The sequence below is a fragment of the Solanum pennellii genome, chromosome 1, assembly GCF_001406875.1.
Source record: "Solanum pennellii chromosome 1, SPENNV200".
Lineage (NCBI taxonomy): Eukaryota > Viridiplantae > Streptophyta > Magnoliopsida > Solanales > Solanaceae > Solanum > Solanum pennellii.
The window spans coordinates 2,429,766-2,559,364 of NC_028637.1; the positions used below are offsets into that span (position 1 = coordinate 2,429,766).

Consider the following 129,599-nt stretch of genomic DNA (forward strand, 5'->3'; position numbering starts at 1 on the left):
GATTGGGCCGGAGACCGAGATGAAAGGAAATCCACTTCTGGATACTTCACCTTGGTAGGAGGGAATCTTGTCACTTGGAGAAGCAAGAAGCAAAAGGTTGTAGCCCTGTCAAGTGCGGAAGCTGAGTTCAGAGGAATTGTGAAAGGAATAACTGAAATCCTATGGATTAGGAAACTGCTAAATGAACTCGGTTTTCCTCAGAAAACAGCCTGCAAGTTATTTTGCGACAACAAAGCAGCAATAAGTATTTCTGGAAATCCTGTCCAACATGACAGAACAAAACATGTTGAGGTTGATCGACACTTCATCAAAGACAAGTTAGAAGACAAGGTTATCAAACTTCCATTTGTTCGATCAAAAGATCAATTGGCAGACATCCTAACCAAGGCTGTTAGTACTGAAGCTTTCAGCAATGTCTTGCGCAAGTTGAGCATTGGAAATCCGAGTGCACAACTTGAGGGGGAGTGTAGAAAATATCCATATTTAGCAAAATAATTATAGGAACAAAATAGACTAATTATGTTAGTAATATATTCTGTACAACCATTTTCCTTATCTGGTTCCGTATTTCTTTCCATCTTACCTGTATAAATGTAATAGTATTTTCACAAGAGCAATACACAGAAAATTAACCAAAAACTATTCTCTTTATTTACGTATTTTTAACAAGACACTTAAACTGTCTAACTTTTAAATAAATAAACACATGCATCCTACATGACAGAATACACATAAGACACCACGTAGGACAAAAAATGACATGTAGAACATATGTGTCTATTGTTCAACTTTATACAAGTTAAGTGCCTACTTGTGCACACCCAAAGTTGAAGGGCATAATTGTGATTCGAAGCCAAGTTAAAGAACATATTTATGTATTATGCCTTTTTTTAAAAGTTACATAAATATTACTATATGCATTTCAATTTAGGTGATGATATTCAAATTTTAACAATCAATCAAATTATTCTTTATGCACATTTTTTCATATTTCGGCCACGTCATTAATTTATTTAATTAAAAAAATTAATTTAATTTTTTTTCAGAATTATAATTCTTTTTATTGAAAAAATTGATGACGTGGCCGAATTACTATTGATCACGTGTCAAAAATAATTTTGCAAAACCACTTCTAAAAAATAATAGCATGAATGAGTCTTTTCTTGAACGGTAATGGCATAGATGAGTCAAACTTGTAATGAATGACATAAATGAGTCTTTTCTGAAAATTCGATGGCATATTTGAGCCTTTTTCTAACTTAAAATATTTTTTACATAGCTTTCAATTATATATACCTTATCTAGAAAAAGTAAAAGATAAATTAAGAAGTTTGAATCACGAGAATACAAAATATCACATAAAATACTCCCTCCGTCCCATATTATAAGTCATCGCTTTCTAAAAATAGTTGGACGATAATATATGTCATTTTACAAAATTTATGCATAAAATACCATATTTTATCCATTATACCCTTATTAATTGATCTTGAAAATATATATACTTTAACTAACCTTGGAAATCCACAACTAATTAATTTGATTGGGAACTTTCTTTATTCACTACTTATTCTATAAAATATGTTTTGAAAAAAATATATCAAACAAACAAATTAAAAATATAAAAATATCAACAAACAAATTCAATTTGAATTAATGGAATTTGAATATTTTGTGATGTTGTCATATTTGCTTTAAGAATTTATATAAAAAAATATGAAAAAATATTTTACACAAAATATATAGGAAAATTGAGGTGTGAAAAATTTGAATTTTTAAATTTTTTGGATCAATCGTGAAAAAATATGGCTCGGAAAAGTAAGATTTAAACAGTCATCCAAATGCATTTATATTTTTGAAATATTACAAGGCTGTCATAAACAAACATTAAATAAAGGCATAGCGGTAAAATTATTTTATTTCTTAATGCAAGTGCAAATGAAAAATGTGATTATAATATGGGATGGAGATAGTAGTACTTTCTGTCTCTAATTACATTTTCATTTTTTAGTTATCTCTAATTACTTATTCATTTTGACAAATCAAAAAAAGATAATTTTTTATTTATTATATCCTCAATTAATTACTTTTTAAAAAGTATAACTTCTAAAAAAAAAAATTTAATTCACTCACTTTATAATTAATAAAAATAAAATAATAAATTAATTATGTCAATTTATTTTTAATATGTGTATCAATTTAAAAATGAATAAATAGTCAGTGATCGAAGAATAATAGACAAAATGTGAAATAATGTAGTTGACTTCTCGAAGGTACCATATTGCAGCAGACAACTTTTTGTCTTTTGCAAGAACAAATTACTTTAAGGGTCTTCACGTAAATTTAAATTAATTAAATTTGTAAATTTCGAATATATAAAACTATAAAACTATAGGCTCCATTATTTACAAAGATTTGTTTAAAAAAATGTGACCTCATAATTTTTTTGAGAGCTTTAGGCTCGATTATTTATTTAAAAAAATACAAATGATAATATAACTACTCTAATTTGCCCTTTTAATAACAAAAGATTTATAATCAAGCAAGTAACTCGTAAATAAATTTAAAAAGTCTCAATAATTTTCTAAAAAGCTTTATTTTTTTTCCTATCGTAAATAGAAAATTAAAATTAATTTTCAGTAAGAACCTATAAAAAACCTTTATACTATTATTGATATATCTTTTTTGAAGACAAACTTTAAAAAATATACATTCATATAAAGAATTACAACATATCAAAGATCACTAAAATATTTATTTTTTATTTTATTTTGTATCAAATCAAACTTCATAAAAAATTATATCATATCAAAAATCACTAAAATATTTATTTTTTATTTTATTTTGTATCAAATCAAATTTCATTTTTCAAAGACAAACTTTAAAAAATATACATTCATACAAAGAATTACAACATATCAAAGATGACCAAAATATTTATTTTTTATTTTATTTTGTATCAAATCAAACTTTATTACTTAAATTAAAACCAAAGAATATTTCTTTTTCTTTCCCCTTTGGGCAGTGCAAGTAAAGTAGAAAAAGACCCTTGTTGACTTCCAAGTCTTTTATTTTGAATAATTCAAACAAATAATCCTCCCAACAAATTCTTCCACAATTCTTTTCTCTTGTTCACACACACAAAAAAACAATAAAAATTATTATAAAGTAATAAATATTTTTGAGAAAATATAGAAGTAACCTCTAGACTATAATCGAAATTCTAGAGATACACGTTAATTAATTAAGATCCTATTATTCTCCTGAGCTTATTTTATTTTATACATTTTTTGTCTAATGTGGCACACTCCGTGACTCTACGCAATTGAGGTGCGTGAGATGTATTTGGATGCCACGTAAGCCAAAAGGGGCATATATTTACAAAAAAATAAGTTCAGACAGATAATAGAACCTTAGTTTAGTTAAGATGTGTTTCTGAAATTTCGATCATAGTCTAGGGGTACTTTGTACATTTTCCTTATACTTTTTGTTCTTACTTAAAAAAATTTAAATTAGAATTTTTTATTTATTATGTACAGTATCGTTTTTGTTAGAAAATATTTTCTTCACTTCAATATAATTTTTTTCAATATGACTTCAAATTTAATCTACTCCAATATAAATATAAAATTTTTATTTAAATAATTATTCAAATTCAGTCCAATTTAATATATATAAATATCGAACTCGAATCGAAAAATCGAAAAAAAGTTGGAAGTAGAAAAAAACACTTTCCTCAGAAAAGACCCATCATTCAATATAAATTTTCCCTTCCATTTTCCCCCTTTTTTCTCTCTGTTTCAACAACTTTGGCAGCAGTTGATTAAGTTTGCACCGGCGATCTCTTTTTCCGACTCAAATTCCGGCGAACTCAGACCGTTCAGAGTTCAGAACGACTTTGTGAGTATTATTTGCTTCTTTCTATTTTCACTTAGATTCAATGGTTACGGCGGGCGGTAAGTAATCCTTTGTTTGTTAAAGCAGAGGTATCGAGTTCGAGCTTTAGAAATGAAGTTGTTTTGATAGTGAGCTCTTTAATTTGAGCTGAATTTGGGTTGAAAGTAAATCAATAGATAGGTTATTTTGATGTGCTAAACAATGAACCTATTACTTGTACAAATTTCAAACTTACATACTATGGTGTTATGTAGGGAAGATTAAATCTCAGAGGTACACCTTAACTAAATCTGAACCCTTTTTTTATTATAATTTTGTGTATTTTTTGGACTTTCAAATATCTCTCACGCGCCTCAATTGCGTTGAGTCACGGAGTGTGTCACGTAAAAGTATACAAAATTACAAAAGAAAAAGTAAGTTCAGAAGGTTATTTTAGTTAGGCACAATATAAAAATGTGTCCTTTTTGTTTGACCTCATTTCACATTTATGCCCTTCAACTTTAATATGCACAAGTAGACACATGTGTCCTACGTGAAACGATACATATAGGACACCACGTAGGACAAAAAATGACATGTAGGACATGTGCGTCTATTTGTTCAACTTTGTATAAGTTTAAGTGTCTACTTATACACACCCAAAGTTAAAGGGCATAAATGTGATTTGAAGCCAAATTAAAGAGCATATATATGTATTATGCCTTTTAGTTAAGGTAAGAGATTTTGGTCATAGTCTAGAAGGTATTTTTGTCTAATCCCGTGTTATGTATAAAATAAACAAGATAAGAATAGCATATGATATCTGGTATTATTTTGTTCTTGTAAATGTGAATAGGATTTGATAATTGCTTAAATTTCCTGTTATAAGTTGTGCTATGATTAAATATGCAACTTTCGATATAGATAAAATCTAGTGACTTACTTGGGCAGGTCATTGATCAATCCAAACTCGGGGAGGTTGGGCGGGTTATGATTTCATGGGATAATTTTGTCATTCTTAGTGGTGATTGTGGGTAGTACCTAGTGATGGCGGTAGTTGGTGCCTGGTAGAGTGGTTGATGGTGGTGGCTTATAGTGGTTATCGGTAATATATAATGGTGGTGATTACTCATAATGATTGGTGGTTATTGTGTTAATGCTAGTTGGTGGTGATGGTTGTAAATGATGGTTGATGGTGGATGACGACTTACTGTGGTGATTAAGAGGATGGTAGTTGTGGCTGACGATGGTGATTATCGGGTTGTGATAATTGATATTGGTGGACAACAACGATGACAACGATTAGCAGCTGTCCCGCCCTTTTTAAAAAAAGATTTTCATATTTTTCAAGATCAAAAGGGTTTTCTAGATTGAAAGTGACAAAATTGTGTTTCTAAAACAAGTCCGACTCCAATCTCCAAATGACTCATCATCAACCGGGATTTGGTTAAGGAGTTTTGTTGACCGAGGTGAAGGAGTTGGGTAGTCCTCAACTATCATTGTTCTAGCACGGTCGTTTTACTGACTCGTATTGGCTTAAAATAGAAACTAAACTAAACTAAACAAACTCACAGACACACAGGTGTGCGCCCAAAAAAGGTGGTCTAAAACAATGTCCGAACTATCATAGTCCAAAACGAACTATTTTCTTTTGTTCTTCTCTAATACTCATAATAAAGCTAGTTTCTTCTCTAATAGTACTTCAATTAATCCTCTCACATTGTTTCTATGTTGTACAGCTCATTCGGTAAAAATGGAAAGAGCAACCCCTTCAATGTTATGTAGTCACTTTGTTATTGTGTTGATCCTACTTCTACCAGACACATCAGTGGCTGAACCAAGATCCCAGATAGTCCAGCTCATTTGTGAAAACGGAACGACAGTTTCCGTCTCAAATTTTGTTAATACAATGGAAACTATAAGTGAACAAATGAGAACTAGAGGAAATGGAGTAGCAGCTACAGGCACTGGACCAAATGCTAGCTATGGACTTGGCCAATGCTATGGTGATCTTTCATTACCCGACTGTGTCTTATGTTTCTCTGAAGCGCGAACCGTCTTTCCCCAGTGCTTCCCTAGTAACAAGGCGCGAATTTATCTTGATGGCTGCTTTATGCGAGCGGACAATTACAATTTCTATGACCAGTATTTTGGTCCAGAGGACAGGCATGTGTGCGGAAACAGGACGACAAAGGGTTCATTGTTCCAGCAGAATGTTAGGCGAGCCATTCAGCAAGCAGTTGCGAATGCACCGAGTAACAATGGTTATGCACGTGCTCAAGTGTCAGTGCCCGGGTCTTCCTCCATGACAGCTTATGTTCTCGCTGATTGTTGGAAGACTCTGAGTGCAAACTCCTGCGCAGCGTGTTTGCAAAATGCATCTGCATCCATGCTGGGATGCTTGCCTTGGTCAGAAGGTAGAGCTCTGTACACAGGATGCTTCATTAGGTATTCTGATACAAATTTTCTCAATGCTATTTCTACCAGTAAAGGCTCATCAAGAGGTAATCTTTTACTCTTTTTCGTCCTGATTGGCTTGTTATTTATCAACAAAACACTCAATTTTGCCAATAAGTGATCCTTTTTTTAAACTTTCATATCACCACATTGCAGGAAAAGTTGCAGTTATTGTCATTGTTATCGTTAGTTCCTTTGTCGTTTTGGGAGTAGGGGCTTTCATTGGTATTGGTGTCTGGAAGAACAAACAAATTAAGAGGAAGAGAAAAGGTGAATCCTTTGTTGCCAAAAATTAGTTATAAAAGTCATTAGGGATATTATTGATGAACATATATTGTATCTTCTGCTAAAACTGGTTCGGAAAAATCAGAATAGCAAAAAGAATTGGCTAACCATATATATATCTTGTGAAATGCACACATTGTACTGAAGACAATTTTCAAGAATTAACTTGAGGCGTTATGGCCTACTCGTGCTTTTTCCTGGGAAATTTTGAATTTGTTAGGTGCAAATGATGCTGAGAAATTAGTGAAGATCCTTCATGACATCAGCTTAAACTTCAAGTATTCGACTCTTGACAAAGCCACAGGGTCATTTGATGAGGCCAACAAACTTGGGCAAGGTGGATTTGGCACGGTTTATAAGGTATGTAATGGTTGAATTGTTTGAATTCGTTCATTGTCCGTAACAGTAATGCAATACTCGAAGTAAATATAGTCTGAGGCCCGATTTGTTGCAGGGTATTTTGGCAGATGGGAGAGAGATCGCCGTCAAAAGGCTATTCTTCAACAACAAACACAGAGCTGCAGATTTTTATAACGAGGTTAACATAATCAGTAGCGTCGAGCACAAAAATTTGATAAGGTTATTGGGATGCAGCTGCTCAGGACCGGAAAGCCTTCTTGTATACGAGTTCCTCCCTAACCAGAGTCTTGATCGCTTCATATTTGGTAAGTAACCAGACTTTGCAACAACAACTACTATATGAATCCTCACTTCTATGTAAGCTATACTCATGTCGTCATTGCACCAACTAAAAATCGAAGTGAAAATAAGTCAAATATAGGTAACAACCTCTGCTTACAGTTTTCACATAACCACATCAGAATTATTTCGTCACATATCTTGATTCTATCTTTAAAATTGATAGACCCTATCAAAGGTAAAGATCTAAATTGGGAGAAAAGATTCAAGATAATTATAGGGACTGCAGAAGGTTTGGTATACCTACACGAGAACACAAAGACACGAATAATTCATAGAGACATAAAAGCAAGCAATATCCTGTTGGACTCGAAGCTCCGTGCAAAGATTGCCGATTTTGGGTTGGCCAGGTCATTCCAAGAAGACAAAAGTCACATAAGCACTGCCATTGCTGGCACATTGTTAGTATTTCTTCATCTCGTCTTCTACTTTTTTCGCGTAAAAGTACACAAAAACATGAAAACTAATATGGTCTAATATGCAGAGGATATATGGCTCCAGAATACTTGGCACATGGTCAATTGACAGAAAAAGTAGATGTTTACAGCTTTGGAGTTCTTCTAATGGAAATTGTTACTGGAAGGCAAAATTACAGGAGCATAAATGATGAAAATACAGAAAGCTTAGTTTCCATTGTAATCACCATTTACCAAAGTTTTCAATCTTGAAGAACCTTTTTGCATATTTTTGTTAACTCTTATATTGGATGAATTTAACAGGTGTGGGATTACTATCAGCGAGGTATAGTGGAGGAACTATTCGATCCGAGCCTCATGTTGCACAACTACAACACCATCAATGTGAAAAATGAGATCGCGAGAGTTTTGCATGTGGGGCTTTTGTGCACTCAAGAGATCCAAACAGTACGTCCATCCATGTCTAAGGCATTACGGATGATCCTCGAGAAAGAAGAAGAGCTGCCGGCACCTACTAATCCACCATTTGTTGACGAGAACACCATGGAACTTCATGGTCCTTGGGAGAAGTATTCGCTTAGTCAAGGTGATTCTAATTCAATTGCCAACTTATCTCATAGTTCATTTTACCCCAGATGATGATATTTCAAAGCCCTGAAACTGATGCTAATGATTATAAGCATCATTTCGCCTCGTGCTCTTGACGATCATAGTAATCGAGCAGTTAGTTATAACAACAATTGTGTATCAGTTCCAAACAAAAGTTGGGATCGGCTATCTGAATTCTGAATTCTTGATTCTATTTAAGCTTTGTTAGCACAGGAATATGATTGTATAGGATCTCCTTCATTGGAAAAGGATTGTAACGTAGTATGTATAAATAGGGCTCAGTGTAATAACATAGTTTATTTGTCTTAATAATATTCTTCGAGTGTTTATATTTCTATATGGTATTGTTTATTTGTCTTAATAATATTCTTCAAGTGTTTATATTTCTATATGATTTAAAGCTTTGGTGAGAAACATTCGAATGCCCTTTAACTTTACCTCATTTTATATTTATGCCCTTCAATTTTGAGTATGCGCAAGTAGATACTCAAACTCGTATAAACTTGATAAATAGACACACGCGTTTTATGTGACATTCTACATGACAATTTGCGTCCTATGTGGAGTCGTGTGTGTATTATGTAACATAGACTCACGTGTCTACTTGTTCAACTTTACATTAGTTTAAGTGTCTACTTGTGCACACTCAAAAATGGATGTATAAATGTGAAATAATATCAAATTAAAGAGCATATTTATGTATTATGTCTTTTTATAAGTACGCATTAGTTACTCAGCTTGATAGTTCAATTCCCTCTCCCCCGTCTTTGAGTGCATATGTTTTGTTTATAAATTATCCCCTCTTGCTTTTAAATGCGTCTTTTTTTATTGAAAATGTTTTCATGAGCCGAACATCTTATCGAGAAAAAATAAACCATCCACTTCTCCCAAGATAGTAATAGGGTCTACCTACACCTGACCTTCCTACACTACACTTATGAATCACACCACTAGATACGTTATTCGATGGCGAAATTAGAAAATTTGTCAAAAAGGTTTTTATAATTTAATATGTATGTATAGAAATTAGAAATTTAACTTTTACACGTGTATGCAATATACTATGATATTCTCTTCGTTTAAAAAAGAACGATCTTATTTTCTTTTTAGTCTGTTTCAAAAAGAATGACCCATCCCTTTTTTGACAACACTTTAACTTTCTACGTAGCATGTTTAATACCATAAGATTAAGAATATTTTGGTACATTCGACAAAACTTTAATTTAGAATCACAAGATTAAAAAGTCTTCTTTCTATTTTTAAACTCCGTTCGTAGTTAAACTAGGTCATTCTTTTTTAAATGGAGGGAGTATAATTTTTCGACGAAGAATGTTCGGCGGACACTAACATCAAATTGTGGGGGTATTTTCGTCTTTCTAATTGGACTAAATTGCAGTTTGGTGTCCTTTACTTATTTATCGCCTCTGCTTTCCCCGAAATATTACCATATTTCGCGTTATTCTCAAGCTCTCTCTCTCTGTCTTCTCGTGCTTTCTCTCACTAGATCCCTCTTCCCAAACTGTTCTTCAGGTAAAATCTTCAATTTGTTCGATTTATCAATCTCAGATTTACGTTTTCTTAGCTTTTGATTCAATTTTTTCTGTGAATTTATGTTGTTATGATGTGATCTGAAGATTGATACATGAAACTTGCTTCGTGCTCTGAGAAATTGTACTAATTTGATGATTTGTTTTCGTGATTATTGATCTAGATCTTAAGTTTTGTTAGGCGGAGTTATCAATACTTTACTATATGGTAAGATTTTTGTTTTGTTTTGTTTATTTTATGTCCAAAAGGAGCATTGGAATTGGAATTGGAATTAGGTAAAATTGTATGACCGGTAGATCATAGGGTTCGAGTCCTAGAAGAGATGTAGTGATCAATTTCAAATCCATGAAGAGAGAAAAACACTAGGTGATTTTTTTTCTCTTTTCTAGCCTTGGTGGATAGAGTGGTAGGCATTTCGTATAATTAGTCAAGGTGCATGCAAGGTGGTCCGGACACCATGGTTAAAAAAAAACAGAGAAACTAGTGATGCATGCATCAGGGTAGACAGACTCTTTTCATACCCTCGGGGAATGCGGGATGTGTTTTGCATTCTATTTTGTTAATTTATTGTCCATTTTCTAAGAGATGTCGGGTTGATTGCTCATATTGATGCATCTTTGGTTCTGTTGTATCATTGGATATTAGAGGTGAATTATGATTTTTGATTTGTGTAATTAAATGTAATAATGTATGCAGGGATCGTTAAGAAGAAAGAGAAATGGGGTTGACATTCACCAAGCTTTTCAGCCGGCTATTTGCCAAGAAGGAAATGCGCATCCTCATGGTTGGACTCGATGCAGCTGGTAAGACCACCATATTGTACAAGCTCAAGCTGGGAGAAATCGTCACCACCATTCCAACTATTGGTATGTACTTTACTGACATGCAGCAAAATGCCTGGCAATAACATTTCTACAGTTTAAGTTGTATAAGTATGACTAGTTCTGTTGCAATTATGACTCAAAAGGCGAACCTATTGCTTCTTAAAACAGAAAAAAAGAAAATGGGGATAGGGGAAGTGGAAAAGGGGGGAGGGGATTACAAGGTGGGGAATCAGACCCTCTCCAGTCACCAACAATGTGAAAGCTTAGGTACCTAACCAACGGAGCTACTCAGTTGCCCAAAAGAAAGACTAACCTATCTTCTTATCAAAAAAAAAAAAAAAAAGACTTAACCTATCATTTTGATAAGGAGACAGAAAAGGTGCATAGAACTAGTACTATAACTGTCCCTCTACTTTTACTGTTTGCTGCAATTGATTAGTTTGTTATAACTTAGTCATCCTTCGTTGTCTCAGTTCTTTCTGTCAATCCAGGGAAAGCAATGTTTAATCAGGGGCATGTGGTCCATAATCAAAATAATTATTTTGAACTTTTAAATATGTGATCTTGATGCAAATGTGAAGGCTCCTAAAAAGAAGCTTAGATTTTCGGTATTGTAGAAATACCTGTGTTTGAGACAGCTATGTCCTTTTGGATCACTCATGAATATCATTTTTAAGAATATTGACTAAGACTACATTTTCTGGTGAAATAACACAAATCCCCCTTCCCCCCCACCTTTTGCACAGGTAAGAGTGAAACCAATATTTAGTCGATGTGATTGTCTTAGTTGTTTAGTAGTGTATGTTGTTTATAATTCTTAGAACTTTCCTTTAAAATGCACTAGATAAAAAGGGAAGTATTAATTCTGATTAATGATTTATTTTCTCTGCTCTGTTTAGCAAAAGCCTAGTGTTACTGAAGATTTTATCTTGTATTGTCTGCCTGTTATCAGTTTAATAAGATGTTGATAACATAGCTCCTAAGATGAGCCATCAATAATAATTGATAAATTTCAGGTTTCAATGTGGAAACTGTTGAATACAAGAACATCAGCTTCACCGTTTGGGATGTCGGGGGTCAAGACAAGGTATACTCTTTGTTTTAAAATTTTAATCCAAAGACTTATCCTATGCATAAAGTTATAGTCTCTGTTAGACAAAATTAGTCTTGCCTCAACTTCCCTCTCTACTTGCGTTGCATAGAATAGTATCTAACGTACCCAGCTTATTTATGTTTTCGTTGGCAGATCCGTCCATTGTGGAGGCACTATTTCCAGAACACTCAGGGTCTCATTTTTGTGGTTGATAGCAATGACAGAGACCGTGTAGGGGAGGCAAGAGATGAATTGCACAGGATGTTGAATGAGGTAATAACCCTCGCCCTCTTTGTAATTTGTGTTATTCTTGCTGGCGTCAAATTTGACTTCTACAACTCAAGAGCTAAATGGCATGGAATTATGTGAATGATTCTGCATAGTTTACTTATAATGCTTCCTCTACAAATGAACTATTTATACTAAATGGTATATGATAATAGCCTCTCTAGTCTATTAGTTTAACTAGATCAGTTTCATGTATGTAACACATAATTTAGGTGGCTGTTATTCTGCATTCATTATGTACTACTTAGTTACTCAAAGGCTGATATTTTCAGTGACCCTGAAACCACTCTGCAACTGCTTCTCAAGCATTTGCGTGACATCTTCTTTGAGCAGGGAAGTGGTTACTGCTTATGATCTACTGTCACACATCCTCTTGAACGAAAACTCCTGAGTTGGTGATGAGACCGTTTTAGCATTAAGATCACTAAGAAAAATAATCTTCAAAAGGATCCTGGTAAAATATCGAATAAGAATTTTCAATTTTTATGTGAGCTTCATTGTAGGTACAGATAATTGTGTCTGCTTCGTTTTTTGGTTAGATTTTGTGTCATATTAGGCTGGATCATAAACTTTTCGTTGTTAAGGTCGAAAGATGCACAAGCTAAAAGTTACCATTGGTGGAATGTATCACGTAACTGAGACTGTTCAACAACCTTCATCCTTTATAGGAGACATGTGAGAACTCCAGATTGGCAATTAAGTAGATAGTGATGTATATAGAGAATTTGGGAATAAATGGGTGTGGAAAAGAGAACTTATTCCTTCTACCTCGTCTTTTAAACAAACAGGCAAAACTAAAGGTTTATAATACTTTGCTCAACCTTTCACTCCACAATGTGCGTGTATGAGTCCATTGTTGCTTGAAAAGAACACTAGAAAAATAGGTATGGGGAGGTAAGATATAGGAGAAATGCACGTGGAAATCACAGTCCAAGTTCTCTTTGCTACTTACACCCCTTTTTAATCTTATTTTCAGATATCTACCGCGCATAAAGAACTAGATGATACTTTGAATTGAGTTTAACCGTTGTTGTTCCTATATGTCTCAGGATGAGCTTCGGGATGCTGTGTTGCTTGTTTTTGCTAACAAACAAGATCTTCCTAATGCAATGAATGCTGCTGAAATAACCGACAAGCTTGGACTCCACTCCCTCAGGCAGCGTCACTGGTAAACGCTCTGCCAGAACATGCGACAACATTCCTTTCTGTTAAAAGACATGCTAAAATGTTCCCCCTTTGCTATATTCAGGTACATCCAGAGCACTTGTGCAACTTCTGGAGAGGGACTCTATGAGGGTCTTGATTGGCTTTCTAACAACATCGCCAATAAGGTACTGATTAAAGTTCCTGTCACAAATTTTCTACGTACACGATTAAATCTCCTCTTTATTCCTAACATCCTCCATTTACAGGCCTAAGTCGAAATAGAGTTGTTGCGGATTCATCCTGGATGCAGGCGGGTTTTTATCTAGTTCCATTTACTTTTATTTCGTCTTTTTTCTTTCAGACATTCTCTGAATCTGTGTGGTTATGGCATTTGCTTCTTAGGAGGTCACTTTCGAAACGTTTTTGTAATACAATGGTTGAATGTATGTAATTTGCTGATTGTTTTAGGTTCTCGAGTATAAACTTTATTAACTTGTAACAAATACTAGCTCTTTTCTGGTTATTTGCAGTCAATTTAAAATGCATATCAAATACCATAATATAAAACTACTGTGGTAATAAAAATTTCATTCAACACATTGCCAGACTCTTCTTTGTGAACTGAGTAAGAACAGGGTATATGTTGTCAAATGCAGCATATATGTCATCTCTAACCTTGGCTCCAGTGATAACAATTTTCCCAGAAGCAAAAACCAGCAGCACGATTTTCGGTTTCTTCATACGATACACCAAACCAGGAAATATTTCTGGTTCATAACTTGAGAAACTACTGTGAGCAATGGCAAGTCCTTCAAGTCGAATAGGAAATCTAACATCACAAGAAGCAACAATATTCTGGATTTTGAAATCCTTAAACTTAACTCCAGGATAACCTAGCTTTTGTACAATTCTAGCGTATTTTCGCGCTGCTAACTTCGAATTGTTTTCACTTTTGGCTCCTGTACAAACAATTTTCCCAGTGGCAAAGATCAATGCTGTGGTTTTTGGTTCTCTAATTCTCATGATCACTGCAGGTAAACGTCTCGGATTGTACTCTGCGTTTCGAGCTTTAAGTGCAATTGCTTTGAGGTCTAACTTACCGCAGTTTAGAGACAACGTTCCGACGACGTTCTGGAGAGTAGGGATTATTGCAGAAGAATGATCCGCCATTGTTGTTCTTCTTCAATTGCAGAAGAAAGAAAAACAGAGTAAAGCGGTAAAAAAAATTCAAAATTTAAACAAGAGGGGTCTTTTTATAGAGGGTGAATCTCGCAAGTTATTATTAATTTTCCGATGTGGGAGAATTCTTCTTTTAAATCCCTTAAGTAGAACTAGGGCTGTTCAACCGAACCAAACCGATTAAAAAACACCGATGTTTGGTTTAGTTTAGTTAGGTTAGTTTTGATTTTTAACTTTTGAAAACCTATGCTATTTGGTTTGGTTTTGGTTTTACTAAAACACAATCGCAAAAATAATCAAATCGAACCAATAAATTAGATATATAAAATTTATATATTATTCATAAATAAATTAAAAATATTTCGTCAAATTTTAATCTTAACTTTATCGTTTTCTCAATCTCAAGCCCAACACTTTAAGCCAAAGTATAACAATCTCAAATCCAGGTCCACCGAAATTCATTTTTGTCTTTACTTACTATACTTCTAACACTTTCTCTTAAATGAATCAGTCCGTGTAATGATAACTCTAATATTGCTTAATTGTTTGACTGAATCGACATTAGCTATTCTGTAGATTGTTCATTTACTTGGTGTTTGTGTTTATCGAGATAAATGCGTCCTAAAAAAATTATTACTTTCAAATTGAATAAACCAAAAAGCTGAACGAAATCGACAATAACCAAATTGATGGCTATTCTTTCGTTTGGTTTGGTTTGGTTTTAGAAATTCAAAAAACCGACTAAATTAATTTGGTTTTGGTTTTAATCAATAACCGATCAAAATCAGACCACGAATACCCCCAAGTAAAACCCTTTTGTATTCGATATTCATGTTAATGTCCGATTAAATTTGTATGCATATCTTTCAGGTTTTATATTTCTAGAGGTGATATTTCACCACTCTCGTAGACTCAAAATCAAGACTTTTGATATTGAGTTAATAAATGACTTGCTTAAAAATAACTAGTTCCACCCAAGCGGGCCACTCAAAAAGTCAAAATCCTAATTGCGCCTTATCGGCCACTCAAAAAGTTTAAAAATTCTAATTCCGCCTCGAGGGGCTACTCAAAAAGTCGAAATCTTAGTTCCGCCTCAAACGGGCCCACAAGAGGAGAAAAAAGGAATGGTGGAATTACCATCTATCCACATTCAACGCGTGGCTCACGTGCTTCAAGAACACTATTATTAAACGTAAAATGAACTTTTTCATATAACAAACTCAAAAAACGGAACGCCACTCAAATTAACAATCGAAATGCACAAATTCTCAGCAATTTCTCAACTTGATAAGCTTTGGATTTGAAGTATTTTTTAGGTAAATCTGTTCTTCCTATCCCTTTTGTTGATATTTTGAGCTCCTAATTACCTATTTTGTTGCTTGTAATATGTACTCAAAATTAGCGATTTGAATTCATAATCCAGCTGTTTTGTTGCAGGATGTTTGATTTACTATCTAAATTATTCATTTTCAGCTCAAGTTATTAGTGGATCCAATTTTTTCTCATTTTTATTTTGAATTTTTGTGGTTACTGTAGTTCATTTTTATGAAATTTGATGAAATTTCATGTGTTGATCTGAATTCAAATAGGTTTAACGGTGTTTCTGTGCTGTTGGAATAGCGTGTTTGGCCAAACTTTTAGAAAGCTGAAAAGTGTAGTTATTTTGGAGAATTAATGTGTTTAATCAAACTTTTTGAAGAAGAAAAAGTGTTTTTGAGTAGTAGCGGAAACTGATTTATTAGGAATTTTTCTTAAGAAAGTTGAGGTGTTTGGCCAAACTTCTAGGAAGCCAATGTGTTTTTATAAATATTAGGTAAAAATTGCTTATTTTAGAGAATTTATGTAAGTAGTAGAAACTGCTCTTTAGAGAGAAAAAAAATGTGTTTTGCCAATGGATTTGGCCAAATTTTAGAGAAAAAAGAAGTTTTTTTAAGTAGCAGAGCTGCTTTTTAAGAGTTTTGTTTTTTGAAGTAAGTTGAGGTGTTTGGCCAAACTTCTGGTAAGCCAAAAAGTGTTTCTGAGTTGCAACATAAGCTGTTTTTTCAAGAGTTTGCTTTAGAAGTTTGAGTTGTTTGGCCAAACTTTTAGTTTGCTCGCGGCATTATTTGACAGACCAGAAAGTTGGTTCTCTTTACTTTAAGAGCATGTTGATTCCAAAAGATTTTGTTTTTCCAACTTCAAAATCGAAATAAGGAATCTGTGAAAGAATGCATCTCGTGTTGATATGGAAAATCTGTCTCAAGATTGAGTACGTTATAACCTGTTTTCTTCTTTTAGGAATTGTATGGTTTGATATTGATTTCAATATGGAATACAACTTTGATGAAGAAACAGGATTCGTATAGCCGACCCCAACTTGTTTGGGCCTGAGGGGGTTATTGTATGGAATACAATATTTATCCGTTTGCTCTGTTTTAGAAAGTGTTGATTCCAAAAGCTTTGGTTTTTCCAACTCCAAAATGGAAATAAGGAATCTGTGAAAGAATGCATCTCTTGATATGGTAAATCTGTCTCGAGATTGAGTACGTTATAACCTGCTTTTTTCTTTTAGGAATTGTATGGTTTGATATTGATTTCAATATTGGATACAACTTTGATGGAGAAACAGGATTCATATAGCCGACCCCAACTTGTTTGGGACTGAGGGTGTTATTGTATGGAATACCGCTTCCTCTGTTTTAGAAAGTGTTGATTCCAACTTTTGAGTTTTTCCAACTCCAGAATGGAACTCAGAAGTTTGTGGAAGAATGTTTCTTGTGTCAATGTGGTGCATCTGTCGAGATTGAGTACAATATAAACGTGTTTTCTTCTTTTGGAAATTTCGTGGTTTGATATTTATTTCAATCCCATAAGCATTCTGTTGTATATGATGATACACAAATGTTGGATAAACTAATATTGCAATTATGTAGGTTCTGATTAGTTCAATGAAGACGGAGGGTCAGGGAATAGAAATACTGGAGAATACAAGCAATGTACATAATAGATTGCCTCGTCCAATGATCCAGTCTATTTTCTCAGGATTCCAGGAAAAGGTCCAAGAGTGTGTTAAGGTTTGTTCCTCCCTCTTCAATATGCTTTTTGATGTATATATGTTCTATATATTCACAAATTTTCTTCGTTGCTGCAGTCAAATTTCAAAAGATTGAAAATCGCTCATGATAAATCAATCACGAGAGGTAATAACAAAGGAGCAACTGTAGTCATAGATGTGGATAAAGAGAAGCAATTACAATCTTGGAAAGAAAACCCGAGTTGGGTTGATCCCCCACCATATGTAAAGGTAATATTGTAGTGAAATTATTGGTAGGATGTAAAGTTCCTATTGCTGAACTTTAAAAACAGTCGATGGACTGCTGAAGCTATTCCCTCATAGCACTTAATCGGGATATAACCTCCTAGTTCCTTGTGCTATATCTAAAAAGGATGATTTCAACGTTATGTTGCTCTTGTGCATGAGCTTTGTTAATCTTCTCTTGATAATTCCAACTTTTTCAGATATTCCGGAGGGAACTTATTCAGTTTTAGTAGTGAAATTATTTGTAGGATGTAAATTTCCTATTGCCAAACTTTACAGTCAATGGACTGCTGAAGCTATTCTCTATATGGGGATATGACCTCCTAGTTTCTTGTGTTATATCTCGAATGGATGATTTCAACGTGGTTGATTAGTGCATGTGGCTCTTGTGCACGAGCCTTGTTGATCTTCTCTTGATAAACTTTTTCAGATATTCCGAAGGGTACTTATTCAGTTTTACCAAACAAGGAAGTAAGGAGGATCATAACAGATCGATTTTTTCAAAGTTCATATTATTTTTTTGAGAAGTCAGATGTGACCATCGCATGTGTTATACTTAGTAGAGCTTAGTTATGTTGTTTGATTTTGTTATGAGACTTTATGACTTGTGAGCTTTGAATCCTTGCAGGTAAGTGTACCCAAAGGTTCTCTTTGTAACCTGAATGTGAAAGTTAATATTGGACTCCCCCCAGATACCGTGTTTGACATTGTAACCGATCCTGAAAATAGACGAGTCTTCAAGAATATCAAGGTAAGATATCTCATGACTATGTTAAAATACCTTATCTCATCACAATCTTTGCAACAGAAGGTGTAAAATTTCTTTCTGTTTATACCTCATATGTTACCCTCCTTTTTTTTATTTGCCTTTTCACTTCTAAATATGATCTGAAGTTTCTGCATATAATTTCAGGAAGTATTATCGCGGAAGGTGTTGGTTGATGAAGGTTCAAGGCAAGTAGTGGAACTAGACCAAGCCGCTATATGGAAATTTCTTTGGTGGTCAGGAACAATATCTGTTCATGTATTAGTCGACCAAAACAGAGAAGACTACACGGTAATGACTAACCAGATCACTGATTTCTTGCTGGTTTTTTACATGTTAGACCACACAACACTGCCTGTTTCTTATGTTGCATCGTGAATTCGAAGAAAATAGTATTTGAACTTTGAGTAGTACAGTAAATTTCTGCATTAAGTTTTGATGCTGAAAATAATATTAGGTCTGTGAGCATCATATGTACCTGGTAGCATGCATAAGTGACTACGCGCATTGGAACCATTTGTCTCATGATATATAGCGGTCCAATGTTATCAAAGGCGCGCTTAAGCCCTGAAACGATACTCAAAACGTGTTGAGCGCTTCACCTCACTTTATATGCGCTTCATTATTGTCATCATGGTTCTTAGGCAAACTTTTCCATGCCAGTGAGCCTCTTATGAAGAAATGACACTAAACAATTGATAATTCACTTGATCAAAATTTTTAATCAATTTCTTTGGTCATATATTTGTCATTCATGTTTATAATTATAGTCTTGGACTAAACATATACATTTGTATTTTTTTTCTCCCTTTACACCTCTTTTCATAAAAGTCCATATTTTATTTGCGCTTAAAGCCCCCACGGACCTTAGAGCTTTTTTTGCATTTTTTGCCTTTGATAACACTGTAACGAACCTATATCCTTGTGCAGCACGAAATTGCAAACTCTTGTATACCAAGGCTTTCGTGGCTTACACCTCCCTATTACAGGACCTAAAAAAAGGCTTTCAGTAGCGCCTTTAGAAGCTAAGCCTTTTGAAACGCTAGTAGTTGTAGGTGTGGCTGTCGCCACACCAATCCTGAGTCTCCAAGTGATTTATAAGTAGATTTAAGCCTTTGACTATAATTGCAAGCATAGTTACAGACTGAAAGAAGTGTTGCGGACCGATGCTTTTAGACAGAAGAACTTCTTTGTGCCTCTGAAGATTTGAGCTTCGCGTTTAAGTGCTTCTTTCAAGCAACATCACGGTTCACCATACTTCAGAGTGATCCCAGTTTTTTACGCGTATAGCTTCTGTAAACATCAAATGTAGCTTATTTTAGCTCTCCTACATACTCTTGACTTGTTTTTTACATTGTGTTTAGATGAAGTTCAAGCAAGTGAAAACTGGATTCATGGAAAGATTTGAAGGTCGTTGGAAAGTGGAACCCCTTCTTGTTGACGAACATCTTTGTCATCCCTTCAAACCTAAGACGTTAGCGGATTACATTTCATATACTAAAGGAAAAGGAAGGATTGGATCAACGGTTAGCTTGGAGCAACTTATTCAACCAGCTATTGTACCTCCTCCTCCCATTTCATGGTATCTTAGAGGAATAACTGCAAAAACAACCGAGATGATTATAATAGACTTGGTTGCTGAAGCAGCTAGAATACGAGGATCTTCCAGTAACGATGGTTCCCAGGGTTTGAAGGTAAACGAAGAATCCTCCATTGAATCTCAAGTAAGCGATATTCGTGATATTAAAGAAAGGTGGGCCTTAAGAAGGAGAACATCAAGGCATCATCGAAGATCATCTTCGATTGCCAAGTAATTGTTGAGAGTACATTCCTTGTTGTATCATATGTACTCTCTATTAAAGTGTGATATACTTTTCTTTTCAATCTGTTCCAAAAAGAATATCGTATCAACACTTTAAACCGTCTCATTTTACACTTAACGAGATGGTTCATGGCTTGTTTTAGGCTACAAGTTTCAAGGATTTCTTCGATCAATCATAACCACATAAATTCAGATGAAAAGAGAGTAACAATCTATACCTTAGTATCTATACTGGGTTCTGGCTCATCTGCCTATTCGGAAATGAATCTGAACCTGTGTGATCATAAAGCAGTATCATCAGAAATTTGTAAAATTCACAACAATATACATTAACCATACGAGTCAATGGTTTATAAGTTACCACTCGACGGGGAATAAATAAACATTTGAAATGGCATGAATAAACAAGTTTTCACAGTTTTTGAGTAGCAATAGGTTTTACGGGGAACTGATATCTTACAAGCTGCTGAGAAACTATATAATCCAGAACCATGATACAACGGAACCAATTGCCAGACCCATCACCAAGAACAAAACGAGTAAGGTCCCAGCTATCTCTGCGTGTTGCAGTTGGACAGTTTTTGGACCCAAGATCATTAACAAACTAGTCAGGTAGCCGTTAGTCAATCCCAGTAAACAGGTTAGTATTGTGACAGGAAGCTCCGTCCTAAAGAATTCAGGCCCATGTAAGCAAACGTAGAATAGAGGCAAAAACAACAGCCTTGCGAAGCAGGCACCAATAGCAACCTTGGCATTATCAAAAAATAATACAGGAGTCAGAGACTTCCCGACCAGATCAAACACATTGTAGCCAGTAATCAACAAGATCGGATACCAATCCGTCAGAAGTTGAGAATGCACGTCTTCTGTGATATATCCGGGAAATATAGACAAGGTGACCACATAAAGACTGACAATGCCAAAACCATACCATTTCACAGTCCCAAAAATGTCCAGAGTTGATCTCCATAATTCTGGAGTTAAGTCGCCCTTATCCTCTTTCTCCTCGTTCACTGCCTGAGTTTTAAGATCATTGTAGTACTTAATTATTGGAAGCCTATGTGCAATATTGTAAAAGACTATGCACAAAATCATCACAGCAATGCTGAAAATAAAATAAAGGTTTGCACTCTTTCTCAGCCCATTAGCATCTTGTGGATATACAGCTTTGGTTAAAATTCTTAGCAACGAAACAAGGACACCTGCAACATAGAAGAAGAGTCTTAAGATGGTTATCCCAACTTTCTGATCTTAATGTGCTGATTGGACAAAAAAGAAAGGGAGAATAAATGTTAAAAGCCAATAGATTTGGAGCAGTTATAATTAAAATGTTTTTTTATAGATTCATCCTAATGAGTTAAGGTTAATAGCACAGAAAATGACAATATGTCACAACTAGAAGTTTCTTGGGGTGTCAAGTACAAGACCAAAGCCCAGTGACATGCATAGGGAAAGGCCAATGCACTGCCACACTAGGCTGCATGGAATGCCATACTCTTCTTTCTATTGTTATAATTAGGAATCTCGTTATTTAGATATCTCTCCATTATACTTATTTCCATTAATTCCTATAGTTTCCACTTACCTTCTTCTCTATTAGCCTAAACTTCTATATCCTATAGTTTCCACTTACCTTTTTTCTCTAATAGCCTAAACTTCTATATAAGGAGCTTTCTGTATATTGCCTATATCCAAATTGCAATAGAATGTTTTTGCTTATTTTCTATCTTTTCACATGGTATCAGCATCTCTTGTTAAATACCTAGTAGTTTAGTGGTGGGAAGCCTTATGCCGCATGCACTTCAAATATTTCTTTTTTTGCACTCATAATTTTACCAGGCTGGCCTCTTTCTTTTGATCGTTCAAGTGAACACTCTTCTTTCTTGATGACCGTTCGACACCATCGTCCACTATTCCAGCTACTATTTCAACCTGTCTTTGACATCACAGCTCATCTTTCTCTAGAGATTTATCTGATAGTCTGTGTCAATTGACCTATCAAATTGGTGCTCCAAACAAACCTGTCAATTCAGCAGTATATACATGTTTGCTAATCAAGCTAAAGGTTTGTATTTGTCAGGTCAGTGTTCTGTCGTCATGTAGCAACACTATCCATTCAGTACTATATCAATGTCCAATGATCTATCACTATCCAGTTTGCTCTGCATCATCATCCAACAACACATCACCATCAAATCACTGCCATCTCACTATCTTGACAGTTTGTCTCACACCACCCCAATCAGCTGTTGTATCATTGTCCCATCATCACATTAACTGCCATGTCATCAACAGTAACTTCTTTTGGCTTACTTAATTTGATTACCAGTTTTTTGATTTGCAAAATCATATTGCTTCAGTAGCTTGATTGTGAGAAGGAGCACATTGAAAGTCAAGAGAATTAGTGCAGTTATGTGTTAGAATGCTCTAGATTCATCATATGTGCTTATATTAATACTATAGATTATTCCTATTTTGTCATAATGTAAGTAAGTTCTATTTAATGACTTTTCAGTAATCCAAACCTATCTTATTTCCTTAAGCACCTACATAAGGAAAGTCTTGCATGTTCTTCATAGCAAATAGTAAAATGTTCTCTCTTTTTACGACATACTAAAAATTTGATAGTGGAACTCAAAAGACATTGCATTTGCAACATCATCCAGTGTGACATCGCTACAAGGAAGGAGCACAGAGGTGCCCAACAAGAAATAATATTTTCTGAACAATAATTAGCATCATGTTTTTGTTCCATTACATACCATCTTCCATCATGAAGAGCAGCAACATATATTCAAAAACTAAATAGATAAAGCAAATTTCCTTTACAAAGTCGTGAAAAGAATTCAATCTATATCAACCACCTTGACAAACAAATGGAATCAGATCATTGAGACAGACTACATAATGCATTGATAGACCACTTCATAAGCTAAAGAGTCTGAAATATTAACAGGATTGACTTTTATTCAACTGGCTCCACTACAGATTTAACTAAATCTCAATCTAGGGTGAAAATAATATGGGACTATGAGATTTCATTCAGCTGAATTATCCTATTCCAGTGGTAAATGAGTGAATAGAGATTATCCGCAAGACAAGAAACAGGTTGGACAATTAGAAATACAAGTTGCGACAGTTTAAGCAGATAGAAATATTCCAGGAGGAGAAGATGTTGAAGTTCCCCATTCTAAACAGATGAGGAAACAAAGTTAATTAGCAAAAGTGAAGCTATCGCGTTGACTCATGCGCAGATACTTCCCCTGAACAGCTGTTTGAATATCTAGTGCAGCTCTAAATATTTTTTAAAAAAAAATGTTAATATCTACTGATGCTCTTATATGAACAAACAACATACCCAATGCAATCCCACAAGTTCGGTATGAGGAGTGTAGGGTATACATAAACCTTATTCCAAAGATTGCTACCAATGGTCCCTCGTCTCAAAAGATAAATATACAGAACATGTTACAAGAAAAATATGACAGAAAAATAGCAAGATACAAAGCAAATGAAGCAACCTAGAGTAATAAACGTTCTAGATGCAATTGAGTTGCATCAACTATAACTTTAATATCAACTAAGCCTTCATATCAAAATATGAAATTGAGTTGCATCAACTATAACTTTCATATCAACCAAACCTCAATTCCAAAATATAAAAACTTAGATCACTATATGAATCATCAATCAATTCAGGTCAATTTCATTCCAATAACTTAGATCACTATATGAATCATCAGTCATTTCAGGTCAAGTTCATTTCAACACATAGATCAGATGCTATTATCATCAACATCAGACTCAAATTAACCACAGAAAAGCGACATTCTAGGTCAAATACTGAAAATCAAAGCGCAAAATGAGGAACTTTCAATACCGGAAGCAGCAGTTCCGGCGAAAGTAGCCTGCATGTACCGTTCCGGCAACTCACCGGCAGCTCCAACAACTCCACCCTGAACCAACGCATCAGCAATTCCACAAATTCCAACCAAACCAACAGTAACACCAAAACCAGCATACACTCCAACTCTACCATCCACATAAAACACATCCATCAACGGCACCGTAACAAGCGCAACCACAAATAAAAACATTCCAACATTAATCCTAACAAAAGCACTAGTCTTATTAGAAAAAGCAACAATCAAAAGCAAACCGATCAATCCGACGATCATGTAAACAATGGCGAAGATACGATCTACCATAACGTCCGGGTAAAGGTAACTGAAGTAATCGACGGCGGTGATGAATGCGTTCCATGGGAGTAGATAACCGGCACCGAGAGTAAAGTAGATTATGTAAGCTATGTGGAAACTGTCCTTCGGAATTTTAGGATTTGAAGGAGTTAACAGTGATGTCGATTCTGAATAGCCGCCGTTCACGGTGGTTGCACCCATCGCCGGTGGGGGTTTTTTGGATATATTTTTTTTTTTTTAATGTGGATAACTTCCTTAGTGTTAGTGAGATATTTTAGTTACATAATTCTCAAACTACCTTTATTTAGCCTAACATGTTTGACGATAATTATCGTATTGTTAATTTAAATATAATATTTATTTTAGTAATTATTTAAATTTGATAAAATATGACGCAATTTTATACAGCAAATATATACTATAATTTTTTTTATATTTTGCTCTATAACACTCTTCTTTTTTATGATCTATGACATTCCGTTTATCTCTTTTATTTTTATTTATTTGTAATTATTTTTAAATATATTTAATATATATATACATTAATTTAAATTTGACAAATTCATCCTTTTTCTTTATATTGATAAATATTATATAAAAAATAGCTCATTTAACATATACTTTTAAAAATAAATTAGCACAAAGACGTGTTTTTTTATCCAACAAAGATCAAAGTCTTCATTAAAGCTGACCCACATTTTCACCAAATATTAACTCTTCATCTCCATTTCATCTTTACCAATTCATGTAGATTTTCCCCCCCCAAATAATCCATCATTTTCCTGCAACAATTTTTCAAATAGAAGACAAAATTGAACTCCCAGAAGAGAGAAGTTCGATAATATCGATCAGATTTTGTTCTAGTTAAACATATTCATGAGTGAAGAAGAAACATGATCCAACAAATAGAGAGAAATCGTTGAAAATCAGATCTTAACTTTCATATGAAAGGGTAAAATTGTCAAATCTAAATTAATTTATGTTTATGTTAAATAGGCTTAAAGAATGGTTACAAGAAAATAAAAATAAGGGATATAGACGTAATATCATAAACCACATAGAAAAGTGTGTTATAAAGCGAAACCTGAAGAGAGGTTTCTGAAATCATCCCATATTTTTTATGTTTAGCTAATTGATATTTTTTAACAAAAAAAACTTCAAAAACCAAAGGCAAATGTCTTTTTGGTAGAAGGAAATGAAGTTCTGCAAGTGATATTCTAACATTAATTTTTTTCTATAACATTTATCTAAATTACGTAGAAATTTTTGAGAATATATAGATTGCTAAATTTTAAAAAATGCTAGAAAATAAATTTTAAAACTCACTTAAAAAAAGCTCGTTTATACTAAATATGTTTTTATCATATATTAAACTGATAAATATAACATATATTAATTAATTGTGATTAAATGACATAAGTTTATACTTAAATTTTAATCAATCAAAATTATACTATTATTTAATTTGATGTAAAATTTGATAGAGGTAAATGATTATCACTTTCTTGTCATCTTTCATAAAATAAAGTCCATAAATATTATGTCCCATGTGAAGAAAAAGTGAGGAAAAAGACATTCCAATAAAAAGGAGTTAAATATTTAATTATTTAGCTTAATGGAGGGGATGAAGGCAATAATTAATTGTAAATATAGAAGTTAAACGAACGGTACGATGTCGTATAAGTGATGAGTTTGAATATTTCTTTACATTATAATTAAAAGAATCGTTACTCCTTCTGTCCATTTTTATTTGTCATGATCATTATTTTTAGAGTTAAATTATACAAAATCTGATTGATATTTTACGATGTATTTTTTTATTTATATTGATATAGAAAAAATTACAATTTATAGTATTTTTCATATAGTTTTTGAACATCTAAATTTTTTTATTAAAATATTAAATTAATGTAATTTAATTTAATTTTGAAAATTAATAAAATTAACTTTTAGAAAATAGGATATGACAAATAAAAGTTGACGGAAGGAGTAATTAAGAATTGTATTTGGTGTTTGAAGCTAGGAAAGTGAGACTTCAAAGCAAAGTTTGGTGATGTTGACTTATCAATGTCTTTTATTGAACATTTTCGATATATTAAAAATAGGTATATATTCATAAATATCAGCAATATAAATAAGTTAATCATATTACATATACATTGGCATCAATTAAAATAAATATATGAAATTTTATCGCTTATTAAGATTAAATTAGGACATATAATTCAAGAATATATGTTTAAGTATTTTATTAGTTATCAATGTTCGAATATGATAATCTCTTCTAAATAATTAAACTTTCAAATATTTAAAATTTTTTGTTTATCTCTATAATGAATGTAACGTTCATATTTATATCATATGAAATATATATTTTTGATAATGTAATAATTACTTTAAAATTATATTATACTAAGGTATTTGCATATCAAAGTCATTATTCATTTGCTAAATCAAGAGTTTTAATATGATTCGATTTTTTTCTTTTTGGTTTGAGCTTATTTGATTTGATGATAACTTGGTTTGGTTCGATTTGTATAGAGAATTGTAATAACAAAAAGAAAGGACAAAATATTAGGGAAAAAAATCTTTTGAAACTTTTAATTTATTAGGGAGTGTGAGTTAAGAGTAAAGAAATATATAGTCACGTATAATAAATATCAAAATCTGGAAAAATTATGTTTTAATTTAATTTACCAAATTGAATTAAAACTTTATTTACATAATAAATTAAGAAAATTATAAATTCTAATTTAATTTCTCATCGTCGCAATATTTCCTTTGAGATTCATCAAGCGATGGCATAAAATTGACACTACCTGCAATATTTGATATTTCTATTTGATTTAATAAATTATCATAAAACTTAAATTAAAATATCATAGTAAATATCAAAATACAAAAATATCAAATATTAAATAGTATATCGAATATGTGACAAGACAAGTATTCAAGAGTAACGTTATAATAGAATTTGAAGTGAATATATTGAATTTCGAGTCATTTGAGGTTGATTAACACATACTTTTTTAAAGAACATGTATTTATGTATTTCTACACAATTATCATGATAATCCGTCATGATTAGACGATAAATTTTATAAAGGTCATAATTCGTTAAAAGTTTAACTAAAATTTAAATATTAATATTGAAGCTTTTTTTTTTTTGTGCAAGTTATCTATATTCAGTATTTTTGGTCATACGATTCATTTTGAATTGAAACTATTATTATAATTGATGTGATCTGAAAACGGTAATAAAATAATAATTATTCTTTTAATTAAATACATCAAATTTGAATTTTGTGTCTTTAAATTATCTTCATTAAAAACTTTTTATCATTTTTAATATATATCTAAACTGAATCGAATTTTAATATAAAATAAAAAATCACATGGAACAACAAATAAAATAAAATAAAATAGAAGACCCACTAGGTATTGACCAATATGTCTTCAATTCATACGCAAACAATTGATATATAATCAAATAAACAAAAAATTAATTGTGGAAGAAACTTGTCCTTTTGTCTTTTTGTTTTCAATTTTAAAAGACAATTATAAGAATTAATAATTGAGTTTTAAATTTAATATGTTGTAGTAATAATAATAAAATAAAAATTAGTGGTGAATTAAAAAAAGTTTAGAATGTATTTATATTTTATTTTTATTTTATAAAGATAAAAGAAAGTTAATTCCTAAAGATTTTTTACTTAAATATCAATTTATAAATTTAAGAAATTTTTAATATAAATATACTTTCCTAAGTTTGTATGAATTTTTTGTTGAGGTTATGTGATAATATATAATAGTTGTGTGTATTCATTAAATAATTAATCTAAATTCTATTAGACGTGAAAAGGTTATTAATCTATTTAAATAATTTTTCACTCCCTCTTACCTTTTATATGTTAATAAAAACATATAGATAATCGTTTCTAAATTCTAATAATTGATAAATGTGAAAATAAAAAAAAAATTAACTCCGGATAAATGTGAACGGATTCTTCATAAAAATTGTTTCATAAAGGAGGAGAGGTATTTTTCAAAAATGTCAAAGAAAATATTTCCATATATAAAAAATCAAGAAAATTATCATGAATTCGAATAAGTTTTCTTATTCAAAAATATTATTTATGTAAGAATTATATAATCTTACGATTCTGAATAATTGATAGGATTTAATGTTTAAATTATTTATTTTTTACAAGAGTAAAATATACATTCAAAATAGTATAGAATGATGTGCTTCACATGGGTTTGCATGTGGCAATATAAAAAACTAATTAATAATTGTAAAGTATTTGATCTGAACTTTCTTGTTTTCCCATTACCTTTACATATATTATATTCCCCATGTTTAAATTTGTTTATTCCACAAAATATTAAAAAATAAAAAAAGTATTTTAAATTAAATTTATGTTAATATTAAATATTTTTAAATTTTATTTTATTAATAAGCATGTTAAGTGAAGTTAAATTTAAAAAACATTAAAAAATAAACAAATTAAAATAAAGTATAATACAAATAAATAATTTGGCTAAATTAAAACTATTGAATTCGATTGAATTCGTAATTGAAGCACTAGATCTAGCATTTGGTTAAATTCTTAATCAAATCACTAGTTCTATCCACAATATAGAGGTAGATATGGCATGTAAATATATACAAGTTCAGATAAATTTAATAATTTTTGTTTAAATCTTATATATATTTTTTAAAAAAATCACTCAGTATTATAATGATAATTTAAATCATAATGCGAGAAAATTCATAATTTTCAAATCTTAAATCTTCTAATTTAAATTAGTGGAATGCGTGGAGTGTTAATTTATTATACAAGTACCCAATAGCGTAGTTAGAATTTTGCATTAAATAAATTCAAAAGAGTGTTCAATATTTATTATATACACATAAAAATAAATTTTAATCATATAAATATCATAATTTCCTCCGATTTTTTTAAGATAAATCCTTGATCTTACTTGACTCTGGCTGACTGCTTTTTCTTTTTGATTTCTTGAATCGCACACTACGGGGCTCATTTGAGGTGGATGCTCTCAATAAATTTTTCTACATATTCAAAACTTGAACCCGAAATCTCTAATTACGAATAAAGCAATCCCATCATGCTATTAAAAACCTCTAATTACGAATGAAGCAGTCCTACCTACTATTACTATATGTTATTATACCAAGGAATCTTTTCTTACTTTGTAATATAAATAATATTACTCCATTAAAACACTAAACTCTCTTCCACTTTCTCCTTTAGTTTTATTTTATTTGTCTCTCTGAAGATGGCTGATTTTGGGAGCAATCTCATCAAAAATATAATAAGAACTCGTAAGTTTTGATTATTAATAATTTTTTTTGATGTATAAATATTATTATATGTTGATATATGTATTTTTTTTTAATATTTAAATATTTACTTCTTTATATTTTAAATTTTTATATAAAAATTCTATTTTTTTTCGATCGAATGTTATGACAGTTGTTATGGCTCCGGTGTATACTACAGCCGGATATGTTGCATACAGAACTGGACGTTGGTACATTTCCTTTTTTTCTCTTATTTTTCTTCGTAGATCGTGAATTTTACTCATTATATTTGTAGTTTGTCGAGGATATAATTTAGATTTAATTTTTTTTTACTAATTTTCTTTTATTAATTTCCTCATATCATATTTTTTGATTTTATTGTCTTATATTAGACTATGGATTATCTATTTTTTACTACTGTATTTACTTGATATATACTTTTATACTTTGAGCAGATGATTTATCGAAAATATCTATCTAGCTTCTCAATACTGAAGTAAGACAACGTACACATAACCCTATTCAGATTTCACTTATAAAATTATCTTAAATATATTAGTATTATTATTATTATATGTTAATTTGATCTGTATGTAATTATTATTTGTTTTATTGGTAAAATAATGATAAAAGTGACCTTATGTTAGGGAGTATAGGTTCAAAATTGCTCTATAAAAGAAATTTTAGTCCTCTAAGTTTATTACTATTAATAAATATTTTTAATACAAACTCTATTAGATTTTTATAAAACCTGTGATTTTTTTTTATTAATATAAAATATAAAAACACCAAAAAGGTCCAGTAAATCTTATTTTGTTGGTGCAATTTGTGTTAATGACAGGTTCTATAATCATGAGATGAGGAGACTTGCTATAATGAGGTACAATCCATCTAAAACTTATAAGTTATAATAATCATATAAACTCGTAAATTATTTATTTATTTTAAAAATACATATATTTTTATTTGACAAATAGATAATGTTCGTATCATGTGAAAAAACTATATTAAAGAATAATTCATTATTATTATTATTGAATTATTAGACTTTTAGATCTTTATAAAATTACATTTCAATTTTTTGATCTTGCATCCATGTCCTTTTTCCTTTACAACGTAACTATTAAGTCACTCTATTTAGGATGAGATAATATTTGAAAGTTTTGTAATGACATTTAAGTGTAATTATTTTTATAATAAAAGGGACATAAAATTATGTGATTTGTTAATCTGATGAAATATTTTAATACTCTGTTTATGAATTATGATTTGATCATTATAATTAAAATCGTAAGAATTTGAAAAGTTTTGATAGTTTTCATTTTTTTTCAAATTATAAGGTTTTTATGATTACGAGGGAAAAAATAACTTTTTGATATTTATATTAACTTTAAATCATCTTGATTTACAAAAATCATAATTTGAAATCATAGCTTAAACAGATTCAAAGAAAAAAATTGTAAAAAGTCGTTACAATTCTTTAGTGGATGGACCCGATGTAACGAAAAATCAAAATAAATATCAAATATCAATGACTAAAGTTTATTGTGTAGAAATTTAGATTTTAGAAGAACTAAATTGTGGTCCATTATAATTCCTTTAAAATATGTTAGGATGACTTTTGCACTTGCATTTTGTTTCTAACATTTATATCCATTATATCTTTTTCTTTTATTTAGTTTGTTGTTGTTGTTATTGTTATTTTTATAGCTCTAAAGAGACGCGACGATGGGGAGGACAAAAGGTCAATGATCAACCACCTAAACGGCGCCCTTTCTGGCACTGGTGATTGCTTGTTTTTAATAATACAATGTAAATTCATCGTGGTCAAAATTTAAAATTTAAATTATATGAATTCAAGTTTAAAATTCTATCACAATCCATTTAATTTTTTTGAGTTCAGAATCTTTAATATCTATAATTATTAGAGAAGTTTTCGAACATACATGACATTTCATTATTAAATTTCAATTATATACCATTACCTATATGTAGTTTTCTCCACATATATGTGTCAATATTATTTTTTTGGCTGAAGCCTTAAAATATAGTCATCAACAATATGTATCTTCACCTCATGCAAACATCTAGTGCAGATGAATTTTTATCGAAATAACCTTTTCAACTACATAGGAAAGAAAAAATCTAAATACCAATCAGAAAGAACGAAAATCACTTAAATAGATAAGTAAATTATATTTCAGTATTAAATTTCTCTATACAATTACATCAAGATGAATCCTAAAAAAAAAAAAAAAAGACATCATAATAAGAAAATTATATCATAGGATTATACAATTACCATCTTGTTTAGTAACCTTTTTGCTAGTTGAATTCACTAGCTTTGTATTTGATTCAATTTCAATATTTTCAATTGTAGCCACATTTTGTCCAATTGGAGTAGTTGATTCAACTATTATTGGTTCAACCCAAACCAAACTCTCCATATAATTTGTCACATATGGAACTCCAATTCCATTAGCCCAAATCCCAAAATCTTCAAATTCTTCATTTTCATGATCATATAAAAACACATTTTTATTTATATACACAATTGCCTCACCATCATGATCCAACACTCTCAACGGTATTATTGGCCCTGACAACTCTTCATCCATCCTCGTCACGTATAACTTCGTCCACGATTCTTCAACCCCATACTCTTTCATCAACCATACCTCGATATTCAATACACTGTTATCAACAGCTGAAGTCGATTTTGCACAAACCGATAACGATCCATTCAACGAGCTTATACAATTCGCTTCCCGCTCAGTAGGGTTCGGCAGCCAATATTCCCGAAACGCCTCGTTCGCCACGTCGAACGAAACGATCGGCAATCGCCTCGGTCTGATTTTTCCGTATTCACGCTGCGTAAGCCAGTGGATGCAACCGTTGAAGAAAACCGTATCCCCCCGAACGTAATAGTACTGTGAAGGAAAAAAATCCCCAATTTTTTTCCAGGAATCGTGATTTAAACTGTAGATCTCAACTTCTGACCATTGTTTCTTCTCGTTTTTCAATCTGTCGTCGATGTAAGTAATTTTTATCATTCTGTGATCGCCACAACCATCGGAACCGAACCCGTAATTCGGAGCGTGCCTTTGACGCTCCGGGGAGAATTTCGAATTCGGCAACACTCTGTTTTTCCTCATTGACGGATTCCATAAATTGATTTCTTCTTTACCGTGTAAGAACTTAGTGATGTAACAAATTAATCCGTTACACGAACCCAATAATTCAAAGGTACATTGTTTCGTGTATGTTACGGGGAAGCCCGGGTGAATTAGCTCGTCACACGGGCCGCCGGCGTAACACCACGATCGAAGCCCCTCGTTAGGGTATAATTGGTACACAATTTGGAAAAGACGCAAATGGTTGCTAACGAATTCCATTTTCTTCAAATGTGCGTCGATGAAAGCTGGTTCGTTGATTAAAGAACGCCATGATTTACAAACGGATCGAAATCGAAGGAGAGAACTCACGGGTAAGTTCAATAAAATCTTGTTTATGATTTGATCCGTGTGTAATGATTTCTTCATCTAAATTTGCATTATTTAGTTTCTCCAGATTTAACGTCTCGATAAATTAATTATTAATAGTATGGTAGAAACTTTTTGGGGGAAAAAAGAAGATTAGTTGGAATATTATGAAATTCACAAAACTAAATAAAGATTTGTGGGAAGAATATTGGCTTTGCTTAATTTTAGCTTTCTTTTGTTGAGTTTTAAGACAAGTTTTAAGCAAAATTTCTTGTTGATATTACATTATTACTAATAATTATGTGAGGCTATGAAATAAATTTCTTGTTGTATGACAAATGTAAGGGAGACAATAATGGATAATTCATAATTATACCAACAATAAAAAAAAACTTTAAGAGGAAAGTAATCATTATTATTTTTAGAAAAGGTGCAAACAAATAATATGATATGATTATGATTTAAAGTGGTTTATCTTTTAATCAAATTTGAATCGTGATAAGAGAGCGAGTAAATAATCTTATGTCATAAGAATTTAAATTAATTAGGTCAGTAATAAGTTCCAGATATTTAAATATTTATTTTTCTAAGATCAATCTTAATATTTTTATTGATGCTAAAAAAAAATGTCCGTCTAATCACTTTAACCATATTCTTTTATAGCTTTCACTAATACATAACAACAACAATAACAATTACATATTCAATCTAATTTCAAAGTACGTAGAAATTTGAGAAAGATAAAATATATATAGAGTAACGTAGATATTATCATATTTCTCATAGAGATAAAAGATTGTTTTTTAAAAAAATATTAGCTTAAATTAAGCATATGAAAGCTTGACTATATACAAATAAACAATAGAGGAAAACATTACAAAACATACATAAAACAAGGAATAGAAACAAAAGTTTGATTATTATACAAATCATAGTAATTACAATTACATAAAAAATTAACATAAAAATTAAAAAAATTAAATATTAGCCCACCTCAAATGAAAAATGAAGTGTGTAATGAAACAAAAGATTGGTTGGCCAACCAAATAAAATGGGATCCTATGCATTACTTTGACTTAATCCTCCCACAAAATTCTCCCTTTTACAACTACTACCACCATCACCACCTTTGACAAAATAATAATAAAAAATATTAACAAAAAAAATGGAGAAAACTACTAAAATAAAAAAAAAATCCTTTATTATGTAAAAGTTCTTTGAGGTAAAAGGAAAAAAAAAAAAGGTTTGGAATGAGAAATGGATACAATAAATCCATTGAAAGACCAACCTCATTCAATTCCATTGAGGAAGTTATTGCTTTGGGCTTTGTATGCTCTTCTTCCTATAATAACTTTTTATCACTTACTTGCCTTTCCTTTTCCTCAATCTAAACAATCACTAGTCATCACCACCTCATCTTCAACTCCATCAAAAGGTAAGGGTATTTTTGTACTTATATATGTTTTTTCGGATTTATACATTGCGATATCTATTAGTAAAAAACACATTTTAATAATCGTGTTAGCATTTTTACGATAGATCATATGCTTTGCATGAGTCATTTACACTTTTAGAGATTTATACATGTGAAAAATATAGAAAATGAATTTGAGATCCTAAGCTTTCTAGGAGTCGTTTACCCTTTCAAAGATTTATACGTGTAGAAAATATTAATACATTTATTTGTATATTATAATATCAGTTTGAGATAAGTTCAAATAGAGTAACATGATCAATGAAGATTCATATAGTCGATCAACTTATTTATGATTGAGGTATAGTTATTATTGTATATGTCATGTTAGAGCTAAAAGGAGTAAGAAAATGTTCAATTATCATCGAAAAATTATACCGCATAAATATGGTAAAAATATTTTTTGTTTATATATATATATGAACTTTAGTTAATCCTCTTGACATAAAGGGAGTTCAAAAATGCTCTAGTTTACAAGTCTAAATCTTAGGTTTGACATTCCTATTAATTTTTCGAATCTCTTCTGGTATGATTTCTAGTTTCACCACTATATATATATATATGAACTTTTATTTACAATGTTTTACATCAAAACCTTATCCTTTTTGTGCAGAAATAGGAAATGCTAGTGTAGAAATTTCATGTGACTATAGCAATGGCAATTGGATTCAAGACAAATTAGGCCCTTTATACACAAAATGTAACACTATCAAAGAGGGTCAAAATTGTATAACACATGGTAGACTTGATAATGACTATCTTTATTGGAGATGGAAACCAAATAATTGTCAACTTCCAAGATTTGATCCAAAAAAATTTCTTCAACTCTTCAAAAACAAGAATCTAGCATTTGTTGGTGATTCACTAGCTAGAAATCAATTGGAATCATTACTTTGTATGTTATCAACTTTTAGTCCTCATGACTTAGTTTTTAGTCATGGTGAGGAAAATAAGTTTAGGAAATGGCATTTTCCTTCACATAATGTGAATATATCAATATATTGGTCACCTTTTCTAGTTAAAGGGGTTGAAAAATCAGACAAGACATATTATAATACTTTGTACTTGGACTCTGTTGATGACAAATGGGCTAATGATTTAGGACAGATGGATTTGGTTGTGTTTTCAATTGGTCATTGGTATTTGCATTCAGCAGTTTATATTTATGGTGACAAAGTACTAGGTTGTCATTCTTGTCCTGGTTTGAATTACACTGAGGTTGGATTTTATGATGTTTATGGTAAGGCATTTGAGACAACTTTTAAGACAATTATTGATAGGAGGGGTAGTGGCAAATACACACTTGATGTGATTGTGACAACATTTTCACCAGCACATTTTGAAGGTGAATGGGACAAGTATGGGGCATGTTCTAAGACAAAGCCATATGATGCTAAGGAGAAGGAGAAACTTGAATGGATGGACGCGGAGATGAGGGAAACGTCTATTAAACAAGTGAGTATCGCCAAAAAGGAAGGTCGTGAAAAGTATGTGAGGTTTGAGGCCGTGGATGTGACTAAGTTGGCGTATTTGAGACCTGATGGTCATCCTGGACCTTATATGCATCCTTTTCCATTTGCTAATGGGATTCAAGAACGCGTTCAGAACGATTGTGTTCATTGGTGTTTGCCAGGGCCTATTGATACATGGAATGAGATTTTGATGCAAGTTATGATCAAGAAAATGGACATGATAGTTGTTTAGTGAAGAAAGTTTACTTTTACAGTACTAGTTACTATATGTATATTTGATTTTTCCAGATTCTTGTCTATTGGGTAAACTTTTTTTTGTTTCCCTTGTAGAGCCAAAGAAAGAAATTCAGGTTTGTGTCACGTAGGGTCCATAAAGGAAGAAACGCACACTACCAGATTTTAAACTCTAGACTTCTAGTTTAGAGTGAAAGTTTACTTTTACTAGTACTAGTTGCTATATGTATAGTGTTGATTTTTCCAGATTCTTGTTCATTGTGTAATTTTTTTTTGTTTCCCTTGGAGAGCCAAAGAAAGGAATTCAGATTTGTGTCACGTAGGGTTCATAAAGGAAGAAACGCACGCTACCAGAGTTCAAACTCTAGACTTCTAGTTCAGAGTGAAAGTTTACTTTTACTAGTACTAGTTACTATATGTATGTTGATTTTTCCAGATTCTTATCCATTGGGTAATTTTTTTGTTTCCCTTGGAGAGCCAAAGAAATGAATTCAGATTTGTATCACGTAGGGTTCATAAAGGAAGAAACGCACGCTACCAGAGTTCAAACTCTAGACTTCTAGTTCAGAGTGAAAGTTTACTTTTACTAGTACTAGTTACTATATGTATGTTGATTTTTCCAGATTCTTGTCCATTGGGTAGATTTATTTTGTTTCCCTTGGAGAGCCAAAGAAAGAAATTCAGATTTATGTCACGTAGAGTTCATTAAGGAAGAAACGCACGCTACCAGAGTTCAAACTCTAGACTTCTAGTTCAGAGTGAAAGTTTACTTTTACTAGTATGTATGTTGATTTTTCCAGATTCTTGTCCATTTCAAGAAAATTATAATACATAAAAACAAATCTCTAATTTCTACATTTCTTCAAAATCTAAATCTTCTATTCTTTTACATTATTCTATCCAAGTAATAAACAAAATCACACAAACCATCTAATGAATCCTTTTAGTAATTTTTTTTTACTATGTTAGTACTCAACCTCTAATCTCGTCAAAAGTGGATGGATCATTACTTTCTACTCTTTTACGATAAAACTCAATCAAATGCTTCGATGTGAATTGGAGAGTAAGAAGGATTAGCTAAATAGTACTATTAACTGATTATCAAGGGACGTAATGTTAGTCGGAATCGTAACACATCACACCACTTAATGCTAGATTATTTTTCAGTATCGACGAAGCATTGACTAGTCTATTCTTGAAATAAAAAGACGAGTACATTCAAGCAATCACAAAATTATTCTAGGAAAACTTCACATTCACATATATTTTCAAATTTAAACAAAATTGAATAATTAAAACAAATACTTAATAAATTTCTCTAAAAAAATTCAATCTAAAACAAAAGGTTCAATATGAACTTCATATGGCTAGAAACTATATATACACACATACATTTATACACCCCTCTCCTTCAATTTTTTTAGTCATTAAAAATTTAAAATATTTAAAATAATTTTAGTATTAGATAAATTTCAAATAAAAGTGTAGAACTTTAATATTATCGCACTAAACCTCACATAAAAACATTAATTATGCTTGATTTTAAGTTACGTGAAGAAGTTAGATTTTTACGATTCAAACTTTAGATACGTCAATACTTGTGAAAGTTCATTTAATGCAACTAAAATTGTAACTATGGTTATGCCATAAATACATCCTAAAATTGGCTATTTGTGCACTTCACCCCCTTATAAAAAATCCTCTTTTTTCTACAAACTCTCTTCGCAATTTGTTCTTCATTTTGCGGTCGAAGATTGGCGCAATTTCATCAACTAATTCAATGTATGTCATTTTCATTTGTTTATATATGTATATATTTATTAGTTAAACACAACAATTTTGAATTTGATTACCCATTTTTTGTTGATTTTTTTTCAAAATTAGGGTTCTAATTTTTGGTGTAGCATTTTGATTTTTCTTCAATTTAGTGTTATTGAAGCTTCTACTCTTTGAATTTATCAGCGGAGATTCTTGATTTGTTTGGAAATACAGTAGGAGGAATTGATTTAGCTATTTTTACTCAAAGTTTGGATTTTTGAAGCAAAAGGGAAGAAGAATCAAGTGTAACATTGTTGAGTATGTTAGTCTTGAGCTGGAATTAAGGTATTTTACTTTATTTTTCCATAATAAGTGGCTCCAAAGTAAATAATTTAGTAACTGTGACTGGCCTTCCTCGGGAGTTTAGTGTAAGGGGCTGCCCTTTTTTGCATTCTTGCTTTGGTAATGTTTCTTTTGAATCGAGGGTAAACAACATATATGCCTCCCAAATACTAAGATAGGGGTTAAGTTTGCGTAATCCTACCCTCCCCAGACTCACTTGTGGGATTACATAACGTTTGTTGTTGTTGTTGTTTTTCTTATGCTGATCAACAATGAGGAGAGAAAGAATACTTTTCAATTTGTTTGTCTGGTATTGACTTGACTCGGAGTTTAAGAAATTAATTTAGCCTTTTTACTCAAAGTTCGGATTTTTGAGGCAAAAAAGAAGAAGAATCCAGTGCAACGTTCTTGAGTATCCAAGTTTTGAGCTGGAATGATGGTTTTTTGCTTTTTGTTCCATAATAAGTTGCTCCGAAGTAAATAATTTACGATGGGGTTGTAATAGACTCTTGTGATCAGCCCTTCTCTCGAGCTTTAGTGCACTAGGCTTCCCTCTTTGCATTCTTGCTTTGATAACGTTTCTTTTGAATAGAAGGTCTATGGGAAACCACATCTCTACCCCACAAAGGTGGGGGTAAAGTTTGCCTATATCCTACCCTCCCCATACTCACTTGTGGGATTACAGTGGGTTTGTTGTTGTTGTTGATATGCTCAACAATGGGAAGAAAAGGAATACTCTTTCCGTTTTAATTTGTTTTATCTGATTTTCACTTTGACACGGTGTTAAAAAATATAGAAGACTTTTGAATGTTACGGTCATAAGCTAAAGATATGTAGATGTACCAAAAATGCTTTTAATCTTGTGATTTTGGACATGTCACGTGGAAGGTTAGAATTAAGGAGTTGCTAAAAAAGGAAAGAGGCATTCTTTTTGAAATGCACTAAAAGGGAAAGTAAGATAAACAAATTGAAATGGAGGAAGTATATTGTTTGAAAATAGAGCAGAATATGGACTTCTTATTGGCTGTGTTTGGTATCAGTATGATGGAATTCATTTTCCATAATAATTGATTTTTCTAGTTTCTGGTTACCAAAAAAATGTTTTTCTTCAAAAGAGGAAATGACTTCCCTGGTAAGAAGTATTTTCCGTACAACTAAACTTTTAGCGTCATGTTTCTTGATCCAACTAACACTTGTTAACACATGTTTCATGTTACAATATTTGGGGAATTTATGTATATACATGCATGCATGGTTCATTTGAGTTAAAAAATTAAAGAAAGTTTTTTTGTGTTTTCTTACTTTTTAGTTTTACAGGAATGCGTCAAGTCTGAGGGAAGTCCCATGTAATGAATTTCTTGTTTCATGCATGTTCTGTTGCAATATTGACAAGCACTACATATCTGCCTTGAAGAGTTCAATTTGTCGAAGTTTGGTGATATCTTGGAGGATGAGCTTTTGCACATGCTTGAATTAAAAAGTTGATTTTGACTGTTTCTGGATAGAATTAGCATCTAACAAGTGTAGTGGTGATAATTCTCTTTTACGGAAGTTTGATCCCGTTCCAATAATGAAGGAAGACAGAGATGGTTTCTTTGTTGTTAAGAAAGGAGATATTGTTGGAGTCTACAGAAACTTGGGTGACTGCCAGACTCAAGTCGGATCCTCGGTAACTATTGGAGGAATTTATGTCTGCATTTTTATTATATAATTTGTGTATGTACACATATATATGTCTATATGTATACAAAACTAGATATATGTATGTATGTCTGTGGATTGATATGGTGTCAACTGTGACTTTTCTCACTTTTCCCCTTGGTGGCTTGAACTCCCAATCTATTAGTTGGCACTGGAGTGCTCTTGCCACTGGATAAACTTCACTTGTCAACTTGTAGTCAATATATATATAGGCGGATGCTACACCACATTTATCTTATCTGTTCTTTTCCTCGTGAATTTATGCAAATATAGTTGCACTGCAAGAACTTCATAAAATAAGTTTGACCTTATTTATTTGCTACAGCTTCATTTACATAGGTCGACAGGAAGCTGGTGCATAATTTATCTGCAGATTTCAGCATTTCCTTGATGCTTTCCTTGTATGAATAAAATTATTTTTCAAAAGGAATAATATTTATTACAGCTTCAACTTGGTTTTCTTAATCATTGATAAAGTTATAGAAGTGTAGGAATTTCTCTTACAGAATAGGGGTGGTAAAGGCAGTTCCGTTATCTGTGTCCATCAATGGTTATATACCAATGTGCATGAAATGGGAAATATATCAAACTTGCAGTGCTTTAATCGGTTCCCCCTGCCCCTTTCTTTGACAGATATGTGATCCTCCGGTTAGTGTGTATAAAGGCTACTCCATGCCAAAGGACACGGAGGAATATCTTCTATCTTGTGGACTTAAAAATGCACTATATTCTATCAGAGCTGCAGATCTGACTGAAAGTCTCTTTGGGGCTCTAGTACCATGCCCTTTTCAGGTAAGACATTGTACTAAATTGTGTGCAAAAATTGTCTGGTTGTCTTATATAATTGAAGTATATCATCTCAGAACTTTTGGAAGAAGGCAATCCTTGTTCACATCAGCTTTCTTTTCCAGGAGACGCATAGGACTTCCAAAAATAAGAAAAGGAACAAAGGATAGAGTTAAAATTTGTCTTTCTGATCTAAATTTTGACTTATAAATCATGTTGTGAGTTTGATGCAAGACTAATTTGAACATGTGGGTTCCTTTCTAGAACTACTTAATTACTAAAAACTCTCCCTTCCACTTATTATACATTTCACACTACCCAAGATAGAATCCTAAACTAGAGGTAAAACCAAACGTGAATTGATAGAATTTGGATATATTTATTACAATTCATCTTTGGAAGTAAAGCCATGATATCCCCTTCTGATTTTGTTGCATAAAGAAAAAAAGTTAAAGTTGAGCTCTTTATGTCATTAGCAGAATTGGCGGAGTCCTTCCATGGTGTTTGCCTTGGGAGAATATTTTTAACTTTAAAAGTCGACTTCTGCCTTTATGATATAGAAGGGATGAAGACTTATTACCTCAGTCCTCACAGATCCCTAATTAAGGAAAAGATTACAAATTTTGTGCTGATCCTTTACCATATGAACAAATGATAAAAAGGAGAAAGTGTGCTTAGTTAAATTACATTATACATGGGACAGATACCACATAGCTGTTCTTCTACATATCAATACTATCAAAGATGATCTCTAAATGCAGCTGATTCAGTTATTTATTTTGTACTAGATTAAGTTAAATTTCCTACTTATTGATGTGAATACTCCTGTTATCAGTAGTACTTGTAAAAATTGGTGAAAGATGCTTACATCTCATTTTTTGAACCAGTCATTGTCATACAATTTATCAGCACTAAATTTTTGCAGCATCAATCTTCTTCCAAAGGTGGAGCGTCTGAGCATACGCCGAAGAAGAGGTCTCAGGAAGCAATGTGGTCAGAATATGCGGTAAGTTGGGGCTATATTAGCTTTTTGTGTAAGTCGGTCAGCGTTTACAGCAGTTGCTTTTGATGTATATCTCATTTCTTGTTCTACAGAGAGAGCTAACTTAATGTGCCTATAGTTTTTGGTTATCTTACAAAGTACATTCTTCTATTTGCACCTCTCTGGATATGGAAGCATGACTATAACAGTAGGGGCTTGTTTGCTGAATTTTCCTTAAGATGCCATAGTAAATGGTCTCACAACTTACATGAGAAAGCTAGTTATTCAGCTGGAAGGCAACTTCCTTTCCTAAAGTAGATCTACTTGGAATTTGAAGACTGGATACTAATCCACTGTGAGCAAAATATCAGTATTTTTCTATTATGTCTGGGTAACCCTTTTTGAAGAAATGATTATGTAAGGAGGTTGAAAAGTCTCCAATACGGTACCTGTTAATGAGCTAAATCTGTTTAAACGGAATACTAGTAGCTTGTTAATAGGTTTCTACAGCTGTTTTTAGAAATATCTCGATATAGCAGTAGCAGTACTTGTCGTTGACAAGTTTCCGCAGCTATTGTAGTTGTGTACCAATAAAACTAAAACTAAAAATAGGTCAGAGTGGGCCATTAATAAGAACAGTAGTGAGTAGATTGTCTGGCTACTTACAAAATATTGAAAATAGAAGTAGTATTTCAATAAAATAAAAATAGGTCATGCTGGGTGGCTTATAAGAAAAGTAGCTTGCCAGCAAGTTCTTGCAACTGTTGTTATCTTAACTTTTTATTATTTCTTAGTAAAAACTCATGTAAGGTATTGAACTTTATTAGATTGAACTTCATAACAAAGGATATGTAGTTCTGTGAATCATTTCAAGGAGCCACATCCTAGTAAATGTAGCTAGAGATCTGAAAATACTATTTCTAGTAAAAGGTGTCCTTCCGTGTTACAGATTGCCATAATTCTTCTGTAAAAGAAGATTCCAGTAAGTTGTTGTGATGAGAAACATTTATAATGTGGAAGGAACAGCAAAAAACAGATATCAGTATCATCCTTCCTGTTTAGAATTGTTTTTCCTCTCATTTGTCATCTAGTTTATTACATGTGTGTATCAAGTATTTTATTAGATGACGGGATGATCCCAGCTTACCACGTCGATGTGTTGATAAAGCAGAAAGAATGGTGGAAATGGAAAAAGAATTAATGTTTCTGACTGAAATTTCCCCTAATTGACTAACAGTTTCAAGGGCACTCTCAAATATGGATAAAAAGTTCCCTATTACTATTCTGGTGTTGGTAATAAATATAATTAAGAGTATAATCTTCAACTTCTGCGACTGCGGGCTAGGCTTAATAACAAGATGGGAAACCTTTTTTCCCAAACCGTTGCATGGGATGACTTTTCGGGAGTGCTGAGTAGTTTAAATGAACCAGATGGATAACCTTCATCTTCTCTTTGATGGAGCTGACTTCTGGATATTTAGTTGAGCAATTACTGTGCTTGCCTTAGCTCTGATGAAAGACTTCCTGTTTTCTGCAAAGTTTGCATTGAGCATTAAAGGGAAACTAATACTACCTATTGGTTGATCAAAGACATATTTAGGTTACTTAAGTGTTACAATTTTATGAGTTCTGACATCTTTTTGTGCGCAAAGTATGTAAAGTTGCGATTGTCAAACCATATTCTTTGCAATATTTTGTTGCTGTACTGTATTCTTCTACCTGGCTCTTGGAGAGGTATTTAATGTTAATTTTGGCTCAAAGTAGTACTGAATACTTACACTTAAGAAAGAAATACTAGTTACAAAATGATATACTAGTTTCTTGTGTCCACACCTATACGATCTATTTGGCTTGCCACACTTTGGAATCTATCTTGTTCATTGGCATGTTTATTTGCAGGATGCTGTTGGATCAGCTGTTGCTTCAAATGATTCCCTAAGAAAGCATATCAAGTTAGAACCTCCTAAGGGTGACCAGCAAGCTCTATCATCCGGTGTGAGTGGCTGTTAAAATGATGGCTTCTTATGAAAAAACATAAATGATTTCAGTATATATGATTAAAAAATAAATTGTCTTTATACTTAATGGGAATTCGGCGAAGCTAATCAATCTTAATTTAGCGAATCGATGATGAACTTATGGCAACTATCAAGTTGAGTTCTTTTAAATTCTCTTGAAGGTTTATGCTGTTGGAATGAAGGAAGCTGATCGTGGTTATCCTCAGCAGCGGTCTTGTACTCTTGAATTTGATGGTACTTCAAAAGGAAACCCAGGACAAGCTGGTGCAGGAGCTGTAGTACGAGCTGACGATGGAAGTTTGGTAATGATTACTATTTTGGGTTTGTATTTCCTTTTCCTTGTTTGTTGCTGTACTTATATTACAACTTTGCGATCAATAGATCTGTAGGCTGCGTGAAGGTTTAGGAATAGCAACAACCAGTGTTGCTGAATATCGAGGCTTTATCTTGGGTTTGAAATATGCACATAGCAAAGGGTTTACAAGTATTCGTGCTCAGGGTGATTCCAAACTTGTTTGTATGCAGGTTCGTTTTCCCATATTATTTGTTTGTTCTTTTATTTTCTTAAAATTTCTTGATATCACACTTCTCCTTTATGTCTCTGCACAATCAAAAGTTGTACCTGGAGTTGTGTACTTCTAGCAAACTTTTACTTGTTTTCAACTTCAGCTAGATGAATAGGATCATGATTTGCATATTCTTTAAGGTCAAGGAGGTCTGACAATCTTTTCAAGTCACCCATTTCACAAGTCCCTTCGACGTAGTTTCTTTGTTCTATAGGATAAAACTTTTTTGTAATGTACATGCCCTTTCTAGTATAAGGTAGTAACAACTAAACATTAAATTTGTTTTAAAAGGTAACAATCTTATTATCTTTATATTTACATATCAGAAGAGCAAAGTATATCCTCATTCTTTCAAGGAATCTATTGTGTCTAACAGTGGATCCAGATCATCGGGAATTCTTCTTTACACCAAAAACGAAGTGAAATTTTTCTTGATTTTATGAATAGGGCTGTTTTTAGGAGTAAGAATTAATATGCAATCCAACTAAAGTTTCTCGGCTCAAAGAGAGTGAGTTTGGTAAGTTTAATAATGGGTAAATCATATAACTGAGCTCGTCAAAGAGTCTCTATCTTTTCCTTCTCTTGGGTAAAGATCGAGAAGGAAAAGTTAGAGGGCAGCAAATAGTTCTTGTCCGTGCAAGATTTTCTTGGTTGGAAATATAATCAGCACACATTTGGTCGCTCAATGAAATCAGTAGTGTCTTTGAAGAGCTTAGTTATAACTCTGAGATGCTTTATCATAGCTTCTGAAGTCGGTCTCACGACATTACTTACCTTTTCAAAGAAATTGGTCTCATGTCAAGTTGTTTGAGCTTATTTTATGTTGTATTCTTATTTTCTTTATCTGATTGATATGATTCATTAAATGTATCCTTCCAAACAGATCCAGGGTCTATGGAAAGTTAAAAATCAAAACATCTCTACGCTATTTCAGCAGGCAAAACAACTAAAGGATAGGTTTTTTTCTTTCCGCATCATTCATGTTCTTCGGGTAATTAATAAATCTCCTCTACACCTACACTCTTGATTCATATTCTCGTCTCACTTATTAATCAGACTTAGTAGGTGTTTGGACTTGCTATTTAGAATTATAATTTCAAATCAGCATTTAGAAATGCGGTTTAGAATCATTTTTTCAAATCATGTCCAAACGGGGCCTCTGGTCTGTAATAGCACCAAAACTGAATAGAATTAGAGCCCTCGTTATGGTTTTCTCAGTTACCTTGTTCTTAGTTCTTACCTTGCTGATTTTCGGAGATTAAACATTTTCCAACTCTCGTTTTCATAGGAATCTAACTGTGACGCGGATCAGCAGGCGAACTTGGCTATTGAACTTCCCGGTTAGAGCTTAGTTTTTGTTCCAGGCTTGGGGTTTGGTTATATTTGAGTTTTCATCAATGTTAATATCCAACTTCATCTCTTACTGCAGATGGTCATGTCCAGGAGGAGATAGAGAAATGACAAACGGGCTGTAGACGACGACTCTAAACGTGGTGCTAACGAAGATCTCATCGTGCTAACCACCGAGCATCGCGTTTTGCCTGTAAGTCAGTGGATAGCACAATATGTTTTACCTGAAACTCGAAGACCGATGAGGGAACTGATTGATGCGAATCGTATCGAGCTATGATACGATAATTTATTTAACTTGTACTATTAGTATCGCAATATGCGTGTAATAACGAATTTCATGCATCTTTTGACAGATTGTAATAATTTTAAGTACAAAGAGTATTAGTACTTTACTTTACTACTATATAGAAGTGGTTAAAAGTAGACGCTCTCTCCGTCTCATTTTATATGTTATATTGCGCTTTTCGAAAGTTAATTTATCTAATTTTTAAAGTTAAATTAGATTGCGTTTATTTGATATTTTTTTTAAAAAAATAGATATTCAAAAACTATACGAAAAGTACTATAAATTACATTTTTTTGCTTATCAATATGATGAATATATACATCGTAAAATGTAGGTCAAAGTTTTTATAATTTGACCCTACAGAGGAAACTCATGACAATTAATTGTGGACGGAGGGAGTATCTATTTGTCGACATGTCTGCTCTCAGTATTTCTCGAAATTCAATATTCTCTTTCTTTCAATTTATTTTACTTTTAGATTGTTACACAAATGAAACTTTTCATTGTTATTGAACGATAAAGTTAATCTTGATGAACTCAAATGAAATGTTTTGAAATCTTATACAATTGAAAATGACATACATAAGTTAAAGTTTAACCATTTTCTCTCGACTTATAAACGTATTATGTTTTGTTCAAATATTTACTTATTATTATTTCGAAACTCACATGACTGAGAATCACATAAAAATGACTTAAAGTCTTAACTATTTTTGTCTGAACTTCAACAAAAATGCGCGGAGAAGAGTCGTATTATGTTTTTTTCGAATATCTACTTAACTACTACTTCAAAATTCACATGACTGAAAATCACGTAAAATTGACTCAAGTCTCAACTATTTATGTGTAAACTTCAAGCAAAAATGCACGGAGACGAGCATATTTTATGTTTTGTTCGAATATCTACTTACTATCTACTTAACTACTATTTCGAAACTCACATGCATGACTGAAAATACGTAAAATTGACTCAAGTCTCAACTATTTTTGTCTGAACTTCAAGTAAAAATGCGCGGAGACAGGAGATGTGTTCCGACCCGAATTCATACCCGACCCGGCAACACACATCGGGTAACAGTTGCAGGTTGTTACAATACTTATCACATGTAGCGTACGTATTCATCATTTCTTCTAACTTGCGTAGTTGCAATGAACTGCGTCACTGCTCCCAAGGCGAATTGGCGATGTTCGCCGGCGATTTCGTTCTACTCCGATTCCACTAAATTCTACAATCGGAGCAGCATCCGCTTCTACGCCGGAAACCGGAACTTCAGCAGAATCAGACGCAACTTGAAAGTTACCGGCAGCAGCAACAATCAGCCGGAAACAAGTACCGGAATCCAGCTATATAGAGATATTGAGAGGTCTGTTGCCCTAATCGCTCGATTACTTACTAGTCAATACTTGTAGTAATTTCTGCGGAACTTTAGATTATCCTGATTTTGTGAAATTAAGTGGTTTGATTGAATATGCTGCCTTTTATTTTTCTGTGTCTGCTTGGTGTAACTTGTCTTCTATCGAGCAAAATTAACATGTTTAATTTCCGGCATGACAAAAGCGGTGATATCTTTTCATTTGTTCTAGCCTTAGTGCACAGAGTTATCCATGTTATTGGTAAGAGGTAGTAAGTATTGGGTGGAATTAGTCAAGTGCGTTATAATAAAAAAGATTTAGCATGGAAAGAACTCTCTCTGTTCCACTTTATGTGGCATGATTCAGAGATCTGAAATATTTTAATTTTTGGTGTGTAATTAACTTAAAATATAGTTTTGAAATAAGATCTAAATATTATTTTATTATTTTGTTTATCGTTATCTTCATCAAATACGTGCCGCCTCCCACCAACGTGTATCAGGTAACTCTTCCACCAAAGCTAAGACATGTGGGAGAGGAAGTCACCTAGTGTTTTTTTTTCTTCCTTGGAGTTTGAACCTGCGACCTCATGGTTCTTGTTCGCTTCATTGATAGCTTGTCCACACCCTTGAGTGCATAAGATCTACATATTTAGAAACAACTGAAAGAGTAGTTGACTAAAAGTTAACAATTAAAAGTATACAAAAACAAATTGTGGTGAAAGGTGGAAAGCGGCAGTATTTGTAGCTAAATGGAATGAGTTGCTATACCAAAAGACTGCTGCTCTTGTTTCTTTTTTGTTTTAAAAATATAAATCATATAACGATTACAAACTTCAAGTTGGATAAAAGAGAATATTGATAAATATGGTTTGCGACATATTTTTCCTCTTCCATCCCTCTGTCCTTAATAAGCAACACAAATACATTATAATTGAGCTGTGCAAAGTGAGCTCAACGGCTTAAAGATTAGCCATAGTTTCCTCCTTGTGCCTAAGGTAATTGCGCAATAGGACAAAGTATTGGCACAAAAACCAGGACAACCCCCATAAATTGCCTTTTTGAAGCAAGAATAACTGTTAGAGGTAAGTATCAGAACAAGAAAGAAGACAAAAAAAGGAATCGTTTATCCTGTGCGCATCCAAAGGGTAGTGGCTGCGGATTTCCCTTGTCATTAAAAAAAAAGGAATTGTCGCACATGCCGAAGTTGGCATTTCAAGGGAAGGTGACATTATGAATATAATCTCACTCTTAATGAACCTTATGTCTTGTACACGTTGACTTACCATCAAGGCTCTTAACCCTTTTTATGGATCAGTTGTGCGTGCTATTACAAAAGTACTTCTAACATTCCAGGCCCTACAGCTAGAAAAATAAATTGAAAGCAATGCTACAATTATGTTAGCTGTTTTTAGCAACTATATTTTGTATGTGAATGCACAAACTGATGGACGCATGCACTTGGATATGTATATAATTGGAATCTTGGTGATGAATTTTTACTTGCTTTTTTAGTTCATTGGTATGATTAGTAGTGTTTTTCTAACCTAATCTATCCATAATGTCAATTATACACGGCCATAAATGATTGTGAATTTGGAGTTCTAATCAGATGATTGGTGATTCTTGACTAACCGTTGTCAGTTAAACAGTGTCCTTTTTCGCTCATGAAACCTAAAAAGAAACTACTGATCATGTTTATTCACAGATTACTTACAGAGACGGTGAAGCAATCTCAAGATTGGGGAAGTTCACAGGACTGGGATGAAATCGAGGTTACTAAAGGAATTCCCTAAAAATATGCTTTAGTTTCAGAAGAATTGAATCATGAAAATTCTTTCCTTTTGTGTAAATTTAAAAGTGTATTGATATGCAACTTGCATCTTTTATCTCTTACCCCAATTTTGCGTTACTTAAAACCATTTTTCGGTTGTAACCTTTAAACAACTTTTTGTCTTCCAAATAAGCTTAAAGACAAAAAAGAACTATCTAGTTTGAGTGGGCACAGAATTACTGTTAGATTTGAAGGAATCGGTCATGATGCAACTTGCGTCGTAAGCATAATGTTGGATCAATATATGTTATGTGATTATAATGTGTGTCTGGAATGAACGTTTATATGATACAATTTCAACTGTGTGACAGTAAATAAGATAGTAGGTTGCTTGTGAAGGAGAACAAGGACGGTGGCCCACACATCCATGTTCTATATACATGTTAGAATACTCTGATGAATTATAAATGAAATAAACTCACTGTGCTATTACAGGGAGCATGGGTATTGCAACCAAAAACATCAAAGCCGAAGTTAGTCGTACATTTTATTGGAGGTGTTTTTGTTGGGGCTGCTCCGCAGCTTTCTTACCGCCTGTTCCTTGAGCGGCTCAGACAGAAGTGAGTTGTTTGATCTTGATGCTAGGGTCCTTCTTGTTCTATCTATGTTAATTATGTGCTTATTATTTGAAAGCAACATCACTTCTTTATTATATTTGTGATGTATATGCACCTTCGTATCATTCTGATTTATAGTTAGTTTTTCTATCTTTTTCGCATTGCTGATAAGCAGGATAGGAAAATTAGTGCGCCAATGGGTGCCGGTACTATTAATTTCTTCCATTCTCTCTTCCACTGTATTTAGAACTGGAAGGTTGACCTCTCAGATTTTCAGTAAGCCAGAGAAGTGCTTTTTAAATAGTATCTTGTTAGATGATTCAGTAACGATTATGCACTTTCTCGTAGAAGTGTACCGAACTTTATCCGGTGCTTTACCAACTGAAGGCATGTTTTACTTCAGTAGTTGGTTTAATAGATTTCCAACTGTTTAATCAGACTTGTGCAGAAAATAGCTGTTTTGATCATACTTGCTACGCAAAGTTATTTTTGCTATTGGTTGTATTAGTCTCCTGATGTCCATTCCAGCAGTGTCATTTTATAGCCCATGTCAGCCCCTGTTGTAAGTTAAGTGGTCATGTTTTACTTAAGTAGTTTGGTAAAGGGATTTCCAACTGTTTAATCAGACTTTAAAAAGCTAAGATTCTTATGCTATTAGTTGTATTAGACTACCTGATACCCCATTCCAGCAGTATTATTCTATAAACTAGTATGCTAATACCTGATGATGGTAGCTATAATCCTTGTCCTGTTCTTGTCTCATCTGTTAAGTGGGGTAAATATAGTGCTTAGTCTTATTAACATTGTGAGACAGGGATATGTTGGTGTTGCAACAACTTACTTTTATTACATTCTGAGACAGGGATGTCTTGGTGATTGCTACACCTTATGCTAGTGGATTTGACCATTTCTACATTGCAGATGAAGTGCAGTTTAAGTTTGATAGGTGCCTTAGATTTCTCCAAGAAAGAGTGAGTTTCAGCTTTTACCAAAGATGAGACTGTTTTATCATACTTTGTTTCTTATGAATGTCCATTGGTGACATAGGTACAAGACCTTCCTGTATTTGGCATTGGGCACTCTTTAGGATCTGTAATTCACCTTTTGATTGGTAATTTACTGTATCTCAGTAATATTTTTTACATAGAGGTAAATTTGGTCAACTTGGTCCACAACGTTTGATGCTTGATGCTCAGGAGCTAGATATGCTGTGAAAAGAAACGGGAATGTATTGATGGCTTTCAACAACAAGGTACTTGATGGATTTATTTTCAGCTTTATCCTGAACTCGTACAACTTTAAATCAGTTTTAGGGATGGAACTGATGCCACAGGATTTATTTCCCATATTTTGCTTTCGTTTGTCTATCTTTTTTTCTTTTTTCTTTTTTCCGTTACTTCTTTTGGTTGGTGGGGTAGGGTAGGGGCTGCAAAAACCTGTATCAAATTAGATTCAGCTTCATAAGCTCAGGGTGGTCAAGTTGCTGCATGTTCATGGGTGATATGGGATCATTGTATGTCTTTCCAGAATTGCAGGAACAATCTGTACAGTCTGCATTAATTTCTTCCTTGACACCTTTTATATTAATTTCTAGTTGTAAGACTAAACCTAGGTATAGCATCGTAAAATGTGTGACTTATCCTCAACCCTGTTACAATTCTAGTTTCATCTGGCCTGAGCAAAATGAGGCTTCTTTAGAGTTCGTTATGCTTCAGTTACATCGAGTGGCAGAGTTCGAAGTTTATGTGTAATTTGCTTTTAGGCAGATTATCATAATAAGGGGAAATATTCTGCACTCTCTTGTGTTTGAATGATGGAGACTTGTCCTTAGTTTGAACTTCTAAATTCCAAGTCTTATACAACAACATCTATGCCATAGTCCCAAATAAGTTGGGGTCATCTATATGAATCCTCACTGAGTCAGCGTGTTCCCCATTTAAATTCTAGAACTTGTAGGAAAAGGAAAGTAGAAAACTTTGATGGACCTAGCTATGAGAATATTGTAAATTGGTTGAATCAAAGCTTTTGCTTTTATTGGGTTTCATTTGTGGAGAACCATATTTTGGTGTAAGTTCTGTGTTTTTTGGTATACGGCTTGTTATAAGAGGATCTCCCCATCATTAATAAAATTGTTCACCTTATAAAAAGAATCCAAGTTACTGCTTTTATAGTCATCCTGTAGATGTTCATGCAAGTAAAAACAGTAATACATGTACATGTTTTAGGTCTACTGTTAGACCACCAGGAGTTCCAGTTTCTGGACATTTTGATGTGCACAATAATATATGTGTGCTGAAGCCCCGCAGCGTGGGTAATCCATCACCATCTTAGTATATTATTGGAACTCTTAACAAGCTTCCTATTACTTTGTTTTCACAGGATGCCAGCCTTGCAGTGCCGTTGTTCTCATCTGTTCTTGTTCCAATGATGCAAAACTTAGGACCAGTTTTATCACAGATTGCATCATCACCAACCATTCGTCTCGGGGTAAGTAGCTTAATTCACCAACTACCCAGCTTCTGTTCAATGTTCTTGTTAGATGACTTTCACATGTGACATTATGGATGTTTTTTCCTGGATAAACGGGTTGAATCGAGACCATTTTTGAGTCATCGGATGGATGGATGCCAAGAGTAGTAAAATTGCCTCTACATAATTGTGTCATGTGCAATTGCTCAAACACAAACGATAAGAATTTCTAATCCAACTTGTATCCATGTCTACTCAACTGTCTCTTGAAAAAATGCTAATTGAGGAAGAGCATCCTTCATTTTCACATACTTGAAGGTTTTGTTCATTCTTTTGTGCCTTTGGTTGACCTTCACTTTTTTTGTTGGATGCTGTAGTTCAAACACTAGGTCACCCTGGTAGTTGTGTTAGTCACTTTTTCATAAACTTTCACATGAAACTGATTAAGAGATACCTTCTTTTACTCCACTCATGTTCTATATCTACAGGCGGAGATGACTATGAAGCAAATAGAGAACCTTAGCCCCTCAATTATGAAGCAAGTTTTTCCGCTGGTTGAGCAACTGACTCCTCTATACACGGACTTGATTAATGGAAAAGAAAATTTCACTCCAAGACCAGAAGAAACTCAAAGACTGGTATGGAAAATTTTGAGATCTTAATGCTCATAAACTATAGCTACATATTTAACTAGGTACATATCATGAACATCTTTAGTTCACTTTATTGCTACTTTTTGGTGTAACTTGTGTAGTGTTTATTTGTATGACCAATTCAATGACTACTATGCAAATGTAGAGCAGATACATGTAGGGATGCAATGGGGTGGAGCGGGCTTGTCCTTTTGGGGGGCAGGTATGGGGTGGGGCGGGTTGCAGGTTTCACAAATCAGTTTCTTAACAAAATCCCTACCCAACACCCACTCACCCAACACCCAACCCAGTTCCTAAAAGAATGGCAGGTCTGATTTTTTCGTGATTTAAACTTCATGAAAAAATAATGTTCACAACATCAATAGTAAAGAGGAAAAAATTATTTTACTTCCCTAAGTAGCAATTATGTCATAGGAAATGGGATTATAGAGTAGCTTACACAAAATATATATCTGCATTGTCCATAATTATGTTACTTTTCTTATCTAATATGTACACTACAGATAAGGTCCTACTACGGGATTTCGAGGAATCTCTTAGTAAAGTTCAAAGATGATACAATCGACGAAACTTCAACACTAGCTCAGGTGCTCAGCTCAGGTTCCGCCATCAGCTCAATGCTGGATATGTCTATCCGCACTCTTCCTGGAGACCATGCTCTTCCTCTACAGCAGGTTCACCCTAAACTACGAAACTCAGTTAAATGGAAGTCCATCTCATCTAGTTTCAATAATTTATGTGATGCACTTTCCTTTTTAGTTTGTCCAAAGAGAATGATATAACTTCTCATTTACCTTTAATGAGACGATTTTTATAGCTACATAAATTGGGACGGGACGGGACGGGACGGAGGGACTCTGCTGGCACATTCATGTCAGGCCAACTTGTTCGGCAAATAGTGCATTTTTCAGAGGTTGAAACAATGTACACCATATCTTACCTTTCTTTCAACTTTCAGGCTCTACCAAATGCTCCTCCAGGAATGACGGACGCTGTTAACAGGAGCAGCGAGCTATTGGCGAACTTGACAGCAGGAACACCATGGGAAAACGTCACAAAGGAAGTCGGCAATACGCTCGGTAATGTAGACTCTATAATTCTTAATTCTGGGAATTCAAAGGACTTGGATATGCTTGTGGAGACAATAACATCATGGATGTACTCTAACACTGGCCCAAAACTTTTACAGTGATATGTTAAAAAATATATATGTATATGAACCCTACTGAATGGTTCTGTAATTTGTAATGATTGTATATACTTGATTGACATTTAGTCCTCATGTATAATAATGTGACTAACTTTTTAAATGTTTGGTATAAAAAGATCAATTATTTGTAACTGGTAAGTGGTAATGTCAATTGTCAAGTTGTAATATGTTTATTGGATTGATCATGACCTGTGTACGATCGACAAATTGGAGCAACTGTTTTTTTAAAAAATATTTTCGCATTTTCTATGATTATCTCTATTTCAGGTACTAGTGGAATCCTTCTTAATAAACGAAATATTCCTATGTCAATGTCAATTGAATTAATGTTATTAGCTGTAAATTTGAACTTTTTGGTATTTTCTGTTTCTTAGAATGATATGATAGGTCAATCATTTGCTTCATTAATTCCAACTTGTGATAGCCTGGTGAAAAAGAAGTGAACACTTTGCAGAGGAACGAAGTAGCTCTCGCCTAAAAGGAGAGGAACGAAGCTTCGTGTTTATTTTTCTTTCAAGCCCCAATCTGCTCTCACTCACCGCTACTAACTAGCAACTACTAACGGAGTCTCGATCGATTTCCTTTCCTTTAGGTAAAAGAATATATGCTTATCTTGAAGAAGAAAAGGATATCACATACCCTTCAACAATTTGAACAAAAGATAGTAACCTTTCACCTCTCTCATATGTAAAAGTAAAAATCAATCATAAAGAGCTCAAAAATGAAGATCTATCAATATTCAATATTCGTTTTACTTCACATTCTGCAGACGTTCACTTTTTACTGCTTTTTATACAATTTATTACTTTGCAAGTAAAACAATGTAGTAACATTGATTTGGCATCAATCACTTCACTTTAAGTTTCCAATTTGAAGTGTACTTATCCACACTGGCACTAACAAAGGAAGACTGAAACATCTCATAGATCATAACAGGTAAAACAAACGTAATATCTATCAAGTACTTCAAAGTAATTGATGGGGAATATTGTAGGTAGAACTTAGAGCTAATATATAGCAAATTCAAAATCCACAAGTGAATCGGAACCCAATTTAATTGAAAAACATAACAAAACCAGACATGGTAAACTAAAAATCCTTTGTTCTTAAAAGATCAAAAAAGAAAAAGCCAGGATACACCAAAACTGACTTTGTTACCCATATAAACTTTTTTAACTTCCCACTCTAAAAGCAAATAGTTGCCTGTTACTTCTCTAATCTCCCTTTCTCCTGAAAGAACAACCCTCGGTGAGTCTAGCACGCCCACCAGTTGGCTGGCACAACACCGTCTGGCAGTTACCACACACCACAACAGTCTGCGAGTGGCTGAACACCGTTGTTCTGCACATATAGAGAGAATAAGACTTGGGGTGAACATACCATTGTATGACAAGAGAGATGTTATTGCAGGTGAGGTTGAAACTGAACCAAGATGAGGATTGGATATCCCACCATCCTTCCGAAAACATTCGGTTAGTGTGCATAAACTTCTACTTTTTACTATGGAATTGAAAATGGTTTCCATTTATTCAATAAGTACATAAAAACTTGTTAGGTTTATATACATTAGAATGACTTTTCTTTTAAATTTTTAGGATGAGTTCCCTAAGCTAAACAGAACTAGTTGCCCTGTTTTTTCAGCCAAAAGAAGTAGGGAGTTTATAACAAAGTGAAATGTATCCCAAACACAAGTTCAATTTTCAAATACCATTATTCAACTTAAAAGCTATATTTTTTTCCAAACTCTAATGTTCGAATACCATTTTTACATTCAAATACTACTTTTTTATTTCAAATTTCACTAAAGATATCAACTTCATTTTTTCAAATAACATTTTTCAACTTCAATTACTATTACTTAAGCATCACTAAATTCATCAACTTAACTTTTCCATAACCATTTTACAACTTCAATTACTATTTTCTTTTCCCAAATGTCACTAATTCATATTGAAAGCACCAACTAAGATAAATGAACAAAAGAAAAAATGAACTCACATGTTAAAGCAACCCTGGCACTTCACATCCTAGAAGACCAAAAAACAAATAAATCACAGATTAATTCCAAGAATAAATAATTCAAACCACAAATACATTGACAAACCGTTTCCTTTACCATGAAGAAAGAGTTAGGAGATTGAACCAAACGCTTAAGCTTGTGCTTTCTCTTCTCATGCTCAGCTGGTGGGTTCAACAAGTCGACATCGTTTGGAAGAACCTTGAAATCAGATTTTTGCGTTAACATTAGAACATAATCCAAATCTCCATATAGCTAAAAGCTCACCATTCCACTCCAATTCGTAGCAAATTAGGTCAATACAGAGTACATTAGAATAAGTTCCAATTCACCATAGCTAAAAACTCATTATTTTTGGTCCAACTTATAACAGATAACATTATGAACATAAGAAGAGAATTTGAATATCCATAACTAAAATCTCACCAGTTTGCTTAAATTTTGAGCAAATTATGTTAATACAAAAACCATCAGAACAAAATCCAGAACTCCATCGCTAAAAGCTCACCATTTTCACTCCAATTCGTAGCAAATTAGATCAATATAGAATACATTAGAACAAGTTTCAATTCACCATAGCTAAAAGCTCAGTATTTTTGCTCCAACTTATAACAAATAACATTAAGAACATAAAAACAAAATTTGAATAGCCATAACTTGATTGCTTAAATTTTGAACAGATTATGTTAATACAGAAAACATCAGAACAAAATCCAGAACTCCATAGCTACAAGCTCACCATTTTCACTCCATTTTGTAGCAAATTACGTTGATACAGAGAACACTAGAGCAAGCTTCAAGTCGCCATAGCTAAAAACTCGCTATGAATAGCTATGACTAAAACCTAACCAGCTTCGCTAGCATTTTTAACAGATTACGTTAATACAAAGAACATTAGAACTAAAATCCAAATATATACAGCTAAATACTAACCATTTCCGGTCCAACTTATAACAGATAACATTACGAACATCAGAACCAAATTCTAATCACCATAACTAAGAACTCGTCATTTTCACTACAATTTTTACCAGATTACGTCGAAACAGAACACATCAGAACAAAAATCAAATCGCCATGGCTGAAATCTAACCAATTGCGCTCCAATTTTAATACAAAGAGCATTAGAACGTAATTCAAATTGTTATAGCTATCAACTCACCATTTTCGCGAGGTAAACGGGAAATTCCGGCCGGCGGCGAGGGAGGAAGAGCGTCGGAGGCAGCTGAAATGAAGACGCTGGCAGAGATATTCTAGGGTTTTTTCGCGAAACATATAAAGGAATTTAGGAATGTTGTGAGCCGTTGGATTCAGTAGAAGAGTTTTGATCTTGACCGTCTATTTAAGGTCTTTTAGATTCAATAAGGATCCAAGGGTAGGATTGTCCATTCATAATTTTTTTCCCTTTTTAGTGCATAATTCTTAAATTTTACTTCCTCAGTCCGGTATTGTTTGTCATAATTTCTATTTGTACAGTCAAACTATTAAAACTTTGACTAACATTTTAAGATGTATTTTTTCATCATATTAATATGCCAAAAATTATAAATTTATTGTACTTTTCATATGTTTTAGAATATCTAACTTTTTTTGTTTAAGATATCAAATTAATGTGATCTAAATTATCTTTGAGAATGAGTCAAATTAACTTTCGATAAGTACAACATGACAAACAAATTCGAACAGATGGAGTATTAGAAATTTAAATTAAACACGAAAAATGAAGTATGACAAGTTTACTTAAAAAAGTTTCGATAAAATGAAATAATCTCTAACTTCTCTTATAAAAAAATTTATAGTTTACTTAAAAAAGTTTTGATAAAATGAAATAATCTCTGACTTCTCTTATAAAAAAATATCATATGATAGCATTAACTCAATTATTATCGATAAGAATAATGAAACTTGATGACAGATTTCCGTTTGTTTTCTATCCAACATTTCCAAATTTTATACTTCTATCCTCTTCTAATTTCTTTCGAACCATGCTAATTAGGGTGGTTCATAATTGAATTGAAATTGACAATGCAAATTGGTAAGAACTTATTGATTTATCGACAATGGGTTATTAGTTTAGTCATTTTGATAAACGATTTTGAGTTTTTTTAGCTGATGAAGTTTTTTCTTAACAGGTTAATCGATAATCCGATAGTGAATTAAATTATATCATCTAGTGTATAAAATTCTTGACTTAGAATTCAGTTTCATACTTTTATTTTTTACTGTCCCAAACTTCCGATTATTATATAATGCAGTGTGTTGCTTTTAAGCAAGATGCTAGATGCAATCTGTCAACTCATGTGCATGGTTATTTGGTTCACCTGATTTCTAAGTGATTTTCAGTAAATAAAAAATTGTATCAAATCTTATCGATTAAGCCGATAACGATTAATAACTGATAATCCAATAATCGATAAGTCAATCCCTTAATAGTTCTATAAAAGTTTAGTATGTCTACAAATCAATAATCGAAAAGTCAAATCGATTAACTTCAAAATCGAACCAAAATCACCCGATACACAGCCTTAACGCTAATTATAGTCTTATTAAATATTTACTTTAAATAAAAACGCATCATTTCCTAACTCATTAAAAGGAAATTTGTGAAATATAAATCAAGAGAAAGAAGTATTCATCAAAACAATACAATATGACACATCGCAAAGTAATACTCATTGTTCATCAATTTAATTCAGTTGTATGTATCATCAACTTTTAATTTGTGACTACCCTAATATTATAATCAAATTAATAAGATATTTGTAAATTGATTTTTGATTAATCGATTTTAATTTAACAGATAAAAAATGCTCATACAATTATATTACATAACGTTCACAAAATTAGCAAACAATAAAAGTACAACACAAAATTTACATAGTTTTTCGACTGTGTCTTTAATAGCGCAGTCGCAATTTAAAACTTTGCAAGGTCTTGCTATAAATAAATAAAAGCTTTGCTCTTTTTTTACCCCAAAAAAAAAAAAAAACTAGTCTAATTTGTATTACATATTACCCAAAGTAATACTAAAACTTAAAACATATGATTCATAAAATAATAAAATCACTATAATAACGTAATCATACAAAGAGTAGTAATTTAAATTTGAACTTATTGAATTATAAATTTATCCATTTAACCAAAAATCAAACAACTAACTCAATAAAAACAAATTCGAAAAAATGATTTTTTTTCAAGAAGCAAATGCTTATTTTAAACAAAATACCAAGTGATATGAATTTTGTAAAAGAAACTAAATTGGAGCAATTTCGGAATGTTGAAAAAGCACTAATTATTGCTCTATTATTTGACAAAATTGAATTATTTAAACACAATGATATTCTCCAAAGAGTACTTGTAATAAAATACATTTTCTAAAATGAATTTTTTTTTAGAAATTTGATGTATATATCTCGTTTATAAAAATAAATGGTGAAATTAATGCTCGATTGCTCGAATGATAAGCATTCCTCAATCATAAAAGATAATATCTACGACTTGAAATGACGTATTTCCTAACAAGTAAATAACAAACAAGGAGTTCGAAAATTGATGGGGAAAATACAGTGAGGCACAACAAAGAGCTAATACATAGCATAAATTCAAAATCCAGAGTGAATTGAAACCCAATTTAATTGAAAAACATAACATAACAAGTCATTGTAAATCCAAAATCCTTTGTTCTAAAACAAAAACAGGATTACACCAAAACTTAATTTGTCACCCATATTAACTTTATCACTTCTGTTCTCTAATCTCCCTTTCTCCTGAAAGAACAACCCTCGGTGAGTCTAGCACGCCCACCAGTAGGCTGGCACAAGACGGTCTGGCAGTTACCGCACACCACAACAGTCTGCGAGTGGCTGAACACCGTTGTTCTGCACACATATAAAGAGAAAGAGACTGAGAAGCGATCCTAGTTATATTTGTATGACAGAAACTAATATGAAATATGTTATTGAAGGTCAAATCGGAACTGAACCAAACTCAGGTCCTTACCTCAAAGATTCAGTTCGTGTTCATATACTTTCTACTTTCCGTAGGCGACTATCTTGGCTTAACAGAAGAATTCATATATAATCTCTTCAGACGTCAACTAACTGGTTCATCAAACACTACCTAACTCAGGTCCTTCCTCAAAGATTCAGGTCGTGTTCATATACTATCTACTTTCCGTAAGCAACTATCTTGGTTAATTATATAATATCTACAGACGTCAACTAACTGGTTCATCAAACACTACCAACTCTGTTTGGAGAAAATCGTTTCCTTTTATACAAAAAGCATTTTAAATATTCTTTGGTTGTATAAATTAGAATGATTTTTCGGATAAATTTCAAGGATGAGTTCTCCTAACTTGTTTTCCAGCTTCAAATACTACTTATTATGGGATATTAATGAATTCATCAACTTTACTTATCATCAACCATTCTTCAACTATACTTTTTTCCAAGCTTTAATCACCATATACTATATTTCAACTTCAAATATACTACTTTTTTCTAAATTATAAAATATCACTAAAATTGATCAACTTTAATTTTCAAATACCATTTTTCAATCTCAAATACTACTACTTACCAAATATCACTAAATTCATCAACTTTACTTTTCCATTAACCATAACTCAACTTCAACTATACTACTTTTTCTAAGTTTTAAAATATCACCAAGTTGATCAACTTACTTCAATTTTCAAATATCATTCTTCAATCTCAAACACTACTACGTTCCAAATATCACTAAATTCATCAACTTTACTTCTCCATTAACCATATCTCAACTTCAACTATACTACTTTTTCTAAGTTTTAAAATATCACCAAGTTGATAAACTTCAATTTTGAAATATCATTCTTCAATCTCAAACACTATTACGTTCCAAATATCACTAAATTCATCAACTTTACTTCTCCATTAACCATATCTCAACTTCAAATATTCTACTTTTTCTAAGTTCTAAAATATCACTAAGTTGATCAACTTTAATTTTCAAATACTACCATTTTTCAATCTCAAATACTACTACGTTCTAAATATCACTAAATTCATCAACTTTACTTCTGCATTAACCATATCTCAACTTCAAATATTAGTACTTTGTTCTAAATATCACTAAATTCAAGTCAAAAGCACCAAAGTAAGATAAATGAACAACAAAACAAAACTTACATGTTGAAGCAACCCTGGCACTTCACATCCTAAACAACACAGCAAAACAAATCACAGATTAGTTTCAAATACTATATATATAAATACAAACCACAAATACATGAATTCAAAAGAATATACAAATACATTGACAAACTTTTTCCTTTACCATGAAGAAAGAGTTAGGAGATTGAACCAAACGCTTGAGCTTGTGCTTTCTCTTCTCATGCTCAGCTGGTGGGTTCAACAAGTCAACATCATTTGGAAGAACCTTACAAAATCCAATTTTTACACACATTAATACAAATAACATTAAACAAAATTCAAATCTCCATAGCTAAAAAATCTCCAGTTTTTCATATATAACGTTATAACAAAACACATTAGAACAAAATCCAAATCTCTACAGCTAAAAAATCCACTATTTCAGCTCGAACTTTAACAGATTACATTTATACAGAACATAAGAACAAGTTCCAAATCGCCATAGCTAGAAGCTCACCGATTTTGCTCTAACTTTTAACAGATTGCGTTAATAGAATAAGAACAAAACTCGAATCGCCATAACTAAAAACTCGCCATTTTTTCGCCAATTTTTAACAGTTACTAAATTAATACCAAAAAAAGAACATTTGAACGGAATTCGAATCGCCATAGCTAAAAACTCACCATTTTCGCGAGGTTAACAGGAAATTCCGGCCGGCAGCGAGGGAGGAAGAGCGTCGGAGGCAGCTGAGATGAAGACGGTGGAAGCGGTATGGTTTTTCTAGGGTTTTTTCGCGAAGTTTATAAAGGGAACTAGGAGTGTTATGAACCGTTGGATTTAGTAGAAGTATTTCAATCTTGGCCGTTATTAAGGTCTATGAGATTCAGTAGGGATCCGAGGGTAGGATTGTCCATTCACAAAATTCTTCCCTTTAATATTTATCTACTTTCTTTTGTTATTTTGTTTATTAACTCAAGAATAATTTATAAAAAAAAATCAAAAAATTTCTAGGGAAAAAAAAATTGATTTAAATTTATATTTGTTTAATTGTTTTAAAATTTTATATTAGAGATGTAGATTAGATTAGAAAAATCAAGTGCAACAAATTCAACTAAAAATATTTGATAAAAGGAAATTATCTTTGACTTCTCTTACAAGATATCGTATATCGTATTAACTTAACTATTGTTAGGGAAAGAATAATTAAACTTGAAAATGCATTAGAAGGATGGGTAGGATTTCGTATCAATCCGTTCGCTTTTGAAGCTTATCGATTTGATTTTAGTAGTTATCAATTCGTAGAGATGTTAAACTGCTATCGAATCATTAAGATATTGGCTTATCGGTTATTAAATGTTATCGGTTCAACCATTGAGATTTGACACAAAAAAACATTAAAAATCACTTAGAAACAAGGTGACAAGTCAAATGAACCATGCACATGAGTTCACAAGTTACATCTTGCTCAAAAACAAAGATTTTTACATTGTAAAATAACTAAGTGTTGAGAAAATCAAAAAGTAAAATAGGAAACTAAACTCCAAGTCAAGGACTTTATATACAAAATAATATAATTATAATTATTTAATTTACTATCGAGTTATCGGTTAACTTGTTTATAAAAAACTTCAAACTGTTAAGAACCTAAACCAATGACCTAATACTATAAATCAATAATTTTTTTTCTGTTTGATTTTGAACAGTCCCAAGTCATAAGAGAGGCAACACTTTGATGAGAGTTTTCCCTTTGTCTTCTATCAACACTAGATAATATAATCGCGATTCGCATAATAATTTATACCTCATTAAAATTATGAGTGATCATTTTTTAATATCTAAATACTAAAATTTTGGTATCGTCACATATATTAAGAACATGAAAGATTATAAAATTCTTACTTTTTACGAATTTTAACTTATATATATTTTCAATTATAACATTTGATCTTTGATATAATTAACTTCTCAATATTGAATGACTTTTTATAGATTAGTTAGTTATCACTTTGGTTATATTGTTTGTGAACTTTTTTGGTCTAACTAAACAAGACTTAATATGAATAAAAATATTAAAAATATAATCAAATATATGTCAAATAAAAAAAGTATTTTTCAACTTACTAAATAATTGTATAATATAAATTTAGATAAAATAAAATATTTATCAAAACAACACAACATGATATATTGTTAGATAATATTGAGTATTGATCACTTCGGTTCATTTTATTTATTATAAACTTTCAGTTTACGCACGCTACTTCCATAATTAATTCAATAAGAGTATTTATGATTAATTTTTAATTAATTAATATTTGATTTAACCGATACTTATATTGTAATATTTACATGACATTCACTAAATTAAAGAAAAAAGTAGCAAAAAGAGAATATGATATTTTGTTTTACATTGATCACTTAAGATGAAATTATTTATATTCATATTAATTACATTTATAATAAACTGCAGGAACAACATCAATAGTTTTTCTTTGTCATAAACAAATCTAAAATTGAAAATAATAATAGTAATAATAATAAATTATTATTATTATTACAATTATCATTTATCAAAAAAGAGAGAAGATATTACAATAAAGAGACAACGAATCTAGTTTGTATGACTTATTACCGAAAGTAATACTAATACTTAAAAAATATAATGTGTAAATTATTCAAGAAATTATTACATATTTACAAATTAAAATGTAATTTAAATTTAATCTTATTAAATTATCAATTTAACTATTAATCAATACCATAAAATAAAAAGCCAATCTAATAAAAGTTTCTTTAATATTTTATGGATTATATATTTTAAAGTATTAGTGTTATTTTCTTTAATAGGCAACAAAAAGATCTAAAATATCTCTCAATTATATAAAATTACTTTTCATTATATTTCTGAATAAAAATATATATGTTATTATTTTAATAGACCATAAGTACCTTTAAGAGTTAACTATTCAAATTTTTAATGACGTGACAAATCACATGGAACTAATCCCTTCACCTAAGCGTTGTAAACTTGGATTCACTACAAAAGAACTAGATTTTTAGCGGCGGTAAAAATTGCCACAAAATTCTAAAATATTGCCACTAAAGTTTATGAGTGATTTTTAGTGGCAACTAAAGCTGCAACAATCATTCTCTGGTACAATATATTGTTTCACCAAAAAAATATTTTTCAGTTGCAACCTAATTTTCTAAATAAATAACATGCACTATCAATATTGAAACATCCAATATTATTACGAAAATCATCAAGATTTCTTTTTCGATTCAAATCTCCTACTACATTAATGCATCATTGTACATTTTATCCCTTTACATACGATATGAAAATAACACATATAATGTCTTCAAACTCCTTCTAGATCGATATTATACGTTATTTTTAAAAAACAATGAAGAAAAAAATACAAAATTATAATTTAATATTAAAAATCAGTTAAATTTTTTAGTGACGATATTATGGTCTTTTGTGGCGACTTGTGTCACCACTAGATGTCTAGTTGACAACATTTAGATCGAGGAATTAGTCTCACGTGACTTGTCAAGTCAATAAAAATTTAAGGTGTTAACTCTTGATGATATTTCTATCTAAAATAATGGCGAAGCATTTTTGATATCAAAATATAATGAAGCATATAAATAATTTATTTCGCATAATTTACGAACAATTTCGATCATTTTCGATTTATTATATTTAAAAGGCTATATAGTTTATTTTTTTCCTATACTGACAACCATCCAAAGAGAGTGTCACTTAAAAACTACACATTTTTTCTCCTTCTTTGAGCCTTTATCTTCTCCACAGAGAGCAAATTCACAACCGCCATTGCAAAATTTCGACGCAATTTCAGGTCGAGTATGAAGAAGAGTACGGTGTCGCCGACGACTGTACTATTCGCTGTTGCCGCAATACTAATTTCTTACTATTCCAATGTCTCATCGGCAAAATCAGATTCAGACCCAACGCCGGCCCCATGGCCTCATCAATTCCACTCGATGCTGTTCGTCAATTTCAGCGGATCTCTAAGCCTAATCGATCTCTGGTACGATTGGACCAATGGCCGCAATTTCAACATCATACAAGACCAGCTAGGTAAGTCGGTGATGGAGACGAATTTAAATTTTTTTTAAGTTTTGTGGGTTCAATTTTTTAGGGCTTGTTTGGGTTGAAGAAAAGTTAGGTTGGTATTTTTATCATTTTATCTCGGAATAATTAATCTCGATATTATTATCCATCTTTCTTGTACTCCCCTCCGTTCGATATTGTTTATCATGATTTCTATTTTTAGAGTCAAATTATAAAATCTTTGACTAATATTTTAAAATGTATTTTTCATCATTTTAATATGCAAAAAATTACAATTTATAGTAGTTTTCGTATAGTTTTAGAATATCTAATTTTTTTGTTTAAAATATCAAATTAATGGGATCTAATTTAACTTTGAAAATTAGTCAAATTGACTTTCGAAAAGCGCAACATGACAAATAATTCCGGACGGATGGAGTATTAATTACTAATATTTTTATAACTTATCTCGTAATTAATAATTAAAAAAATGATAAGACATTATTACATTTTTGTTTCATGACTATTTATGGTTATTCATCATACCAAACGAGCCTAAGTATTTAAATTTATGTGATATAATTTGATTTAGACATAAAATTTAAGGAAAAAAAAATATATTTTGGAAAATTTGTAGTCTAAAATATTTTTTGATAATTTATGTGATTGCAAATTATTTTATTAAAATTGTTAGAAAAAATTAATTATTTTATTAAGAGTAAAAGTAATTTTGAAGTTAAATTGTTACCACCTATAGAAATGTGTGGGGAACGGATTAAAAAAAGAAATTGTGTCACATAAATTGATATAGACAGAGTAGTATTAAACGCGTTACATCTTTATATTTATTAGTTCATATATAATATATTTATTATTTTAGTGGAATTTAATGTATGTATTTATATGTTTGCGCCAATAGTACTGGCTTTAGATGAATCTGATATGAAAGACTACATCTTTATATTTATATAGACAGCGTAGTATTGAACACGTTACATCTTTGAAGTTAAATTGTTTCCACATGTAGAAATGTGACATTTTTGGGGAATGGACTAAAAAAAGAAATTGTGTCACATAAATTAATATAGACAGAGTAGTATTCAACGCGTTAAATCTTTATATTTATTAGTTCATATATAATATATTTATTATTTTAGTGGAATTTAATGTATGTATTTATATGTCTGGGTTTAGATGAATCTGATATGAAAGACTACATCTCATTTGTCTATGGATTTGACATAATTCAATAGATTAAAGTTAAATTTTATATCTATGTCTCTCTCCATCTCGTTACTTTTTGCTTATCGAGAGTCAATATTGAACTTTTGAAGATCATTTTGATATCTTAATTAAAATCTGGATATTCAGTAGCTACATAAAAAGTATTATAAGTTGTAATATTTCTATATATCACATATATTGGTATAAAGAGAGTATTATGTATGGATAATTTATCAAGATGCTTGCTTTTATAGGATCCTCGAAATTAATTCAAAATTCTAGCTTCGCTTCTGTAGGTGAGCTTCTCTATGATCTCGAATGGAACAATGGCACTGTGTTCCGCTACACTCTAGACGATGATAAGAAGAAATGCAGTGCAGCGCAGATTGATGTTGGTATTCTTCGACCAAATTGGCTTGACGGAGCTACTTATCTTGGTCAACAGTTCATCGATGGATTTCACTGTAATGTATGGCAGAAGGTGGATTTCATATGGTATTATGAAGACATCATCACAAAGAGACCCGTCCATTGGGTTTTCTATACTGGTACTCTTCATCCCCTCCACCCCTCTTTGTTTAATCTTCCATTTTATGACGTTTGGACATGAATCGTTTGATATTTGAAAAGAATGTAGTATGAAGCTAGGTTGAAAAAGGGCATTTGAGGTTGTATTAGAAGAACACAATCGACGTTTCATAAGTGAAAACTTGAAGAACTCTTAAAAACTATTTTTCAACTTTGAATTCCATATTTCATGTTTGAAGTTGAAATAATGAACAAATTTGATAAACGCCAAATTGAAATAATCGCCAAATAAAGGAGGTGTAGTTGCCTCTTTGCTACTCTCTCCGTTTTGGGAAGAGGCTTTATTGGTGTAAGTGCTTGTTTGCTACTCTCTCTGTTCCATTTTGGGCCTTGATTTGGCACAAAGTTTAAGAAAGTGAAGGAGATTTTTAAATCTTGTAGTGTTAAACTAAAGACGTGAAAAATATATTTAAATAGCCTTTGAATTTATGGTCTTAAACATGACGTGGGAGATTGAAATTAAAGAGTAACTGCCGATAGAAAGTGGCATACGTTGTGAAACAAACTAAAAAGTAAGAGACATGAATTGAAATAGAGGAATGTTAGTTCTGATGAATCCTTGGATGGAGAGGTGTTTGAAGCTTTTCTATCGAGTTATCATGAAGTTCAGCATGTTCAGGGACTCGGGTAAACGTTAAGACTCATCAAGTTGTTTGTGGTCATCGACAAGTTCAATCACATTATTTGAAAATTCGAGCTTTCATGATTCTTAGTTCTTCTATTTCCTCCTACTATGCAGTAATTATTCTATTAGGCTAGATGTATGCAGCTCCTGTTACTGCTTCCGCTGAAGTAGACGCTTCCCTAAAAGTAGTCCGTCAACTGAAACTTGTCTTGTTGTGATATTGTTACATTCTTTTCATCCTATCAAGTAGAGACGATAACTGTCCAATTCTTCCCCATCCCCACCAACAAAATAAGGAACGACGAAAGCTGGGGGATAACTTAAAATTGCTTGGAATCAAACATTAACTTACTCCTTTCTTATTCACATACATATTAAAGTTGAACCTCTCTATAACAACGTCATTTGTTTGGATACTATTTGGCTGTTATAGTGAAATGATGTTATAGAGAACATATAATATAACATAAGATGAAAATTTGATTTCAAAACAAACTGTCGTTATAATGAAATGTTGTTGCGGAGGACGACTGTTATAGAGAGATCAGATTGTATAACCCTCACTCTAGTCGTTTAGCACATCAACATAAACGTATTAGAATATCCCTTAAATTTGCTTGTGGAGCGTATGAGTTCGTTAATATTCTCTATCTCTGTTTTGTTTGTTCCCAAGACTATCAAAAGTGGCTAAAGTTTAGCTGGTGAATTTGCTATAACTTGTAGTTGGGATTTAGCTGAAAAGCTACTGGGGGCCATTGCTCACAGCTACCGTACAAACGATATCATTTTTTGTTTTCGAAATGATAACATATTTTTGCACATATATAGACATCAGCCTTGTTCTTGTTACGAGAAGTAAGAACACGAGTTTATGAAATGTTTCTTGAATCTCAACTCAATCTGCTCTAGTATTCGTAACCAAATCCCATAAAGTCATAGCTTCATTCAGCTATAAATGAACTAACAGAACAACGGTATGGATTAGTCACTAGGCATAACCAGACACAATAATATCTATCTGCATTTGATGAAACTACCAAGGGCCAACTTGAGTTGAAGAAATCTGATCTTTTTACGCTAAACGTAAGATCTAGTCTATGTACATCCTGACATATAAAGCTCAACTAGCTTTCTGAAGTTCTTCGTGTATGTACAGCTACCTAACGTGTTCTGGATAGTTGAGTCCTTTTCGATTAATCTCATTGTTTCTATACTCTTATAGATAATGCTCGTGTTGTAGGATTAACAAGTTTAATGTTGCAGGAAGGTCTCTTCACGTAATGACTTTCGAAGTGGGAGCAGTTCTCAAGGACATAAAATGGCAAGCCCCTGTATATTGTTTCGACAAAAAACAGGTTCAAGATCACCCTGCATCAGACAACGATATTCTGGAAATTGGCTCGAAAGGTACTTTAAGAGAGTTCATATAGCCGCGCAATTTATGTAAATAGCTCAGCTAGATGTTCTTAGTAATGTAAAAGTATTTGCCTTGTTTTGCTGCCTCTGCATCAGTTTCATCTCCTTATGTATTGAAAAACAGTTAATGCCATCAGTGTTGTGTATTGCAATAACCTATGTTGCTCGAACTGTTCATAAATGGTGATGGGGTATGTCGGATCCTCCAAAAGTTGTACAATTTTAGAGGATCTTGCACATATGTGACAACATTTTTGAAAAGTTCGAGCAACATAGATAATAACCAGTCGTGTATTCGGCGGGAAATAAAGTAAAGGGATAGTTGAAAGAGATTAAAAGAAGTTGCAAGTACAAATATTTTTGATATCCACCCGGGGGTTCACTCGAACCCCCTCGACAAAAAAATACACGATATATATGGTAAATTTTCTGTATTTCTGTAAACGTATATATTTTGAACCCCCTCAATAACAAATAGAAATAGATGGCTTAGTGGTAAGCTTTGAATATCAAGCATTTTTTAGCTTTATTTTTTAAAAAATAAGGTGTTAAAAGTGTGGTTTTAGACCCAAAAAAAATTCAAGGATTCCATTTCGAAAAATTTATTTACACGTTTATACTTTTATTTTTCGAACCCGTGAACGAAAATCCTGGGTGCACCATTGGTACCACCCATTTGGTTATAACAGAGGTGTATTCAGAATTTAAACAAGATGGGTGCACAAGTACAAAAAAATACATCTTACATATAAATTTGATTAGTTTGATTTGACTTTTAGGTTGTTAATATGAACCATTAAATTATAAAAATTACAGATCCAAACTATATAATACTACTAGTTTTAAATTTTAATATACACATTTGATTTAATCATATAAATTTTGTACAATCCTAAATTTGTAAAGAATTTTCAATATTACACACTTGTAAAATTATGAAAGATTAAAGATAAAATAACAAAATATTAGTTGAAGCGCCAAATCTATGATCGATAACCACTTGAAAAGCTGTTACTCAAAAAGACAAAATAGATATAAGATTTAGATTTTTATCCTCACTTGGAGAGGTGCACCAATCATCATCGAATTATTATATGATACATTAAACGTGAGTTTATACATATATATATTTAAATACTTTTTTAAAAAAATAACACTGCTATATATGCTCTAGACAGATGTATGGGTTTACGTGAATCCACGACACTCTCTCTAAATATGCCTCTCGGTTTTAATGTCTAATAAATGATGCGTTCGAATCACCATTCTATTTATGTTAAAGATTTTTTTTTATTTTATTAGCGTGCAATCAAATATAAATTCGAAATTATAAAAATAATGAATCAAACTGAGTAAATTTAAATTATAATTATCACAATCTTCACAAGTATGTAAAGATCTTTATGTGACTATGGAGTGAGTATCAATTGATCTTCAATAAAATTTTGTAAGTAGAGTTCGAAGAAGATTGTGTATACGTAAACGTTGTTCTTATCAATAAAGAATCACATTGATACTTTGTAATTCTTGAAGTTAAATAAATCTTCTCCTATGATATTATTTTTTTAATTTGATATTTGATACTTATATTAAAATTTGACTCAGAACATATGTCATTATATTTCCATTATTATTTTTTCTGTTTTCTTGTGTAATATAGTGCCTAATTAATTTTGATCTGACATTTCAAATCTTTAATGATTTATGATTCCTTTCTCAGTCAGAACCAAACTAAATATTTCCTTCAGCCTACCATTTTTTATAATATCTCATGATATTATTTTAATATATATAATATTTAAATATCGTATCGTTTTATATTATTACATAATATCCTATATACGTCAATTATTGAAATAACAAATTTACTAGAAAAGTAAGATAAAAAGTAGAATTATTATGAAAAGATAGAGTAAAAGATAAACATAACTATTATCGTAAATAATAAGTAAAGATAAAATGAAAAGACTTAACAAACAACAAAAATTTGATAAAAGAAAAAAGTAAAGATTTTTTTTTAAAGAAAATATTAGAGTAACAACACAATCGCACTAAATAAGTCGTTACGTAAAATGAAATTTTCCTTAGTTACTTAACGATGAACTTAAACGATACTATCTAATATAATTTAATTAATAATCAAAACAAATATTAAATTTAAACTAATAATACAATACAAATAACAACCATCCAGGCAAAGAATTAGTTAAGATTTGACAATAAATTTTGAATCATATTTTTAAAAATTATCTCCATGTATTTATTTAGCCATTAAATTTAATTAGATGTTAAAATTTTGATTTTCAATTTATACTCTTACTCAAAAACTATATTTTTCCAAGTTCAAATACAATTTTAATATTCAAAAGTATTATTTTAACTATCTTTATATGTATAAATTATTTTCCTTTCTAGTTATTTCAAAAAGAATGAAACATTTCTATATATAGTAACAATTTAATTCTAAAATATTCATTTTGCTCTTACTAAAATTATTTACAATCACACAAATATTTATGACTTATTTTAGATTAAAAGTTACAAAAATCCTTTTTTGTTTTCTTTCTTCAATGCCGTATCAAGTCTAACCAACTCATATAAATTAAAACGGAGAAAATATTTCTTAAGAAACGTGAAAATCTGAAAGTGAATAAATAAGGGGAACTTACATAAATTATACTAGTTTAAGAGTTAATTACTTAATACTCTAATTTACTATATTACGTATTATCCCAGATTCTGATACCTCCAGATACATAACATCAAATTTAAATGTGATTTTTTTCTAGATATATTATATCCAAATAAATTCACATTTTATGAAATGCATAACAAATTTCGCTTGTCTCGAACGGAGAAAGAAGTTAAACTAAAATATTTTTTTTGGAACCCCGAAATAACCCACAACCGCTACAAATTTCGCGGCAGACTCTGCCCTTTGGATGAGCACTTTGTGCGCACTGGATAACCCCCTGACCCTAGTGTGTAAACCACACTAGGCAAACCCTATGCGACAGACTCTACTCAAAAGATATTGAGAGGAAATTGATCTCGGGTCATCAGTGTGAATAACCACTTTCCGAACCAATTCAGTCATTCCGAAGGAAAAAAATATATATATATTATAAAGTCATAGTTGTAGGGTTTTCCCTAGAAATTATCGACCACATAAAGTTTGTCATTTACCAAAAGTCCAAATATTTTGTTATGGCGTTCTAAAGGAATTGGCCCATGGTTTTCATTTTTTTCTCACGTGATCATCATTTCTTAACTCTATAGTTTACTACTAGTATACCACTTTGATTTTATAAAAAAAATTAATAATATTACGTGGTAGGTAATGATAGAAAAGATTCATTATAATAAAGAAAATTGTTTTCAAATCCAATCTACATTTATGAGAATCAAAGAAGGATTATGTGTGAATTTTTAATAACGGAATTCAAAATTTTTATTTAGGAATTTGAAAAATAAATTAACGGTGTTAAACAGACGTATGTTGATCCAAGTGTGTATTTCTGATAATTTGTTTAGTACCTAATAATAAGTAATTTCATGTATTGTTATGACGATAAAAATGTCTTTTTAATTTTTTAGAAGTTTCTCACGAGTCAAGTTAGGTTTGAAATGGATTGTATACGCGGATTGAAATGAATATAATTAATAAAATAAGTGGTTGTCAACCTGCTATGAAACTAAATTAGATTGGACGATTTATGATTTTATGGGTCGATTTTGACATTCCTATCGTAATTCATTAAGTCAACTTTTAATCTTGTAATCAAAGAATTATAAATCTAGAAGTAATTTTTTTTTACCTTATATACCATGTAATATTAACTGAAGCGATTCAGATAAGTACCTTGACAACTTTCTAGATCCATCCTAACATTTTCTACCTTTAAAAATAAGAATAAAAATAAATATACACGTCATATTTTCAAATTTCACCTGTAAAATTACATAAAAATATATATGCTTCATCATTTTCAAATTTTATTTTGTAAAATTATACGAATTTATTATTATTATTTGCAAAAAAAATAATCATGTATTTGGAAGGGCATGATTTCAAGTGACCAACTTGATCAGATGCTCAAACTACTTGCAATTTTTACAGTTCAAAAACATTAATTTCATGTAATTAAATGTGAATTTTATTTATTTATAAGTTTATTTTAGAAATATTATATTTTTAATGTTTAAAAATTATTTAGATTTTTAAAAATAAAATAGATTCCGTGTAATTATTCCTAGCTTGTTTTAGGTTATAAAAAAATCCTAAAAATACTCAATTAATTTACAAGAGATTAATGAATTGCCTAGCAACTTTTTTATATTTGAAAAAACAACCTGATATATTTCTAAATTTTACCATTTAAAATTGATACACCTCTTGTTATGAAAGTGACTCGTATACAAACGACTCACAAATATCCTTATCGTAACAAAAAGAGCTCACATATACCCTTTTATCTAACGGAGTGAAAAACTAGTTTTAGATTTACTTTTTGACTTCAATTCTTTTTCTATAAAATTCATGTAGAGGTAGATATATGATCCTTCTACTAATGTTCAAAGTATATTTTAATTTTTTTTCATGCAAGATTTTTTTTTGACTTCTTTGATTATTATTATTCGAGTTTCTTATTTTTTTTCTTTCATTCTTTAGTGTAAAGAAAAAATTTAAAACTATTTTTTGCCGCTATATCATAACTTAGTTTTTGTATTTGTAAAAATAAAATTAAAAAATTGGATATCTATAATAAATTTTACAAAAAAATTAGTGAAACATAATTAAATTTGACCATCAAAATCATAAATTTAAATTACTCAAAACAAAAAAAAAGTCAAACGAAAAAAAATATGTGTGAGGAGAATCAAATATACTCCATATGAATTACATTTTATTTCACTTTCGTTAAAGGAAAAATATTTATGTAATTTATTTGTATAACAATAGAAGTATACATGAGCAATTTTTATGACGAATGGTATACCAACTTTGAAGACAAAGTTCAACGTATATGAAACACTATTCCCATTATTATTTTTTTAACAAACTGACGTACAAAATTTGGAGTTTCATATACCAAACTGGTATTTTCTACTTAAGACTAGTAAAAAGTACGTCTATACAAAAGTCAGTGTAGGCTTGATGTAGGAGCGTATACGAGAGGGGGTCATCGAATTCAGGTGGATTCATATTTTTTTGAAATTATATATAATAGTGTTATATTTTTTAGAAATTATTCAAATATAGATGAGGGACCCGCCTCAAAATATTATATAATAAATAATATTTGAGTATATCTTTTTAAGTGAGGTTAAAATTTTGAATCTTATATCTATGTTATTTTATTGTTCTTTTTAAAATTGGATAATACATCTCTTAGTGATTGTTGATAGTAGTTTTTATATATATATATATATGCCTTTAATCGTTCAAAATTTTCAAGTTTATCGCATTGAAAATTCCTAATGTTTTTGCACTGTAATTATTTTAAAATAATTAAATCAAATGTGTATATTGAAACTATGGGTACTAGATGATATAACATACCGTCAATGGGTTCAGTCGATTTCTATACCTTTAATGCAAATATATATATACACACACTATTTGAATAGATAAGAATTAATTTTAAACTTATAATGTAAACAATTTTTAGTAATAAGAACCTAAATGTCAAACCAATCAAATTTATATCTCAGATCCATTTTTTTGTAATAGCGCATCAATAATCTTGAAATCTTGAATTATACTATTTCTCCAATAAGTTGATGCGACAAAACAATAATGTAGCTTCACGAAATGCTCATAAAAATAGAAACATCAGTTACTAACATTTAAAAAAATTATATAATTGCAACGCAAATAAAAAAACCTATGACAGTGTCAATTGAAAGCTAAATGACTATTAATAGTAAATTACTTATTAATGAATTATCGAGTTACCTAATAATTTAAATATTAAAAACCAATAACCCAATAATTTAGTTTTATAAAACCATTTAAATCCCATAACCATTTTCGTAGTTTGATTTATTGATTGTTTCGACTATTGCACACCCCTATCGAATACGAAATTTAAGAAAATTAAAAAAAATATTTTTTTTACCAAAGAATCCTATACACAACACAAACTCTTGTGCATGTCAGACCAAAAAATAAATAAATAATAATACTAAAGAAACAGCTATGCAATATAGTTACCACTAGACTGGTGGACTGAATCTCTATATAGCTGAGCCAAAAAAAAAGAGAGTGAAAGAAAAAGAAAATCCTCAAAAAGCAAATGGGGTGCGCCTCCACTATGACTATCATTATTCTCTCTTGAAAAAGAAATTTTCATTAATTTTTCTTCATTCAGGTACCTCTTTTTCTCTTTCTGTTTCTTGATTTGTTTTGAATCTCAGATCTTTATGTTAAAGTTTCAATCTTTTGAGAAATTGGAGTTTGGGTGTGTGTGTGGAAATGGTGGGAATTCGAACTCTCACTAATAAGGTGAAAAGTTCGTATTGTTAATCAGATTCTTATTTTAAAAGTTTTGATCTTTTCTTGAATTGCATGTTTTTTTTTTTAAGTTGTGGAGTTAAGTGATAATAAGATTCACCATTACTCTCTCTTTCTCTCTTTTTGGTTCTTAATTTGTTTGGAATCTCAGATCTTTATGTTAAAGTTCCAATCTTTTGAGAAATTGGTGTATGGGGGGCTGGGGAATGGAAAGGGGGGGGGGATTAGAAGGTGGGAATTTGAACCATCACTAATAAGGTGAAAGTTCGTATTGTTAATCAACTGAGTTATTAAGATTTTCATTTTAAAAGTTTCAATCTTTTCTTGAATTGCATGGTTTTTTAGCTATGGAGTTAAGTGCTTGATATGTTTGGAATCTCAGATCTTTATGTTAAAGTTTCAATCTTTTGAGAAATTGGTGTATGGGGGGCTGGGGGAATGGAAAGGGCGGGGGGGGAGGATTACAAGGTGGGAATTCGAACCCTCACTAATAAGGTGAAAGTGAGTATTGTTAATCAAGTGAGTTATTAAGATTTTCATTTTAAAAGTTTCAATCTTTTCTTGAATTGCATGTTTTTTTAGCTATGGAGTTAAGTGCTTGATTTGTTTGGAATCTCAGATCTTTATGTTAAAGTTTAATTTTTTTTTTAAATTGGTGTATGAGGGTGAGGGTATGGAAATGGGGAGGGGATTAGAAGGTGGGAATTCGGACCCTCACTAATAAGGTGAAAGTTCGTATTGTTAATCAACTGAGTTATTAAGATTCTTATTTTAAAAGTTTTAATCTTTTCTTAATTGCATGGTTTTTTTAGCTATGGAGTTAAGTGATAGCAAGATTCACCATTACTCTCTCTCTTATTGTTTGGAATCTCAGATCTTTATGTTAAAGTTTCAATCTTTTTAAAAATTGGTGTATGGGGGTGGGGGGAATGGAAATGGGGAGGGGAACAGAAGGTGGGAATTTGAACCCTCACGAATAAGGTGAAAGTTCGTATAGTTAATCAACTGAGTTATTAAGATTCCCATTTTCAAAGTTTTAATCTTTTCTTGAATTGCATGTTTTTTTTAAAAGCTATGGAGTTAAGGGATAACAAGATTCACCATTTTACTCTCCCTTTTTGTTTCTTGATTTGTTTGGAATCTCAGATCTTTATGTTAACGTTTCAATGTCTTGATAAAAAGAATGTAGGGTTAGGGGTAGGGGTAGGGGAAGGGAATGAGATTACGAGGTGAAAGTTCATATAGTCAACAACTGAAATGTCAAGATTCCCATGTTAAAGTTTCAATCTTTTCTTAAATTGCAGGGATATTTTTCAGCTATGGAGTTAGGTGACAACAAGATTTTGAATGTGGGGTTGCTTTTAGTTGCAACCCTTTTGGTAGCAAAGCTCATATCTGCACTAATTATGCCCAGATCTAAGAAGCGTTTGCCTCCAGTGGTTAAGGCATGGCCTATTGTTGGTGGGTTGATCCGTTTTCTTAAAGGGCCAGTTGTGATGCTTAGACAGGAGTATCCAAAGCTTGGGAGTGTGTTTACTCTGAATTTGTTGAACAAGAACATCACATTCTTCATTGGTCCAGAAGTTTCTGCACATTTTTTCAAAGCCCCAGAAACAGATCTTAGCCAACAAGAGGTTTATCAGTTCAATGTGCCTACCTTTGGACCTGGTGTGGTTTTTGATGTTGATTATACAATTAGGCAGGAACAGTTCAGGTTCTTTACTGAAGCTCTCAGAGTTACTAAGTTGAAGGGCTATGTAGATCAGATGGTTACAGAAGCTGAGGTATACTAAAAAGAATCTGTTATCTTTTCTTGAATTTGATTGATGACATTTAGAGTTTGTTTATTTATTAATGTTTGCTTAAGTTTTAAGTCTTATATTACAGTGGACTCATGTCTGTGTGCTCTGATTGTGTTTCAAGATAATTTGACCTGTGTTACTGTTATTAAACGAAGATAAATGTTTATATTGGTCGCCTTAGTTGTTAAGATAATGTCCAAAGATCTTAGAAATCTTATGTTTCTTGGACTCTCCAAAAATGTTGTCCCACTTGTGTCTGGATCCTCTAAAAATCTATTGGAGGATCCTTCGAGCACCGGTTGAGTCTTTGAGAAGAGGTGGAAATATTTGTTTAAAGGAACTAGCATTTGCAACACCTTTTGTGTGAATTAGCCGAAAGGGGGGCTTCAGTTAATCACGCATGCACTCTAAGTTTCGGTTTGACCATAGATTTTGAAGTTGAAACTTAAAAAATTGAGTTATTAAAGTAGTAATTTTTCGAACATGAATTTGTGTTTGGACATGCGTTTTGCTTGGAATTTTTATAACTTTTGTGAGTGAAAGCGAAATCTCTCCCAAAAACCTGTCTGGACCAGTTTTTGGAACTTGATAATAATGACCAAACATCAGTTGAAGATAAATTTTCAAAATCCGCGGCCAAACTAGCAAATGCTAGTTAAGATGGAGAAGAAGTATGACGGATTGCTTTTATACTGTTTGTATAATACTTATCGACCTTGAATAATTGCAATTTGATCGATTGGTTTTGTTTTCTTCCTTTGACAAATGCAGGAATACTTCTCGAAATGGGGTGAGAGTGGTGAAGTAGACCTAAAGTATGAACTGGAGCATCTTATCATATTGACAGCTAGTAGATGTCTGTTGGGAGAAGAGGTCCGCAATAAACTCTTTGACGATGTGTCTGCTCTCTTCCATGACCTGGACAATGGGATGCTCCCTATCAGTGTTATCTTTCCCTACCTTCCAATTCCAGCCCATCGCCGACGTGACAATGCCAGGAAGAAGCTAGCAGAGATCTTTGCAAACATCATAAATTCTCGAAAACGTACAGGCAAGGCAGAGAATGATATGTTACAATGCTTCATTGACTCAAAGTACAAAGATGGACGGCCAACAACAGAGGGTGAGATCACAGGTCTTCTGATTGCTGCTCTTTTCGCTGGGCAGCACACCAGTTCGATCACTTCCACTTGGACAGGGTCATACCTCCTCACCAACAACAAGTACATGTCCGCTGTTGTAGATGAACAGAAGAATCTGATGAAGAAACACGGGAATAAGGTTGATCACGATATCCTTTCCGAGATGGAAGTCCTCTACAGATGCATAAAGGAAGCCCTCAGACTCCATCCTCCACTGATAATGCTTCTGCGTAGTTCACATAGCGAATTCAGTGTTACAACCAGAGAAGGAAAAGAGTATGACATTCCCAAGGGACATATCGTTGCAACATCACCTGCTTTTGCAAACAGGCTGCCACATATCTTCAAGAATCCAGATACTTACGACCCTGATAGGTTCGGCCCTGGTAGAGAAGAAGATAAGGCTGCAGGAGCATTCTCATATATTTCTTTTGGTGGAGGCAGACATGGTTGTCTTGGAGAACCATTTGCTTATCTGCAGATTAAAGCAATATGGAGTCACTTGCTGAGAAATTTCGAGTTTGAACTGATCTCGCCTTTCCCTGAAATTGACTGGAACGCTATGGTTGTCGGTGTCAAAGGTGAAGTAATGGTGAAGTACAAGCGCCGAAAGCTCTCTGTTGAATAAGCAGATAACATCTGCATGAATGTGGTAGTTTAAGATCATTTATGTTGGTTTGTTAAACCTTATTTCTTGTTTAATGTTGACTTCTATGTTTAATGTTAGTCCTGTTTCTCTTGAAGATTGCAATGACTAAGATTATATATTATTAGAGTATGATGTTTTACATTACTTTGTGTTTTCTTCCATTGGATTTTATCATATTCTCACTTACAATAAGTTAATTCAAACTGTACAGGAAGTTATCTTCTGAAAAGGTTAAAGTTTGCATTATATTCATTATGCAATCCACTATATGTTTTCCAATATATATAGGATGTATTGAGTGGAAAATATTTTTCGGAAAATATTTTCTTATTTTTCGTGTTCGAGGAAACCAAGTTGCATCGTCTCCTATCCACTCTCACAACCACCCACTCCACCAATATCCTCGTAGTTTTGTCTTAGATACATACATGTACGAAATATGAACCGAAAACTGAACCTTGATATACCTCAGAACAATACATTTTTGTTACCACGAGATATATTGGCAGCTGCCGATCATTTGATTGGACTGCAATTTGGAATGAGTGCACTTGACGATATGAATCATTTGAAAAATAAACGTAGTCGTTCTGTAGTTGCCCTTTTAGTCACAATTGGGAAAAGGCACCACTTGTAGAGTGCAAACACCTGCCATTATAATTTATGACATGCAATAGTTAATAGTAAAAACACAAACTTTATTTCTTAATAAAACTTATCAAAGTAAGCGTAATATTTGTCTGCGACTCTAACCAAGCAATCTCCGGCCCTTTGCCATAGACAGGATGTTAGTATTATCCAACTATCTCTCCGCCAACACTTGCCAAACACATCATGTTGTTCCTGAGAATCGAACTCATGACCTTAACTTCGACGCCTACAATTATGAGACGCCTTCCTGTACGTTATACTAGGTTATCGGTATCATACCAAATGTCAAGATCACAATATGGCAAAAGAGAATTGAATAAAACCTTGTTTATCATTTGGTGTATCCAATGAATGTTTTTAGTATGAAGTACTTTTGGAGAGTGCCTACTTACATTTAACTTGTTAATTTGCAAAAATATATTTGCTAATAGTAGAGCATAGGTTTCCATGAAATAAAGTTCTTTTTTTTTTTATAACAAGGGAAACCCACAGCCACTACAACCACTATCCTTTGAATGCTGCCAGGATAAAACCTCCGCTCCTATGCAATAGCTCACAAACCACATAGGAGAGATATCCCGCACCAAGCGACGAACTCAATCCAAGGGCAACCTCTTTACTTTTGCTGGCAAGGGATTGACAAGGGATTCCGAACTCGAACTCGAGATCTCTAACATGAAAGTCCCAAGCTTAAATCACTGAGCCACCTCAAAGGGTTCCGGAGGAAGTAGTATATGCTCATTGAATAAATCAATCTAGATACATGGAACTAAAGTGCCAAGTATCACATCAAATGCTGCTAAATGCTAAGCTAGTTATAGCCAAACTATGAAATGAGAAATTATCTCTATATATTATATCGATTTCAGCTTTAAGCTCGACTCATATCGTCATCACATTGGGTATAAAACTGTCAAGAACAAGTTTTAGCAAGGACTAGTAACTTGCTACATGTGAAGTACTTAAGCATTTTTAAATAAGACAACTAACTATTCACACGAAAAGGAAAACCCAATGTTTAATGCATGATAAAATTAATCAGGAAAACAGGCACATTTGCCCTCAACAATTCCACAGAATAAAATTTTAAAGAAAATCACTTATGAGCTACGGGTGGGGAATGCTCGGCATCCTATACACTCCCAGAGATGCATTGTTGATGAGAGCAACTCGGATAATATAGGTCCACGGGTAGGTGATGGTTAACCAGCAATGAACAAGCTTGTATGTTCGTTAGCAGTTTCCTGTACGCTACGAGATCTTTTCTTCCCCAATAATATTGATACCTACAAGTACAGCATTAACACCTTGTGTATGTCCATTACAACTTGTACAATATGGTCACCCAGCACTGTTGGCAACCTCTGCAGCACGCTGTCTCATCATCTCCATAACAGCAGCCCGCCGCCGAGAATCAGCTTGCTGTTGCAGCCTCCGAAGATGTTCTTTCAAATCTCTGTGAATGGTAATAGAGTTGCAATTTTATGTTGTGAACAAGATTTAGCTGATATCAACAGAGACTAATGAAACCAAGGGGAGACGGAGGGGGGAAAGGAGCGGGGGGGTCAAGGGGATTGCAGCAACATTAAAAATTATTTGTTCATTTAGCTGATATCAACACTGAGACTAACGGGGGAGACAGAGGGGGGATGGGGGTCAAGGGGATTGCAGCAACATTAAAAATTATTTGTTTACTTCTATAATGACATCTATTCCTATTACTACTGCTACTACCATCATCAGCCTCAATCTAGTGTGGTTTGGCTATATGAATTCTTAGTATGCATTTGACTCCATACGGGAACATTACATTCCAGTATTAAATAACTTGTTTATTACTATTATCAATTGCTGTTTTTAATAAGTGATTACAAGCCCCACTTATATAGGGGAGCTATAGGGGAGCTTCTCCCAATATTAATAAATTATTTACCATACAAAAGAAGTGACTGTGAACACCTATACCGGGAGGTAATAGCCAACTGACCTACCACCAAGGCTCATAGCATGGTGGTATTGGTGGGAGTTCCCCACACAATAGGTGTGTGTGATTTCCACTTCATTCTCATTTCCCCTTCCCCAATACCTAATAAAAAAATTAAAAGCCAACTGACCTGCATCGCGGCACATGACACTCGGATACTTTGCAAGCACGGGCATGGAGTTGAAGAAGGTACCACATTTTCTTACAGAGAACACAACCTCCTGAAGCACGTACTTTGCACTGTATACCATGGCGGAAAAGCCCCTTAACTTTCCGACAGTTTGGATATTGACAATGGGAAGAGCGGCACTGAGATGCGTGCACCAAGAGGTCAAGCATCTTCCTAAGCTGCAGAATCAAATCGCAAGATCATTTCAGACTTCATATGTAAGCATAACAAAGAGATTAGCATAGTGCAAAGAAATGTTTTTATCATATACAACCACAACCAGGATACACTAGGTTAATGCCTAACCCTGTGATGCACTGCTTATCCTGATGATATGGAGTCAATATAGAAAATGTTTACACTTGAAATTGACACCTTTGAACGGAGTCAAATACAAGAGTCTCCAGGGAGAGTTCATAAAAGTTTCTGAACAAAGTTCAGATGCTAAGAGCTTGTAGTCATGGCACAAAAAGAATAGACTCACATATGCAGATGACATGTTCATGTAAGTTAATGACCAGTATAGTTTCTGTAACTTTCAGTAGAGACAGTTAGGTGGCCATTTTTGGATTTTGTTTCTGTGACATTTTATCTTGCAACTTTTAGGCGTGTTAGTTAATATCTTACTAAAACGGGGAAAGAATAATATCACATGTTCCAGAGAAGTATCAACAGTCTCCACGTAGTGATTTTGGGAGAAATTAAACATCTCAAAAGATATCATATCATTGGAGGATCTCCTTTGCTTCTCCGCAGCAAGTTATGTCGACTCACAAGTCTTTTGGACTCAGGTGACTTAACAGACAACTTTAGCCCAAAGGTCATGATAGACTAGAATATCATCAATGAACACTACCAAGACCTTGTCAAGATAACAGTTCAAAAACCACGTCCATTAGATCCATGAAAGCTACCAGAGCATTTGTTAACCGGAAGTACATAACAAAAGCTCATAAAGCCCACTGAGCACAGGGAGAGCTGTTCTGACAATATTCTCCTCTTATTTTTAACTTATGGCTTGGGGGTGGGGGGTTGAGTGACAGAGAACAGCAAAAAACCACAACCAATATTAATGGCCACGGAAAATGCACCTGCAGAACTCGTTGTTGTCTAGCTTCTTTATTCTGAGCATCACGCTCAGCAATGGATGGGTGATGAGTTAACTTGTGAGGATGATCAACTCCACCATCCTTCTGATAGCAAGCATTACATACATCATAATCAGGACAAGTTTCACACCGCCAACCTTGACCTGTTTCTATGTCAAGATGACAAATATTGCAAGTTGTCACAAAAGCTGGTGCAGTGGGATTATGAAGGTGGTAAAGGACCATCATTGAGGAATGTTTAGCACGCCGCAGGGTATCATATTGGTAATGGTTTCCTTGACAAAGGCTCAAAAATGCCTGCCTTGTATCAAAAAACTCACTCTCAAGAATTTCATCTGGATCCTTTGTATCAGCAGGTACATCATCAATTTCAGTCTGCAAAAGTTAATTCCTCAATCATCAAAATCTACAATATAGCAACACTTGCAAACAAAACTTAAAAGAATTACTTACTGGATAAAGCATATGAATGTCCTTGTGATAGAGAGGATGCCTTTCTCTGGCTTCGAGTTTTTGCTCAACTTCATAGCACCTAAAGAATAGAAGTACAGATAAATGTTACAAAGAAAAGAATAAGATGCTAGAAAAATAAGAGCTGTCATCCTCAAGCGGGTTCTCTTTCATACTTATAAAGAATATAGCAAAAAGAACTGCAATTGCAGATAATTTCTTTTCTTTTTTTCCCTTTCATGCAGAGTAACTAGTGAAGTTAACTTATTAATCAAATGTGTCTCTCTTTCTTAGGAAGACCATACAATCCACATAACTTATTAAGCACTACAGCCTAAGAAGGGATAGGAACACCAGGAAAAGTGGCTTTCTTCACAAGATACCCCTTGGATAGCAAAGGTTAAGGTTATGGATCTTAGTATATGCCTTGTTTGAGCAGACCAGCATTCTGGAATCTCAACCTTCTATTCAGCCAGCAAGGAGGCTTGCTAAGAAAGATTTATCTAATTTCATAGACACACTAAAAAATACCTTAACAACATCCCATTATAAGTCCAAAATGAGCTATTTTACAAATTCATATCTTCTAAATACTTGGAGCATTACCACCACCTAAGTTGGTTAAGATAAAAAATTGTGTGCCTTTAGATCCTGTCTTTTTTGACTATAAATCAAGACAAAAGGTCGGATGTAATTATTCAGGACAAGTCTACTTCTGGTCATTCTTGAAAAAACAGAATATGCATCCTCTATATCCATATCTATTCCATGCTATTTAGGACAAATTAAATAATGTATTCAATAATTTATCTTTCAAGACAATTAGATAAATCTCTAAAATTCTAGATTCTCTAAATGTCACACTTATCTCTAAGTTATTTTTTTTCATTTGAACTTTACTAAAAATTGTGGAAACCATGTGTATGCAAGTTGTACGCCAAAAAGAAGATAACCTACACCAAAATATGATCCTCAACAGAAGAAACCAAATCATCAACACAAATAGGTACCTTTTGGGTACACCAAAAGAAACTAGAGACAAAAGACTATTTTACAGATTTACAAAGTTATGGACAACCCCTTCAAAAGTTCTATCTCTCTATTTCCATATAACACATAATGACTAAATAACATTCCAAGACCTTGAACTTCTCTTTCCCTTCCTGAAGTTCAGGCCCAACTATGGAACGCCTTCTTCATTGTGCCCGACATCATCCATAGCAATCCAAATCAATCAAGGACCACCCGTCCACAATCGCTTAGCTGCTTGACAATGCAAAAGGCGATGATCAACCTCTTCGCCCAAGCCTCTGGACATGAAGCACCAACCAATATGGGCGACTCTTCTCTTCCTCAGACTTTCTGCAGTCAAAATCCCCCCACCCCCACCCCCCAATTCCCTCTGTCCAGAATCATACAGCAAATTGACAATACAAAAGGAGATGATCAACCTCTCTGCTCGAACCTCTGCACATAAAGCAACCAAAACATAGGTGATCTTCCTCTTCCTTAGATTTTATGTCGTCAAAATCACTTCCCTTGTTACCAACCACACAAAGAAGTAAAGCTTCCTATGCACCCTGGGAAGTCGAATAGGAAATGTTTGATGCCTCTCTCTCCGTAGTAACCTCTCATAATAAGATTTGACAATGGACAAATCATCTCTATTCTCTTGCCATCTTCATACCTCGAATGCAACATGTGGTGTGTTCTCCCTGTACAAAAGTTCAACCTAGATATTCCTTGATCTCCCAATCCAGTGGGTTCTTCCTAAATCTCAAATTCCAGTGAACTTCCCTCATGAATAATACGAACTTGTTGGATAGTCGTCTCTCTTTTCCAAGAAACTACATATATATATGTTGGGAAGCACTTCCCTTAATCAATTCTCCATGCTACATGTGCTCCCAAGATAAAACCCTGCTTCCATTTCCCACCCTAAATGAAAATATTCCACTGGATTCTTCTCATCCTTTCATAATATACCCATCCATAAGTTGCACCCAAACGGGACTGAGATGTTTCTAGTCCTCTATCCCCCTTCCATCATACCATATTTTTCAGCAACCACCCCTCCATCCCATATCAAATCCACTTCTCTGGCAGAACTCTGTTGAAAACATTCAGATTTTTTACTCCGACTTTACCCCCATTCCTTTGGAGATGTAACAACTCTCCGGTTAACAAAATGGAACTTCTTTATATCCTCTGTTGTACTCCATAGGAAGTTCCGTAGAAATCTTCCTGGTCTAAGTATCATGCTACCAGAAGCATGCGGAAGTGAAGACATAAAACAGGCCCCCATTCAGTTCTAACCAACTAACATTACTCTTGAGAGATACCGAACCAGATGTAAGTGTACAAACGACTAAACATTAACATCACTTGGTAAATATCGTCTATATAGATCTTTACTTCCATCCCATTTTCCATGTGAACCTTAGATCAACCTCATCTCCTTTTTAACACCTTCAATCATCATAATACCTATGTATGAGATGGAAAAACCATCTTAGATGACCTTCCCTCATTTTATCCTGTATGTGTAACTCACAAATTTTACCAGATGAGACTATATCTAATCTGACTTGCACTCAACAATAATTTTTTTTTACAGTTTCATTTCTTTTTTTATATGTAGTCCTCCCCTGCTAATTGTCAACCTACCTCCGTTATACGTACATGGGAACAGCTGTTTGGAGTTTAGATGTCGCTAGTTTTTCCAATAAATGTATGGAAAATCACCTATTAGGCATCAGCTGATTTTGCAATGCGCAGCATGCACAAATGTGAAACTATATTGCAAAGATTAGCAAGTTCATGACCAAGAATGAGTGGTCTCGTAAGGTCCTGCTTTGAGAAGACTATCATTTGTATTGTGTGTTCTACCCTTGTTAAACTTACTTCAGCACTCAAAGGGTGCCTTTTAACATTACAAAGAAAAATATGAACCCCAAGGTTTTGGCGATTTTGTTTCATGGATATATAGCTTAGTGGTCACTTAAAAATTAAGTCCCTTTGGATAATCAATCAGAAGACAGAAAACGACACTTTGTTAAACAAGAAAAAAGACAATCCTGAGTACTTTTTTGTCTAGCTTGTTTTTTCTCTGTTCTCATTTCAGATGAGAAGAAGATTACTTGTAGTTGATTCACTTTCAAGTGTGTAATAAGCATGACTCTTAATTAGAAAAGTTTTTACAACTCTAATAAATGAAATGAGAGAGGCAAGAGTCATACTTGTCGCAAAGCTGAAAATTCTTGCATTGTTTGCATACCCAACGATTACCGGATACCATCAGAATACAGCAATGAGTACATGCATGCTGCAAATGGACCATAATAAAATCTTCCTTCATTGGAGAAATAGTTTCACCAAGCTGCGACAAGTAGAAATTTGTGAGGACACAAAAGTATGTATACATAAAAGGAGGAGGTTGATAGTCCATCAGCTTTAAACAAAATAATTTTACAAATAGTCAGTGCTTGATAAGAGAGTGGCAATATATTCCAGAGGAGTATTTACAGAGGAAAAATACTAAATAGTTTAAATAGTTCAAAAGGCTGCAAGCCACAAACCGCGATGTATCTTTTGATGAATGCACAACACATATTAACAGCAAAATCAGTCAACAAACATTCATAGAGGAAGTAGAAGAAGGTTAGGAGTAAATAAAGTGTTTAGAGGTTAAAATTACTTTGTGCATTAGAAGTAGATAATTAGATGCATTTCCAGAATGATCAGATTAATAAAGATGTCTAGAGGATAAAATTACTTTGTGCATTAGAAGTATATCCTTAGTTGCATTTCCAGAAAGATCGGATTGACCAGATGCTTTAAGAGCTCTTTTTGATATGGTCTTCTTCATAGCCCCCTTCTTATGATGTTTCCTCCCATCTTCTTCTTGTTGAAGTTGAAAAATCATATCCTCTGCTGCACCAGGCCAATAGTCTCCATCAAAATAGGGCAGGCGAGCTGCAGTGATTTTAGCTTTACATTCGCCTGTGGTGGTGAAGAAATGGTCAAATAAATTTGTGAGATCCACAACAATCTTTTCCTTCACAGCTTTTCTTAACATTGATAAATACCTGCATATAAGAAAGTGAACTAGTCAAGAACATATACCCCAAAAGAACAACATTCACTCACCCAAGGATTTAATACTGAAGGACACATTCTAAGAAAAAAACACGTCAAAAAATTATTAAGCTCACCACTCTCTGAGTTTGTCAGATTTTGGGGTTTTCTGGATTTCTGGGTGGCAATATAATATATAATCTTCACCCTTCAGTGGAGGACAAGCCCATATATAGCAACTTGAGAAACCACGCTTTTTGCAATATTCTAAATATCCAATCTGGAATGATCAAAATATAATAAGAGAACTCTAAAAATCAGTAATACAGATATAGAAATCAACAAAAAAAATAATGGCAGAAGAAGATCACCAAAATTTCATGGTACACATAAGTGCGAAGAGCCTCGCCAGATGCAGCTTTGATCTCAGGCCTGAAATATTTGACAGAATCTAGATACGAGAGATAAACACGACGATGATTTGGTTGTGCGCATTCAGATCCGAATTCCTGAACATACATGCCAAAGAGGCACACTTCTACACCCTCAATTTTCTGAAATAACAATAACACCTGAAGGATGCAACTTAATAGTCAGCACTCAAATCCTGATCACCTAATTGCAAGAGAAATGAGCTAAGAAATGACAGACAGAGATCTTATGACCAAATACTTGACCTAGAACCGAAGACAATATAGTAGAGTGTAACAGTTGCACAGAATTTATCTAGCCGATCTCAACTAGCTGACCAATTGATTTGTTACATGTACCAAAGAATAATGAAAAGAATTAGTCCACCAATTTATTCCCAAGACAACCATACCAAAATTAAGCTCCCAATCCAATTATTTAATTATTTCACTAATGTATAGGCTTCCCCCAAATAATCTCTTCATGACAGAGGTGGAGCTATTACAAAGTTCAAGGGTGCTGAGGCAATATTCAGGTCAAGGAAAAATGAACAGATATGGAGGGAACCAAATAATTTCACCTGTATAAGGCTCTTATCAAATGCACATCAGGAACACATAATGAGGCGCATGTTAGTGACATTACAGAGATGTCTCTCGTACCAATGATTTATCAAAAACAATGTCTCACAAACCAATAATCTGATCTACTTTAAACGTAAGAATATACGGTATTAACACATTTCAGTTTCACTCAATCATTGCACCCAAAATATCAACAACAATTATGTGACGACTGGATAGCATTTCAGAGAAACTAATTACAAAAGTTTCTTAAAAAAATTTAGTGCAAAAAAGATATGAAAATGTATAAACTTCAACCAAACCCCTTATCGTATCTGAATGTTATACTATATCCTTGAAAACATGCATTCATTTAATACAAAAGCATTTATTATTTCTTTGTAAATATAAGAAAATGTACATTATAGAACATAGTGAATGATAATTAAATTTTGAAGAAAATAAAATAAGATTAAATTAATTCTATAATATCATAACAGAATCATATGATTGAGAAATATGAAGTTGGAAAAACAAACTCCGAAAAAGGATCTCAAAGTATAATTTAAAAGAATGTGGCTATCGTAGAGACAAGTTCGGCTTGCTTTGGTTTGTTTCACAACAAAGACATCCAAAACTTCAATCTTTGTTTAATTCTGTTTTCACAACCAAACAACTCTATTTTGTAGTAATCAAAAGAAGGGTCAAAGTGTACCTTTGATTTATATGGGAACTCCAGCGGATAGTTCTCTTCTTGAAAGACCTCAAGAAACCTTGATTTCACTTCTAACTTTTTGTCTACTGATGACACAACTCTTACAACAAGCCCTTCAGCACCGGGAACCTGGAAATAAAAAACATATGCAGAAGGTTAACTAAACATACATAAGTGAACCATTGCTGCCTAACATATCAATAAACAGAACTTGGAAGAAACACCCGAACAAGACATCTTTTCCAAGAGGAAACAAATTTCTATATTTATTAGGAAAATTGTTAAGCAATTGAGACGGTGCAATCCACAAGCTAATTTATATCCCTACCCAGGATATGAATGAAAGCTAATATTTGACACAGTTCTTAATATTCTCTAAAATGAATGTTCCATGAGGTTATCCAACTCTCCAAAGGAAAACATAAAACTGCAAAATGTGAGGACAAGATATTTTACTCTTTTTTTCTGAAAAAGGAAGAGCAGATATATTATTTATGTCACTTTTCTTTAGAAGGCGGAAGCTGTTCCACGGTCTGGACTTGAGCATAAGCAACTATTCTGGTCAAAGAAGTGAATGCAGCATCCACCATAAAGACCAGTGTGAGTTTTATGATGTTTAGAATGCCAATATTTATCATAGCATGACATAGAGCTGTTTTAGAATCTATTGTATTGGGGAGGGGACTGCCTTGATGATGACTATCAATCAAACTATATCTAATTTACGTATCATTCTCTTATGTTAAACAACGAAACTTTAACATGATGGCTGTAGTGATCAAAACGCAAGACAATTCACTTACCTCATCATAACTTTTTCCTTCACGTTCTGCTCTTTTTTGTCTATCATCCTTCAAAACCCTATCTAATCGAACCTCAATATGATCACTGAGACATGTGCGAGGCAGATCTTTGGCTCCAAGAACAGCACTCTGTGGTAAGGGCTTACGCTCACCTCTTTCAACCTCTATAATATAGCAATTGGGACAGGTATACTCGGCTTGACCACCATCATTCCTCCTACCATTGAACAATGCACAAATCTGATGTTGCCAAGCTTCACACTTATCACATTGAACCCACTGCACAAAACAGTAATTTTTAATTTGACAAGACAAAAACTATTTAAAATTTCAGAACAATGAAGAGAACATTGTGAGCAGCTGAAAAAAAAGTGTAGAGCAGAAATTTTCAATTTGTTTCTTCAAAACTGAGATCTTCTGAAGTAATCCAAAAGGTAAGACAATTACCCATTCTTCAGTCTCCTCGTCGTTTTTCTTTTTCTCCATCCTCGCCTTCGGGATAGTGGTCCCATCAACATTAATGGTGTCTCCACGAGCCTCATTATAGCATGGAATGCAAAAGTAGTGTCTAGTATCACCAGTTCCAATGGTATAATACATTGCATTTCGTTTAATACGAGCACCACAAGGAGTACAATATATAGGTGGAGGTTCAAAATTTAGCTTCTCAACTGCACATAATTGACATGAATTTTCACTCATGGAATGTTCCATTGCTTGATTTTTTTCTGCTTTTGCTTTGGTCTGTCAAGTAAAAATGAAATCAAAATCTCACTCCTTGAAATGATAATGTAAACCGATCAAAAAATCAAATAAAAAAATGTCGGTAGAATATATTCCACAGATACTCATATAATGCTGCTATGTTCTCTACCACGTACTGATGAAAGGTAAAACTAAAATTGAGGCTTTAAATGTCTTTTAAAACATCAATCACCCACTCATTTTGAAACACAGATAAAAGTGGCAGTAAGTGTGTATGCTAGACCCACAAACAATAGCATTCAAGACAGACCTGGCCAACCCATCGCCTCAGACCAATAATGTGTTCTCGGACTTGCTCTGGGGTGAATAATTCAGTCATTGATACACCCTTTATTGTAGGCTTCCCAGACTTAGATCCACTGGTGCTTTCAGAGGGTGCTGACATATTTTCCTGTTTAGGCTGAACAATGTCCATTTCAGTCTTAACATTTTCCTGTTTCACAAGACAAGCTGCATTACTTGATACAACAGAATCACCATCAGACTTCCGAATGCAGGAACCATCCAAATTGTCATTTCGTATGTCAATACTCCTGGGACTGACTAGCACAGCCTTAGCAGGAATTTCCATCATTGCGTCAGTGACTTCAGATTTCATTGCCACAGCATTGCCATGCTGTTCAATGGGCTGGGCATTTTGGGTAACGTGAGACTCACTGGCGGTAACTGACATAAAACAATTTTCAGTTTCCACGATAAGAGATTGAGAAGGTTGCTCAATCTTCGGGCGCTTAACTGAATACTGTAAATCTTCTGTTTGAACTGGCACTGAACCCTGCTTGGCAGTCAACCTGGAAGCAATCTCACCGGTACCATAGGATCTACAAGTACCATTAGCAGAAGATGGCATATCAGAATTGCAGCCAGGACGAGCAACTTTCTGTTGTGCCCGTACAAATTTCCTGACAGGAATGCAAACAGGACAGTTTAGATCTCTGCAACGTCTATAGTGATTAATTAAGTCTCTTGTTGCAGGGCAACGAGGATATTGACACTCAAAGGTGCTGCATCGTTCCATATGCTTCACAAGTTTTTGAGCTTTTATGCAATTCTTCTCTGCACATTTCCCTTCAGGAGCAGAACATCCACGTGCATGAGTCAAAAACAATAGCCACTTCTGCTGATTGAAATACTGTCGTTCACGAGGAAGGTGATTAAATCTGCAGATGGAGCTGCTTGCGTTATTGGTGGCAACTGCTCCATTACCAACAGGTTGACCGATCGGTGATCTCTCAGTGCATAAATTATTTGGATAAGCTTCCTCTTTCCTGGAAGTTCTCTGATACAACTCCTCTTGCACATTTTGCTTATCTGAGAAGCTACCCGGTATTTGACTCCCATCTTGCGACTTGGAATACCATTGACCCTGAAATACTGCATCTGAATGAACCCCATTAGAGAAAAAGCTGAAACGACTCTCAGAATCAGTAACAAACTGTTGTAAATTCAACAATTGAAACATTTGTTCTGAAGGCTGAGACACTGAAAAACAGATATCCTGATGACTAGACGAATGAGGGAGCAACTGAGTACCTTTAGAATGGTCTTCAATAGAATTTGGCTGAAACTGATCCATGTCAGAGAACTGAAATTGCTCAGCATTGACCCGGGAATGTTGAGCTTCATCATGATTTCCATGCTCAGACTTTACCTGAATACCAATATCAGAAGGAAGCTGAGCTTGAGCAAAAGCATTGCTCCTTGACAAAGTTTGGTGCTGCTGATTTTGCAGCTTCTGTTGGAGTTGAGGTTGAACAAGTTGATGTTGCTCCTGGAACTGCTGAGGTGGCTGTTGAGAATGTTGATGCTGATAGGAAGATAAATGGTTATCACCCAGTGAATGCTGGGACTGATAGTTCATTTTCGTTGACTGATCAGCTGGTTGAACCTTTACATTTGGCATTTGCCCAGAGGCAGTCAAGTTTGACTGATTGGTAATCAACGGAGAGTTTGTTCTGGAGATGGACTGTAAGGCTACAGCACCCGGTTTTTGATTATTCATGACCATTCCCACAGAAGAAACAGGAAGACATAAGTTTCCAGACCCCGAAGTATCTGCATGACTGATACCATATCTATCACCTGTCCAAAAAAAAATTGAAAAATTCTCATATATTATTTGAAGTTTGAAACAATCCGACCGCAGGAGTTATTTTATGGGCACTTGTTGAAAGTGGGAGCACCTTGCATTAATGGTTGATGCTGTTGATCAAAGTGCTGCGGCAATGACTTTGGGGAGTTCCCATACGTGGTTGCTGATATATAGCCCTCAGATGCTGAACCATTCACCAAGTGCAAATTGTTTCCAATCATTCCAAGTCCCCCTCCATTAAGAGGCCCAGTTGACTGTCCATAGGATCTATTCTGAAATCCTGACCTGATTCCACCACCCACATGGCTGCCAACTGTATGGAGTATACGGCTGTTTTGAGCAGCAACATGCTGCTTTTGTTGCAGAGGCTGTGAAACATTCATGGAATCAACACTAGGAAGTGCAGCAATACTATTGGTTGAGTCCAAATTCAGGGAAGACTGTGCGTTAGTGTTGCTATTCAAATTAGCACCACCACTGGCATTAAACCCTGGAGTGGGGATCATTTGGCTTGTCATTCTTTGCCCACTCATTGATGGTACCAAATTATTCCCACCCGAACTGACCAAGAAATTGGAAGTTGGCTGTTGATATCCATTTGTCAAACACCCTGCAAGGATAAGTACAGAGTGAAATAAATCCTTAAATAACCTAGAAAATAATAATACCATCAGCAGAACTAAAAGAAAAGCAAATGTACCACTGGAAGACACATTAGCCATTGGCAAGAAGCTTCCCGCAGAGGATGCAATGGTACTGCCAGCAGCCATGGAACTGTCAACAGATGATGTTCCAATCAGGGCTGAATTCGCACTTTGTGTCATGCCTGGTGTTGGTATCATTGTACCAATGGAGCCAGAAGAATTAACACGAGGGAATCGCTGGTTCTGGTTGTTCATCCGGAGGCTTTTAATCAGGACATGTAACCGGTTCTCCAAAGTTGCTTGATTCAAATACTCTTCCTAATAACATTACAAGAAGCTAAGTCAACAAGCAAAATAAATAGAATGTATTTTCATCATAATACTTTCTACGAGTCTTTTAGCTTTATTAGAGATTCTTATGCTAGTAGGAAATATAGAGAACTTCTAGTACTTCCATTTTTATTGTTGTTTTGTATAATGTTGGCCTGAGATGATTTTAAATGGGGAACATCATCAGTAGTATTCATATAGCCAACCCCAACGTGTTTGGGACTGAGGTGTTGTTATCTTTGTCATCGTCTTCTCATCATAGCAGAAAGCCGTAAACAACTACATAAAGAACAGAACTGAAATAGCAAACCTTTGATGAAGCACTTTTAAACAAGCCCTCCTCCAAGCGTTTAACTATATCCATAACCTTCTTTGGAGGTTTCTCATGGGATTGCTGCCGCTGCATTAGATAATCGTAGCTGAAAAGCAGCAATGTTTCAATACTCTCATCAGTTCTCACCATCATAGAACATATCAGAATTTGCAGTACAGTCAATTTCATAATTAGTGGTTAAAAGATTCCAAGTGGATTTAAAAGAAAAATGAACAACAGAGACGCGCATCTGTTGGGACTTGGGATAAGCTTAGCAGAGGAAACATGAAATTAATGAACATTTAGGCAGAAAATAAAACTATTTACTTGGCTCACAGAACATCCAGCCACTAAATGAATCATGGAGTCATTAAAAGCACACAAATAATGTAAAAAAAATAAAAGTTCTGTACTTTGGCACACAGAAAATAGTCAAATACCTGTCTACCAAATTATATACTTCTTCATGTTATCAGCCAATAATTGGGAAAAATAAAAAAACAAACTGATCAATTGTTGCCCACGAATTGAATAAAATAAACACACACCAAAATGAACTGACCATACCATCAGCACAGTAAACATAAATTTACATGCATTTTAAAAGGGCTAGAACCTCCCAAAATCCAGGAATCAACATAGTATATCCCATGCAATCAGAAAAGCAGATAGCAAAGTCTCTGAAAACTAAAAGAGTTCATGAACAGTGCCTCAATGTTCTCTCCTTCATCCTTCTTTCATTGTTGTATTTAAATAGGAAAACCAATATTCTACCTATCTGAAGTTAAATACTCCCTCTGCCCCTAATTACTTGTCCACTTTTAAATTGGCAAACCTAAAACAATGATTGACATAGTGAATTTACCATTTTACCCCTATTTATTGTGAAGTGGATGAATTAATAACTTGGGATTTTCAAGAAGTTCAAGCTTTTGCAAAGTAATTAATTGAGGTATAATAGATTAAAAAAGTTGTCCTGCCTTGATTTGTTAAAATGGACAAGTAATTAGGCAGGGGCGGACCCACATAGGAAGTATCGGGTGCTCAAGCACCCATTAACTCTGACGGAAATTTTGTATATGCTTATGGAAACTACTAAAAATAGATATAACCAATTCGTGAGCACCCACTAAAACAAAAAGGGCTGACGGGTGCTTTGGTTCACAGAGCAAAGTTAAAAGCTTATGTTGAAACCCTCAACTTTGACAGTTCGAATCCCAACGAACTGAATTTCTTTTTTCTTTTTTACTCTTCTTTTTATAACTATTTATTGTTATTTGCTTGGTTTTTTTGTCCTTTCCGATATATTGTTTTTCACCTTTCTATTCTTTAATATTTCATTTACTAACTAAACTACAAAAATATAAGTTTTTATAAGGAAACCCTTCTTAGCAAGCAACTTTACGTTAAAGGAAGTGAGCACCCATAACTTTCAAATCCTGGATCCGCTACAACTAAAAAAGAAAAAGTGGACAAGTAATTAGGGACAAAAGGAGTATTCACCCTAGAAAGATCTCACAACCAACAATTAAAATTTTATACTAACCAGAGAGAACAGCTTGCATTGAGGCACCTCTCAAAACGTAAGTCAGAAGAGAGTCATATAGGAGGATCCGAGCAAAAGAATTAAGTTACATATGAATCAAACAACTAATGATCCCTCCTGTCTTCCACTCTACTAGGTCACATTTCATTCAAATAATAAATACATTGGCTTAAAAGGATGTTCTAAATCTAGAAAGCTAACTTGCTCGGACACGGTGCGAGTATTCGACATAGGTGTGGATCCGCATGTCGGATCCTTCATGCTTTTAAGATTCAGGGATATGGATCTAGATACGGATACGGGTGCGGGGATGGGCAAAAAAAACTAAAAAACTAAAAATATACATAAATATGAGACATAATGGAAAACTTACAATTACCATCGAATGGACCTGGTCTAATTTGGATTAAATAAAACTCTAATTTGAATCGGAACTATTTCTTTTAAATGGTAATTGTTTCCATTTCGGTAGAACAGTACAAAGGTTGTACTGAAACCCGTACTTACATAAGGAACACTAATAATACCGACATATCATTATAATGAGTCTTACACATCAATGATAGAGACGGTATCATTAGAGTAAATTTGATTACACCAAAAACACAGAGTCAAAATGCAATTCAATTTGAATCGAGTATTTTTCATTTAAATAATACTCTAATTTTGATTTTATTATTCATAGAGGACTCCAAGGGACATGGTCTCACTCATGTTATGGATCATTATCCATGTCCAAAATATCCAGCCAAATTTAGCCCAACATTACCAAATCTAGCCCAAAACCATGACCGAACCAACCCACACCCTCTTTCTTCAAACCACCATGTTTACCCACCCCCCACCCCCCTTCTCCAATCACGCATAGAAAGAAGAAACCAGAGAGACAAAACGATGAAGAACCCTAGTGTAGTTCCAAAACGGCGCCGCATCTCCTCCCTCACAAATTCATACACCAAAGTGTGCTTAAAACCACGCGAAGATTCTAGAAGCTCCTCCACTGTACATTACTCTAATTTATCAAGAAAAAACCTCTGAAGGACATAAAAGACTAGTATAAATCACTATGTAGCTGGAAAAATTGAAGGTATTTGTTTTCGATCTATTCAAATCTTCACTTTGAGATATCAAATTTTCAATTTTCTTCTCTGAATTGTTGGTCAACAAACCCAGTCTCGTTTGATCGGATCCGACACCGATCTCAAACCCTTACCCATGTCACTGTCGTGTCAAAACAAGTGCGGCACTGAATTTGCCGAGGCTTAGCTAAAAGTTATCACCTATCAAAAAAGAATTCTCCAAGTATCATAGTCTGACTAAATGTCAAATGCCGAGGAATCAACATGATTTGTCACTATTGAGAGGCAATACATGGAAAAGCCTAGGCAGACAAATGAACAAGATGCTACACAGCTAAGTTGCTCGCACTCTTCACTTCTAGTGTCGCACCCGTGTCGACACGACATGGGTACAGGTGTAGGATCCGTGTCCGATTTGGTCAATCAATCTGGGTACTTTGACCAAATCGACGAGAAAAGTGTGGATAATTTAAGGATTTCTATCATCATAGAAATACAAAAGCTAAGATGAAATTGAAGAAAATGGAATAGCTTTTATATAGAAATTTCTATGTCACTCCATTTTTCTTTAATCTACTTTGCAGGATTCTCCTCTAAGTACTCCACAAAATATCACATAATTTAGATTTTATAACTCTATTTTTAGAAATTTTAATTATTTTTAGGCAAATCCCCGCACCTGTATCCATACATGGGACCATATCCCCGAATCTTAAAAACTAGATCACGAAGGCCCGTATCGGACACCCGCTTTTGTCGGAGTTTTCGGGGTATTGCTTACAACTAGAGTCCGAGCAACTTAGCTACACAATTTATAGAACATACGTTATTCTCATATGACCTCTTATATATTCTACAATAAAACAATATTTTCTTCTAAAGGTGAAGGAAAGCTAGTGGCTCATCAACTTTGACAAACTAGTCTTCACAATATTAATAAGTTAGTCACTGACGGCTTGCTACTTTAGTTTATCTGCACCATCCAAATCTCAAACCCTCCCTGCCAAAGGCAACAGCATAATGGAAGGAAGAAAACACCTTGGAGACATTTTAATGGATGCAAAGAACATACTTTCTTACATCTTATTTGATATAAAAATCCGAGCTCTCGAGAAATCAGGCTCCATATTTAGCACATTGCTATGGACAACCGGATTTTGCATCTGCATAGTAAGAGGATTTCCACTCTGCTGGGGTAGCCCAGGCAGAGAAGTGCCACTTTGATTTGGAACCTGCCCTGAGATCTGCCCGGACATATGCTGCAAATTCATTTTTATCTTGTATCCTTCCAAAGAACATGTACTTCATAGCACAGACTATAAGCATTCCATCAAATAGATGAGAATCCCACACTTACTCAGCTGGGTAGGCATTATATTCATCCAACCATTTTGCCGCGAAATAAGTTTACAGTATCTGTAATACTGCAGTCAAGACAATACCAAGAAATAAGTTAAGACTGGTTTGCCTGATTGATCATTGCATATATAAGTACATTTGGTAACAAGACCATCAAAAAACCATAATACACTAGTACACTATAAATCTATATCAGGGTAATCACTGTCCAAAAGGAGCTAGCTAATTAGACAAAATCAATGTGAAAAAAACTTAAGAAGAAAAGACTGTCGAAATAAAATGATACAGGAAAAGAATGGCACTAGCGACGATATTGAATCCTCAACTCTACATTAAAAAACTGAGTGGTTTCTTCTCCTCAATTCAGTTTGGAAAAGAAATATATAGGTGTAAGAACAAAGAACATTCTAATCTAATATCCACTTGCATTTTCAGACCCATGGATCAACAACTACACTCATCTATTAATGAAGCTAATATTACACTCCCCAGAATCCACTTGACTGAGTTCCTAAATTTCCAGCTTGACCTCAACCAGACACCAAAATGAAAAGAAAAAGGGAGCAAGCTTCACCAACTAAAGACATGTTAAACCATTTTATTTTATATATCAACCAATTTGTAAGGTTTAGAAATTAACAAATTACATTCTTTTCTGATTACACTGCATTTTCAGACTCATTGATCAACAAACTACACTCATCTATTCCGTGAAGCTAATATTACAATCCCTTACTTGATTAGGTTCCTAACATTTCCAGCTTGACCTCAGCCATACCCCAGAGAAAAGAAAACTGGAACAAGCTCCACCAACTAACAACAAAAACAACATATGCTGTGAAATTGCAAGTGGGATCTCGGGAGGATATAGCTTACGTAAACCTTACCCCTACTCAAAGAAGTAAAGAGTCATGTTTCCAAAGTACCTAGGCTCGAGTGCAGCTATCTCCACCAACTAAAGATGTGCTAAAATCATTCTATTTCTATACATTAAAACCATTTTTTAAGTTAAAAAATACCTGAACAAACAAAAAAGTGAGTTTCTCGGTAAGGATACCAAAAGCCCCAATTTTTCCCAGCTAAAATCAGCAACAATAAAACAACCAAACTACAATTTGAGCATAAATCCAAACGCAACCACAAATTATAGCATTTTCAATTACATTACGACAATTCATATACCAAATCTTCGAATTTCATAAAACATTACCAAATATTAGCTGTAATTCACCAACGTCCGATTCCAGCTGCCTCTAGCACAGAAGAGAATAAAATTAGTCAAAATTAACGAGCCGTAGAGATCAACAGCAATAGTAAATGCTCCGATGAAGGTGGAAATGACGGCGGCGGCGGTGGAGGTGGCGATGACCGTAGTTCCGATGAGGTAGATGGCGATAACCAAAAGAGAGTTCAGAACCGGGAGATGATAGAGTCAAAGGGTCGAATTAGGAAATCTTCAGGTACGGAGGACTCATATATATATAAGGGGTAGAAGAGTAATTTGACACACGACAATTTGTTTCCTCTTTTATCAATTTTTTTTATTTATTTTCGATGAACTATTACTTCATCCTTAACCTATAAGTTAAGTTTGCAATTCTTTTAATACATCTTTTTTAATAAAATACATTAATGTTTTAATGGATATTTAATACAAATTATTCGTATTTAATTGTCTATTTTTAATTATTTCATTATACAGTATGTGTGTTAATAAAAGGAGAAAAAAAAACTACCCTAATGCGTATTGTATTCTCCGCTTCATCTTTGTTCATCGTCTCTACAATCACTCGCCCTTTCACTCTAATTACATTTTTAGAAATCTTAGATTTAATCCTTTAGGTTAATTTCGACAAGTGTTCACACTCTTTATTTAGTATTTCTTAGAATAAATTTCAGATCCAAATTCAATCCCTGAAATTTTAAATGAGGTTCTTTGAATTTTACAAAAAATTGTCATCCATTTTCGATAATTTTTTCCTACTATTAATGAAAATCATTTTTGTTGATTGTGCGCGTGAAATCCACCTTTCTCACGTGGAAATTGCAACCAAACAAACTTTCATCCATTTACACGTCAGTGCCACGCAGTTATTTCCCAAACCTAAAAACCTAAAGTCCCTTCATTTTCCCCCAGAACACTTTCGGCTCGAAGAAGAAGAAATCAATGAACAAGATAACTTCGACATTGGAACTTCATGATTAAGAAGAAATCGGTGAAGAAGAGATATATTTTGATGATCAACTCCAACTTATTAATGAAGAGAAAGAAAAAAAGGAGAAATAAGAGAAAAATGGGAGAAATTAGGATTAAAGGGGGAAGAAAAGCGTTGGTAGGTGGTTCAAGGATTCACATCCGCGCCTTCAAAACGTCTTCATGCATTCAAGCGACGTGAGATTACATTTTGTGACACATCAGCCCACAGTATTTAAAAAAAATAAATTGTGGGCTATCCAAGAATCAATAGGAAAATGACATAGTTAAGATACCTAATGGGAAAACCCTAAAAAGTTTAGGGACATGTTTATGAAATGGTACATAAATGTTATCAAAAGTTTATTTTTGATACACATAAACAAAAACACAAACATATGTTTATATTTATATCAGTTGTATGTATGGTTTTTTGGAGTTAATGATTGTGAAAAATATTAAAGTGTGTTGTATGTGTTAGTTACACTATATATCTAACAAAATTGTATGTGTTGATATAGTTAGATCGACTGAAAATATAATGCTCCTAACAAAAGCGAAGTTAGAATTTAAAGTTAATTAATTTGAAATTTTAATTTTATTAAGTTACTAGGTTCTATATTAATAACTATGTACATGTTTAATGAATTTTAAAGATAAATACAATGTTTGGGCTAAAGTTATTGGTTCAGTCGAATTCGTATCTCAAATTTTAGCTTTAACCACTAATTTTAAACGAACCTATACAATTTCAAAACACTTGTCACATATAAATCATAATTAGACAAACTATAATTACTAATGCGATTGTGCTTCAAACTATAATTACTTATATTTTTTTGTTTACAGAAAATGCTTTTGAATCCAACATTAAGGGTCAAACCAATATTAACTCGTGAAATTAGTAATAAATAATTAAAATATGTTTACAATTATGTATGTTGTTAATTTGTTAAAAAAATTATGGTTATATTGATTGTAATAGTAATAATTGTTGTGTTTTGAATCTTATATATATATATAACTCTTAATTTACACATATATTATATTCCATTAGATATTATATAGGTTCAGTTCGTATATCATGTCGAATCTTCCTATCATATCTTTCATTATATTTTGGTTAATATGAATTCATCTAAAAATAGGTTTGTAGAGCACACTAGCAACATATGAGATGATTTTAGGCATCAAGTTTGTTTTCTTTAGATATATAATTGCATTTTTTAACTTGTTAAATATGATTTTCTCCATAAATTATCCAACCTATGTGATAAATATATTTTGAAGTTATTTTTTAAAAGAATATTTATTATATATGTATTCATCGACAACTAAATCCACATAAAACATCATTGCATACACATCAGTTGAAAAACTCACCACTTATTACAATCAATTCAAAAGATATCAATATAATTACGGAAAAGAGCTTAAAATTTTCTTCAAATATCGAATTTGATAAAAAAAACAATCTTTGTTGACTTTTTGACTCTAAAATACCTTTAACATCAACATATTAACCCTAAAATGCTCTTCGGTCACTTATTTTAAAGTCGGTGATTCAGATTATTGTCTTACCATCATTGTGAAGCTGTATTTTAATTTTGAAGGGCGTTGAAAATGAGTTGTTTTTGTAAAAATGATAATAATTTGAAGACCAAATCAAATTTAGAATAATTAACTAAATGAAATCAAGGTTTTTATCCTCTTTAATTTAATGGGTATTTAGGGCGGGTGGCTATGGATTCTTTAGGTGGATCTAGGTTTGGATGAGATTTAATTAGATTAGGTTAATTCTAAAACACACCAATAAAGTTGTTCCGCATAATAAATGATCCATTTAATAACATTTTAAAATATGGTTGTAAAAAATAAGGGCGTTTCAGGGATAATACGTTGACGTCAAGGAAATTTTAGAACCAAAAGATCGACGAAAGTATTTTTGTATCAAATGCGATAATTTATATTTTACGTCTTTTTTCGTACAATTTATCTTTTCTATATTTCCTTAGGTTTATTAATCCACTATCAATTTTATCGATTTAAGATATTCATTTATATTAAAAAAAATACACTCTAATAGAAATAAAAATTACACCTAAAATTCAAATTTAATTCAAATGTAAAAGATATTCTTCGCTTCATCATAATCCTAACGATTATAAGAACTTAAAATATTAAATATTGTGAAAAGTGAATGTTAGTCTATATTATTTTTCTTATGACACATGTTTAGAACGTTATTAAATTGGGTATTGTTTTGGTTTCCAATTGAAAAGAAAAAGTGTAGAATTTTATAAGAGGTAGAAATTGGTGATGCAAATTAATATATTTATAATTATTTTTTTCTTTTTAACTTATTTTTCATAGTGGCTCGTTATTATAATTATATTATTTTTTCTACATCATTTCAATTTTGTTGCATATCTTAAAAAGGACTTAATAAATTAACTTAAGAATCACGATTGTTGCATTATTCTCTTAATTTGAAATTAGTAAGGCCTTTGTGTGTGTCATAATAGTAAAAAAATTAGGTTTTGAACCATTTATTAAAATTTGACTATCGTTTAAATATGACTGAGAAATAATCATTGTAAAAATAACATTTGAAAGCAATATACCTAAGTACCTAACTAAAATACAAACAATTCCATATAGGATATTGAAGTACAAAACGAATTCATAGATTTATAATGTACCTCAAACTTCAATAATTTTTTATGAAATTGAAATAATTATTACGATAATATCTCATGATAATTACTTTTTAAAAATCATTTTACTTGTTATGTTTCATTTTACACATTTCTTAAAACAATATTAACTCGATTGAGGATAATTTAACTTATTTTAATACTTTCTCTTTTATATCAAATTAATATTTCTCCATATTATAATTAGTGGTTCAAAAAGAATGAGAAAAAAATAATACAACAAGAGTGCTATTAGGAAAATTTATAATCTCCAACTTATAAATATTTAGTTTATTTATTATTTGTTGTATCGCGTCATTAAATGCTTAAATTCATCGTTAGATAATTAAAAAAAAATATTTTGTGTAGCATCAATTTAATAGGATTACATCGTTACCTTTTTTACATATTTTTATTTATTCTATCTATTCTTATTGTTTTATTATTTTATTTTTTCATCATTTAAATTACTAACGTATGATTATTACATAACAATTTAAAATGATACAATTTGTTATATCATTATATTTATTATTATTAAAAGAATTAAGAAGGAAGTTCCAGTGTTCCACCATTTTGCTTGGACGGCCTTAGTATTTTAATTTTTTTGACTTTGTCTTTAATTTGCCGTAATTTCTATCTAAGAATAAGTAATATAGACATAGTCCAAGAAAGCAACTATTATAAAATTCACAATATATTTTTTTAAAATGGAGACAAATTTAGGATATATATATATAAATAATATATATTTGAATTTGTGAGTTTTGTGATATTCACTTGATTAATTATGGAGTTTAAAATTTATTAAAGTATTTCAATCTATTTAATAATCTTTAATATATATATAATAGGTAAGAGTCAAACAATAAATGTTTGTGTTCATAAGTTTTGTGATATTCACTTGATTAATTATGGGGTTCAAAATTTATTAAAGAATTTCAATTTATTTAATAATCTTTAATGTATATATTCGGTCAGAGTCAAACAATATATGTTTAAGTTCATGAGTTTTGTGATATTCACTTGATTAATTATGGGGTTCAAAATTTATTAAAATATTTCGATTTATTTAATAATCTTTGATGTATATATTAGGTCAGAGTCAAATAATATATGTTTGAGTTCATGAGTTTTGTGATATTCACTTGATTAATTACGAGGTTCAAAATTTATCAAAGTATTTCGATTTATTTAATAATCTTTAATGTATATATTAGGTCAGAGTCAAATTATTGAATTTAAATAAATTTGTAACTGTAAATTTTCAATGATATTCGTCTGTGTTTTTAATGAGTTTATATTATTTATACTAATCATATAATGAATTTTTTTAGTTATTATCAATATAATTTAATTTGGTTGTAGAAAATTATTTTGTTTTTGTTCCAAATTTAGGATTTGTATAAGCAATAGAGTTCATGAGTTTTGTCATATTCACTTTGATAAATTATGGATTCAAAATTTATTATTTGGATTTATTTAATAATATTTAATGTAAATATAAGGTCAAAATCATAATTATTGAGTTCAAATGAATTTATAATTCATCGCTTATATTCATGTTTTTTTTTTAAATAAATTTAAATTATATTATACTGATTATATCATGAATTTTTTTATTAGTGTAATATAGCTATAAAATTGTTTAGTATTTATTCCAGATTATCAATGAACAATATTATATATAATTTTTTTAAAGTGATCTAATTGGTAACTATTATTTTGTAAGAAATTTCAGAATCTTAGTATTCTAAGCAAGTAATTCTCAACCTAATTGATTTATTCAAACAAGAAAAATTTGCAAAAATAAATAAATAATTAAAATTGACTCTCCATCTTAAAAAGCATAACATGTCTAATACTAACAAACAAGAAATAAATTTATTGGCTAAGAAATTAACAATAATAATAATCCACTTGTTGACTCTGCCCTTAGTGGTTTCATTATCCTTAGTGCCTTGGTAACTTGAATATCTTTGATTTTGGTCACATATATATATACAATATAGTTTATAGTGATTATATATCAGAAAAATTGACTTCATTTTCAAAGGTGTACTTTGTCTTCAAAATGAAATTTGAAGAGGTAAACATATTAAGTTTGGTAAAAATAAGCTAAAATTGTGATCGGATAATGTATTATTTTTAATAGAGTTTTTATATATTTGAGTTCTGAGTATATAGAGAATATCTTGTTAAATAGTGTATCTATGTATATCTGTTATATGAGTCTTACACAATAGATTAGCATAAAAAATCAGGAAAAAAACTCCTCATTTAAAAAAATAATTAAGTTAATGAATAGCCTTTTCTAGCTCGATGAACTATTTTGTAAGGTTTTATTTATTCGAGTCCTTAAATAATTAAAAAATTAGATATGATTAATCAGATATAGTCATAAGGATTAAATTTTAATTTAATAAATGCTTCCTTTGTCCTTTTTTAGTTGTTGTGATTTTCTTTTTTAGAGTCAAGTAATAAAAACATATATGAACATTTATGATGTATTCTTTTATTATATCGATATGCAAAAATTTATAATGATTTTCGTATCATTTTTGAATATCTAAAATATTGAATCAATATAATCTAATTTAACTTTATAAATTAATTACATTAACTTTCGAGAAACACACATGACAACTGAAAAGGGACCAAGAGAATACTAATGAACCAAAAATACCATTACCACAAATTTAAATGTCTAAAAATGGAAATTTTAAGAAATATATTGATCCAAACGGCCAAGTCAAATGCTCACATTAATGTAAATGATGATGACCTAAATAGTTAATAATAATGATAATGATAATGTTAGGCAACCAACTTATATATAAGATACTTAATAAATATGATTATAATATACTAGTACACTTACCACATACCTTGGTAGACCTAGTAAAACAAATAACTCATTAATAAATTTTTTTATATAAAATATATTTATAATATTCATTGTTAATCGATATTTATATATCTCAAAACTATAAATTATAATACAACACTAAATAGAAATAATGATAAAATTTTTGTTGTTTAGAAATAAGAAAATAAAAATAGTCTTAGTAGTATGAAATTTAATTACAAATATTAAATTTTCGTGGGAAAATTTACTTTAAGGTGTAAATGACATATTTAATTACTTTGGACATGTAAATGTAGAGAGAGGAAAAAGAAGATTTTTTTTATTATTATTATCATTCGTTTTGAAACGAAATGTCGATAAAATATTTTGAAATTTATGTGTGAGGATTTAGTTTCGTAATATTTATACTCTTAATACTTGACTTACCATTCTAAATATGTTTAACATTCAAATTCAAAACTCGTTAAATAATATTTATTAAAATCATACATAAAATTTCTTCGTTTTTAAAATACTGATTTATGATATTGTCAAAATTGAGTTGGTGATTTTGCGATTCCAATTTTAACCCCTTACGAAATAAAATGTTAGACTAATTCAAATTAGTAACTCTACTTATTGATTTTTTTCAGCTCTTTGCTATTAAAGTTTTTTCCTTTTTATTTTATATATATATTTATGTTAGAAGACAAATTTCCACTTTGCATACTTTTTTTCCTTTTCCCCCTTTTTTTAATCTATGCTATTTTTAAATGATTCTTTATTTCTTATTATTCGTGACCTAATTTATTTTCACTCGATATCTAAAGTTTATATTTTAAATCATGCATGATAAAATTATAAAGTGAATTTTTGTATAATTAGACCTCAAATTCACGACTTATGATAAGAGTCAACCGTTCTACCACATCGTATTTACCATCATTTCATTTACCTACGATAATATTAAATACGAAAACATTAAACACACGAGCAACTTTTGATTTGATAAAACATATCAAAATATTCTTTGATTTTATAAAATCAGATATATCACGCCACGTAAAAATTGACAAAACAGGAAAAAAAATACTCATTTTAAAACTAAAAATTATTATTATATAATTAAAAGCTTTTTAACTAAAACGAGCTATGAATTTAATATCATGTATATCCATAATCTTCCATTTTTGTTGACTTCTTCATGGTAAAAGAACCCAATATTAATAAAGTCTTTACAATTTTTTTCCTTCAAATTTAATTTTTTGTCTATAAATACCATCTCCCTCTCTCTCAACCCCTTCACGTTTTTTCGCCTTGTTAGAATTCACCATTTCTAAATTTTTTCTTCTCTTTCTCTCTCTTCCTTCAATGGAGAAAATGGATTCTATCATTTTGTGCAAAACAGACGAAGCAGAAGTAGAAGCAGAAGCAGAAGAAGGTATGATTTCCGACGAAAACGGTAAGGAAAAAGGAAATTTGAATTCCGTTGATTCTGTTAATAATTTGAATTCCGATATTCACGCAGGGAATGAAGGAGGAGGAGCGGAAGATATTAATTCAGCTGTTTCTGGAATTATCGATGATTCAGTTAAGGAAAATAGCAACTTATTAGGTGTGATTAAGCCGCATAGCTTGTTGCCGCAACCGGAGGTACCTGCCGGAGTAGCAATTATTGTATCTCCAGGTGAAATGAACCGGTCCCAGTCGATGCCGGAGAGTTTTGATATGCCGGCGATAGGAAAATTCTTTCGTGAGAAGAGTAATAGTTTATCGTCGGCGATAACGAAGCGGTTGTCGTCGATGAGGGATCAGTTTGATGATGAGAAAGTGGTGATTAAATCGGAATCGCAGCAGGTGACGGAGTTTGATCTCTCTGGAATGAAAGTGATTGTGAACTTAAAACCTCCGGTGAAGAAGCTGCCCGGAAGAGTGAGTTTCTTCTCGAGATCTAATTGCAGGGATTGCACCGCTGTGAGGTCGTTTCTGCACAAGGAAAACCTAAACTACGTTGAAATTAACGTCGATGTGTATCCTAAAAGAGAGAAGGAACTAATTGAGAGGACCGGAAGTGCTAATGTGCCGCAGATATTTCTGAATGAGAAGTTGTTAGGTGGATTGGTGGCGTTGAACTCGCTACGGAATAGCGGGATGTTGGAGAAGAAATTTGCAGAAATGTTGGCCGGAAAATGCCCGGAGGATGCACCGGCACCACCGGTTTACGGTTTCGACGACGATTACGAGGAGCAAAACGACGAAATGGTAGATATTGTAAGAGTATTGAGGCAAAAGCTTCCGATACAGGACAGAATCATGAGGATGAAAATAGTAAAAAATTGCTTCTCCGGCGGTGAGCTTGTGGAGGTTTTGATCCACCACTTGGACTGCGGCAGAAAAAAGGTACGCATCTCGCTTCTTTCACATTATTACTAAATTATATTATAGAGTATTAATTCAATATTACAATAATCAAATTTAGATATTTGATTTTATATAAAATTATAATATATGATAAAAATATAAACGTTCGTTATTTAAAATGAGACTATAAGCCCCTGACGTTCACAATAAATTGCATTATTATCTACTAATACTAATAGGAGACGCAAGCACGAAAATGAACGCTAATTTTTTTACTATAAAATTGACGTTTGATCAGATTCTACAGTGTTTTAGGATTTTGAGGTATTAATGGAACGTGTAAAGGTATTAATGGAAATTTATATCCACTTTATTATATACTATTGTATAATTATAGTATATTATAAGTACTATATTTTAAAAAGTATTGTTCACTTAGCCCAAAAAGTATAATAAGATGGTACGGTGTGCAAGGGTCAACTAAGCTAATTTCTTATGTTTAAGTACAAATAATTTGGTTTTCGATATAAAATTTTGTATGTTTGGTAACACGTATGCATAAATTATAATAATTTTGTAACAACAATTATTTTAAGCAAAGGAAAATAGTTTGACCTTTTAAATGCATGTAGTTGTGCAGTGGTGCCAAACAATGTTCGACATAGAAATATTTGGGACAAGATATTCCTTACTTACAAAATGTAAGATCCGTATCATACATATTGTCCAATACATGTGAGACCGATGAATAATTTACTGCATAAATAAAAGTATACTCCTGATAACTTATTAATAGGAGAATATATACGTGAATGGTTAGAGTATAGAGTTAGTAGATAGTTTTACTGTATGATTTTTGTTATTAATGGTATTGGTATTTTCTCACTCTCACTTTATTATTATTACTTATTATTTTTTCTTCGATTATTATATTATTTGTTGGTGTTACTTGAAATTCTATCCTTTTTATTTTGTTATGCTTTATTTTAAGCCGAGTGTCTATCGAAAAGGGAAGGTCTTTTAAATGGGACAATTTAGTTATTCAATTTGGTAGGAGTCCTAAAAGTTTTGAAAATTAGGTAGAAGTGACAAATAGTATAAGTTAGGTTAAAAGATATTTTTCTCAATATTTCTAAATTTTCAACTTTTACGCTTTAGTCCAACAACCGTCATAGTTGCCTAGAACTTCAGTAGTTGTCCAGACAATTTGGACAACTACGAAAAGATATTCTTACTCCTTCTATTAATATTAAAAATAACAAAAATAAATAAAATAAAGGAGATCCACTTGTCCTATTTTTTTTAATTGGAAACTTCTGACACATTTTTAGCTTATTTTCAGTAAAAGTAAGGTTGCGCAGAAACAACCATATTTTAACTCTCCACTTATGGAGTTTTGCAAATAGTCAATTTGATTTTGAACCCTTTCAATGTATATTTTGCCCCAACTAGTTCAAATTCATGTTATGAAATCCTACTTTAAAACCGTCTTTATTAAAAACGATTTCATTTTCGAGGCCAAATCAAAGATGTCTTTTACCTACCACAATTGTTGGTGATTTTTAAGTCATACTATGTACTAGTAGCAAGAAATGGGTTTAAACTTTAAAAGTAGATAGGCCATTGTACAAGCTTTGGTCACAGTCAAATGAATAAAGTCAAGTAGTTTCTACCCGAACCACACGTCTATCTTGGGCTAACTTAGAACTCAGAAAAGCTCCTCTATCCAACGGTCCCGTCAATCTCGTGCGCTGATAATGAGTATATTACCCACAGTCCCACACGCTTTTGAAATTAGTGTAATCAATTAACTTGGAAATTATTAATGAAGTCATTATGTTTCTTGGGTCAATTTGACAAGTTATTTGGAAATTGTACACTTTAAATACTAGCCTTAGCCTCGTCATTATGATAGATGCGTGAATTGGTCTTTTCTCCCACGTGCTGAAAGTTAGTCACTGTTTCATTTCTTCATAAAAATAAACCACCCCCTTGGATTATTTGATCTTTTGATAGGAACATTGGATCTTGTATTCATTTTTCTCTTTATAATAATTGCAAAGGTGAGGAAATGATGAGAAGGGTTAAAAGAAAATCAACGTGAAACAAATAGAAGAGTTTTTTTTCTCTTAGTCATTTGGTAGAATGTATAAAAATAATCTTAAATAAAGTGTGTTATTAGGGTTATATTAGTTATGCTTGCATTAGTTATACAATAAAATATTTCTTATGCATAGTTTGGTTTGATGTATTAAAAAAAAAATATATTGTATAAAAATATTTATTTTACAAAAATATCCTCTAAAATTATGATTGAGAAAACGTAAAAGTACTTTTGAGGGGTAATTGAATCTTTTAGCTAATGGATGTATTAAATTTATTTTACATTACTAATATTTAAAAATCGATGATATTAGTATTTAGCAATACACTCCTCAATTCATACCACATGAAAAAGTGTATCGCATTAGATGATATTAATAAACAAAGCTGATGTAAATATTATTTTGTTAATACATTCTACATAAGGCCTCTTAAGATACTTTCAAATCCAATCCATTCACTGGGTCCGAGGGATAACGTTTTTCGTCCTTTCCTTTTCTTTCCTTTTTCCCATGAAAAAGCGACAAGCTTTTACGTACCAAAAAAGAAAAAAGTGACGAAGCTCCCTTTTTTTTTCTTCTCTTGTTTCCAAACACATGACTAGTTTTCATAAAACAAAAGAGTTTAAAAACATGTGTTACTTTCAAGAATGAACATTTTTTGGAGGATCAAGTAGTCTGTCCTAATGGCTATACCAATGAAGATAGAATAGCTCATATGAACATGGAGCTCAAATTCTAATAGATAAAAAAATGCTAGGTTGTTCTTCCCATTATTTTTAGCGAGGCGGTAGCATGTACATTCTTTTGATTACCCAAGACCAAGAGTATAGTCTAAAGCCCAAAGGTCAATGAACATGGAAGGAAATATGGTTTAGTGGAGGTGCGCGCAATGGTTATTGTAAAAATGAACTAGACATTTTTCTTATGGCATTTCTTTGTTCTCATTTATTTTTTGCTTCAAATACAATCTTTCTTCCATGATCTCCATAAAGGAACTTTCAGGATATTATTTCAGTTGAGGTGCGCGCAAGTTAGTTACTGTCATTTATTAAAAAGGAATGAATTTTTTCTCATGACATTTATTGTACCATTGCTTCAAGGTCAATTGTCCCTCTATATACGATCTTCAGTAGAGTAACTTTCTTGTGGATACATTGGATTGGCCTGAATTTCTGATTGTTAGCGGAACTAATTCTGGAGTTTTAGCGTTTGTGTAGCATGGCCTTGAATCCAGTCTGCATGAGTTACTCATTACCTGTAATTTGTTGAAAAAAGAAAAGAAAAGGGTTACACAATCTTTTGGTATTTCTCAAACTTTATTTTCTTAGCATAGTGCTTAAATAAGTATAGCAAAGTGGAAAGTTGGAAGCATAATGCAAAAATGAATGCTAAAAGCTTATAACATTAGATACTGAGACGTGTCCATGCAACACTACCGTTGTTTTGCAATGACTTCATTTATTAGCAAAGCCATTGATTTTTAAGAATCATTAATATTTTTATCAATGATACTGCATGGACTTATATTTCAAAGTAATACCTATTTGATATCTAACACAGGCTGTGGAAATTGGGAAGAACCTGGCGAGAAGGCATTTTATTCACCAAGTCTTTGGGTAAGAACCCGAAAAGCATTTTACGACTGCTGCCCATCAGTGTAGATTTTATTCTATTGACAATTTACTCTACTGTTTATGCCAGAGAAAATGAATTTGAAGATGGAAAACACTTTTATAGATTCCTTGAACATGAGCCTTTTGTTCCCAAATGCTATAATTTTCGAGGATCCACAAATGACAATGAACCCAAGGATGTTGCTGTGTTAGGTCAAAGGCTTGGTAAAATAATGTCTGCATTACTTGAGTCTTACGCCTCTGATGATCGGTATCATCTTGATTATATAGGCATCAGCAATAGCGAAGAATTTCGGAGGTACCTACATTTCTCTTTTTTTTTTGTCAGAAACTGTTAAGTAACTTGTATTAATTGACTTGTGCTTTCAGTGGTAATCTCCATCTTAGATATCCTTGATAAAAAATTCTGCAGTAACTTCAGCTGCAGCTCATTTTTCTATTTTGGTTTCTCTTCTCTGTCAGCAAACATGTTGCAGATGAATCTTTTCATTTGCTAGTCTTTTCTTTCCTTGCTTCATAATCCTAGAAATAACTTTCAGGTAGCTTGCCAAATATTTTTTTTCTCCTTCATGTAATCCTTTAATTGAATAGGACATCTGTTACTCCTGTTGACTACAGGATTTTTGACCTTTTGTTTAATCCTTTGCTTTGTCCTCTCTGTATAGTTATTGTTATACAATTCCCGGAGAAAAATTTTAAGAGGCTATTTTGAAGGAGGAAATGGTTTCAGTTATGAGTAAAATCGCGTAAATGACATTAGCTGCAGCATATAACTAAAGATATCTGAGTACTGCAGCAATATAATTCAAGCAAATAGGATGCAATGGATGACAAAGTCTCCTCCCACACCATGGGCAATTAGATGGAATCTCAACCTCCCAGAAATCTTTTCTCCTGGTAGTATAGTGAGGATTCATTTCATCCACAGTATGTATGTATCTCTTCATATCATTGACTGAAAGATGTCTTGAATTGTAGCATACCATATCTTCAGCTCTGACGCATCCTTCCATAAGCTAATAGCTTCCCAACCGAAACCTTATAATCACTGAGCTTCATCTCTAGCTCACCATACAAAGCATTTAAGTATTCTCTCAAACTGGTGCACCGCCTTTATAAAAGGACTGGAAAGCTTGCCCTTGGAGTTTGTACGAAAAGCATTTAAGTATTCCCATGTCTGTTAGCTGTTAGTCATACCTGTCAGCACACGTGAGCTGATTATTTTTCACTGTGATTCATCTCTAGCTCACCATACAAAGCATTAAGTATTCTCTTAACCTGGTGCACCACCTTTATAGAAGGACTGGAGAGCTTGCCCTAGGAGTTTGTACGAAAAGCATTTAAGTATTCCCATGTCTGTTAGTTGTTAACTGTACCTGTCAGCACACATAAGCTGCTTATTTTCCTGCCTGGTTTCTACTTCAGAAACTGCCTGTACTAAGACCGGTCAGCTTAATAGAGAGCTTGGCAGTCTAAAGAGGTTTAATCTACTTAAACAAATAAAGATTAAATCTATAAGCAACCTACGGCCCAATGCTGAAAATTAAGAACTTTGGACTTAAAAGTATATGAAGGCCCTTCTTATTACTTAATTCCAGTGCATATTCACAACCATCCCAAAGATATGAACTTGTATTAGAAGAACGATACCAGAAACACCCCTATCTTAAATAGCATACTGGTCCAAAGTAAGAGGAGATGAAATCATCTGCTAGAATATCTTAATCTTTACTTCTCAAATGTTGTTATAAGTAAGTTTGTACCTCCGATTTAACCTAATTAGTCAGGTTTGCATCATGCTGTTATCAAACTCTTAATTCATTCACAATAAACTTCCTATGTGTAGTAGCAGAATATCTTTTGACATACAGGAACCTAATACATCTCTATGCATTTGACCAGAAAGAAAAAGCTAATCCATCTCTTTTCTTTAGTAGGTTTCACAGTCCATTTCCTTAATTAAATACTAACCAAGACCTTTATCTAAGGCAGCGGGTTTGTATGGTAATTGATATCTAATCTTTCTGTGTTATCTCATAAATGCAGATATACAAATCTGATTCAGGATCTCCACAGGGTGAACCTCCTAAATCTTTCAGCAGACGAGAAGCTAGCCTTCTTTCTGAATTTGTATAATGCTATGGCCATTCATGCCGTGATCAGGATTGGTCATCCTGGGGGCATGATCGATAGGAGAGCGTTTTTCTCCGAGTTCCAGTACATGGTTGGTGGTTATTCCTATTCCCTATCAGGGCTTAAAGATGGCATACTTAGAAGCAACCGAAGAGCTCCTTTTACTCTGATGAGACCCTTTCCTAGTGGAGACAGGCGTCTGGAGGTAAATACGTCTCCCCTGTATCTTATATTAATTTAGCTACTGTTGCAACTGTTTAATTGAATACTTTTTATACCAAACATGTATGCTGTTTCAGTCACTCGAGGTTTTGATAGACACCATGGAGTCAATTTGAATGCTTTAAATTTAGCTGCTCAAGTTACAGCCTTATGTCAATTTAAGTAGGCATTTTGAATTATACTTTAGTTAAAATAAAAGAAAGCTGTCAGAGTTCGTTATTTTGGGACATGAACTTTCACTAGGAAAAGAAAAATATGTGAAAGTTGAAGATTAGTGAGATAAAACCTGTTCTGCAGTATTTCACTTTAAACTAAAATACTGATGTTTAGGAACTTCATACTGTTTCACTCTTCCTCGGGATCCCATGGTAAAATCTTAAATGTTATACTTCCCGTGTGCAGATGGCATTTCAGAAAGTTAATCCGTTAATCCATTTTGGACTGTGCAATGCAACAAGATCAAGTCCAGCAGTAAGATTTTTCACACCTCAAAATGTCGAGTCTGAACTAAGATATGCTGCAAGAGAGTATTTCCTGAGGGATGATGCAATGCAAGTTGATTTGTCCAAGAGAACTGTCTACCTCAATCGAATGATCAAGTGGTAAATTTCTTTTAAATGTATTATTTTTCATCCCTAAGATTTAAGAAAAAAGATATGCTCCTTTAAATATGAATTCTCGTACTTGGTGGCATAAACTCCTTCATCATTTACTAGAGGGCCTCCAAATCGAACCCTGAGAATGAAATCACCTTATAAATTTGGTTTTATGCTTGACGAAACAACTTCTCTACGCCATAAAGGTAGGATCTAGGGTCTGCATACATCCTACCCCCGAACCCCTCTTATGGGATCCTATCAGATGTGTTGTTGTTTCTTGGCAAACTAGTTCAAGAGTCGGTATACTCGCCCTGCTACCATTCCTAATGTATCCAACATATTCACTTTGCAGGTATAATACTGATTTTGGACAGGAAAAGGAAATACTGAAGTGGATTACAGGTTACTTAGATGCAACTAAAGCAGGTCTTTTGACACATCTTATGGGTGATTGTGGACCTGTTAATGTTGTTTATTCTAGTTTTGATTGGTCTCCAAATGCTTGACCAAAATTGTTTGCAGCTACTATATATAGGGGAGCACTCTTCATTTTATTTTTCTTATACCCCTCTTCATTGTTTTAGTATCAATCGCTCACAAAAAATAGGGCATTGTTGATTGATTGTCTAAACTGTAGGCTAGTTAAAAATGTGTATAGCAAGAGCTTGTTAATGAATTGCAGGTTTGGTATGTGCTCTTTTTTTCTATATACGGTGCATTACCCGTAACAATTAGAGGTTTTGAGATAGACCCTAGAGTCCAAGCGCTTCAAGTTGAGCATGACTAAAATAGAGTACATGATTTCACTACTAAAAATATGTCAAAAATTAATCTCAAAAGAGAACGGAATTAAATAGACCTTTGAATGTGGATCCTTTTAGCACCAAAAATCGATAAAATGTAAATCGACCTTTGGATGGAATGAAAGTTCGTATCCATTGTCATATGTGATATAGAATGGTTAGATCGATTTTGTTGTAGGGGGCTAAATGTTGACTAGTCAAGAACTATTATCTTCAAACGATGATTGTAGAAAAAATGAGATAGTTTAGGCGAGATGAGTGGACATACTAGGAGAGATTATATTAGGAAAGAAGATATAATGGGTAGGGTAAAGGGTGACTTTGTGGTGGATAAAATGCAGAAGACAAGAATGAAATGGTTTGAGCATACGAAAGAGATCGAGGAACACAAATACCCTAGTGAAAGGGTGTGCGAGACTGACAATGATAAGTCTAAGAAAATGTCGAGGAGGATCGACAAAGAATTTCTATGTTTAAACATCTTTGCTTCCTTGTCGATATTACTCGAATCTGGAACTTCTAATTAAGAACAAAAAATTATTTACCATTGTATTATAATCTTTTTTTTTTCTATATACAACCTTGTTAATTAGAGGTGGATAAACCGTCATCTATTAAAATGGACTGACTTTTTGGTACTTCCTAGCTTTGAAATTATTTATAGTAATTTTTAAAAATTATTATATTTAATTTATAAAATAGTTAAATATATCTCTTATTTTTTTTAATAAAAAATTGTAAATGAAACATAGTATAAATATTTTTAAAATAGGGAAAGGTAGATCATAAACTGTCGTCTACCAATAACTAATGTCAAAAGTTTATCTTTTCTATTTTTAGAAAACAAACATTTGGTTTTTGGAAAATAAAAGAACTGTAATCAAACTCTTTTTTTTTTAAAAAAAGGAAAAACTTCAGTATAATATTCAACTCGAAATAAAGAATTAAATAAAAAATCTTTTTAAAAAATAATTAAATAATTATCCATAAGCCATAAATGCGTCTCTGCTTTAAACCACTAATCTTGACTAAGAATTTTTGCATTTATTTGAGTAATAAAAACTTACCTTTGACTTGCACCAAACTACTCCCTCAATTCATTTGTTTCAATAGAGAATAAAAACACTTCAAAATTTTGAGTAAATTATTAGTTTCATTTTTGAATTATTAATAGTTTTAATTTATTTTATTTGTTTGATAAAATTTATATACATCTTTAATTTTACAGTATAAGTGAAATATATTCCTAAATTCTCATCAAATTTAGAGATGTTTTCAACAATTTTATAGGGTTTTGAACTTTTTATTATATGTCTTCTGTTCCTACAAGAGTTTGAGATCACTTGTTATATTATATGACAAATTAAAGGTGTATCTAAATTTAGTTAATTAAGTAGAAAGATGTTTTTAACACTATCAATAGCTCATATATATAACTAATAATTTTCGTCAAGTTCAAAAATGTTTTCAATACTTCTCTGATCTCTCTTCATTTTAACTTGTTTAAGCTATAAGAATTCAGATATTCATTTTTTCTTATTCAATTTTTAAAAAAAATTATTATTGAGAAAAAGGACAAATATATTAAAAAACTATCGTACATGATTGCAGATACCCACCGGCCTTTAATATACTTTTTGGACATTGGTACCCCTGCAGAGGCGGACCCACATGGTGTCCGCCGGGTGCCCAAGCACCCATTAAATTCGTTATGGAATATATATATCTCTGTAGAAATTGATAGTTTTTGTATAAAATTAACATAGAGCACCCAATGAATAAATGATTTAGTTGACCCAATGGCTCCTAAATGGGTACTTAAGACTTTTTTAGCCTTGTTGTACCAAGGTTCGAATCTCATTGTTAACACATATTTTTCATATTCATTTTAAAGCACCGACAACCTTAGTCACTGTCGTCTAAAAACTAGAGCATGTGTCATATTTTATCCATAGACCCGACACTTATTAAATATCGGATCGACGGATAAGATGCGCCACGTGTCCCTATTTAGTCTTCCATTAGAGTAAATGACATATATGCTCTAGTTTTTGGACGGCGGGAGCACCAATGTCCCAAAAATATAACGAAAGATATTTGCATACCATTTATAATAATTTTTGATATATTTATCTTTTTTTCCTTTATTATTTAATTTCTAATTTAGATGTTAAATCTGACACATTATTGTACATGAAGATTTTGAGCCACCAACACAATTCTAGTTTCTTATTTAGTATTTATTTGAGGTGAGTCTATGGTTTATTATTAATTAGGTTGAAGCCAACATTTTCCTTAGTCCAGAAAAAAATTATTTAAAGGAAATTTGTTGTAAGAAGATACATTTTCTAAATAATAGTTAAAGGGTTTTGGTTTAGTCTATGTTTTGTTGGAAAATGAATGTATTCTCATATTTTGATTTCGAAATCTTTGTTTAATGAATGATATACTTATTTTTTCTCTATAAATTTGGCCTAACGCCTTAATTTTTAAAAATAAATATTTCAATATTTTGACTTTCATAAACTTGATCAAACAGACCAACCAATATTTTATCGTAAAAAATATTGAGATTTTCAATAGGAAATACTTAGGTGTAAATCAAGGAGATTTTAAACCATGTAGACTTTCATAAATCAAACATTTAATACTTAAAACCTGGAAAAATCTATTTAATTTAGTACTATCATTTATTTATTTATTAATTTATTTGTATCAGAGTTGTTGATTTGTTCAACCACTAGTTTGAACTGTTGGTAGAAAAATGGGAAAAAATTATTAGACTTTTTGACAAAATTGTAGGACCCAACCAACAAGTTTTTCTTCCTTCTTCTCATTATTCTGTTTCCCATTAGAAATTTTTTGACTTTAAATAGGAATAAAATAAATAAATATTTGGTCATTTGAACCCTTAAAAAGAGGGGATAGAAGACAATATGTGTTTCAAATAGATTTTATCTTCGAAAAGCATTAACCAATTGGAGAAAAATGAAAGCTTCTTTATTGGTTTTTCGCCCAGTGTCCGAAGTCCACATTGGAGCTTTTACTAAATTTGGATGGCGAACTGCATTGTCCGGAGTCTACATTGAAGCTTTCACTAAATTCGGATAGCGCACTACAGTGTTCGAAGTCCACATTAGAGCTCCCACTCAATTCGGATCGCGCACTGCAAGGCTTATTTAGGAAAAAAAATGAAGCTAACAAACAATAAGTCATCATATTTATCGTAATCTCACACGTAAAATTTGAAAAGATTAAAATATACGTAAATCTTATCATTATCTTTACGAAGGCTAGAAAGAAAGGAGGAGAAAGCTAGATTAGCTTGAATATGCCCTTATCCACTAGTGGGGGCATTACTAACAAAGCATTTTCCAAATAATTTAATCAAATACAATATGCTATTCTCACAAAATACTTATGATAAGAATCATCATCTTAAAAAAAAAAAGAGTTTATTTTAAAAGCTTGATCAAACAGATTCTTTGAAAAATTCGGACCAATTTAGTAATGGCGGAAAATACGTTTAACCTCAACTTTTAACGGAAGGCAAAGTCAAGTCATTTCGCATAGTTTAGTGACAATTTTATCCTTAACTTACAAAATTGGCGTAGCCTTCAAAATCCTACAACTACATTACTTAAACAAGTCTTTGGTTGTGAAAATAACAACAAGAAACCTAATGTAATCCCGCAAGTGACGTTTGAAGAAGGTAGAGTGTACGCAAACCTTACCCCTACCCTTTGAAAAGGCAGAAAGACGGTTTCTAAAAGATCCTCGACTGAACAAACAATGAAACATAGGCAACATACACAAACTAAAGAAAAGAAATCACCATAGAATTGAAAAATGCAAGAAGGAATAAAATGATGTTGTCCATCTATTATTAAGGTAAGATAAAGTCACATCCAAAATTCACAATGTTATTTGTACATGTTTGAGAAGAAACATAGTATATATTCTTCAATTCCAGGAAGATACAAATAGGGATAAGATACAACCATTTACACCAGAATACACTGCTATATGTGCAGGATATCCGCTGAAAATATAAGTTATCGACAACAAGTTCTCCTCTAAAACACATGAACATCAGGTGGTGTGTTTATGTTGTCGAGCCAAGTAACTAACTGCTGCGAAGAAGGCCTTATTTTAGGAGATTCATGCAAACAAAGGCAAGCAATTTCAAGAACCAATAACATTTCCTTCGCGTGCTGCTTGTCATATATCAGAGGATCAAAGACTTCAGTTTCCCTCTTCTGTTTCTTCATTTGGATCACCCAAGAGATTAAATCTCGGCTTGCTCTAGGCTTGCACGGATCCATCGGTCTTTTGCATGTTAGAAGCTCCAAAAGAACCACACCAAAGCTATAAACGTCCCCTTTATAGGTAGCTACGGAGGCTTGGCCATATTCAGGAGGTATATAGCCTAATGTTCCGACAACATCAGTGGTCACATGAGTGTCGTAGGGCCGAATAATCCTTGCAAGACCGAAATCAGCTAAGTGAGCATCGAAATTTTCGTCAAGGAGAATGTTACTAGACTTTATATCTCGGTGCAAGATATGAGGCTCGCACGCTAGGTGCAAGTACGCTAGTCCTCTTGCAGCCCCTTGAGCAATTTGAAGTCTCAGATCCCAGTCCAATAAAGCAGGTCCGTCAACTTTCTCGTGCAGCCAATAATCCAAACTTCCATTCTCCATGTAGGAATAAATAAGAAGCCGGTCAGTTCTGTACTTGCAATATCCTTGAAGATGAACCAGATTCGGATGCTGAGCTCTTGAAAGTGATTCAACTTCGGCTTGGAATTCTCGCTCCATTTGCCCGTAGTCACCTGAAAGCCGCTTGATGGCAACTTTCCTACCATCACGAAGGATGGCCTTGTAGACCAAGCCGAAGCCCCCACATCCAACAATATTTGATTGATCAAAGTTGTCAGTACATTTCAAAAGGTCATCAAGACACATCTCTTTAGTGTTCTCCTTGTTATGGAAAAATATGACCAGACTTGAGCCCAAGTCCTCCAGTTCCCTGTTAGAAGCATCCAACTCCTTTTCCTGATCAACTACTTTTCGACTGCTTGCCCGTACAACAATCAAGTACATGAGGGCAAGAAGAAAAATCGTTCCAAGACCAATGCCAATACCCATGCCAATGACAGTTCCTTTGCGCCTCTTTCCTTTGGCAACCGAGTCACGAGGAACTTGGCTGGCATTTCGACAGGTACTACCATGTTCACCGCAGAGTCCTTGGTTGCCCTCGAAGCTTGATGTTGGAAATGTTGGGAACTGACCTCCAGTAGGAATTTCCCCTGAGAGTTTGTTATAAGCAACACTGAACTTTGACATAAAGCTGCATTGGACTAAAGAGGAGGGTATGCTGCCAATCAGATTGTTGTGGGATAGATCCAAATTCTCTACGCTCGCCATACCAGACAGGCTACTTGGTATTGTCCCAGATAAGTTGTTGCTTTTCAGATCCAAAACATGTAACCTTTTCAGATTCCCAAATTCCGGCAAAATTGCTCCAGTGAGAAAGTTGTTACCTAGTTCCAGTGTTGGAGGGAAGCTAAAAATCTGATTATACTGCAACCCTCTAACACTTACATTTCTTTTCAAGAAAAAAGGAAAGTCTGGTGATGGCTCATTCATTGAGACAGGGCCAGAGATTAGGCTCTTCAATCTGGTAATTTCTTTCGGAATCTCCCCGGTAAACGAGTTGTTGGAAAAATCCAGATAGAATAGAAACTGGAAATCTCCAATCCAAGGTGGAAGTGTTCCCGTCAAACGGTTCCATGACAAGTCCAACAGTTGCAGTTTTGAGCTATTTCTCAACCACTGAGGAACAACTCCAGTGAGCCTGCAATTGGCAATAATGAGAGCTTTCAGCTCACTAAACTGCAGGCTAGAATCAGTAGGCAACTCCTCATCCCGAAAATTCAGAGTAAGGACCAACGTAGACAAGTTCTTGCAATGCTGTAAAATTCTGAGAGCAGCATCAATATTATGCATACTGTTGTTCGAGACTGAAAGGGACGAAAGGCTATGAAAATTCTTGAAACTTTCCGGCAGTTGTCCAGTGAAAGAGTTTCTAGCCAGATTGATAGTTTGCAACCTTTGACAATTAGGAAGATAATCAGGAACTAACCCACGGAATCCGTTTGTAGCTAGATCAAGCGAAACAAGACTAACCATTGCTGAACAATTAAGCTCTATGATACCCCCTAAAGAATTATTTCTCAAACTAAGAGAACTAACAGTCCCAGAATTTGCCAATGAAGTTGGTATATTACCAAAGAACCTATTTGAATGAGCTGACAAATATGTTAACTTCCCTAATCTATCGAACACATCCGGAATGTTTCCTGAAAATCCATTTGAACAAATATCCAAATGAACCAAACTAGACAGATTACCAATCTGACTGCTAAGCTGCCCCGAGAATCGATTCTCTTGTAGAGACAATACAGTCAATCTTGATAGCTTAAACAGTTCATCAGGCAAACTACCAGAAAGAAGGTTAGAGCCAACACAAAAAAGCTTTAATGAACCACAATTCCCAATTCCTACTGGAAGACTACCATTAAAATAATTAACCCCCGTCTTAATAACAGAAACTCTAGTTGAATTTTCACAGATACCCAAAGGAACTGGTCCTCCAAAGGAATTATCAGATATATTGAAAACTTGAAGCAAAGGCAAGTTCATGCTACTAGGAAACAATCCAAAGAAATCATTATTGCTCAAGTCTAATACTTCCAATTTAGACAAATGCAACAGTGTAAAAGGAACAGGTCCTTTAAAGAAATTGTGAGATAGATTAAGGGTTCTTAGCTCATCCAAATTACCTAAAGATTCAGAAAGTTTCCCATTTAACCTTCTTTTCCCAAGCTCCAACTTCACCACCCTCCCAGAATCACAAGTAACACCTACCAAATTACAACAATTTGTAGAATTCCCCAAATCCCAGAAATCAATAACTGTCTCTAAACTCTTCACAAAACCCTCAAGAGCTTTTAAATCTTTTGGATTACACATCAAGTTCTGGAGATTTTGAGATTGTGCTTGTAAGCAAATCCCAAGAAACAAGAAGATCACACAAACTTGCAACACACCCATCTTCTTAAAACTCAAAAAACAACACAAAAAAGAAGAAAAAAAAAAGGACTTTTCACATATTTGATGAAACTACACAGTTTTTTACATCAAGATTGTTCATTTCTATCTGTATAAAGCTTCAAAATTAAAGAAAACACCACAAAAGTATAAATGGATATGAAACAAGAAAAGGGTACTTGGCAAAAGTTATGAATGAATGGAAAAAACAAGAAAAAAAATCAAACCTTTGAACCACAAGGAAGAGAAAAAAAAAAATGGAAGCTTGAGGTAGAGAAACAAAAAGGGTATTTTCTTGTTTTGTTTGTTTTTGAGTTCAAAACTCAACTCTCTTCTTTGTTTGGTCCAAATAGGGCTGCTGTTGTTCTTTGCTATTCCATTATATCTCAGTTGGAGACTTTACACATTCACAAAGAGAGAGAGGGAGAAGTCCAATTATTTTTAACAAATAGGAGTTTCCTATATTTATTAGAATTGCTCGGAATCGGAAACAATTTCTCTACTTCTAACGAATCGTGATAAGATTTACATACATTCTATCGTCTCGACTTTCATTTTGTGAGATTTTGTTGGACTACTTGTTGTATAAATAGTGTTGATCTCGTTCATTTTAGTTACCGTGCTTACATTAAAAAAATAGTACTCCTTTCGTTCATTTTTATTTGTCATGTTGCGCTTTTCGAAAATTAAGTGAACTAATTTTTAAAATTAAATTAGACTATATTAATTCGATATTTTAAATAAAAAATTTAAATATTCAAAAACTATAAGAAAAGTACTATAAATTGCAATTTTTTGCATATCAATATAATGAAAAAAATATATCTTAAAATGTTAGTCAAAATTATTATTGTTTGACTGTAAAAATAGAAACCATGACAAATTATAGTGGACGGAGGGAGAACTTTGATTAGTTGACTGTTCAGATTTTAATTTTATTGGTTAGAATTCGATTTTCCGGAACCTCACACTAATTTTTCCTTTCTCATATCCCTAATTTTTGGAAAAAAATTAATATATATTTTTTTATCCATTTTTATTTGTTTACTATTCAATTTTATTTGTTTACAATCAAGATAATTTACCATTTTGTGTTATTGTTATGATTAAAGATTATTTGCTTTTTTTTAATATTTAGATGAGTTTAGACTTGTGATAAAAAATAAGGGTATTATAGTAATATTGTTATTTTTTATTAGTTTTTATGAATATGTTAAGTGAACATAAACAAGCAAAAATAGATAAAATAAATAAAAGCAATATTGGTTTCACCTTTATATATACTTTTTTAATTAATAAATAGGGAAAGAAATTAATATGATAAAAAAGGTATAGTATTAAACTGAAATTAACAGGTAAAAGAAGGTTATTGTTTTAATTTTTTTTTGGAAGATGTGCAAAAATAACAAGTTCAAAATAATTTGATTGAAATACACTATATGAGAATTGGGGTGGAGTTCCAATAATTAATAAAAATTAATTAAGTATGTCACTTTTTTCTGCCACTGATAATTAAAAAAGAAGAAAAGAATTAAAGTGGTAAATTAATGGACCAAATTATTTTTGTGTATTAATGGGAAAATATTTAATAGGGGTCAAGTTTTTCAAAATAAAAAATGGTCAATAATAATGTTTAGAAAATAGTCAAATTTGCTTATTATATCATTTATTATATTATTAGACTTTTGGTCTAATGTATTCAAAATGTTAGAAGAAGTCTTGTTTTTGCTCTTAATTCTTAATGAAATTCTAATGTGAAAGTAATTTCAAATCAGAATAATTAATTACGAATTAAATATTGAGTTAGAGTTCAATTATTTAATCTAAAACTCCACGAATGACATATACAAATACGAAATAATTTACTAACAATAAAGATACATATATATCAAAAATATAATGAAGTAACTATTAAAAATAAACAGAAAGTTACTTTTATTATTTATTTGACTCACCATTTATTGTATTAGTGACATCCTTTTAAATCAATAAAACATATATTTCAAACTATTTTTTTGGTTGCCACTTAATAATTAAACAAAAAATATCAATATAAATTATGAAGATGCTAGTTGAGCACAAAGGTATACTTTTTTTAAAAAAAGTATAATTTCTACCAAAAATAAATAAATAACATTTTTATCATTAACTTTTTTCCATAAAAAAGCCACAGTTTTTCTTGTTTACTAAGTCAGATATATATATATATATATATATATATATATATATATTTGGCCTATTACTATAATGAAAACGAAATCTAAGGTGAGAGGAGTACAGTAATATTGTAGTGGACATATATATCCGATTTATACGAATTTAGATTAATCAAATTCTAATATAAATATTAAATATCAGATAATAAACTAAAAAAAAAGACCATGACAAAAATAACAATTTTGATTATAAATTGGGGTCCAAGTCTTAAGTTAAAAACATTTTTTAAAAATAAATTTTACACTATAAATATAAATTATTCAAAATCGCAATACAAATATTAAAAAATAATAAAAATGAGAAGAAGTCAAAAGGTTGGGTAGAAAACACGTATTCATAGTCCAATTTCTTATATTATTCCAACTTTTCGAGTTGGTGCGGTAGTTATTTTACATCCAATTTTCAACACTTATTTTGTACATTTTTTTTCGTAATCATATGATATTTGAAATTTATTAGATTGAGTAATTTGAATTTGTAACACATATGACTTATTAAAGCAAACATATTTTGCTAAGTGTTTTATAGTAATTTGAACTTTTTCTTCCGTAATCATCTGATATTTAAAGTTTATTAGATCGAGTAATGAGTAATTTGAATTTGTAACACATATGACTTATTAAAGCAAACATATTTTGGTAAGTGTTTTATAGTAATTTGAACTTTTTTTTCCGTAATCATCTGATAATTGAAGTTTATTAGATCGAGTAATAAGTAATTTGAATTTGTAACACATATGACTTATTAAAGCAAACATATTTTGGTAAGTGTTTTTTAGTAATTTGAAGTGAAAAAATGAAACTTATTCTTTTGATATTTAAAATTTACGATCAAACATATTTTTTTAGAATTTTAACTTTAAAATTAATTTTAAAAATTTTCTTGATAGAATATTTTATTATTTTCATTTTCAAAAACCAAATCGTACGTATTTGATATATATTTTGAAAAAACATTGTGCTTGAATTAGGTTGCTTTCCTAGACTTAATTTATACATATGTTTTTTTATATATTTTTGTTTGATATTTTCAAATGATTGTCAATAAAACACCTAAATCATTTTAGATGTTCTATTAAAAATTTTAAAAAGATTCTAAAAAATCAAATATAACATATCAAGTGGAACTCATAAGTAAAGTCGAAAGAATATGACATGTATGTAATTTTATTCCTATTTTGTGAAGATAGAATTGACTATACGATGAGAAAGAAGAAAAAAAAGACAAAATATTATAGAAATAGCTCAATTGACCACTTTCTAACCTTGACTTTTGATAAACAGACAGTATCGTGAAATTTCAAAGAAATATCGTAGAGAAACTGATAAAATTTAAAGTTTTACGATGATAACTATCTTTCAATTAAAGTGACTATATGTCAATTTTACCCCAAAATATTAGTTAGCACGTATATTAATTACCAAAAAAAGAAAAAGAACAAAAAAAATGAAAGTGATATTTTCTAAAAATAACTCCAATATTGTCAATTGTAGGTTGGAAATAAGACTTTTAGTTGATTTCTAGTTCCAAAGACTAACTACCCTGGATTCTTAGAGTTAATTAAGTATTTAAGATATAGTATATAATAATTTAAAAAGTTTATAAGTATCTATAATCAACAATGAAAGGTAACACATTTGAGTATATTTTTCATTAATATTAATTATTTTTCGTATCTCATATTAGTTGTCATGTTTTGCTTCTCTAAAATCAGATTATATGAACTGTAATTGACTAATATCTTATAATATACTATGATCCCTTTATTCCATATTAACTTATTTTCGAGATTTTTTTCCTTATTCAAATTACATTCAAGATGGATGTTTGAAATATTTTTCATATTTGTCATTTTTTTTATGAAGAAAGTTATATTTATGATTTTACAAAAAAAAATGGTGAAAAATATGATTTAAAATATTTTTCTTAATAAATGTACATTACCTCATAAATTCAGTTAATATGAAATAGACGAAGCATTATTTAAGCAAATTAACATAAGAAAAGTTACAAATTATTGTGTCTATACTTGTTTTTGATTATCAAATGTTATATGTAAATATTGGCTTGATATAATTTTTTAAGAATAAGCCAAATTGTCTAGCGGGAAAAGAAATATGAAAACTAATTTGAGACGGCGGGAGTAGTAATCAAGCTCATTTCTCTTTGAAATCAAAATATATATAAAAGTACCTTTTCAATTAAAAAAAAAAGTATATGTATTTATAATAAAATACACGTTTACAATTAGGAAAAACAATTTTAAGAACAAAAAAGTAAATGGAAACACATTATATATTAATTAATCAATAATCATTCCTACTATCAAAAGTAGAAACTAAGCTAGAATAACTAGACATAAAATGTCAAAAGAGATTTTTTTTTTTTTAAATAAAGTATAACTAATTGTTTGAAATTATTGAATTTGGATTGTAACATATAAATATATTAAATTCAATAATTAAATCTTTTTCAATATAACCAAACTTTCACCAAAATTAAATCAAAAGTCAAGCTTCTTCATATCTACTTTTCTTCAATAATTATTCTTGCATGGCTTATAGATAAATTATGTCTTCGTTCGTTGTAAATAGTTGACTTCTCATGGATTCACATACACAATTTTACAATTATTTTTGTGAAGTTTTATTAAAATATTATATTTTTTTTTGAATTTATATAGCATAAAATACAAATTAATAACCCAACTTGCACTCTAAAATGTTGTTGATAAAAGAGCGAAACGAAGTGAGAGATCGAGATCAGAAAAATGAGTCGAGTCGAGTTGAGTCAGGCATGATCAGGATTTGATCGAAAAAAAAAAGTAATATCATCGATACCATAATTGACCACCATTGATAATGTCAAAGAAATCTTCAAAGCATTTGAAATATGTCGGAATTGAAAATGATGACCGCTTTAGAAAAATAATTAAAAAAAATTCTCATACTTTAAAAATATTTTTAGAAGTGAAAATGTGTAAATGCATATAATTGTATAAAAATGAAAAGTGAAAAAAATAATATTAACACCTTTAAAGCATAGATATTGAATATCAAAATTTTAAAAACAAACTTTAATATAAAATAGATACATCGATAAAGAGGTGTTTGCTAATATTCGATGATTGAAGTTATTTTTCTTTTTCATTTTTTCATCGGGATAATGCACAATCACTTCTTCAACCTATGATTGAAATCTCAGAGATACACTTATACTATACTAATGTCCTATTACTCCCTGAACTTATTTTATTAATAATTTTTTACTCTTTTTTGGCCTACATGACACTATCTTGTGAGCCCAACGCGGATTGATTTTTTTTCAAGCTAGTGCCACGTAGATCGAAAAAGGGTAGAAAATTACTTATAAAATAAATTCAGGGGAATATTAGGACCTTAGTATAGTATAAGTGTGTCTCTGAAATTTTGGGCATAGATTGAGGGGTTAATATTTAGCAATGCCATCGTTTAAATTTTGTCTTTATTTTAAATTGTGCAATTATAAGCTCTAGAAATAATAAAATATTGGACTAGCTATTTATCTAACATCACAAAATATTCTATATAACTTTTTTAACATAAAATTTGTCATTTGCTTAAAACTAATATTTAGAGCGTAATCAATATGGTCAATTAAAAAAAAAAATTTACTAAACAACTGAAGACACAAATAGGGGTAACTGGTGATTTTTAATTATTTTTTTTTTGCATTTTCACTAATTAAAAAAACTTTGAAATTTGACTCTCAAAATTATGACCAAAATTTTCTTGCTTGCATGCATGAGCCATTTGATTCAATAGTAAACTTTGTTGCAAATTTTTGACTTTGAAAAATTAATATTACAAAAATTTTATGTCTCCTTCATGACATTTGTTCATGTGGAATGAGATGAGTATTAGTTATACTCTTAAAATATTACTTATTTTATAATTAATTAGAAGTTCTTTTTTTTATGTATTTATATTTTGATATATGTATTTTTATTATTAGATACATAAAAATAGGGATAAAGGCGAGCGAGAGAGGGGGGAGGGGGGGAGATGAGAGAAATT

At 32.3% G+C, this 129,599-nt stretch overlaps 16 protein-coding genes and 1 long non-coding RNA gene across 25 annotated transcripts; 10 read left to right on the top strand and 7 right to left on the bottom strand.

Annotated features, from left to right (window-relative positions):
* The first annotated feature begins 3,703 nt into the window (after window positions 1-3,703).
* Window positions 3,704-8,679, top strand: LOC107008952 (cysteine-rich receptor-like protein kinase 2). The gene is made up of 8 exons (XM_015208180.2): window positions 3,704-3,900; window positions 5,616-6,380; window positions 6,490-6,603; window positions 6,839-6,978; window positions 7,073-7,283; window positions 7,484-7,718; window positions 7,802-7,952; window positions 8,037-8,679. The coding sequence occupies exons 2-8, from the start codon at window positions 5,630-5,632 to the stop codon at window positions 8,370-8,372; spliced, it is 1,938 nt and encodes a 645-aa protein (XP_015063666.1). The 5' UTR covers window positions 3,704-3,900; window positions 5,616-5,629; the 3' UTR covers window positions 8,373-8,679.
* Window positions 8,680-9,716: 1,037 nt separating this feature from the next.
* LOC107008247 (ADP-ribosylation factor 2-like) lies at window positions 9,717-13,786 on the top strand. Its single transcript, XM_015207195.2, has 7 exons — window positions 9,717-9,872; window positions 10,587-10,756; window positions 11,731-11,801; window positions 11,961-12,080; window positions 13,145-13,263; window positions 13,345-13,426; window positions 13,508-13,786. The coding sequence occupies exons 2-7, from the start codon at window positions 10,609-10,611 to the stop codon at window positions 13,511-13,513; spliced, it is 546 nt and encodes a 181-aa protein (XP_015062681.1). The 5' UTR covers window positions 9,717-9,872; window positions 10,587-10,608; the 3' UTR covers window positions 13,514-13,786.
* Window positions 13,578-14,689, bottom strand: LOC107008246 (TATA-box-binding protein-like). The gene has a single exon (XM_015207194.2). It carries the CDS (start codon window positions 14,409-14,411, stop codon window positions 13,833-13,835), a length of 579 nt encoding a protein of 192 aa, XP_015062680.1. The 5' UTR covers window positions 14,412-14,689; the 3' UTR covers window positions 13,578-13,832.
* An 896-nt stretch (window positions 14,690-15,585) lies between these two features.
* On the top strand, window positions 15,586-20,456 carry LOC107006257. Of its 2 annotated transcripts, none has more exons than XM_015204862.2 (6): window positions 15,586-15,736; window positions 17,333-17,473; window positions 17,551-17,703; window positions 18,347-18,469; window positions 18,632-18,775; window positions 19,849-20,456. In XM_015204862.2, the coding sequence occupies exons 2-6, from the start codon at window positions 17,348-17,350 to the stop codon at window positions 20,296-20,298; spliced, it is 996 nt and encodes a 331-aa protein (XP_015060348.1). In that variant the 5' UTR covers window positions 15,586-15,736; window positions 17,333-17,347; the 3' UTR covers window positions 20,299-20,456. The 2 variants fall into 2 exon arrangements, with proteins under 2 accessions (XP_015060348.1, XP_027767805.1); XM_027912004.1 differs by lacking the exon at window positions 15,586-15,736 and adding an exon at window positions 16,326-16,668.
* A 144-nt stretch (window positions 20,457-20,600) lies between these two features.
* Window positions 20,601-24,757, bottom strand: LOC107006253 (equilibrative nucleotide transporter 1). Its single transcript, XM_015204859.2, has 2 exons — window positions 24,187-24,757; window positions 20,601-21,508 (listed from the first exon to the last, which is right to left on the bottom strand). The coding sequence occupies exons 1-2, from the start codon at window positions 24,704-24,706 to the stop codon at window positions 20,781-20,783; spliced, it is 1,248 nt and encodes a 415-aa protein (XP_015060345.1). The 5' UTR covers window positions 24,707-24,757; the 3' UTR covers window positions 20,601-20,780.
* Window positions 24,758-29,745: 4,988 nt separating this feature from the next.
* On the top strand, window positions 29,746-31,772 carry LOC107031883. The gene is made up of 4 exons (XR_001458290.2): window positions 29,746-29,852; window positions 30,004-30,061; window positions 30,673-30,711; window positions 31,542-31,772. It is a non-coding gene; the product is annotated as an uncharacterized LOC107031883 (long non-coding RNA).
* A 331-nt stretch (window positions 31,773-32,103) lies between these two features.
* Window positions 32,104-33,698, bottom strand: LOC107016519 (F-box/kelch-repeat protein At3g23880-like). Its single transcript, XM_027916699.1, has one exon. It carries the CDS (start codon window positions 33,371-33,373, stop codon window positions 32,114-32,116), a length of 1,260 nt encoding a protein of 419 aa, XP_027772500.1. The 5' UTR covers window positions 33,374-33,698; the 3' UTR covers window positions 32,104-32,113.
* Window positions 33,699-34,476: 778 nt separating this feature from the next.
* LOC107008210 (protein ALTERED XYLOGLUCAN 4) lies at window positions 34,477-36,998 on the top strand. Its single transcript, XM_015207141.2, has 2 exons — window positions 34,477-34,748; window positions 35,401-36,998. The coding sequence occupies exons 1-2, from the start codon at window positions 34,571-34,573 to the stop codon at window positions 36,489-36,491; spliced, it is 1,269 nt and encodes a 422-aa protein (XP_015062627.1). The 5' UTR covers window positions 34,477-34,570; the 3' UTR covers window positions 36,492-36,998.
* Window positions 36,999-38,120: 1,122 nt separating this feature from the next.
* Window positions 38,121-46,422, top strand: LOC107008211. 3 transcript variants are annotated; one of them, XM_015207143.2, is made up of 11 exons: window positions 38,121-38,275; window positions 38,456-38,596; window positions 39,903-40,262; window positions 40,928-41,086; window positions 42,006-42,086; window positions 43,962-44,057; window positions 44,242-44,382; window positions 44,462-44,605; window positions 45,530-45,637; window positions 45,935-45,986; window positions 46,076-46,422. In XM_015207143.2, the coding sequence occupies exons 3-11, from the start codon at window positions 40,164-40,166 to the stop codon at window positions 46,105-46,107; spliced, it is 912 nt and encodes a 303-aa protein (XP_015062629.1). In that variant the 5' UTR covers window positions 38,121-38,275; window positions 38,456-38,596; window positions 39,903-40,163; the 3' UTR covers window positions 46,108-46,422. The 3 variants fall into 3 exon arrangements, with proteins under 3 accessions (XP_015062629.1, XP_015062630.1, XP_027769802.1); XM_015207144.2 differs by having other exon boundaries at window positions 39,911-40,262; XM_027914001.1 differs by lacking the exon at window positions 38,456-38,596 and having other exon boundaries at window positions 38,134-38,275.
* Window positions 46,423-47,397: 975 nt separating this feature from the next.
* On the top strand, window positions 47,398-54,498 carry LOC107008560. The gene is made up of 10 exons (XM_015207651.2): window positions 47,398-47,649; window positions 49,346-49,412; window positions 49,907-50,031; window positions 50,891-50,999; window positions 51,076-51,139; window positions 51,225-51,280; window positions 52,408-52,515; window positions 52,986-53,135; window positions 53,654-53,824; window positions 54,109-54,498. Exons 1-10 carry the CDS (start codon window positions 47,435-47,437, stop codon window positions 54,340-54,342), a joined length of 1,299 nt encoding a protein of 432 aa, XP_015063137.1. The 5' UTR covers window positions 47,398-47,434; the 3' UTR covers window positions 54,343-54,498.
* Window positions 54,499-55,313: 815 nt separating this feature from the next.
* Window positions 55,314-57,676, bottom strand: LOC107007423 (40S ribosomal protein S27-2). Of its 2 annotated transcripts, none has more exons than XM_015206049.2 (4): window positions 57,540-57,676; window positions 56,477-56,578; window positions 56,359-56,387; window positions 55,314-55,701 (listed from the first exon to the last, which is right to left on the bottom strand). In XM_015206049.2, the coding sequence occupies exons 1-4, from the start codon at window positions 57,540-57,542 to the stop codon at window positions 55,575-55,577; spliced, it is 261 nt and encodes an 86-aa protein (XP_015061535.1). In that variant the 5' UTR covers window positions 57,543-57,676; the 3' UTR covers window positions 55,314-55,574. The 2 variants fall into 2 exon arrangements, with proteins under 2 accessions (XP_015061535.1, XP_027767825.1); XM_027912024.1 differs by lacking the exon at window positions 57,540-57,676 and adding an exon at window positions 56,886-56,904.
* Window positions 57,677-59,944: 2,268 nt separating this feature from the next.
* LOC107007417 (40S ribosomal protein S27-2) lies at window positions 59,945-62,346 on the bottom strand. The gene is made up of 4 exons (XM_015206040.2): window positions 62,197-62,346; window positions 61,697-61,798; window positions 61,549-61,577; window positions 59,945-60,255 (listed from the first exon to the last, which is right to left on the bottom strand). The coding sequence occupies exons 1-4, from the start codon at window positions 62,197-62,199 to the stop codon at window positions 60,129-60,131; spliced, it is 261 nt and encodes an 86-aa protein (XP_015061526.1). The 5' UTR covers window positions 62,200-62,346; the 3' UTR covers window positions 59,945-60,128.
* Window positions 62,347-65,242: 2,896 nt separating this feature from the next.
* On the top strand, window positions 65,243-69,785 carry LOC107011408 (uncharacterized protein At4g14100). The gene is made up of 3 exons (XM_015210907.2): window positions 65,243-65,621; window positions 67,115-67,366; window positions 69,295-69,785. Exons 1-3 carry the CDS (start codon window positions 65,387-65,389, stop codon window positions 69,459-69,461), a joined length of 654 nt encoding a protein of 217 aa, XP_015066393.1. The 5' UTR covers window positions 65,243-65,386; the 3' UTR covers window positions 69,462-69,785.
* Window positions 69,786-75,661: 5,876 nt separating this feature from the next.
* Window positions 75,662-79,701, top strand: LOC107003288 (sterol 14-demethylase). 2 transcript variants are annotated; one of them, XM_015201597.2, is made up of 3 exons: window positions 75,662-75,821; window positions 77,269-77,748; window positions 78,538-79,701. In XM_015201597.2, exons 2-3 carry the CDS (start codon window positions 77,284-77,286, stop codon window positions 79,534-79,536), a joined length of 1,464 nt encoding a protein of 487 aa, XP_015057083.1. In that variant the 5' UTR covers window positions 75,662-75,821; window positions 77,269-77,283; the 3' UTR covers window positions 79,537-79,701. The 2 variants fall into 2 exon arrangements, with proteins under 2 accessions (XP_015057083.1, XP_027767828.1); XM_027912027.1 differs by lacking the exon at window positions 75,662-75,821 and adding an exon at window positions 75,854-75,955.
* A 1,334-nt stretch (window positions 79,702-81,035) lies between these two features.
* LOC107002595 (histone acetyltransferase HAC1-like) lies at window positions 81,036-100,057 on the bottom strand. Of its 3 annotated transcripts, none has more exons than XM_015200689.2 (18): window positions 99,828-100,057; window positions 98,339-98,682; window positions 94,631-94,739; window positions 94,047-94,308; window positions 93,438-93,956; window positions 92,788-93,336; window positions 91,505-92,628; window positions 90,937-91,233; window positions 90,490-90,768; window positions 89,687-89,815; window positions 88,369-88,569; window positions 88,135-88,277; window positions 87,696-88,008; window positions 87,160-87,299; window positions 83,924-84,002; window positions 83,453-83,845; window positions 82,323-82,540; window positions 81,036-81,664 (listed from the first exon to the last, which is right to left on the bottom strand). In XM_015200689.2, exons 2-18 carry the CDS (start codon window positions 98,527-98,529, stop codon window positions 81,550-81,552), a joined length of 5,061 nt encoding a protein of 1,686 aa, XP_015056175.1. In that variant the 5' UTR covers window positions 98,530-98,682; window positions 99,828-100,057; the 3' UTR covers window positions 81,036-81,549. The 3 variants fall into 3 exon arrangements, with proteins under 3 accessions (XP_015056175.1, XP_015056166.1, XP_027767831.1); XM_015200680.2 differs by having other exon boundaries at window positions 91,505-92,634; XM_027912030.1 differs by lacking the exon at window positions 99,828-100,057 and having other exon boundaries at window positions 91,505-92,634; window positions 98,331-98,468.
* A 7,584-nt stretch (window positions 100,058-107,641) lies between these two features.
* LOC107015031 lies at window positions 107,642-116,116 on the top strand. 2 transcript variants are annotated; one of them, XM_015215194.2, is made up of 7 exons: window positions 107,642-107,796; window positions 107,884-108,755; window positions 112,382-112,437; window positions 112,523-112,753; window positions 114,502-114,793; window positions 115,213-115,412; window positions 115,762-116,116. In XM_015215194.2, the coding sequence occupies exons 1-7, from the start codon at window positions 107,727-107,729 to the stop codon at window positions 115,913-115,915; spliced, it is 1,875 nt and encodes a 624-aa protein (XP_015070680.1). In that variant the 5' UTR covers window positions 107,642-107,726; the 3' UTR covers window positions 115,916-116,116. The 2 variants fall into 2 exon arrangements, with proteins under 2 accessions (XP_015070680.1, XP_015070673.1); XM_015215187.2 differs by having other exon boundaries at window positions 107,643-107,817.
* Window positions 116,117-120,064: 3,948 nt separating this feature from the next.
* On the bottom strand, window positions 120,065-123,760 carry LOC107008323 (phytosulfokine receptor 1). The gene has a single exon (XM_015207307.2). It carries the CDS (start codon window positions 123,328-123,330, stop codon window positions 120,289-120,291), a length of 3,042 nt encoding a protein of 1,013 aa, XP_015062793.1. The 5' UTR covers window positions 123,331-123,760; the 3' UTR covers window positions 120,065-120,288.
* Window positions 123,761-129,599: the final 5,839 nt, after the last annotated feature.

Coding starts and splice junctions, on each gene's coding strand:
- LOC107006257 (XM_015204862.2), top strand. CDS start 17,348: ATGAAGACGGAGGGTCAGGGAATAGAAATACTGGAGAATACAAGCAAT. Junction 17,474..17,550: donor AGGTCCAAGAGTGTGTTAAG/GTTTGTTCCTCC, acceptor TCGTTGCTGCAG/TCAAATTTCAAAAGATTGAA. Junction 18,470..18,631: donor GAGTCTTCAAGAATATCAAG/GTAAGATATCTC, acceptor ATATAATTTCAG/GAAGTATTATCGCGGAAGGT.
- LOC107008952 (XM_015208180.2), top strand. CDS start 5,630: ATGGAAAGAGCAACCCCTTCAATGTTATGTAGTCACTTTGTTATTGTG. Junction 6,604..6,838: donor AATTAAGAGGAAGAGAAAAG/GTGAATCCTTTG, acceptor TGAATTTGTTAG/GTGCAAATGATGCTGAGAAA. Junction 6,979..7,072: donor GATTTGGCACGGTTTATAAG/GTATGTAATGGT, acceptor GATTTGTTGCAG/GGTATTTTGGCAGATGGGAG.
- LOC107008246 (XM_015207194.2), bottom strand. CDS start 14,411: ATGGCGGATCATTCTTCTGCAATAATCCCTACTCTCCAGAACGTCGTC.
- LOC107008211 (XM_015207143.2), top strand. CDS start 40,164: ATGAAGGAAGACAGAGATGGTTTCTTTGTTGTTAAGAAAGGAGATATT. Junction 40,263..40,927: donor AGACTCAAGTCGGATCCTCG/GTAACTATTGGA, acceptor TTTCTTTGACAG/ATATGTGATCCTCCGGTTAG. Junction 42,087..43,961: donor CAATGTGGTCAGAATATGCG/GTAAGTTGGGGC, acceptor GTTTATTTGCAG/GATGCTGTTGGATCAGCTGT.
- LOC107002595 (XM_015200680.2), bottom strand. CDS start 98,529: ATGAATTTGCAGCATATGTCCGGGCAGATCTCAGGGCAGGTTCCAAAT. Junction 94,740..98,338: donor ATTTTTATATCAAATAAGAT/GTAAGAAAGTAT, acceptor GCTGCTTTTCAG/CTACGATTATCTAATGCAGC. Junction 84,003..87,159: donor AATTTTCAGCTTTGCGACAA/GTATGACTCTTG, acceptor TCTATTCTTTAG/GTGCTATGAAGTTGAGCAAA.
- LOC107003288 (XM_027912027.1), top strand. CDS start 75,926: ATGGTGGGAATTCGAACTCTCACTAATAAG. Junction 75,956..77,268: donor TTCGAACTCTCACTAATAAG/GTGAAAAGTTCG, acceptor CTTAAATTGCAG/GGATATTTTTCAGCTATGGA. Junction 77,749..78,537: donor AGATGGTTACAGAAGCTGAG/GTATACTAAAAA, acceptor TGACAAATGCAG/GAATACTTCTCGAAATGGGG.
- LOC107016519 (XM_027916699.1), bottom strand. CDS start 33,373: ATGAAGAAATCATTACACACGGATCAAATCATAAACAAGATTTTATTG.
- LOC107008560 (XM_015207651.2), top strand. CDS start 47,435: ATGAACTGCGTCACTGCTCCCAAGGCGAATTGGCGATGTTCGCCGGCG. Junction 50,032..50,890: donor CTTGAGCGGCTCAGACAGAA/GTGAGTTGTTTG, acceptor ATTCTGAGACAG/GGATGTCTTGGTGATTGCTA. Junction 53,136..53,653: donor CAGAAGAAACTCAAAGACTG/GTATGGAAAATT, acceptor TGTACACTACAG/ATAAGGTCCTACTACGGGAT.
- LOC107008323 (XM_015207307.2), bottom strand. CDS start 123,330: ATGGGTGTGTTGCAAGTTTGTGTGATCTTCTTGTTTCTTGGGATTTGC.
- LOC107007423 (XM_015206049.2), bottom strand. Junction 56,388..56,476: donor CTCCTAACTCTTTCTTCATG/GTAAAGGAAACG, acceptor TTGGTCTTCTAG/GATGTGAAGTGCCAGGGTTG. Junction 55,702..56,358: donor TGCCAGGGTTGCTTTAACAT/GTGAGTTCATTT, acceptor CTATATGTGCAG/AACAACGGTGTTCAGCCACT.
- LOC107006253 (XM_015204859.2), bottom strand. CDS start 24,706: ATGGGTGCAACCACCGTGAACGGCGGCTATTCAGAATCGACATCACTG. Junction 21,509..24,186: donor CGCCGGAACTGCTGCTTCCG/GTATTGAAAGTT, acceptor TCTATGTTGCAG/GTGTCCTTGTTTCGTTGCTA.
- LOC107008210 (XM_015207141.2), top strand. CDS start 34,571: ATGGATACAATAAATCCATTGAAAGACCAACCTCATTCAATTCCATTG. Junction 34,749..35,400: donor ATCTTCAACTCCATCAAAAG/GTAAGGGTATTT, acceptor CTTTTTGTGCAG/AAATAGGAAATGCTAGTGTA.
- LOC107007417 (XM_015206040.2), bottom strand. Junction 61,578..61,696: donor CTCCTAACTCTTTCTTCATG/GTAAAGGAAAAA, acceptor TGTGTTGTTTAG/GATGTGAAGTGCCAGGGTTG. Junction 60,256..61,548: donor TGCCAGGGTTGCTTCAACAT/GTAAGTTTTGTT, acceptor ATATGTGTGCAG/AACAACGGTGTTCAGCCACT.
- LOC107015031 (XM_015215187.2), top strand. CDS start 107,727: ATGGAGAAAATGGATTCTATCATTTTGTGCAAAACAGACGAAGCAGAA. Junction 112,438..112,522: donor TTTATTCACCAAGTCTTTGG/GTAAGAACCCGA, acceptor TGTTTATGCCAG/AGAAAATGAATTTGAAGATG. Junction 112,754..114,501: donor AATAGCGAAGAATTTCGGAG/GTACCTACATTT, acceptor TCATAAATGCAG/ATATACAAATCTGATTCAGG.
- LOC107008247 (XM_015207195.2), top strand. CDS start 10,609: ATGGGGTTGACATTCACCAAGCTTTTCAGCCGGCTATTTGCCAAGAAG. Junction 12,081..13,144: donor TGCACAGGATGTTGAATGAG/GTAATAACCCTC, acceptor TATATGTCTCAG/GATGAGCTTCGGGATGCTGT. Junction 13,264..13,344: donor TCCCTCAGGCAGCGTCACTG/GTAAACGCTCTG, acceptor TGCTATATTCAG/GTACATCCAGAGCACTTGTG.
- LOC107011408 (XM_015210907.2), top strand. CDS start 65,387: ATGAAGAAGAGTACGGTGTCGCCGACGACTGTACTATTCGCTGTTGCC. Junction 65,622..67,114: donor CATCATACAAGACCAGCTAG/GTAAGTCGGTGA, acceptor TCGCTTCTGTAG/GTGAGCTTCTCTATGATCTC. Junction 67,367..69,294: donor CCATTGGGTTTTCTATACTG/GTACTCTTCATC, acceptor TTAATGTTGCAG/GAAGGTCTCTTCACGTAATG.